Here is a 106,104-nt window from a genome sequence, read left to right as displayed (position 1 = left end):
GACCCCCAAGATGAGTGGAGGTCACATCCTGTACGACCCTGCCCAGCTGTCTTGTTGATGTTTGTTTGTTGTGAAGGCAAAAGAAGATAATTTTAGTCAGGGTCGACACATACAGTTGAACGAGGCAATAAACATACGAGTCCCTAGGACTGAGAGCTTCTTCCACACGTGGACATTTACATTTAATGTGATTCGCGTTATGCACTCATGACATTCAATAAAAACATAGGCGTTGACAAATAGTACTACAGTAATTTTAATAACAATTGGGTTTGATTTTTGAGAAGAAAAATTACATTAAAAAATAAGTACCTACAATATTAAACCACCATCAATGTGTTTTGAATACAACACAGCATATTTTTTGAGCATATAATTATGAATGCAGTTTAATACCATAATTGGATGTTTTTATTATTAGAATAACAGAGCGCATTCATATTTAAATTTTAGATTTAAATGCTTATGAATGTTTAAAAAACTTACAAGCACGTATAATTAATTACATATCAGAGAACATTGGGAAAATATTTGACTGTTCAAAAGCTAACATTTTCAATTCATATGCGATGACCAAAATACAATTCAGGTGAACATATGACAATTCATCTTCTTGGTTATTTCGGCAAAGTCACGACGTTTCAGCCACAGCGTCTGAATTCAGACGCTGTCTTTCCGACAGACCTGTTCTTCACCTGAGGACGGCTGCTTGCGTTGTGGCCGAAACGTCGTGAGAATTATTTTATTATGTTTTATTTTTATTATTTTATTATTTCCCTTCTACGTGACTTTACCGAAAGAACCAAGAAGATGAATCCCTGCAGTCACGAAAGCTTTAAATCGAAACATAAGACAATTGTGTAGAAAATCCAATATTGTACTTTTATGAATTATCTGTCATAACTTTTAAATAATATATGTGCTGGTGTAATACCAGAACGCAACATATTAAGCACTGAGGAAGGAAATGCATAAATGCAACATTTCATAAACAGGATTTTATCAAGATGAATATCTTGGCAAAAAGCAGGCAAGCCGAATATTATATTTCATGCTGGCGAGTTCATACTTCAAACACTGGTATTTTCCCCACAGGTGTATCTTATTTGAATGTTATTTAATTATATTTGCACCATTATGATTTTCTGCATAAACTGCTAAACCCTGAATGACAATGGGTCATGGACCAGTTTTATTCTCATTTAACATCTGGCCCCATAATTACAACCACACCACCATCAACAAGAACAGTGGCTCAGCTGGGCTCAACGTTAACGTTAATACGTTGAGCCCAGCTTGTACTGGAGCCATGCATTGTTGCATACACCACTAATATCTGTCGAATTAAGATGTCAAAGAGTTTGTTTACAGACACATCTTTAGGGGAATTTTAAGGGTGTTGACGGTTCTTTGACTGTAAAACGTGTCCAATAACTGAGCCCTACAATTTCTGCGGAACCCCAGCCACCGTACAGTTATACTGGATGTACATATCAACCTCTAGCTCGTATCAACAGTTCATGTATTTTATGTCAAATCACTTGCTCCGAACACAACTCCAATACCTGAAATCCTAGTCGCACTGGCTGCAGTTTCATGGACAGGCCATTTAGAAAACCGTCACATCTTCATGATGCCAGGACACCAGTGCTGCACGCTGCTGTATGAATATTAATGTAATTAGTGCGAATATCATTCAATTAACTGGTATGCAAAGTGTAACGCTTGGCTGCTTTTGTGTCATTAAGAAAAAAATACATTAATTAGTGAAATCAATTTAAAAACGTATTTTCCCCCTGTATAAATGAATCCACATCTGTTGCAGAATATATCAAAGAAGATTGAATTGCAAGTTTTAAGGTTGCGCTTGCAATGATAATAATGTATGAACTTTCCCCAGACTCATAATTTATAGATAAGGATTAAACAAATCCAGCATCACCTTTCTAAAATATATATTCTCTTTAATAAAATTACTAACCTGTTTTACAATCCACACAACATTTAGGGATCATGTGCTGGTTCCTTGCAGTTAAAAAATAAAATAAATTTTGTTTTGGGTCAGGCGGTACTATTTTAGAAGTTAATTAAATGAGAAACAATTCAATGGTCCATGAATGAATCATGTGGAAAATTACAACACTCACAACCAACTGCTCACAGTATGCACTTACCCTCTTGGCAAAGACATACAACAACGCATCACGATTAGAATTACAGCATTGTGTTACCTGATAATGAAAGGTACCCTTAATGTGTAATCGAAATATAATTTTCCAAACATATGACCGTGATTGTAAATAAATAAATACGTCGCAAGATGATTGTAAGATTTAAAGGTACGTTAATATTGTTCTACCGCAAGCAAGCTTTGGGGTAATTTACACACGCTGATTATTAATGATGTATTACTCTTCCTTCCTTAAAGAGTTTGTGTTACATTTTCATTCCGAGTTTGTCGATTCAATGCAAGAAATATTGTATTTTTCAGAGGTCATTGTAACTTACTCTGGATTATACAGAAATTATTGTTGATGCACTACACTTGATAATTTTAAATATAAAATGTAAAATATAATTTAAGGGAACCACGTTTATGTTTTTATAATCTTAGCAACATTGAAGTCACGTAACAATTTTTCGCGGGGATAACGGCACGTCACATTTGGAAAAACATTTTTTCCGGATTACCAGAAATTTCAATGAGGGCCTAATTTCTTTGACTTTTCATGTTAATTTGAAAATCAGGAACATAATCGTAGCATGCACCTCCTCGTGCAACTTCACAGCGCAGATCATTGTTTTTTGGAACTCACATTTGAAATTCAGTCTGCGATGAAAATAGAGGACATTATATTTAAAAAAATATATTATTTCAGTGACATTACACAATTCGTGGAATAGTTTCAGTTACTTAAAACGTCTACTGCAGCATAAGGCCAAACCATGTTTCTATATTACGATGCCCTTTCCCTATGAATACAGCGTTGAACTTGCTCCTACCTAAACGTAATGGATTTGGAAAAAAAGGAAGACATTCCAAATAATCTTTGACCGTGCCTTGCACGAACCAAACAATGTGTGGACATGGATGAAATAAAATAAAACACACACGTGTGTGTCAGATGTAATGAGTTTATGTTATAATTGAATGAGCAGTGCATCCGCACAGCAATTATTTTGAAGTGGACATGGTTTTTTTTCTCTTCAAGAGTAAACATATAAGGTTACGTTACCGCTGTTGTATTGTGTGCGTGGGGTTGGGGTTGGTGAATGCTGTATGCCAATGCAATTTCAGTTTTCTGTACCGTGGTTGTTGGTGTGATGGAAGCAACAGCATCGTGGAGGGTTGCAAAAATAACATCTTCGCTGAATTTCTTGTAGAAGCCGCTCTTCTCCAACGTCCCTTGAATCTCCTCTAGAAAACACACCAAAAAATGAGCTTCATTAATGCCATCTATTAGCACACAGAAGTAACCCAATACTCTGCAATTTAAAATCCCATCAATAGTGTCCGGTTGTTTGCTAATGGGGTCATGCTGGAAATCACAGCCCATTCTCTGTAGACGGCTATTTGCTATAATTACAAAGTGGAGGATAATATTACCTATTTAGATTCTTACCCAAGCATGGCCGCTCCTGTATGTGACGCTTCCTTGTTGCATTCCATTAACCATGAGCTAGACCATCATTTACCTTAACATTTCACAATAAACGGCTTTTGTGAGAAAGACATAGCAAGAAGAAGTAAGCTGACTGCTTGAGAACATTAAAGGAAACTAATTACGTGGCTGAATTAATTTCAAACGTGCACACCAAATAACTGAAATAAGTATCCTATCAAAATCTCAAAATCCATTTAATCCTACATAGCATTCTTACACCCATATATTGTGTTGACAATAATCCTATTTAATTAAATGGTTCTACAATTAACTACTGCGCATTTGGTTAAATTTACATGCACACATTGGCCCTGATTAGCAAGAGTAGACATTCTAAAGGGTGCCGTTCAATGGGAAAATGCACTTGACATTTACAGGCTGTTGTTTATTTATTGTTTGTTAGGCCTTCAGTGATTTGTGAGGACATCAGCAATTATTGTAATTATCTTATTAATTTTCACTGCTTCTTATGCAATAAATTTACGTAAAATCGTCATCAAACGCTTACATTTATGGGGTACTATAGTTTATTATTAACCCTGTTGCTCAGTGATCATTGAGCAAATGCGTATAAAGTATAATGTTATACAGTGGCCGCGATGAGTATTTAGTTAAAACGTGTGAAAAAATTATTGCTGAAAATCCAGATGCGAATCACCAGTTGTATATGTTTCAATGAACGTGCAATATCCAGCAGTGTTAATGTTTTTACAACCCTTTATTAATTCACTGTTGGATGAAGGCCTCCCCATATCTTGCTGGTCGCCAGGGGACTTGTTTGACCATACTCAACCACGTTGGTCAGTGCAGTTTGAGTAAAGGAGGGGTGCTCAGGTCCATTTTAGATATCACTCGCCTCTCAAGTTAGTCACGGCTGGAAATAAACTCGGGTCACCGGCTATAGAGCGTGGTGCATGAACTTGCGTGCAATCACTCCACCCTGATACAAAACGTATATTTTGCTATTCCAATATTATGTAGTTTGACCACGCGACACAACTAAACAATTGAAATCGTCACGTGGTGTATCGGCGTTCCACGCGTCAATGATGGTCGTTTCAGCTCTCGCTCACCGCTGAGTTGAACAGCCAATCTCACAACCGCGTTAATCAGCACTGCTGCTTTTCTACGTTGGGCTTTTAGATGAGGTCTGCCACCAGGCAAAAAGAAAGGTGCTTGAAATGTATGTTATTCACCGACAACTCTCCGTCAGAAACTCTGATCCCTGAGACGTTCCGTTCAGTCCCTACTGAATTGTCAGCAATTGGTTCGTCATTCCAGGGTTGTGAATAAACTTGGTTATTTATATAGGCATAAACCCCCAACTCTCAAACCCTTTTACACCAAGCGCTGTGCAAGTAAACAGGACTGTGAACGAAGTGAATTCAACTCACATTATTATTAAAACTTGTTTTTACATATGTATATCGATTCATAATCAACGATTTTTGGGTTTAGATCGCGTTTATTTATAAATGTGTCGTAACCCTCCACCACCCGACACGGCCAATCAGTAAAAAATGTGTCACGTTGACAAAGACAAATAGTTCACTGCTTTAGCCCACCGGTGTGTTGAAGCAACAACATTCACAATTGGAGTACGCCGTTTCGCTGGTAATTACAACCAGCATCATCGGGCAATTCGCCAGAATGGTGAGGCTCTCCTGTGTCTCCCGTTCTTATATAGAGCAGCAGCAGGATGACGTCATCATTAACTCATTAACTCATCAGGTGCAAAGATTCAAGGGGGGAGTGATTGTAATTATATACTAGATTAGTAATCAGGCTATTGTTACGATGCGAGTTGTAGATTAGTAATCATTTGGAATGTGTTTTATTGTGATTATGCTACATTAGTAATCTGTTAGTGGTTGTTTCCCTTATAAGTAATTGTAATGTATCTTATTTAATAATACGCTTCCAGGCCGCACTAAGCCTGTAGCTGTCTGAGCGATTAAAGTTATTTCTGTTTCTCTCAATTTCAATCGATTCTCTAATTAGTCTCGATTGAAATTGAGAGAAACAGAAATAACTTTAATCGCTCAGACAGCTACAGGCTTAGTGCGGCCTGGAAGCGTATTATTAAATAAGATACATTACAATTACTTATAAGGGAAACAACCACTAACAGATTACTAATGTAGCATAATCACAATAAAACACATTCCAAATGATTACTAATCTACAACTCGCATCGTAACAATAGCCTGATTACTAATCTAGTATATAATTACAATCACTCCCCCCTTGAATCTTTGCACCTGATGAGTTAATGAGTTAATGATGACGTCATCCTGCTGCTGCTCTATATAAGAACGGGAGACACAGGAGAGCCTCACCATTCTGGCGAATTGCCCGATGATGCTGGTTGTAATTACCAGCGAAACGTCGTACTCAAATTGTGAATGTTGTTGCTTCAACACACCGGTGGGCTAAAGCAGTGAACTATTTGTCTTTGTCAACGTGACACATTTTTTACTGATTGGCCGTGTCGGGTGGTGGAGGGTTACGACACATTTATAAATAAACGCGATCTAAACCCAAAAATCGTTGATTATGAATAACATTGGTCGCGAAAGCCTACGTGTTAAAATGTATATCGATATCAATGGTCACACATGAAAGCAATTGACACGAGGCTGTAGGTGTCTACAAACCATGGGCAATGAGATGGTAAAAACACAATCCCAGCCTAACACCTCCCTCAGTCAATGCCTGCCGACGTCTGCTAACCTGCAGGGAGGCACGGCGCCCATTATGCTACAATGGAGTGCACGCGCAGAATTGAAAATCCACACGAATGTGGGCCGAAGCGCCTTGCGTCACACCAACTCGTACAAGCTGAAATATTGGGCTGTCATTGCCAAAATTATTACGCTATTCTATGGTACAAAAAAATCGCGCAAGATTTGAAGCTGAAACTATTAAAGCTACGTTTACTGTTACCAGGTAAGGACCGCCGAAGCATGTAGCTTTTTCATAAGCGACCTGATCGCAAATGATAGCTCAACGAAGTGGCTTGTCACGTGGATATTTGATAGCAGCCAAATACTCTTAACGCGTGTTTCTAAATGTGGAGGAGAAAAACCGGAGGACCCGGAGAAAAAATACACGCGACCATGGGGAGAACATACAAACTCCAAATATACAGCAGACGTCAAGAGTATGGATGAAACCCACGACCTCCTGTATACCAGGCGAGGGAGTTAACATCTAGCCACCGCGGTGCCCTAATTTGAGGGTAATCATTGTATTATTGTATCAACTAGAGGCTAGCCTGCTGTATGAATGAGGTGGCATGACAGTATAGCTGACACTTGACCCTAACCAGACATACTCACCTGACACTACTGTTCAGACATTCACCACTCACCTAACACTCACCACTGACAACTCACCCATAACTGACAGATGAAGGATCTGTCCATAATACAGCCTCTTGTTTAGCACTGCAGATGGCATCACTACACGAAGCACAATGGAGAGATTTATTCACAAGGTGGCACGCCACTCATTGCGTCTGACATGTGGTCATAGTTGTTTGACATAGTTCAAAGGTCAAAACACGAACACTGGTCAATTCCACTACCACAAGTCTTCTTCTTGGTTCTTTCGGTAAAGTCACGTAGAAGGGAAGTAATAAAATGATAAAAATAAAACATAATAAAATAATTCTCACGACATTTCGGCCACAACGCAAGCAGCCGTCTTCAGGTGGAGAACAGGTCTGTCAAGTAGACAGAGTCAGACTCTGTCTACTTGAGTCTACTTGAGTCAGACTCTGTCTACTTGAGTCAGACTCTGTCTACTTGACAGACCTGTTCTCCAACTGAAGACGGCTGCTTGCGTTGTGGCCGAAACGTCGTGAGAATTATTTTATTATGTTTTATTTTTATTATTTTATTACTTCCCTTCTACATGACTTTACCGAAAGAACCAAGAAAATGAATCCCTGCAGTCACGAAAGCTTTAAATCGAAATTTACCACAAGTCTGTCATTTATTCTACTCAAAATAAGCTCATTCTTGCCCCATATACAGCAAAAATTCCTCAAGTAAGTGTTGTGACAGACTGACTGTGAAATTCATTTTCCTGTGTATGGAATATGATTGCTTGGGTGGGGGGGGGGGTGAGAAAATCTGTTTTGCACTTACATTTCCCTTAAGAAAAAGTTTGGAGGAAAGGGAAAAGAAAGTGATCACTACCCTCAAGACAGGAAAACCCAACAGTCAGGGAACGTGTTACCTCCCCATCTCTCGACTGTGCACCTGCCGCGGCGTATTGGAGCGCCTCGTCATCATCATTAGTATGTAAGCATCAGCATCGGGGGCACATGTTTAGACGGCTTCACAGTGCCACATGCTGCCTCGCATAGGCGCAATGAGCACTGTGCCTCTCAGCGGGTTCCCGGATGGCAATAGGCATAATTCGGAGAGGCGTTAGACATTGATTGTGTACTCATTGGTTTTTTTTTCCGGTAAAGTCACGCATGTAGAAATAAAATAAAAAATTAATAAATAAAATACAAATAAATCACGACGTTTCGAACGCAACACAAGCGCTCATCATCAGGTGGAAATGGGGTGAAACATATAGCGAGGGAACGCACAGGTGGACACCACGTGCACAGCACATGGAGAACGGCAAACTGCACGTAAGCAAATGCAACAAGAAGAAAAAGTATTTTAAAAAGTATTGATTGTGTTATTTACTTCATCTGTGCCCGGAGATTGTAAACACCTGTGGGCTAGTGCCAATTGCATTTAGGTGAGGGCAGTGATATGAAATAACACTTTTTAACAATAACAGTGGAGGAGGCAGAGTGGTTCAGAGGTCAGAGCTCTGAGCAGCTACATTCTGTTGCTGAGGTTATGGGTTTGAATGCTAAAGCTGAGTTTCGACCGCAGTGCGTTAATGATCCAAGCCCGTTCACAAAATGATCGCACAAAAACACCTGTCATATTGAATTGGGTTTTGCTCTGGCATTTCACTAAATTTATATGATTAGTTTGACTGTCACGTGACAGACTATCGCATAGCAGAGCATATGAAAAAAGTGTGACCTTCCTACTGTGGTACAGAATTTAAAAAAACAAAGACCACAGGAAGATGTTTTCCTCGTGAAAAACCTCTCCTGCATTCTTTCTATGATGCCAACACGCTGTATGAAAAATAAGAATAGGTTTTACCCTTTCTGATGATAAAAGAGGTGTTAAGATGTTCAAACACCAAATATTAACCTTTTGCTATGAATCAAGTCTGCATTGACCACACGTACTTGGTGGGGAACATGCAAAACAACATGCTCTGATAATATCTGCATTGACTTTGAAACTGATTGGCCTACACCAGAGGCAGCAGCCTTCTTTAGGACCGAGTCTCACCAGTGTCAGACCAGAGAACACCAAAAGTTGAACGATACAAAGACGATGCACATTTCAGAGCATTTATGGTTCGGGGTGAGCAGCTATATCATGGGACCTTTTTGAATGAAAAATAAGAATATGTTTTACCCTCTCTGGCAATAAAACAGGTGATAAGATGTTCAAACACCGAGATCCCATGATATGGTCACACTGCTCTCTAGGATTTCTAAACGGCTCCTTTGTTTCGTGAGGCAATGCCGATCGCAGGACTGGATGTGGAAAAAAAATCACTGTTTTCACTGTAACAAAGCAGTGAAAGAAAAACAACAGGAGTGATGCCATTGTGTTTTAGAAAGTTGCATTCAATTTAACACGTGTATTTCCCTACAATGCTTAATGGTTGGCATAGCTGCTGATGGAAGGAGTGTATGCCCGTTTAATATAATGTAATTGACTAAGAATCGTAAGCTGGTAAAGGAGTTGTTGACAGATAAGCCGAATTTCCAAACGAACTCTCAAGAATAGATTTTCGACAGAAGGGATATTTCCTTGTAATTATGCTTGTCTGATCATGAAACATTTAATACCACCGAGAACGTATTGCTGAAATGTGCAAACCTAAGCGTGTGTGTACAGCCTTGCATGAATTTCCACTTGAATGCAAATGTCTTGAAGTTCAATTCACATTTCTTTTATCTGCATTCTTATTTACGTGCTCCCTTGGTCAGATACACGCGGGTATATTGTCGCATTTAACTAGAATTCAGGGTAAAGGTGCTCACACATAGTGTACATTGGCACACTATGAACTTCAAAACACAGCAAAGTGCATAAGACGTGTGCCATCGGTGCTTCTTGATGGTCAATGACTTTTCCACATTGAAATTTCGTATAATTGTCAGGATATTTACATTCCCTTTCAAAAAACAATATGTTCTGCACTTCATTATTAGCTGCTGTATATTTCAAACAATGCTTTATGACAATTATTATCCAATTATTATTTGTGCTTGTTTATCCACAAAACCTTTCACTGAATCTCATGACTTTCTTAGAGTAATCTTGCAAAGTTCTAGATATTTTTTACAGCGGGTGATTGCTTTCTCGATTTCAATTGAGTAATTGGCAGGAAATGTTTAAAATTTGGACCACAACACTGGCACACAATGGCCTTCGCTTGTGAACGACGTCCCAGGATCTTGTTAACGGTTATTAGACCTGCGGTATTAATCAGGGCGGCCGCTGGAAACGAACCGTGAACCTCTGCGGCAAGTGGAGACCTCACTACCGCTGAGCCGTGTCACAATTTAGGCATCATGGACACCAATATAATTAGAATTACATTTATAAAGCGCTTTTCATCAGGGATCTCCAAGCGCTGTACAGGACACAGCAGCAGCAGACACTCAGCATAAAAATTATATTTTAAATACATTTTAAGACTCATTTACTAAATTAACTACACGTTTAATAAGGAGAAGTGTATAAAAGGTTTTAAGGCGCATTTTAAAAATGTCCACAGACTCAGAGATCCCTGATATCTGTTGGAAGAGCGTTCCATCACCCGCGGGCTACACGGGAAAAAGTTCGGTCACCCCAAAGACCGAAACCTCGACCTGGGAATGCAGAGAAGACCTGCATCCCCAGATCTTAGGGACCTTGACGGGACATATCAGACCCACCTGAGCACCGTGCCAAAAGGACGCGTGTTCCAATATCTCTGAAATCTTCACAGACCTGCATCAGCAGAAAAAAAAAAGTGGATTAAACGCATATTATTTAAATAAGAGACATAATGTTAAAGTTTTCCATGTCATCATTAATTTAGACCTGGAACTTTAATTATTTAAGCATTCGGACAAAGTGCTGCATATACCACAACATTATTATGAGCATAAAACATTAGAGATGAATGTACACAGTTCTTTATATTATTTAGTAAATGTTTCATGAACATTACACCCAAACACATATCATCAGGAGTGCTTGAATAACCCAAAACGATGTTGAAATGAGGACAAGTGAAGTCATTCTTCAGTTTATTGCCAAATGAGAGGAAACTGCAGAAAGCTTACAAAAAACCTTGACATCCTATAAAATATAATTACATCTCTCAGCAACATATCTCCTATACTAAATCCCACAACACCATATTCCCTAGCTTGTGAATGTCTCATGTATGTATGTGGGACTTCTTTCGCACTGTACGTAGCCAACCGTGCTAATAGTAGGTGCTGGGGAAAGACAACAAACTAAACAAAATAATAAGTTCTCGCAAAATTAGTTTTCAATCTAGATTTGAAAGAGCATAGCTCCAGAAACTTCAGTGGCTCAAACTATAACTGGCGACATTGTGTTATATATATAAAAAAAAAACTTTTTCTACCCAATTCCAGTTTTGCCATCAGCGTCAGGAGATAAAGAATTCACCCGGAAATATCACAGCACAGCATGCCCTCCCCCCCCCCACCATATTTCAGATAACAGCCGGTGGAAGATATTTTTCGCAGGACTTCTCCCGAAAAATCCTTGCGAGTGGTTTGTTTTACCATTTACACAGTAGGCGGTAAAGTTCTCCACCTGCCATGCGATGATACTGGACTTTAGCCAAATCTAGAGTAAAAACTAAATTTCACAAAAACTGACTGTTTGTTTTGCAGTCATTGGTGACTGGGTTGAGACCACCAACTCACTTTACCTGAGGACATTGTTTAATCACTGGCTGTTCAAAACCAACATCTCAACAGTGGTGGCTCAGAGCTCTGAACGGTGACACACGTGGTGATATGGAGAACCGGTGATTAAAAAATTACATCTCTGTATCAGCCACCAACCCAAACTAAAGGATTCTGAATTCAAAGCACAAACCACTAAGACCTACTAAAATGTAATATATATGGAAATATAGCCACCTTGGTCATTGCATTCAAATGTTTTCATGTAAAGTTAAATTCAGTACAGATAGATAATAGATCGAAGAACAAAATGGTGTTTAAACAACTCTTTGTATTCTTATTTAGTTCATGTTAAGAAGGCGTGAAGTTACAGCATTTGAAAACGCTGACAAGCACAGGAACATAAGAGTGTTTGAGGCAAGAGCAATGTCTGAGGTCACAGATCACAGAGCTGTAGCTCAATTCATGGTTTTAATTTTAAACTTCCCAGAAATTATGCTTGCAGTGCACTTCAGATAACTCATTCTGTGTGATTCGTGCACAGATTTTCATTAAAAAAAAACTTGTGGAAGAAATGTGCACGGTGGAATTTCAAACAGCCTGCGTGATGCAAGCCCTGCCCATAAAAATTGAGGTGGCAAATCAAGATGGGCATATAATGTCCATATGCAAATGTGCACATGTCAGGTTTAGTGGCCTACGTCCGCTGCAGTGCCAGTCAACAGCAAAACCCATTCCACGAAGCCCTGGTTGGGTTTCCACGGTGCTGCAACAGTGGGGCGCAGTTGCACTCGGATGGGCGTCTGTGTTTATGTTCTTATTTGTATTACACTCGTTTACCTAGGAAACACTCAAGAGTCGCAAGACTCGTTGTTTTTTTCAGCAGGGTTCTGCTGAGTTTTCCCAGTAGGGACGAGATTGTTGTGTGCAATACCAATTGAGTAATGTTCAATCGACTTTTCAACAGTGGAATGTTTTGGCCAATACCAGTTCCTTTAGCTATGGGAGGAAACCGGAGCACCAGGAGGAGAGAGAACATAAAACAAACACTCTGCACGAAAAAGGAGCCCCGAGTCGGGAACAAAACCCAGGCCCTTCTTGCTATGAGGCACGAGTGTCACCACAGTGGAATGTAGGCGCAAACGGGCCACATGAATCTTGCGGCATGGGCCCCCTCATGAGCACTCTGCACTCCCTTTTTGTGACCACGCCTTCAAATCTACGACGCTGACAGTTTACCCTTGGAATGGTGGAACTGGGAAGAGCATAATCAAGTTGTTCCGCTTTTACGTAGCTCTCCTCCCGAGGTCCACCATTGCCCCTGGACACTTTGACCCAGTCTGCTATGTGGATTGAGGATGGGTGGCCTGTGATCCCCAATCAAGGACTTGGCCCATGTTAAATAGGGAATCGTGAACCCGGGTTGACTTATCACAACAACCGGATTTGTAATTCCCCAAAAATATGGCAGGATGATGGACAAAAATTGGGCCCCCTGGACTTTAATAAAGCAGCTCGAAAGGACGGTTACCGGCCTTTTGACTGTAATAGGTGCATAATAAGAATGTTGAAAATTGCTTGGCAAAACAGGACAGTGTTCACGTTTTTATTTTAATCAGAGGTGTGGAAAGGTGCTGTGTCAGATGGAGGAGGGCAAGTTACTGAAAAATACATTTATGTGGTACTCAAGAGGTCAGAAGCCAAGGATAACACTTAGAGCCAGATGGTGCGATATTATAATAGAGCACGTGTAAGAGCAGACTGTATTTCACACGCAATAGTTTCAGGATCTGGCAGAAGTTACAATCATAAATAATGCAATTTTATTCACAATATTTCACTCGACATAAATGACCACGACTGCGGTGCAGAGCCAAGCTCAGTGTCGCTTGAAAGCCGGGCGACAAAAATGGGACCACTTTAGGTTTCTGCTGAGAATGTGCAGCGGCGTTCCAGACGGCAAGGGCTACCACGGAAAAACGATGCCCGACAGTGACATCCCTGGTCCCTGGGTATAGAGATGATGTCGTGAGTCGCACCGTGGCGGGAGTACTAATGTGAGCTGTGGTGCTGTGTGACAGGAGTGAAGAAAGAAACGGTGGGCAGCCGAAAGTGGTGGCAAAGGCAGGCAATCTTCTAGCTGCTCCTGCTGGCGATGGAAAGCCATTGGAAGGGATGGAGGGAAGTGAGGGAATCTAGCCTAGGATGACAGACACTGATGATGGCATGGGAGATATGGTTTTGCAAATGTTGGAGTTTCCTGAGGTTACTCGATGAAGATCGAATAAGGATGGAGTGGCGAATAGTCGAGGCGAGATTCGACTATGCTGCAGGCGAGGGTATCGGCAATTTATGTGGCGATGAGTGGACGTAAATTATGGAGGGCCATGAGATGGTAGTTAGAGGATCTGGTGATGTGCTTGGTGTTGCTGTCAAAGGAGAAGGTGGAGTCAAGAATGACTTCGAGGAGGACCTTGAAGTGGTGACAGGAATGAGTGGTGGAGCCAGCAATGGTCTTGCTAGACGTGTGAAGGTGGTGAGATGTCGTGTGGTGACAATCAGGATGGCCTCAAATTTCTAAACATTCAAGCAGAGACCGTGGGCGCCAAAACTGCTGCAAGGTGAGGTGACATCACCAGCATTGGCTATTATCACTCGATCTTGAATAGTGTGTCACAATGTCACTACTTTTAATAGCATTCTTGAGCAATTGGATAAATATAGCACAGCAAACCATTATTTTACTGACTGGTTGTCATGTGCTCATGACAATCTCTGCAAATTATGTCCAATGTGTCAAAAAACACGGCTGTTGTTGTGTTGGAATGACATAATCCATGGATATCCATACTTACTGAGATGTGATTAAAAAATAATGCCCTTTCAAATGCAATTTTTGAAACCACAACCACAGATGATTAAAGAGGAAGGGCCTTTCACAAAGACAAACAAACGTCAGCATTAATAATGCGCCACATATGCGACCTTCATTAGCCGCACCAACACGTGAGTGAGTGTTTAATCAGAAGGATTAACAAATTTATTTATTTATTTATCTTGATGGAGATGGAAACACAATTCCTGCTACTCTGAAGAGTTGGGCACGAGATGGCCATCACGATATTGTCCCAGTTTCAGTTGAGCTCATCCTTGCACTCCACTGATTAGCAATGCCACGGTGATGGATGCATTTTATTTTCAGTACAAGAGGCTCGCAGAATCTCTTTTTTAAGATATAAAACATATTTCGAGTTCATTTGTCAAGCCGCAGTCCACCGATCTTGGCATGCACATCCAATATTATTATGAGTCATACATTTTAATGAGCGACGACTGTGTGAGATGGCAACGCTGCTCTTTAAGCTGTAATTTAATGTCCTTGAATTCTGTTTGAAAGCACATGCAGCTGTTGTTTGGTAGCATAAAAAGTGTGGTGGATTATGGACAGAATGTTTCATAGGGATTGTTGTCACGAATGAGATCTTAGCGACTGCCTTGTAAGACCAATTTGGTCGCATGCCAATCTTGTGATGGCATCCTGTGATATATTGGGGATAATTAAACGTTCCTGGCACAACAAGTTTAGTCCAAAAGGTGGATAAACTCGCGTATAATCAGATATCTATTTGCATTGTTTCGTTAATGTAAACGTGTATCAGTCATGTACTGAAACAGACATATTATTGGATAACACTTATTTAAGCTTTAATTGAATGCTGTTTGGAAAAAAAAAATCACTGAATGTCTATAACTAATGAGTCAGGAGCAGAATAGTTCTTATTGACTATATAAGAACAATTATTTTCATGCAATTTATTTCTCAGTGAAAAACCCAGATGAAAAAGTATGAAATCTTATTCATATTTCATGCGGATTTCTTTCCTTGGCATTAATTGCTTTGCTTTCCATTGATATGCCAGACGGTTGGTATGCATCTGCATTGCTCACTCTGAAGCCTTAGTGCAATATAATGAATTCTGCTTACTTATATTCATTAGTGTTTAGGTTGTATATCTTTTGCCCTACTACTGTTGTTTTCCCTTTATCCCCAATAAATGGAGACGTAAACCAAATATACTATGTTTATTACAGACCACTGGGTTGAATTACATGCATTTTATGGTTGTACTCTTCAAGTAAATGATATGCAGTGAGGGTTATTTAGGTTGCAGGAATCGGAGTGCCACTGATGTATAACATATTAAGCATTAATCCCAAACCGAGAATCACTTAAATACATCCAATAGCCGATGACAGGTAAAATGCTGGTGTGTTGCGCCGCCTCGATTTGCACACATTGTACTTTATTGAGAAGTACGTCACCTGTATTAGAGATAAGGCCCCCACCGAGTCCATGAAATTGAATCCACTGCAGTCCAGTACAATGGCCTGGAGTGGTGGGCCACTCTCCGCCTGTGCCACAGGTGGCGAGCCACACGCAGAGAGCGCACCACCGACCTGACCTGTGAAGCCATCAGTGCGGTGACACATTGCGGCACAATCAGCTCGGACTCCAAAGGCACACGTTCTTCTAGTATGAGGGATATATGACCAGGAATTTTTGTCGATTACAGTGTTATTATATCGGCGTGTAGGCTGTGCAGCTTCCACGGCGAATGTAACAATTCACACCCAATTTAGGTACAAATTATAAGTTGTACACCTCAGATGACAATTGATCAAGTTACAATGTTTACACAAAATGTGTGTGTTCTATGGACGATAGTGTAGCGGTTAGCGCTGTGCTGTATGACAAACCTGGCAACCTAAGTTCGATTCCCGCTCACGACCAACACCAGTGACGATTATCCCCTAGGTCGACTCAGCCTACAAATGAGTACCTGGTGCGGTGCATAAGCATCGACCCTACGAGAGACAAAGGCGGCCGGGCGAGGTTGCTGCCCACCCAATCCCTCGTGTGCCGTGCCGGCCTTCATAAGTGCTCGCTAACAGCACTTGCCCCAACAGTCTGTTAAGGCTATATGGGGGATATTTGTCTTTGTCTTTGTATGGGCCCCAACAAGCGTTGGGCCTCTGCACGTCTCGTAAAAAATAGCTTCATAGCTCATCTGATTTTTCCAGGATAAATAAAGATTCTGATGAAGAGTATTTGTAGCCCAGTGCATGGGCACAGCCAATGGCTGTAACGGGTGCCCTCACCTCCACATGTTAGACATGGCAAAGTGACACTCACAACATTTGAATTCGTTCATTCAGGCATATATACATTCATTTTAAACTGAACTATAACAAGACTATTTTTAATTTTACCAGGTAAGGGCCACTGAGCTACTTAGCTCTTTTTCAGAAGCGACCTGGCCACAAATCGAAGCTCAAAGAATCGGCTTATCACGTGGACATTTATAGCAGTCAAATACTCTAAACGCATGTGTCTAAATATGGAGGGAGAAACGAATGGGACCCGGTTAAGAATACACGCAACCACGTGGAGTTGAGACATGCAAACTCCAAATGTACAGAGGTCAGGGTCAGGTTAGAACCCACGTCCTCCTATATACCAGTCGAGGTCGTTAACATCTCACCACCGTAACGCCCCTTCGCCACCATTCATGCATTTATTCAACCATTCATTGAAACCATTTAATCCATTCATGCATTTATCTATCCATTTATTCACGCTTTTATCCATCCATTCATCAATGTATCCAACTATTAATTTATGCCTTCATTAAGGTATTAATTAATTGATCCAATCAACAATTTATGCATTCAATCATTCTTTAATTCACTCATGCAGTCATTCAGTAATTCATTAATGCCTTGCTCATGCGCTGCCTGTGCGATGAGTGCCACTTGTACAGCACCTGCTGCCCTGGCCAATGTACATGTGAATACATATGCAAATGTGTGCAAATGATATGCGTGCATGCCTCGCAACTCCCCTGTGCAGTGTATAGGGTCACTGTGCGTCTGTAATTTGATCAATAACCACCAGCAACCATTTGCTTGTCAGACAACCCCAACAGTGTGCCACTGGCTCAAAGTCAGTGGCGGACATTCCACACTCCCTTGGTGGAAGTGAATCACCCAATATGACAACCACTGTTGAGGGATTGTGGGTTATAGAAATTAAATAGTTACACGTTTCTTCCATTGCATGTAACAACAATGTGCATGCACAAGAATAAACTTACAAACGTATCGTGGAGAGAAAAAAAACCCTTCTGCGTTAGCCCTTTGACCTTCTTTAAACAAACTCAATCGTTGACCCAAAAGGATCAACGTTTAATTCGTAACAATGCAAACCAGTGGACTTGGTTGTTAATACAGTGCTGCAATATGAGGCCAGCACAGGATTAATTTGCCAAAGACACACTCGCTGACACATATCATTAGCCGGAATAATGAGTGTGTGTTTAATGAAGAGCGTATGCCTATTTGAGAACTTTACTACAATGTTTACAATGTGCAGATAAATGCTAAAATGTCATTTCTTTGCTTAATGGATCACACCATTGCATATAAGTGACACAATGTACTAAGATTGTATTTTGTGGACAAGATAACTGTTTTAACAGGTTAAGTTAATGCACACTGCACAGGCGTATAAAGATGTTAATTTAATATGTTTTACCTTAGTCATTTACTACTAAAAAGGCAATTTGCATAAACGTCTCCAATAGCAATTTTCTTATGGTAATTTTTCTAACCTCCGTGAAAGAGCCATGCAAATTGCTGTGGATGAAATATTGATATGCATGGAAAATGCGCACTCTTCAAAAGTTCGTGAAACATTGCCAGTGGCGCAATATTTCGGCGAGAAGAAAATGTTTACTCGTTATTTTGCACGTTAGGACACAATTAAATTAAAATAACAATCACATTGTCGCTTAATGTTCGAAACAACTTACTTTACAGCAAATATCGATTTTCATTCGACAGTGAAATGCTGGCAGATGGAGGATACCGACTTTAGGATGGTACTATGCGAAATAGACTGTTTATAAAAAAAACTGTTTACAATCGTTTACGTTCAACTGCTGCCGGCTACCAAGAGATTTCCTTACCTTGGGGGCTTGTGCCCTCTGCAGTAAATGAGGGATTATTCATCGCAAAAGGTGAGTCTCCATCTCTTGGCGAGCAGTTCTGTCAAAATACACGTGAAAGCAAATTGCAATAATTATACAGGGATACATGTTATTGGAATTTAAACTCGTGTATTAAAAATCAATTAAACCGAATATCCCCCGTGTAGCCTTAATGGACTGTAGGGGCAAGTGCTTTAGTGAGCACGTATGAAGGCCGGAACAGCACACGAGGTGGTGGGTGGTCATCACCACGCCCAGCCACCTTTGTCTCTCGAGTGGTGATGTTTACACATTGCACCATTTGGCTGTGAGCGGGCATCTAACTCGGGTCGCTGAGTTCCGTAGCACAGTATGCTAACCACTACTCTACCGCTCCCCATTAAAAAAAAAACGCACATATTTTAATTCCAACTGAAAATATTTAACAAATATCTAAACAAATAACTCAGCAAAACAAAAGGTTTGTAACATGCTTTTGTTTTAAAGGTTTGTAACATGCTTTAAGAGGGCACAGAACCTCAGAACCAGTGCAACACAAAAGTAAATTGCCAGTCCAGTATAAACACCATGTCAAAGACGATTTGTGCTGAATTACTTTGAACATGCAATCTCAGTGTAACTGCTGTAACTTTATGATAAATGTTTATAATCTATGTATATATATATTCAGGACTTGTGTTCGTGAGAGATTGGACAACTGGATTTATGGCTTATGTTTGGAGGGTAGGGATGTGTCATGGCTGGCCTCCAATAGGTTATCCAAAGCGTCACAGGGTTTCCCTTCTCACATGAATGCCATCCCAGGATTGGAATGAAATCGGGCCCATTCCACACACGAAGCATTAGCATGGCAGTTTAATGGTGATTCTGACCACCGACAATGTGTCAGAATCACCGTTATGGCTGCCTGATATTAGCGATGCAAAGCTAAGGTCAGGGTGCAATCGTAGGAAACAAATACAATTCCTGCAGGTATTGGGCTGGATCTAATCAGTAGAAGGGCCACTGTGTCTTCGTGCATCACCCAAACAAGATTGAGTAATGTCCTGATTGGTTGAGTGGGATTTTTTTTTCATGTAAAACGAAATAATCAAATAAAGCTGTTTTCAAGCACAGGTAGTCCTCTACTTACGATGGAGATGCGTTACGACGACCCCATTATAAGTCAAAATACCGTAAGTCGAAGATGGCCTAGCCTACCCAGGAGTCTTAAAGAATGGTGATAATTTAGCAATCGTAAGATCTAAATATCGTAAGTCGGACCATCGTAACTCGGGGACTTCCTGTACATAGTCACCTAACACTGTCAACTATATATGCATATGTGGTGTCAAGCTCTTGTGTAGCTTCGTTGTGAGCAGTGTGGCCAAATCCACTGTTGTACTGTACTCCTTTGCTTCCACATCGATGATCGCTGACTTCACCGACCCACAACTCATCAGTTTGGTGAAGTGTGGAAAAATAACACTGTGTAACACATTTTTATTTATTTATTGTTCCTGGATAGTAAGTATTATTTCCTAATTACTTATGCCTCGAAAGTACAGAAAATAGCTATTATTCCCCACAAACTTGCTTTTGTGACTAGTACAATGATATTTTGAAACTAACCTAATTTCCAGAACATTCCAGATAGATTCAGGGTTGAGTAAACTTGGAGTAACTTCTAGAACATTCTAGAACTTTCCAGTAATGTAAATAGTAGTATAAATAAAGGGGCCTTAAGCCCACCAGTTCAATTTAGTTCCAGCTGCCTAAGTGGATACACATCTGCATTTTTCTGAGATGGCATCAAGAGGCTGCAAGCATCCGGCAGACGCATTTTGCTTTGTCTGCGGCCAATTTATGAAGACGAGTGAAGAAGTACTCTGTGGAAGCATCTGCTAAGATGTGTGAGGCTCACAAGGCATATTTCGGCATGCCTTTCAGGGATCAAGACAAATCCTGGGCACCTCATTTCACCTGCAAGCAATGCAAAAAAACTCTGGAAGGTAAGATGGACAATTGTTGCTGGGAATTTTATGTTATAAAATTTGTTAAAATCTTGACTTAAAGCTTTCGTGACTGCAGGAATTCATACTCTTTGGGTCTTTCGGTAAAGTCACGTAGATAGAAAAAAAATCAAAAAAATCACGACGTTTCGATCGCAACACAAGAAATCGTCTTCAGATGAAAAAATACAGCAGGCGAACTGCTGCGGCAGGAGAAATATAGCGGGAGAGCTGCTGCAGCAAGAGGTTATATAGGTTTGAGATGGGTACAACACAAGGGTAAGTTGGCAGGAACCCACTGACCACTCAAGCAACTGCTACTTCTGCATGGTGGACCGTTCCAAACGTCAGACTGGCAAGCATGCACCTGCTATCACGTATCCGGACCTTCCTTCATCCATCGCCCCGGTGCCACACTGCCATGAGCTCCCCATACCCACTCCTCCGGGAGAGAGAGCAGCCGTCTTTAGAAGAGAGCAGCAAGTCAGAGAGCGAGGAAGACGTTGTAGATCCAGATGACAATTTCAGAGGTGCAGCTGAGGAGAAAACCCCATACTACCCCAACCAAAAATACCTCAACGACTTGATCAAAGATCTTGGTCTTACAAGTCCAATGCCGAGCTTTTGACGTCTAGGCTCAAGCAGTGGAACTTGTTGGATGAAAGTGTGCAATTAGCAGATCAGAGGAAGCGTCACCAACCTTTTTGCAGCTTCTTCACCCGTCAAGATGGGCTCTGCTTCTGCCACAATGTGACCAGTCTGTTGGAGGCAATCGGAATCGGCCTGTAACCAGAATGAGTGGCGCCTCTTCATTGACAGCTCATCCAGGAGCCTCAAAGCCGTGCTGCTTCATAATGGTAACAAGTACCCGTCTCTTCCCCTAGCTCACTCGGTGCACCTCAAATAGAATTACAACAGCGTCAAGACCTTGCTGGACGCCTTGAAGTATGATGAGTACAGCTGTGAGGTCACTCGGAGACTTCAAGATGGTGGCATTCCTGATGGGTCTCCAAGGCGGTTTTACCAAGTTTCCCTGCTATCTTTGCCTTTGGGACAGCAGGGACACCAAGGCACACTACCACAGGCGGGACTGGCTACAGCAGACCTTAGTTCTCTGTTGAGAGGAACAATGTCAATTGGGAGCCACTGATGGACTCCTGGAAGGTGCTGATGCACATAAAATTAGGCCTTATGAAACAATTTGTCAAAGCTGTAGATAAGGAGTCGGCAGCCTTCAAGTATCTTCAAGACTTCTTCCCTAAGCTGTCTAAGGTAAAAGTCAAAGCCGGAGTCTTCATCGGACCACAGATAAAGAAGATCCTGGAGTGCAATGAATAACCCAAGAAGCTCACTAGTAAGGAGAAAGTGGCTTGGAACAGCTTTGTCACAGTGGTTCGTGGCTTCCTGGGCAACCATAAGGTCGAAAACTATGTGGAGCTGGTTGAGACTCTGGTGAAGAACTACGGCACAATGGGCTGTAGGATGTCCCTCAAAGTCAATATCCTTAATGTTCATCTAGATAAATTCAAGGAGAACATGGGAGCGTACTCAGAGGAGCAAGGCGAGCACTTCCACCAGGATATACTGGACTTTGAACGCCGCTACCAAGGACAGTATAACGAGAACATGATGGGAGACTATATTTGGGGGCTGATTCGTGAAAGTGATTTACAGTATAATCGTAAATCTCGAAAAACTATTCACTTCTAAATCTTTGTAGTCATTTTTGTATTACTTTAGTAGAAATACATGTTAATTTTGATTCATATGTTGTTTTTTCTGACTTAATGTGAACGAAAAGACACAAATTCGCCAGTTTTCTCATTGAAAATAGGTACATTTCAAAATATCACTGTCCTGGTCACAAAAGCAAAGTTTGTGGAGAATAACAGACATTTTCTATACTTTTCATGCATAAGCAATTACGAAATGACACTTACTACCCAGGAACAAAAATTGTGTTACATAGTGTAATCTGGCACGCATCACACGTGGCTTGCGGAGGCTCTCAGCCAACAGAGTATTGACAGTAAGGGATGCGTATATACAGCGCCCATGCAAACATGTATTAAAGAAGACCCAGAGCACGTGGTAGCGAACAGGATAATGATCGCTCCACCTTTTTCAAGTGCAAAGGTCGGAAGGATAAATTGAGCCTCAGGGCAAAGCATACGCGTAAACTTGGCATTTATTTCTTTTTGAATCATAAATATGTATACATGTACTATTCTATTTCAATTACGATGTTTAAACACGGGCAGTGACCAAGGCCGGATTAATATTTTGTAGGCCCCTGGGCTACAGCTATTGTGAGGCCCTCAGTAATTTTTCAAAAGGAAAAAAAAATCATTTTTACAAGGCTAACAACAAATTAAATTCAGCATTCACAAATGAAATAACTTTCAACTTGAATCTCTAGAGGCCCTCTAGCTGGCGGAAGCCCCTAAAGCCCCCATGCCTTGTTCCGGACCTGGCGGTGATGTGGCCCAGCAGTAGCGCATTTGCCACTTGTTGCTTAGAGGTTCACAGTTCAAATCCAGTGGCTGGCCTTATTATTACTTTGGTAGTTAATAGACACGATGATAAAAAAAAAACAGGCAATGAAAATTACTGAATTGGGATTATACACAGCAATTATAACCCCCTAGAGGTAGACGAATTCCCCAGGTCATCCTTGCAAGTGAGACGATACCTGGTCTCTTGAGTTCTCACCTGGTTACAAAAATATATAAATGTGGCACTTGTTGTTTTAAACTTGGAATCTTTTTTTCAAATACATGCCCCAGGCAGAATTCAATTCTGGGACCTTTAGATTTGAACAGGGGCCATTGAGCCCTCTTCGCATAGACAGCTGGTGGGTAAAATGCATGGTGGGGCTATGCTGGCGACAGCAAACGGGAAGAGAGGGAGTTATATACATGGATGAGATAAACAAGACGGGACTACCGAGAGAGACAAAACAATCCAGACAAAGCGGCCAGACAGACAAAACAAACGAAGCAGACAAAACAAATGAGCCAGAATGCACCCAAGAAGACTTCCATCTTGGAGATGGAGTGACAAAATCAGCTCGCGTGCAGGTGCTAGGTAGATTGCCACATAGCAGGATCTGGAGTGATGGCGATGGTTTATGGAGGCCTTCATGCAGCAGTGGATTAATCATGGCTGATGATAAAAATGTCAATACAAGGTGCAGCTCTCTGTTTGTTCCCATCAAAATGTACCACGTGATGATTGATGAGCACAATGCAGATCGTTATGCTCATTACTATAGGCTTACTTAAGAAATTGTCAATAACTCGACAGTCGCTTTCCAACTCAATTGTCCATTCAAAGTCATAGATTGGAAAATTGAGTCCAGTTTAAGTACTGTACTGCATGTATGTTGAACTACGTACGGTGCAAAAGAAGTCCAACATACCGTGCAGTACTTAAACAGAACTCGATTATCCAATCTATGACTTAGAATGACCAATCTAATTGGAAAGCAACTTTCTCGAGTAATTCACAATAGCTTACTAACCCTAGTGCGAGGGGATTTCCGTGTTGCTTATGGTGGGCCATGTGGAATGCCTCAAGATGGCCCCTGAAGTTTGGCTCGTGACGTCTCCTTGCAAGCGCCCCTCGGCCACGTGTTCCACCCATGGCTGCCTCTGTGTGGGGGGGGGGGGGGGGTTTAATCGGCCAATCGCATCGTCGCCCCGCACGATTCGATTCCTCTCGCATTGATTGTCCTTGAATTAATTCTAACTCAATTGTCAAGCCGAAGTGTCTTAAATTAGCCACTTTCAAACAAAAATTTTTTGCAGGATTTTATCTTTTACCTTTTTATTTAAAGAGAGATTAAACAAAAATGTAAAACCCCACACGCTTTTAGGTGGGAAGCCGCCCCAACGTCCCATACAGGATCAGCTGACACTACCTCTAACACTGCATCAACAATGGTTTTCAGGGAATATGTATAATGTGGATATACAGTACTGAAAAACAAGAAATAAATTTCAGTAAAATAGGCCACCATGTTCTAGTAGTAATCTAAGAGGATGCCAGAAATATACACAATATGCTGTAATGGATCAAAGCTGAATGCTTCAATATCGACGTTTATAATATAAAATAACAAAACTAATTCCTCTTCCATGTGTCAGCTAGGGGCTATAGATGAGGTATTTTTCCAGTAATATGGCCACTTGCTATGAAAGAAATAAGTATAACCCGTAAAAACAAAGTTTTTCACTCTAAATCCTTTATATGCGTGGCGGCTAGAGTCCTGTCGTCCTCTGGCTTGAGATGGCTGCCACCTATGGTAATTAGAAATTTAAATCTTTTTTCACTAAACAGTGTAAAATTTTGGAAAAAAAATTTCACGAAAATTAATTGTCACGCACAACGAGTCTGTGTGGAAAATGTCAGCTCGATTGAATCACGGGAAGTGGGTTAAAAAACGACCGAAAGATATGCACGGCCGTAAGCAAGCAAGCAAGCAAGTGAACTTAATATAAAGGATTTAAAAAGAGTATTCTTTGGCTTCATGGGTTTAACAATCTCATCTGCCCATCTAATGTTGAGACAACTTCTAAGATGCTTTAAAAAAAAGTACTACTGGCTCTTGGTTAAAAAAAAATATCTGATGTATTTCCTTGAACGCAAATGAATACTATAATGAACATAAAAAAAGAAATTGCAATCAGCAGCTGATCAGCAAGCACACTAGGCACTATTATTTCTGCTGACGATAACTTAATTAATGCTAAATGCCCGTTAGAAAATTAAATTAAACATTTTTCATATAAACACCCATGCAATTAGTTGACGCTTATTTAAGTGGTAATGTTTTCACAAGATATGGCGTAAAAAGGAAATATATAAATGTGTAGTAGATCAGGAACAAGAGGAGAACGTAGGTGAGGCAACACAATATGTATTTACTACACTGAGTACAAGGTCCGTAAGAAAAAGAGGTAACGGCCCCTTCCACCCGATACCTTCCTAAGGAGGTATGGCCTCTGGGCTACACTGCCTGCTAACACTGGGACCACGCTAGCTCTGAGCCCTCCAGCTAGGGGCCCTAGGGGAGGCCACGCTGACCCAGCCACTGGCCTCACTGAGCTCCGGCCCTTAGAAGGAGAGCGGAGCTTGGGGTCCAGGGTCCTATCTTCAGCTCCGTATTCGGTCTTCGGCTTGAAGATGACTGAGCAGGGCCCTTCAGAGGTCCGGCTTATTTAAAGGTCCGTGGCTTGCTCCGCCTTAGCCACGCCTCCCTTCCAGAACCTTCTGGAAGGTGACATCATGCCCCTATCCACCCTCCTGGGGTTTGGAGATTTGTGTCCCAGGATCCGTCTTTCCAGGGATTGGCGTTGGCCCTTTGGGCCATGATCCTTTACACGGGCGTGGCCCCGCTTCCGCCCCTTGTTGACGAGAAGGCGGAGCTACCCGCTAACAGCATGGGGAGTGCCGATTAATAACCCTACAAATGCATAGACTTTGCCAAATTCCTGGGGAAAAAATAGTTCCTGTTCTTTAAAAAAAGTCATGCATATTTGTTGACTTGGTGACTTTTAGTTTACGATTGGTCTTTAAAAAAATTAAGAGCGGCATTGAATTCTGTTATGGCTCTACTTTGTAAATATTTTTTTAACAATTAGTTTGCAAAATGAACGATCTTTCGGAATGAACCCTAATTAGAATGCCAATTCTATTCTACTTACGAGTACTCTCGACTCTATAGTTATGGAACACCTAAGCCAGCTTCTGGAAACCGCACCGCTTGCGTGCATGCCATCATAAACAAGTGGAGCCCTTTCTATTAACCCACTGGTGGTCTCCCCATGACGATCGTGGGGGTTAAATGATCACACTTCACTGCGCTGGTCAGTGCGGGTTGGTGAAGGCAAGAAGCACAGTTAGATATGGAACATATAAGTACAGAACAACAATGGATGTGGGGTTGCACTGCCCGCTATTGTACAATTATGTTGCCCCACAGCTACCGATGACAAGCTGTTTGTGCATGACGGTCACCTATCCAAGCAATAGTCCAGGCTCAACTCTGCTTAGCTTATGACATCTGACAAGATTGGCAGCATTCTGAGTGAAAAGCCATAGGCCACCAAGCCATCACTCCTTTATAATTTCTTTTGAAGTCCCTCCTCTCATCCCTCATTCGTTCTACTCCAGACACACAAAAGTCTCCACTCGCCTGCCCGTACCTCCCCTCAGTGTGGTATGTGCACCCAAAGGCGCTGACCCTATGTCCTTCCTCTAGATCACCCCCACTCAATTTGCAATGTCTCCTCTCACCCCTAACCATCTGGCATGTCTACGCACGCACCCCTTTTAAACAATGACCCGTGCCCTTAACCAGCCTCAACCTTTTTACCCTTACCCTCTCGATCAAGCCGATCTCTCCTCTCCAGAGAGCAGGTGGATATGGCTTCTCTCAAATTTACAGAAAAGATGGGATTGTGAAGAAGCGAGCGAGCAAGCATGCGCAAAGAAAATTACTGCATATTTTTTTAAAGAATAAAAAAATCAGGACAAAGCATTTAAGTACCGCGTTATTTTCTTACGCATTGTGCAAAATAATTGTTTTTGCACCTGTGCCGGGGGAAAAGGAAACTTTCCATCTGTTTCACTGCCAATTTTAAATGCGTTTTGCATTTTCCTTGGTGGAAAAAAAATCCTCTGCCGTTAGAATACACATATGTTGATTGGCATTCAAAAACAGAGATTGCATGGATCTGGTTTCCAATCACATTATTGTAATACGCACATGTTTTCAAGTGGAAACTGGGGGCCCTGTGTGATTTTTTTTGGAATAGCATTCAACAGCAGTGGCAATAATAGGGGGGGGCGGGGTTGGGGGGGGGGGTTACCGCTGAATGTGCACGAGTGTCGTTGCAAATAATAATAATTAATTTCATGCAATTTTTAATAACTGGAAGTTTGTTGTAAATGTTTAATTATGCTTAGAATATGCACATGGCGTTGGGTATTGCCCGACTAACGTCTGGGTTACTGGAGATGCATACCTAATGCCTTTGTAACTATAGAGACAGTTTATTGTGTGTCTTCCAGGATATATCCATAATACTCATTGGCCCTTTTGGATAATAATTGAAAAAAAGAAATGGGTTTTAATTCTTCGCTTGCAGCCTACATATATATCATCATGCAATATTTATATTCAACTCGGTTTGATTATTAAATCCACTCTTGACTGCATGTACTTTTATGCAACAAACGAATTTAAAGATGTATTGATATTGTTTCAGTGCCTCTGCTTCGATGAAATTGGGGAAAAATCGAATTAGCCATTCCAGTTACTGTATTATGTTGGAAAAAACATTACAGAAAATAAAATAAATAATATATCTCTCTCTTTGAAATCCTTAACTGACTGAAAATGCTCCTGTGTTCATGGTGAATATGCCACTCTGGTAAATTAATTATAACTGTTATTGGATAGGATTACAGATGCTCCAATGCTTCGCAAGATAAGGAATTTTACATTGCGTCGAAAGTGTTGTAAAAATGTAAAAGTGTGTTTCAGAGGGTTCGACACAATTGCTGTAAACTAACGGAAATACTGTTTTTGTGAAATGTCAGCAGAGCTTTTGCCTACAAAAATTCTGAGCACAGCTTTCGTCTGATCTAAACATTAGCATCCTCCACATTCCAGTGAGAAGTATTGGGTAAGCTCCTTGGGAGCGTATTCATCTGCGAGCTGCTTCGAAGCAGATTCACCAACATTTTTTTTTATTGCATTTGGTGGTGCGTTCATCGTAAGATCAGAGTTTGGATTCCGCCTCAGCGTATCTCTGCATATTCCAGGAGGCGATGTTCGGACCTGCGTCCGACAGGTCGTCGCAGAAAGGGGCCTGAACCCACCTGGGCAGAGGGCGCTGAGCCCACCTGACGGCCACTGCCCATGACGTTGGCCCTCTTCTTGGCCTTTTCTCGCGCCGCCTTCTCCAGGCCTGGGTCCAACCCCACGAGCGAGAAAACCTGCGTCTTGAAGTGGTCGTGGTTTCCGTAGTACAGAGAGGAACTGTAGACGATCACCTTCACCCCTGCAATCTCTTCGCACTGCGGAAAAATTACAGAACGCATCACTTTAATTACAACTCGCACAGAAATGTCATTGCAGGCAATTGCATTTCAATAGCTTCCTTCCCACTAATACACAACACGTGACGAAGCGCCTAATAAAACACATGCATATAAATGAGATCACTCTGACATTCATATCGCTAGGAATTGCAGGCAGTGCTCACGCTCTACAAATGGTTAGTCCGCAGAAAAATCCAATCAAAAGCTTTGCTCTCACACGGGTGATCCAGTCAAGTTTACCTCTCTCTTGCCGCTATTGCTCATCGTCACTCTGCACCCTCCCTAGGTCTCCTCCACTGGTTCTTCCATGGCCATTGCTCTTCTGCATTCTCTCCCATTATACCACTCACCCACCAATCTGCTCATGCCATTCGACTTCATCTCTCCGTATGAATGTGTCCTTGCCAACCTTCAAATGAACTGCCTCCTTCAAACTCCGTGCTATTAAACTTTGGAACTCATTACCCTCTTTTGTCTTCCCGCCCCATGACAACCTGGAAGCATTTTACTATCAATAGCTTGCCGCTCATGGATCCGCATTGCTGATATGTATTAAAGTTGCTAACAAATGGTTACACTCAATATGAAAAAAAAACATCGCCATCCAAGGGCATTTGAAACTTTTTTTTGCACATGGGAAAACATATTGTGGATTACAGGAAGAACACATCGACACACGTAAACAAACTTCATACAGCCCATGGTAGAAATTTCTCTTCAGCGCAACTCACAACCTGCTGTCAACACCGAGGACCAGGAGCGTCACTGCCAGGCACCTGCTTCTCCATGGCAGCTCCCTCCACCATTTGGAACGCCATCCCACCGTACATTAGCAGCAGCAGCGTTAAATCTGCACTGACTTTCAAGAGACGCTTAAAGGCCCACACCCCTATCGCTTGGCTCTTGAGTGACACTGAGCCTGGCTCTGCGCATCAGTCACGGTCATTCATGTCCCTGAAATATCGTGCGCATTACAAATAGCACTTATCATTCGTAATCAAGTTTGCTGGGTTAGATCGCGTAAATGTAAATGTCGGACACCCACCTCCATCCGGCACAGCCAATTAGTAACGTTTGTCACGTGAGCAAAACATCCCAATTAGTTAATACTTCAGCAGAACGATGTGTTGGACAGAAAAAACCCACAATATTTACAATTCGAGTACGATGTTTCGCTGATGAGTACAACATTGGTCGCTAAAGCCTAAGTATTAAATTGACGAGCACCTATCGTCATCACTAAATAATCGTACGTGAGCCAGAGTTTTAGTCCCAATTAATTTAATTGGCAAATAATTAGGCATTGTTTGAAAATCCACTCATTTCCAGTGGTTATCACACTGTTGGTTGCCATAACAAAAAATTGGAACGGCTAAGGTTTATGCCACCTCAGGTGGTACCGACGAGGGAGAAGACTGGTCCGGGCTAATGGACTGCGTGTAGCGATGCGTGAATGGGCTTGGTGGTTAGCTGGCATGATGCTCAGCGCCTACCACCTTGTTACATTTTAATTTCCGCAGCTGTTTGCACCCCCCCCCCCTCCCAGGGAAGGGTGCCACTTGTAACAGAGTAAACGGTAAAAGCCACGTGACATCACTCGTAAAAAAAGGATATGTGTTCCAATTTCAATGACGGCTTTAGAAAAATATCCATGAACGTGTTTAACAAAAATATAATAACTGTCACTCGCTTGTTTACCCAGGTCTCCCTTATGAAGTGAGGTGTCTCGATGACCTCTCACCTGTTTAGATAAAAGATATGTAATTAAATCTTCACACGGCTGTGTATGGCCTTTTTTCCAATCTGCTGCTGTTCAAAAGCATCAACATTATTCAGCATCAGGGGCCCAGCAGGCTCGTGTGCCTGTGTTAAGAGCCATTATGGAGGCATAGAGTAGAAGGCTGAAAGAGACTCCCAATCCATCCAATACTTTTGCCTTGTTCTGTTCATGTAAAAGCAAGCGAAATGGAAGTTTGAGTTGGCTGCTCATGGAATTATCTGAGCCAGCAGATGTTTTAATCACAGCATTACAGTATCGAGAGAGTAAACTAAGTGTGCAGCTGGTTATGTATGAAGGCAGAATTTTTGTTCCACTTATTTAGCTTAGCCCCAGCAGGCAGACTGCAAGTTTACTCAGGTTAAGTAACAGATGTTGCTTTTAGAGCCCTTGTTTGCACAACAGCAGAGTTCACACTCAAGTACATTTTTTGTTCATTCGGTGTTCATTCGTTGCCGCCTCATTTATGCTTTTATGAAAATATATCACGGTAATATGATACCGTGACATGTTTATTTTAACATTAGCATTGTCTTCGTCTAATTTTGATTGATATCTTGAGTGAACCAGCATCTCTTGCCAGTTAAATATATATTAATTCGGATGATCGGTTTAATTTAAGAATTATCATCTCAAACCCCCATATTTATCCTTAGAATGAAAGTCACCAAGCAGAAAACCGTTTAATGTCAGCCTTGAGGAGATATGTTTTAATGAAGAAGGCACTATCACCTAAATCCTTCACATCACATTAATTAAAACATCGCATATGATGTTCATTCTTAATGTGCACACGTCTGTTACTAAGCAGTGAGAATTTCTATTATAATACACTTGTGATGTCTTAATGCCACTTAATAGAATTGAACACTAATGGGTTAACATTTGCCCCCTATAATTATGACATTCAATGACTTGATTTTTTTCGCAGAGACAAAAAAACGATTGCTTTTTGTTAAACCGACTCGTTATAATCAGCATATTGAATGCATTACAATGAATGATGAATATTGACAACTAACATTTGGCCGTAATAGAACACATCCCTATTGGAATGGACACATCATTAACATACACCATATTATTAGCTCGTATTCTTGGGATATATGTTTAGTGACTTTCAATAGTATGCACAATACTCTAACAGAGGACCTATATAACAGAGCTATATTAACATGTGTTGAACTGTCTTATCATTTAACAACTATACAATGCACAGTCAGTACAATCAGAAACAGCTCTGTGGGCCTAACCTCCACATCAGAGTTTAGATTAGTGGTTCTTAAACCTTTACTACAACCGTAAAAAAATGTATGTTAATGAATAGCAATACACGGGGTAAGTGCCCCTTAACAAGATAACAACCTTGGCGGTGGACCACCAGGCTAACTGCACTAATTACACTGTAACTGCTACAACGGATTGGACCACAGCTTGGGTCCAGGTCCTCGTGTTGGTGACTGTAGGACATAGAACGTAGATTTCTTCAGGATGAACAACAGCAGCCGGTCCCTCTCGGGGACCCGGCTTATATCCTCTGCGGCGTGGCTGGCTCCGCCCTTAGCCACGACCACCTTCTAGAATCCTCGAGCAGGATCTCGCCCCTGACACGTGACCACCCCTAGCCCCCACTTGGGGGCCCTGTGTAGACTTAACCGGTCACGTGTCCTTCAGGGTTAACCAGAGTGCCACGGCCATTAGTAACCCCATTCCCGTGGCAGGCACTCTCACACCGTATCCTGTAGGGGTCGGCACTGCACGCAGAGCGTGGTGCCATCCAGCACTGTCAGTCGGCGCTCACCAAGCCCCTCTAGGGCCGGTACTGCACCACCCACATCCTCGTGGTGTCCGCGGTGTGAATACATCGCACGCCATGCCTCTCTAGGGCCAGCATTACACAGTGACATCCGCGACATCACTACAAATACAGAAGTTTTATGAAACAAAGTAGTTGCACTTACGTGCCCGTGCTTAATTTGCGTTTCGATGATTTACCTTCTAAAACAAGGTGGCATGTCTCGCACCCCAGAAATGGCATCTCGCACTCTCAGGGGGTGCGTGCCCCCCAGGTGAAGAACTACTGGTTTAGAGACACCACTTATCAAATCCTGACATCAAAGCACATGGTTCTACTTGAAATAAAATATGGATATTATTTCTATCGAGTGCATTAAACTCTCACAATCGCACAAATTAAATATCTCCCTGCTAAAATACACAATGCATGCATTCGACATTTCCACGGCAGGTGCCATACCATTCACGAGATAGCAACCGCAGACTATAAAGAGGTGGTTATTTTGATTGACCTCGACAAGACGATGAGGGTGAGTTAGGTACCAAGTGGGAATTTAACTTGTAACTTTCTAATCATGAGCCAACAAGTACAGTACTCCAACCACGGAGTTACTCTGCTGAATTTGATAAGCTCTGCCCAGTAGCTAATGGCTGTACATGTTTAAATTATTAGACAGTAGAAATAAGTAGAAATTTAATGCAACTACTTACATGTGTTTATTTTCCCCACAATCGCTCCATTATTACCATTAAAGCATGCACTTTTCATATACCTAATTAATGACAATACCTTTGATTGTAATTACAGTCATGTAAAAATCTTCATGCATTTATAATTTTATTGGGTACACCATTGTATACTTCAGAAAGATTATTTGAAGCAAACACAACATAAGCCGGCTCATATGAATGTTCCATTATAATTGCTCACATTTATTTGTTTTATTACACATGTAGTGAGTCCAACTGAGTCGCAGACGTTATCTTAGGAGCAACACTATTTATTTACACAATGGTACATAACATCACACAATCTACACTCGGGTCTCAAATGCCCATCTAACCACGCTATGACAGAACTAGACACGGTTCGCTATCCCGGTCCGGACCACAAGCTGGGTCCCAGACCACGTGGCTAGAGGCTTCTTCTCCCCGACGTGGATCTTCGTAACACCGGCACACGAAGATCCTCGAGCTCCTCACGGGGCCCTCGTGATATTCCCCTGGGCTGAGGCTGGCTCCGCCCCGCCCACCTTCCAGGTCTCTCGAGCTCCTTCTCGAAGGTTCCCGAGAGCTCTTTTGGACCACGTGACCGCCCCGTGGCCCCTATCTACCGGTGGCCCCCCTCCAATATCATCCGGTCACGTGTCAGCTGGTCAACCAGCGTATCATGCCCCAAGGTAACCCTGGCTGGCTGACGCTCCCTCTCGCTCCCTCACCGGGAGCCTGCACCGCCCACTCCTCGCGGTGCCTCCGCGCTGACCAGCGCTCACCCAAGCCCCGCTAAGGCTGGTACTCCATCCCGTAACCCGGGCTGCTCATAATGACAACACATTACCCGCCGTGGCTTCGTAAGCCCCATGCACCATACAGTGACAAGTACAGTCGCTACACGTAGGTACAATAGGATGAAAACGGCAAATATCATCATGGCTTTTCAAAGTTGGTGAAATGTCCCTTTACCATATGTGCAGTGTGAAAACTATTTTATAATACGATAAAGCTGCCTGTAAGGTGATGAGTTTATCAGTAACTATTTAATCAACGATTTTGACATAAATGAATGACCAAACTGAGATCCATAAAAGAGAACTTATTTTAAACGGTATACAATATTTTAATTAATATGTCAGAAGTTTGCCTCAAATATATTTTCGCACGTTTAATTATGCAAAGCGCATACATGTTTGTTAATTATTCAATATGTATACATATGAAAATGTTGTATATCATGGATAAATGACCTATATTATCTATTACATTGGACGTACACATTGCAGTTGTTGTACAATTATATACTATTCACTTCTGAAACAACTCTAAAATCCCTCACTATGATCCAATAGCCTTTCTCTAGTGCCGCATCATATTGAATTAACGCTGCTGTGCATTTGTCAACTGCGGTGACACGCCAGACGAGATTCAGCCCGTGTCATGGTCTCTTGGTAGTAGCTGAATGTTCAACAAAATGGGTTTTCAGGCTTCGCAGACCTCTTTCTATTGGGATGCGATGATAATTATTTCAAGGATTAGACTCCCAGCGTCTTCGTTCGATCACCCTCTGCTCCATATTTCACACGAAAAATGAGCAACCATCCCAAGTGTTTTTTTCTTCTTTTCCGGCAGGTGCATTAATGAGCCAATGTCAACCCCTACTACAATACGCAGTGGTTTTTTCCCTGGCTGTATTAGAGGGAAATAGGTGATGCATACGATGTAAAAAAATCATAAAAAAAAAACGAATTACAACTATTCCATTATCATCCAAGAGGAGGTCGCAGATTGTAATATATGTTCAGGGGCATTTATCAAGGATTTTTTTTTAATAATCATTTTAATCAGGCTTTAAAATAAGCGAGGTGGCAGATGGAAGAAAATTGCCAGTTTTGCTATAAATGGATTTATCTTCCAATTTTTATATGGTAAATCATGAAGTGCTACTTAAGGGAAAATTGTGTTACGTTAAAAAAAATATTCTTTCAGCTGTAGATTTCCAAAAGGATGTAACTATGATTTTAATGTTAGGTTCACATGAGACCAGATGTAACAGGGTTCATATGCAATGGGGATCGATGCAAACCCAGTATTACAGTATTTTCTGTTAATGTTTTCAATCTATTAGAGTTATGATTACTTTAATGAATATGATTTCCAGTGTTAATCGACACAGTTTTTATATACATATTTCAATAGATAACAACTGATTAATTGATTAATGCCAATAACTCTTTCACTGAAACATATTGTGCCTGGATAAAATAAAATGCAAGGTGATAGAGTTGACCAGTGATAACAAATTGTGCAGCGTTGTGCCATAACAAGACAATGTGAATATCCCTTTTTCAAGTAACCTTTGTAGTGTTGGTATAATGGTTAATTTAAATACACAGTATGTTGTTTCCCCATAATAAACCAATTGCGAATGCTGGGCATCATGCATCGTTGAACTATTGTGTGGCACATTTTTCCCACAACAGAGTAACACTTAGGAGCGTATTTTTACAAATGCATGAGTAAGTTATATTCTCTACACCTTGTTTTCAGCCTTCACTTACACCCGCTGCGATTCTGCTGCAAACTGTATTAAATATAGAAAAATGCTGATTTATATATTGTTTAAAACTATTGCTCAATTTCAACTACTGTATTCCATTTTAGTCCAAGGTTATGCAGGCAACGGCACTAATGGTGCTCACAAAATTCAAGAGCGCAACGCTCGTTTTGTATGTGGATGGCCACTTGCATAAATTACAGCTATTGCAGCATTCTGCATGCATTACTTGTTCTTCCAGGCACGAAAAGGATAATTGTGTCACCACAATATAAATTGAATTCATCATCCAATAATGCTATTTGTTTACCCAGAAAAGCTTCACTGGGTCTTTGCAAGGCATGTTTGGCAAATATGTTTGCACGTGGGTGGAAAATTGAAGGTTTATACGTTTAATGCACATTACTCCGTTATGTTTTGGTCTTGGGTTGAAGTGTGGATTGTCGGTATTCCATAGCCCTTTGCATATCTGAAGCATTCGATCGTGTCTGGCATCCCGTGCTAATTACTGAGCTGCCATCATATGGTTTGGACATCTAGCTTTCTAGCACATGTCAATACAGTCTAAGTAGTAGTTGAAGGTAGCTCATCTTGTACCTTCACCATTAATTCTGGCGCATCATGTGGCTCTGTTTTATCTCCAACGTTATTCTATCTCTGTATTAGTGACCTATCGTTGTCCACTCACAATATGGTCCAATGCTTTGTAGATTACATTACATCCGTGCATCGTATTAAGTGAAATCATAAGTTGCAGCAAGAGACATTCCTTTGCTCGGCACGCAGAAACATACTTAAACTAAATAACTAAGTCAGTGATGACGTCCAGTGGGGCTGCCAACTCCGCAATTATTCTGATCCCATTTAACAATTATATTCTTTGGCACAACAATCGCATGTGACATGTCATGGAATGGCTTCAGCATCCAATTTCTGGCTAACGAGACATCGAAGTCGCTTGTTTTTTTTTCCGTGCCAAAGCCTTCGTCTTTAATTCTGAACAGCGCAAATCCACCCTAATTTCAACTTCCATTTCTTTATAAACGTTCCGTGGAGGGACATCTTCTCTCAACTCTCAAGCACCTCTTGCCCCATGTTCCTCACGTCTCAGCCAAGGCCTCTCAACTGCGACCGTTTGTCAGCGGGTGAAACCGCAAATCATCTCCTTCTGACTGTGTACCTCTCTCTCTCTCTACATGCTCACACTGCTGCTTTTAAGACACCACCAACCACTCGATCCTCCCACAAGCAAGATCCCTGAGTTGGCTGGCCGCCTCTCCCGGTTGCGCTCATACAAATCGTACCGCTCCCTCCACGTCCACGTTCCTCCCCGCGTAAGGGGCCATCCATTGAGTAGGTACGCAAAAATCTGTCAAACTTGACCCCTCCCTGTACGCACGCGTACTTTTTACACCCCCACCCACCTGCGTACGTACGTACGCTTGACGCACCCCACCCGAATCCTATAAGAACGGCCGATATTTAATCCACGCAGAAACGATCAAGGATTAATAATATGAACGTGCAGAGCCGGCCCAGCCACTAAGCGACCCTTGCAATTGCAAAGGGCCCCGTGGCCAGCAGAGGGCCCCATAGAGTCACTGCTAGCTAGTGGGTCAAAAAAATCATACATTAAAGGGGCCTCCAACCAAATTTTGCTTAGGGCCCCCAAAGGTCTAGGGCCGGTTCTGTGAATGTGTTTAAGCAAACAGATAGTCCACCGCCGGACTATCTAACTCATTTGAAGGCCAATGTAGACAAATAATTTGTATCGAGGCTTCACCCCCCCCCCCCCGTTTCCTATGCGTACATACATAGTCAGTAGACCCCCCCATATGCTAGCGTACGCAATTGGGTTAACCCCCCCCCCCCTCCATGCGTACGTACTAAATGGATGGCCCCTAAGCCATGGCGTAGGCAGGCCCAAGAGTTTGACACGGGCAGTCTGGTGGAACTGGCATCTGCGTCGGAGTGGCAGGAATCGATTTGGATGGCATTCGGATGGTACATATACTGTAAAGTCTTCAGCTTTATTACAGTGTACGTACACAGCTTTGTTATAGACCTAGGCGGACTGAGAAAAATGTCCGGGTTTGGCCTGCAGAAAAGGTGACGACCCGACATAAACTTCGAGGTGCAATCTCGGGCTTGTATCGCTTCTCCATCTCCTCCCATTTAACAAAATTATCTCCAGCTTCTTCACGTCGGTCACAACTCCTGTACAGAAACCGCCTAGCTGTATATAGCCATTGACTCCTCGACCCGTGCTCAACACCTTCTCTCTCAAACTGCCAGCGTTTTATCTCAAACTTTAATGGCAAAGGAAATTACTGGAGCTCTGTTATCCTCTCCATCACGTATAGCCACAGTCCTCACCGACATCCTCTCACCTCTTTCCACAGCGTCGCGTGCTTTCAGACGCGCGCTTCTGCGGCCGTCTGGAATGTTCTTTCTTCCGATATGCAGAAGCCAATGGAGCTATGCTCTTTTAAAACATTTAAATTGGAAACTCATTTCTTTAGAACTGATTTTTGTGTTTAGTTTGTTGTCCTTCACCCGCACCTCCGATTAGCACGGTTGGCTAGGTACGGTGTGAAAGAAGTTCAATTTACATTCATATGCCCCATGCCCCTACCATTGCATTACAGCTTTTTGAGATGTCCCATTTATATGTTGTTGCGTTGTACTGTATACACCTTTATCTTATACTAGCGGGAAGTACCCGGCGTTGCCCGGGCAAAAAATATATTTCAAAACTTATCTTAAAAACATTACACATACATACACAGATACTAAGCTATTGTGAAAGCCCGGTGGGCCGTTTGTCAATTTCTCCACCAACAAAATTATAAGAGGCTTGCACAAGTCGAAAAAGTTATAGAAAGTGGGGGGTAAATAGTTGATATGAAAGGTTTCCAAAAATTGTCGACCCCCCCCCTCAAATTTTTTTTTTTACTCCCGCGTAGATATATATACCTACACACCCTACATACAACAGAGTAAGTAGTATCTACTGACTCTGTAGTTGTATCTACTGACTGTACAGTAGCATCTACTGAGCCAGTAGTAGCTACTGACTGTATAGTAGTATTTACTGACTATAGCAACTACTGACCGTAGTAGTATCTACGAGCCCTACAGTAGTATCTACCGACTTGAAAGTAGTAACTACTAACGCTATAGTAGTATCGGCTGACTCTAAAGCAGTAGCTACTGACCGTAGTAGTATGTACTGTCTGTAGCAGTATTAACTGACCGTAGTGGTATATACTGTTTTAGTAGTATCCAGGGTTGCGATTTCCGCACCAATTTCCGCAAACATGCTGTTTTCGACCGCATTTCGCGGTAGTTTCTGTGACCCTCTTCCGCACAAATTTCCGCAATTTGCGGTGATTCCTGGGAAGACTTCCGCAAATCGTGACTTCGATTCCCGCCTATACCGGTGCCGTACTCGCGCGGTTGGCGCACATATCTCGCGTCTACCCACTTGCCTCTGCCGTAGCTACTCTATACCTACTGCAAATAAATACACTTTACTGCTAACGATAATAGCTCATAACATCACACACAGATTCAAAAATGAGCAGCACCCCCACCACCAAGAGCAAGCCTATCGTCCTCGAGCGCTGGTTCCTCGGCCGCCTGTGGCTCATGTACGACGAGGAGAAAAGCGCCTTCTTCTGCACCACGTGCTCTGCCGCCGGGCCGAGGTCGTGCATCTTCCACAAGGGCAACAAAGGATATACCCCGGGCGTCTCGGGCAAGTTTTCCCTCGACCGCATCGTCGACCACGGCGACAGCATCGGCCACCTCAAGGCCGCCGAGACGCTCCGAGCAAAGTCGGCCTTGGAGTTGGCCTTCCAGCGCAGCGGCGAGCAGGAGCAGAAGAGCATGGGCGCGGCGGCCGGCGAGTCGGGCGCCGCCGACTACACGCTCTGGCATTTGCACGCGCTGCGGTGCGGCTACTTCATTGCCAAGCACAGTCTGCCCTACTCGATGATGGAGCACATCTGCGGCCTCGTGCAGACCAGCATCAACTCGTATGCGGGCAAGCAGGCCTTCTCCACTGCCAGCGGCACCTATGGCTCTTACTGCTCGCGCGACAGCGCAGTCGACATGGTGGAGATCTGCAGCACGTCCATCTTGGAGAAGACCGTGCACGAGATGCGCGAGGCCAAGTTCTTCTCGATCAGCTGCGACGAGAGCACGGACGTGGCATCTAGCAAGAACGCCATCGTCATGGGCCGCTACGTATACTGCAACGCCATTTGCATCCGCATGCTCGGCGTCGTCTCCCTCTCGAGCGGCAGCGCCAAGGCCGTCTTCGACGCCATCATTGAGCTGCTCGATGGCCGCGGCCTCGACATCGAGGACCTCATCGGCTTCGCGAGCGACGGTGCGTCCGTCATGACGGGCTGCAACACGGGCGTCGCCGCCCGCCTCAAGTCAGTAGTTCCACGTTTGGTTTCGGCACATTGCCCAGCGCACCGTGCTGCTCTTGCGGCAGAAGACGCTGAGAGCGAGTACGAGGAGGAGCGCATGCTCGTCGTCGCGGGCATCTACAACTACTTCAAGAGGTCGCTCCCGCGCAAGGAGCTGCTCAGCGCGGCCATGGACAAGCTCGGGGCCCCGCACCTCAAGCTGCTCCTCGGCGGGTTCACGCGCTGGCTCTCGCGCGGGCAGTCGTTGCACAACATGCACCGCCTCGCCCAGTCCGTGGCCGAGGTCCTCGCAGACGACACGAGCTCCGTCGCCGCCGCCAAGTACTACAGCTACTTGCGCTGCGTGGCCTACCACGTCTGGATCGCGCTCATGTCGGACGTGAGCGGCATCCTCAACATGCTCAGCACGGCGCTGCAGGCCGACGACATGCACATCGTGAGCGTTGGAGGCATCGTCGCCGCGACCGTCCTGCAGCTGCGCTACACCTTCTTGACCACTTTGACGCTCGACACCGTCTCGACACCGGCGCTCCTCGAGCTCAACGAGCGCCTCGGGGGCAACGTGCAGTCCGAGGACGAGGACGAGGTGGCGGCGACCTTTCGCGCCGGGGGCGAATACGTACAGCGCCTTGTTGCTCATCTCGAAGAGCGCTTCCCAGAAGAGACGCACTCCACGGTACGGGCGCTCGCCATGCTGTACCCAGACGAGATCGCCAAGGCGGCGCACATCCAGACCTTTGGCGTGCACGAGATCGTCGCGCTCGGCAAGACCTACCTGCCGGACGCCTCCTCCTCCGAGCTCGTGACGGAGTACAACCACTACAAGTACTTTGCCATCGGCAGCTTCCGCGGCGTCGGCGCGACGGAGATCCTCAAGGTCGTGTGCAGCAACTCGCACATGCAAAAGTCCCACCCCAAGATCCTCACGCTCATCAAGATCGCTGCGACTTTGGCGCACGGGTCTGTCGACTGCGAGAGGGCCTTCTCTCTGCAAAACAACATCAAGACCGAGGAGCGGTCGCTCCTCACGTGCAAGCAGTTGAACGCGCTTATGGTTTGCGCCCGCGACGGACCAAAACTCAGCAACTTTGATGCCGAAGACAACATGAAGCGCTGGAAGAATGCGAAGAAGAGAAAGTACATTTCGATTTAAAGCTTTCGTGACTGCAGGGATTCATCTTCTTGGTTCTTTCGGTAAAGTCACGTAGAAGGGAAGTAATAAAATAATAAAAATAAAACATAATTAAACAATTCTCACGACGTTTCGGCCACAACGCAAGCAGCCGTCCTCAGGTGAAGAATGAGACAATGCCAAGCTAGTAGCTTATATATAAGCTGCGTTGGAGGTGGAAGAAAGAGCGCCTTAACAAAAGAATGTGCATATGAAGAGGAATTTAGCATATACATGGAAAATGCGTAGGAGGTGGGCGGGGGGGTTTCAAAGTCATATTATGCTCATGCATTATGCAGGATCAACAGCACCAAGGGGGGGTGCAGGGATTAGCAGTAACAAAGGAAAGGAATGTTAATGATGTGTAGCTGCAGTTACTCAACAACCACGTAGAAAACTAAAGTATAAACTACATAAAAAAACTTTAGTTTTCTACGTGGTTGTTGAGTAACTGCAGCTACACATCATTAACATTCCTTTCCTTTGTTACTGCTAATCCCTGCACCCCCCCCTTGGTGCTGTTGATCCTGCATAATGCATGAGCATAATATGACTTTGAAACCCCCCCGCCCACCTCCTACGCATTTTCCATGTATATGCTAAATTCCTCTTCATATGCACATTCTTTTGTTAAGGCGCTCTTTCTTCCACCTCCAACGCAGCTTATATATAAGCTCCTAGCTTGGCATTGTCTCATTCTTCACCTGAGGACGGCTGCTTGCGTTGTGGCCGAAACGTCGTGAGAATTGTTTAATTATGTTTTATTTTTATTATTTTATTACTTCCCTTCTACGTGACTTTACCGAAAGAACCAAGAAGAAGAAAGTACATTTGCTCGTAATCACGCTCTGCCTTTGAATAAAGTACATTTGCTCGTAATCACGGCTCTGCATTTGAATAAAGTATGTGGTTCTTGTGCGGAAATGCGGAAATCATATATTCATTGCAATCAGTAGCTCAAAGCCCTGCGTGATGTTGGGACTTGCATATATCCTTTCCAATAGAACGCATTGACGTGTTGTTAAAAGCGCGCGGTCATAGGAGTAGTCTTTCCACCGTTTGCGGTTGACTTTAGCAAAAATGCGGGAAAATTTGAACCCTCCTTCCGCATTTTCCATGCGGAAATCGCAACCCTGGTAGTATCTACCAACTCGATAGCAGTATCTACTATCACAACAGCAGTGCATACTGACTGTGGTGGTACCTGCTATCTTACTTATTTCCCTCATTAAAATGCAAATCAATTTATAACATTTTTTTACATGCGTTTTTCTGGATGTTTTTGTTGTTATTCTGTCTCTCACTGTTTAAATAATCCTACCATTAAAATTATAGACTGATCATTTATTTGTCAGTGGGCAAACGTACAAAATCAGCAGGGGATCAAATACTGTTTTCCCTCACTGTAGGTAAGATGATTGTGTCATTTAATGACACTTCACACAAGGTTGTAATACTTGTTATTACTCTACATTTCAACTCTAGCTCAATATCTTTTATGAGGCCATTGCATTGAAACATATCACCAGTCTCTCACATTTCAGAAAATACCCAATCAGATCGTTTGATGGGATCATAAAAAAATTGTAGGTTACCTTTGCAAACTCATCCAGTGGTCTGTAGAGTTCAGTGTTTGGTATTCTGCCGAGCAGTTTACAATCTGGCCTAAACCGGAGAGACAAAGCCACAGCATGCATTTGCTTTCATCACAATTGTGCATTTATCAAGCAGAAATACTTTAGTTCTCACCGTTGCATCCTGAATAAGTCCAATGTTTTTAGAGCTCATAAGCTAAGCAGGATTTAGAATATTGTTATTACTCCGAAGGGAAACCACCAGGGCTTGTCAGGTGTTGTAAGCATGGCTGCAAGGGTGGCCAGAATATGGCAGTGCAGCAATGGATTATTGACTATCTGTGCAGAGTTTCGAGCGTCACCCCCTTCCTTGTATGTGTGTGGGTCTTCTCCACGTACTTTGAGTTTCATCCCACAGGCGTGACACTCGTTAATGGAATTGGACAATCGTTTCCATGCAGGGCTCTCCTTAACCAAACAAAAGAAACAGTCTCCCAACTAAGCGAGACTCTTTTTCCGAGCAAAGCAGTGGCAATACATTTTAATCCCATTAGATCGTGAGAGTACATACATAAGTGATGAGATTTAACGCCGTATGCCCCTGCCAACTCACCATGGTGATTACGCCCAGGCATCGTTTCCAAACACACACACACACTTGGCGTAGCCACGCCACTCAACACTGCCACTGTTGCACCGTGGGCGACCGTGCGCTGCTTCGCCTCGCTCACCTCTGAGTGCGGTAGACGATCGTCATCAAGGAAAATGCCACGGCGACACCCAGGCCCAGGTCCACGTTCAGCAGCAGGACAGCGAGCCAGGTGACGAGCCAGATGTACTGGAAACCATGTACGGCACTCTATTAGGCTCGATCCACTCGAGGCGCTTGACATTTAACGCTGGTACACTAATAATTCTGAAAAGGGATACACTAATTACTTCCGATGCACTACGGCACACGCTTGTAATCTAGAACGGTGGGGGGGGGGGATCACACAGATTTGTTTGCGTTGATGAGACCCACCTGTCTGGGCGGAACAGGAAGGTGCACATGTGTCAGTGCAGCAAGTAGGCTGTTGACTTGCCTGTACATGTTTCAGAATGTTATCTCATTAAATGTGTGTTTTCCTCTGGGGTCTGCGGTTTTATCCCACATTCTGGCAAAATCCACAAAGGCGTTGGTCAAATATCATGTCAGATTCTCTTGATTTAATCTTAAGACTCAGCTGATTCTTTCATGATGACGTGAATACACGAACCCTGCATTACAATTCCATCTTGACGTAGAATTGCTTTTAGTGGCATAATTTTGCGACCGACTTCCCAACAAATATTTGCGAATAATCCAGTGAAAAGAAAATTCTAATTACTATCGCCTTACTACTCAGGTATAATACTTTGCTGCACAGAATCCAGCATTCCATGCGACGTGCTGCATTATCCCTATAGCTACAATGTAACAAGTGCTGTGATATTAAGGGGTTTTTCTCTGCAAAAATTTGCCCAGCTATGATTTCTATTCACAGCAAATACTGTCAAGCGATTTTTTTTTATGTTTTTGGCATAGTAATTTTAAACTTGTGATGATCAGAAAGATAGGCCCCTTACCTCCAATTAACACAGTTGGGTACGTACAAAAGTTCTACATATGTATAGGTAGCTCAGAATCCCCGGGTGTCTTTTGTTTTTATTTAATTACACGCTTATTCATGGGCTCTCAATATTTCAGTGCGATTATTTCGGCGTTTTGTTACAATGAAGTGCTTTCTTTCGTGCAGTGCATTTTGAGATAATATCGTCGCCTTTAAAGTTTGTTTTAAACGTTTAAAGCCGTTTGTAGTGTATACTTTAATGAAGACAGTCGCCCTTTTGTCTTAACCCCTGTGTTTGTCGCTCGTTTGTATACATTTTCATCTTTTTACCACAACTTGAAAAACAAACTCCCTTAAAAACACTTTGAAAACAGCTGGCTTTTGTAAATAATGTACCCACCACGAAGCACATGCTATAAATTCACTCCCAAGATAATAAACCCGAGGAACTCTTGTTTGTATAGCTGCTTCTAACAATTTTACTTATTGTTTGTTGATATTGGTGGCCACTAGAAGGGTGAGCGAGAAAAAAAATGTACGTTGCTCCCCTACCCCTTTGTCAGGGTCATGTCAGACCCCGACTTCATTTCAGCCGGGAAGGCCCCAATTGAGCTGAGCAGCTCTGTCGCAAAGACTACCACAGCCCGAGACCATCGGCAGTGGCAGCAGTTATAGGAGGACTTTGCAGGTTGAGAATCTGCCAATGTTATGACAATCGTACACAGTAGTCCCTTTGTTAACGTTTTTAATCCTTTCCACGAAAACTACCGTGAATCGAAATAACTGTTAATCGGATATAGAAATTAAATGTTAAAAGCATGAATCCGTTCCAAGTTGACCTTTTTGACCTCAAAAACATAGTTTATGACATTTAAACACGAATTACTTTCCTATGCCTCTTTTCCGTCTGCAAATTCAATTTAGGGGGCATTGCAATCACTATTGATTAACTTATAAGTTGAAAAATAAGTAAAAATCACTGAGTCTTCAAGAGAGCTGTTTCCACTGCCAAAACAGAAAACGCAATGTAAACAAAGCCAGTCGAGGTCTAAAGGCTAATAAATGGGCGTCGCTGATTGGCTGAGGGCATGGCTCAGCCCCAGTTACGAGGGCTCAGATTGGCCGAAATTCATCAGAATTTTTACGTTCATCGAAACCATGGGGCCCCTATGGGAGGCGAAACGTTAATTTAAAAAAAAACTGTTAATCGATGTCACTGTTAACCAAGGGACTATTGTGTTCAAATTCATCATGTGAGAATATTGATTTGAAAAAGGTTAATATTTGAAAACGGCTCGCCTTCTGATTACGATTATTTGTGACACAATTACAGCATAATGCCAAACTATGTCATTTGCTTCACAGCACGGTACTTACAAAATCCACCTTGCTGATTTTCCACAGTTGCTTCAGGTCAGTGAAATGCATGAGCATTCTCTTTAGGCCCACTACAATGATGCACGCTAAAACGGACTGCACATACACAAACATTGCAATGCACACTATTGAACAGCAAACGTGTAACATTAAAAGGTTGTGACATTTTAACACCACATTGTTCTCTTCAACAAATAACAGATCCCCAGCTTGAGTAGAGACTTTCAAATGCAGTGCTTAAAATGTCCACTCGCTTTAAAATATCCAACCACGTGGCACTGTGGTTAGAGTGCACAACTCAGCCAGAAGGTTGGGAGGGTTCAAATCAAGCTCAGTGTAGTTCGTTCAAGACAATATTCCTCCACAGTCCATGACGTAGACTGCTCGAGGCTGACTTACAACATAACAGTATAATTTACATCACTGTCTGAGGGCTACTATTGTATAGGGGCAATGCCCAATACTACTTTGAGCACGAAAATATCTTGACTATAAATTATCAAATATGAGTACACGTTTTGTGGCATTCTTCATCTCAGATCAACTACATTTCATTAGTTTCACAATTCATCCGTTGCTCGTGAATTACGCCGTCAAAGCCGAATACACGTCGTGGCAACTATGTAAAGCGGGTGGTAGCAAGTGATCAGAATGTATGGGAATAAAGAAAAAGTTGTACATACCCTCTGTAGAGCTCTAAATAGAGGTCCCACAGCCAGGAGGACAACCAACACCACCATGGTGGATATGCCAGAGGCGAGCTGCAAGGTCAAAGGTTACCCACAATAGCAAAAGGAAACAAAATATAGATTTGTTTGCTTTGCTTCACAAAACATGAGCCCGTTACAGCCCATCGCACAATCCAAGTCCAGGAGGCAACAATCGCGAAAAACCATCCCGACGCAACTGTGCCGTATGCAGGGGGTTGTGGGAAAAGAATCGTAGTGGGGGGGGGGTGTGCTGCCCCAACTAAGTGAGGCTATCATGGTGGTGGTGGGGGGAGAAACAAAAACATTTAGAAAAATCTTGAAAGTAAACACATCTGTATCAGGGGAAAAAAAAAAACCCCCATTAAATTCCCTTGGGTATTTTCCCAAAAATATTGATTCTGAAATGTGATTAATACAGTGTTCAGCACAGGTGGCTGGTATATGACAGCAGAGTTGTCACTAAAGGATTGCGAACTCACTCTGGCTACGTTTATGAATGATGATGATTATTATCATCGTAATTATGTTTTTTATTTCTGAAATGTTCGCTATTCTTATTTGTAAGGCCAGTGAGCATGAGGATGACAAAGGCACATTGTAGGGAGGTGATTCACCCGCTGTGACAGCACAACATATGAACCTTATGGCAGGACCCCGGGGTCCCATAAGCCCCCGGCTCTCGCATAAACTACGTTACTACATCATTTAATGTCTGTTGAACGCGAACGTTAAAGCAATATATTCCTCTCGACGAGCTCTACACGATGCGCTGATCAAAGTTTCAATGTTTTGTTCATGACTACGGAAATTTTGGCAACGACATGACAACAGAATGATCCGAGCCAGGTGGGTCGCGGCGTTTATGTGTGCGGTGGGACGGAGTCGCCAAAAATACATTAACTACGATTTTGACTTCCATTTATTCGGGACCCCGGGGTCCCGCCATAAGGTTCATATACAGCTTTGTGTAACGTGTAAAATGTAACTTAAACAAAGCATGTAATTTACTGTGTGAAAAGCTATTACTCTGATTATGGGAAAACCTCACTGAGTGTGAAGACTCTTTCTCAGCAAGGGGCAATGATTCCTATCTGATTCACAGGTAACTAATTTGCAAGTCATTGTTCAAAATTTTACGGTAAGGTTGGCAGACAATCGCCTACTTTTCTCTGAATGACCATACGTGACCGGTGAAGCAGATGGCATTTTTTTTATGGTAAATACAAATGCGCTTGAGAGGCCGTCTGGAACGCTGTTCTGTCGGATATTCGGAAGCCACTGGAGCTATGCACTTTTAAATCTAGTTTGAAAACGATTTTCTTTCTAACTGCTTTTTGTGCTTTGTTTGCTGTCCTTTCCCTGCACCTCCGATTAGCACGGTTGGCTACGCATGGTTGCGGAAGACGTTCTACATACATACATACCTGCCAGTTTAACCAGGGTGTCCTGCCAGATTCGAACCGTGAACCTCTGCAACAACTGGCAAATGTACTACCGCTGGACCATGTCAATTACCATATTGGCCTTATAACAATTCTTGAAACTCAGTGAAAATCTCCTTGATAATGGCAACACTTTACCTCGGTACATCTGAGAACGCTTTACACGGAATAAGCGCCTAGCACCTCATCTCAAACATTAGAGAGGGCACCCCCAGTGGCAGTTGTCCCTGTGCGGCACAAGGTGACAACTCAGCATCTGGTTCGCAAGCGGACGTTATGCTGCCAGTCAGAGGCGATGTTTTGCTGCCGTACGTGTAATCCCAATTGTTCTAAGTGATGGTTATTTGTACCTGCGTGTTCCCTCCTGTCCCTTCCTGAATGGAGGTCCTGGAAATAGAAGCAGCACTTGGGAAGCACTGGAAGAATGAGCCAAAGAGGTTGCAAACTCCGTGCGCAAATAGTTCCTAAAAGAGATGACACAAACAATGCAAATCGAATCAAAATACATTTCTTGAAATATCTATGTAGTGCCTAATATACGGTTAACATCACCGTCATTCTTAAACTTGGTGTAACCCCAGTGTTGTTTAGAGAAGCCTGGTGGGTATAGAACTGGTCCGGAAGAGAGCCCCTACCACTGTGGTTAGGCTAAGTTAAGTTACCGGTAATAATTGTTCACTTTTGTAAAAGTGAATCATGAAAAAGCGGATACTAATCGTGCCTGAAGAGGAAGGTTTTCGATTACTGCACATTGTATTTATGTAGAACTTTTTTTGCACCGTACGTAGCAAACCGTGCTCATCGGAAGCGCCAGCTTCGACGTCACAGACAAAAGGAGAAGAAACAAAAGCTCAAAAGCGTGGAATGAAGCGTGAAGAGACGCACGCTTCCAGTTACACCGAGGGACAGAAAGAGGAGCACGGGCATCAGGGAACGATACAAACACGTGACACTGTCAGCAATGATATAAACTGTTTACAGTCATAGTGACGTGTGAGGAAAGGCTTGGGATGATGGCCGGTGGAAGAGACTGGCGATGGAATGGCAACGGTAGGAGGAAAACACGCCCGAGAAGACGACCACTGCAGGGACGGATCGATGGGATCAGTGCATGTGCAGGAGCGAGATGAATTGTCGCATCGCAGGACCGTGAGGGAGGCCATTATCCAGCAGTGGAAAGACAAGAATAATGTTTAGTTTCATGTAACATTGTGAATGCAAATTGCATCTCACAACCACTAAGTATGCCCAATCAAGCGAGAAGGCAGCCAGGTGGCGAGCCGGCGAGGCGGTGCCAACAATCACTCAAGCTCTGCAGTCCTCTATATATAAAGATATTTTTAGGCAATTAATGAGTGTTAGTACATGCACGAGGAAATCTGGAGTACCTGGAGAAAACCCACAAGTGCAAGGGGTAAAGACTCTATACCGTACAGAAGAGATATGTGATATTGGTCTACACTTTCCTGTACCTCCTGGCTAGCCAGAGTATGGCTCTTCCTTGACGTCCACGGGAAGGAAGTTTCGCGACATTCACCAACCCTCTCCTCCACAGTGCAGGATTACAGGCGTTCAAATTGCCACCACCATCCAGGCACGATGGTGCTTTATTCAATCGCTTTTAACATTCAGTGCTTCCACATTTTTGTTTCAAATCATGGATTCTGGGCAGAGTGCCGAGCCAACTGGTAGGAGGGCAGGGAAATCGACGTTTCCAAGAATTGAGAGTGTGGCGGCACACGCCTGTGATTTACTGCATTGGAGGGACGGGTTTGAACATCATGCAGATTTGCGGAACTCCTAAAAGCCGCAGAGCTGAGGTAGGCAAGCAATCACTACTACCATTAACTGTGCGCCCAGGTTTGGCAATCAGGTCTTTGGGTTCACAGGGCAAGCGTGCTAACCACCTAAAACTAAACTATTTTTTTTATTTTACCAGGTAAGGTCCACTGAGCAATATATAGCTCTTTTTCAGAAGCGACCTGGGCACAAATGATAGATGGAAAACGTGGCGTATCATGATGTAAAAATATATAACAGCAACATACTCCAAACGCATGTTTCTAAAAGTGGAGGGATAAACAGGAGGACCCGGAGAAACATCCAGACAACCATGGGGAGAACATGCAAACTTCAAATATACAGCAGGCATCAGGCTCGGGATCAAACGCATAGCCTCGTGTATACAAGGCGAGGTAGTTAACATATGGCCACTACGGCACCCACTTCACCATTTCCCCAAAATCCTGTGTATTTGTCACCTAAACACTTCGTTACATGACCACAGTACACATTTTTGCAACCCCTTTTGTTTCAACTTTGAAGTCAAATTCATGAACTGCACCCTGCTGCAGGCCTAAGGACCAGTACATTATACAGCCTGCACTGTATTATGTCCCCATGCCTGATTTTTTTTCTAGATGAAACGTGGCAGACAAAATTGGAATAATAAATTGCTCAATGAAAAGTTGAATAAATAAAGGGCTTTGAAAAACCAAGATCAACTGAACAGAGGAGCAGTAAAATTTCGATTTAAAGCTTTCGTGACTGCAGGGATTCATCTTCTTGGTTCTTTCGGTAAAGTCACGTAGAATGGAAATAATAAAATAATAAAAATAAAACATAATAAAATAATTCTCACGACGTTTCGGCCACAACGCAAGCAACCGTCCTCAGGCGGAGAACAGGTCTGTCGAGAAGACAGAGTCTGAATGACACACCCCAGGCTTGGAGCGTCTATTTAAGCTGGGATGGAGGGGGGAAGAGCGCCTTGACAAAATAATTTGCATATCAAGAGGAATTTAGCATATTTATGGCAAATGCAGATATGCGATTAGTACTACTTGTGAAATGTGTAGGAGGTTTGGCGGGGGGTTTAAAGTCATTATGCCCGTGCATTATGCAGGATTAGCAGCACCAAAGGGAGGGGATAGGGGTAACATTAATAAAGGGAAGGAATATTTATAGTATGTAGCTGCAGTAACTAAACCACCACGTAAACAACTAAAGTATAAACTACATAGTATCATCAGTATACTAAATATACTCTCCAATAAGCTGAGCTACTAACAGTAAGTAATACATTACAATTCTACGTCGCAAAAAATATAATATGCTTCTAGCTAAACTTTATTCTCTTACATCACACGAGTCTACACCGTACTATATACTGCCATAGACAAACCCAACATTACTATACACCACTATACATTGTAATATTACACTATGTATTATTCTACCCACCCTACTGTATATCACACTGCTGTATATTCACTATACAATAACGATACTATATATTACTTTGTACATTGTATTAAACATTACAATTTTATACTATTTATTATTATACAATCCGCTATACACTATACCATTGACCGTCGCGTGAAAGATACTAAGAGGAAGCAACGAAATATGTCAATGGGAGAGTAGTGTAAGGAGACTTGCAGCGGAGAAAATAATCCATTCCCTGCGGAGAATACAAGATATATAGTCAATGCCAGTGAGTGGAACGCGGTCTGAAAGTCACCGTAAACGTGAACACAATCAGTTAAGATCCGAAATGGTTTATTACGTCCTTCCAATGATTGATGAGCCAGAATCCATCTTCTCGGTTGAAATTGTCTCTATATTTGTATATGTGGATCGCCTCATGAACGAATCTCTCATGGTAGCCAGATGGCTTGCAGAGAACCTCTGTCTTGGAGAAGTCAATATCATGTGAGCCCACTAAATTGTAACAGTGATCTGCCACGGCTGAGGAGTTTGTCCTACCGTGTTTCAAGTCTGCTTTATGTTCAGAGATCAAGGATAAGGGAAAGGGTTGACCATGTTTTCCTAGTTTGAGGGTAGGTTCCACCATAAAAAGTAATGCACTTAGCAGTTGTGACCTATTGAAGAATAATAAATAATAATGTACAGCCCATCCACTGCTGGATGAAGGCCTCCATATGCTCCATCAATCATGGTGGTTGTTTAATCATCCTGCACCACCACCAATGTTATCCGTAGATGGTCATCATACTCAGATTACCGTGCTCATAAAATCATGGTGGCGAAATGTTATCTCACTCGCTTGGTATACAGGAGATCGTGTGTTCTATCCCGACCCTGATGGCTGTATATTTGGAGTTTGCGTGTCTCTCTCCCCGTGATCACGTGGATTTTTCTCCGCGTCCTCCGGTGTCACCCCTCCACATTTAGAAACATGCGTTTAGAGAATTCGGCTGCTATACATTTCCACGTGATAAGCCACTTCGTTGTGCTATCACTTGTGGCCAGGTCACTTCTGAAAAAGAGCTGTATAGCTCAGTGGGCCTAACCTGGTATATAAAAATTGTTAAAAGAAGCTAACCACTGTGCCACACTCGACCGCCCTGCATGTGTTATCTATTAACCGGCTATAATCACTACGCTATGAGGCATCTCTTCCGAACCAATGATACTCTGAGACCCTATATGTCTGCAGCACGATGGGCATCATGGGCGTTTTCTTGATGGTATACGTAGACCTTGACTGGACCAAGTAACATCAACGCAGCCCCTCTCAGTAGAGTTCGTTTCCAAGCATTGCAATGCAGTGCATCTGTAGTATAATAGCGCCGGCTGGTGGATAGCAGCGGCAACTGAGGTGGACAGACAGTACACAGGCCAGTGAGCATGTGCACGGTGTGTTGGCAGTGCGGAGGAATTAGGGCAAGGGTCATGGAGGACCCCATCTGGAGGCCCCTGGAACCTCCTAGCGGGTTCGAGCGAGAAGGGAGGCGTGGTCAGGGCGGAGTCAGGCCGCGCTGGGAGCATAAAAGGAGCCGAGAGCGGGGGGCTCGAGGTTGCCGGTTCTGGGAATGGACTCGTCTCATTGTTGCTGTCATCTCGTCGCCGTCGTCGCTAAACGTCTCCGCTCAATATCACGCTACGAAGGATAGTAGTTGGCTATCTAAGTCAGTGCCATCAGTGTTAGACGGCTAGTGTTGTGTACAGGCTAGGCTGAGCTACTGTGGAGAGTGTGCGGACGAGACCGTGGAAGTTGTGTTTAATAAATAAGGTGCCTCCTACAAACTCTGTCTCCGAATCAGTGACACTACACGTGGTTATAAGGCGTCTAAAATTGTAATACCTGATTGGCGTCGACGGTATAACCATGCTTCTTTGCAAAGATCTTTGCCAACGACACAGAGACGGCGTAGCCGACGATCGCTATCGCCAGTCCGTCGGCGATGAGCGAGGAGAAGTTGGTCACAGTTGGCAGCTGCGGCACTGGCAGCCTAGCCACAGTGAACAGACAAAACACAAAACAAAGGCAAATATCCCCTTTGTAGCCTTGGGGCAAGTGCCATTAGCGAGCACCTGTGAAGGTCGGCACGGCACACGAGGTGGGTGGTCAGCAACACGCCCGGCCGCCTTTGTCTCTCCAGTGGCGATGTTTACTACACATCGCACCGGGTAATCATTTTAGGCCGAGTCGACGTACATACATACAATCACGCAAAGACAAATATTTCCCCTCCCCCCACCCCCATATAATTCTGAAGAGTATTTGGGCAAAAGCTATCAAGGCCTAGCACACACACGAGACATGTTCTACCCTTGATTATTCCAAAATGTTGTTGTATTTGGATTTGTAAAAACAGGCTCACCCGGCAGGTATATTCCCAACCACTGTAACTCCAAACTTTTCTTCCAGCCGGGCGTAGAAGGAGATGACGGTAGCCAGAATAATCTAAAACAAGGGGCGCACGTTTCATCCGGTTTAGACTTTGAATTCAGTTGCCCGGACTCATTTGACAATAGGGCACGCCAAAGTGCCCTATTTTGGCGTGATTATAATCATATTATAATCATATTATAATCACGCCAAAATAGGGCACTTTGGCGTGCCCTATTGTGATTATAATCACGCCAAGATTGGAATTTGCAGGAAAAAGTATGTTTCCGTTGGCATGCTATTTTCTATCATCCATGCAAAGAATAGAACGAAATATTATGGTTCGGTATAAAATGTCAGCGGGATATGTGTTATCTTATTTTAATTTATATAGCGCCTTGATGAAGGCGCCGAACAAATAAGTAGCAATTTGTACAGCAGAAGTGTGATGGGATGAGATGAGTTGATGAGAAGGATGGCAGTGCATGGTGAATGTGATGACGCGTGAAATAAACAATGATGAAAGCGAGGATGAGTGGTTCACGATGAGTGGTTCATGATGAGTGGTTCATATTGAGCTGTTCACGGTGAGCGGTTCATGATGAGTGGTTCGTGATGAGTGTTTCATGAGTGATTAATGATGAGTGGTTAAGGATAAGTAGTTCACGATGAGTGGTTCATGATGAGTGGTTCATGATGAGTGGTTCGTGATGAGTGGTTCACGATGAGTGGTTCACGATGAGTGGTTCATGATGAGTGGTTCATGATGAGTAGTTCATGATGAGTGGTTCACGATGAGTGGTTCACGATAAGTGGTTCACGATGAGTGGTTCATGATGAGTGGTTCATGATGAGTGCTTCACGATGAGTGGTTCACGATGAGTGGTTCATGATGAGTGGTTCACGATGAGCGGTTCATGATGAGTGGTTCGTGATGAGTGTTTCATGATGAGTGATTCATGATGAGTGGTTCATGATGAGTGGTTCACGATGAGTAGTTCCCGGTGAGTGGTTCATGATGAGTGGTTCACGATGAGTGGTTCACGGTGAGTAGTTCACAGTGAGTGGTTCATGATGAGTGGTTCATGATGAGTGGTTCACGGTGAGTAGTTCATGATGAGTGGTTCATGATGAGTGGTTCGTGATGAGTGTTTCATGATGAGTGATTAATGATGAGTGGTTCATGATGAGTGGTTCACGATGAGTAGTTCCCGGTGAGTGGTTCATGATGAGTGGTTCACGATGAGTGGTTCACGGTGAGTAGTTCACAGTGAGTGGTTCATGATGAGTTGTTCACGATGAGTAGTTCCCGGTGAGTGGTTCATGATGAGTGGTTCATGATGAGTGGTTCATGATGAGTGGTTCACGATGAGTGGTTCACGATGAGTAGTTCACAGTGAGTGGTTCACGATGAGTGGTTCACGATGAGTGGTTCACGATGAGTGGTTCACGATGAGTGGTTCACGATGAGTAGTTCGTGATGAATGGTTCACGATGAGTGGTCCATGATGAGTGGTTCATGATAAGTGGTTCACGATGAGTGGTTCGTGATGAGTGGTTCATGATGAGTGGTTCATGAGTGGTTCAGGATGAGTGGTTCATGATGAGTGGTTCATGATGAGTGGTTCAGGATGAGTGGTTCATGATGAGTGGTTCACGATGAGTGGTTCATGATGAGTGGTTCATGATGAGTGCTTCACGATGAGTGGTTCACGATGAGTGGTTCATGATGAGTGGTTCACGATGAGCGGTTCATGATGAGTGGTTCGTGATGAGTGTTTCATGATGAGTGATTAATGATGAGTGGTTCATGATGAGTGGTTCACGATGAGTAGTTCCCGGTGAGTGGTTCATGATGAGTGGTTCACGGTGAGTAGTTCACAGTGAGTGGTTCACGATGAGTGGTTCGTGATGAGTAGTTCGTGATGAATGGTTCGCGATGAGTGGTTCACGATGAGTGGTCCATGATGAGTGGTTCATGATGAGTGGTTCACGATGAGTGGTTCGTGATGAGTGGTTCATGGTGAGTGGTTCACGATGAGTGGTTCACGATGAGTGGTTCACGGTGAGCGGTTCATGATGAGCGGTTCGTAATGAGTGTTTCATAATGAGTGATTAATGATGAGTGGTTAAGGATAAGTGGTTCACGGTGAGTGGTTCATGGTGAGTGGTTCATGATGAGTGGTTCACGATGAGTAGTTCGTGATGAGTGGTTCACGATGAGTGGTTCGTGATGAGTGGTTCATGATGAGCGAGTGTGCTGAATGGGCGGTGAAGTTGGGAAGAGGGATGGTGTTTATCGATGAGGCGGAAGGGAGTAGGGAAGAGGAATTTTGGTAAGTGAGTGTTTTAAGAGAACAAAAAATTAAAGTGAAGCCGAATGTTTGACACGTAGGGGCAGCTTGTTCCAGTGTAAGGGGGGGGTCAGAAGCCTTTTAGATGCATTGCTTCGAGTACTTGACTCTTATTTGTTGATTTACACAGCAGTACGTAATTTTCATTAAAAACAAGGGTCAGTACAATCTCTTCCCAAATCGAGAAATGCCGGCATAATGTTGTTGGGAAGAAGCACTCTCATTTAACTTCATAAAATAATGACATTTGTCAACAAATTAAATTCAATAAAAAAAACGATGGATTGACAGTCCACATCCTTGATTCTGACACTGCACTTGCACAGAGCGTGAAACCTCGGAGTTATCCCCGATTCTGAGCACTCTGGTTCAACGGTAACTCTCGTTCATTTCCGTTCTCCTTCTCACATTGTTGTTGTTGTTGTAGTAACTTTCTGACCCCGTGACCCTCACTGAACATCTGCGAAAAAGAGCTTCAAAGCTCATCGGATTTCTCCAGAATAAATTAAGATTGCGATGCCGATTCTCTCAATGAGGCAGCACCTGGCACCTCCGCGTGCACGAGATTCTCCCGTGTCCTGAGCCAAGCTGCCACCGAGACCTTTATCCAAACCTCCATCTCTCCTCTCTGGCCCTCTCAAATCCCTCACCTCCAAACTCCTGATGATCCAAATTACCACTGCAACACTTCTCGTACGTACTTGTATACATGAACTACATTATTGCATTATTCTGATCTCTCTTCTGGCTCCATATCCGATGTTAAATCAACTTGAAGAACGCACTTACCATGTTCAAAATTGTCGGCTCACCCCTGCCTACCTCTCCCCTCTAATCTCACTCTACTCCTCTCTACGCACTCTCCTACTTCTTCCCTCTAATCTCATTCTACTCCCCTCCATGCACTCTCTCCTCCATCAACCTTCAGTTGAAGCCCCAGTCAACCTTTGCTCAAGCGGAGATCGATCATTCCCCTCCACTGCCCTTAGGGTCTGCAATGTCCTGTCCCCGGCCATCTGTGCTGTTGGCTCCCTGACACCCGTTCATATAATTCCTCACAACTTTCCTCTTATCCTCTACGTATTTTTCTCTTGATAAAACAAACTAATCATCGATATCTTCTTTCCGCCAAATGTCATGTCCCGTTGGCTTGTCCAGAACCTTGAGATATGGTTCCATTTAGATGCTATATCAAATCCAAATTGTATTTTAACAGACTAACTTTACTTTGGTTCTGCTGTAGAATGGTTTAGCTTTCACTTTTAGAAAACTGTAGTATGCTAGAGGGTGTTATAACTGTTCTTGGGTTCTCACCAGGAGCAGTTCCACAGGAATTGGAGCTTTGAGCTTACTCTTGTACCGCTGGTTTATCTCTCTCACTGGAATGAGCACAGTCAAACACACCAGCGACGTCACCAGCTCTGCTATATTTGTGTTCGGTAGCTTCTGAAAAATATCAACCATTGTCTGAAAAACATAAAAAAAACACAAACAAGTAACAACATATCATTGTACTTTCGATGAACTCATTAAATATTTTCACGTTCGGTAACATTTTATCTTGAAATTATCTATCAATGTGACGTGCCAGAAAAAATGTTCTTCATGGTATGAGCAGAAAGACCCGGATTCATGAGTTTATATATTTTTTTAGGAAATTGACCAAAGTTGCAGAGCGTTGGCCGTTTTCCTCCTCCAACTTTGAGTGGTTATTGAATCGTCAAACGTCTCATGAGTCAAGGCCCAGGCTGCACCTTTCGACGGCAATGGTGTAACAAGGCCAGTGGTTTAATTGTCTCTCAAAGTTTTAAACGACATCAGGACCAAAGCAAAGTGCGTTGTTGGTGTGAATATGATCTCGCCACTTTTCACGTAAAACATATCACTTTAGGTTTTTTCTAATTTGTTGAACAGCACTGGATCCACGGACCCACATAGCACCACTCCACACCGTAAGCTCCAGCACCCCACACACGATCACACGAGTGCCCCCAAAGCTCGCTCTATATAACTGGAGAGCTCGCCAGTCTAAAAACAATCATTCCAGGGCTGCTTTTGGCACAGCTTCTGAAATATTTACAAACTATCATCATTGAGTAATGCTTACTCTACTGCTTGAAACTCTTGCCGAATGCAGGATCCATCGCACACAGATGTATCCCGGTTATATGCTGGATTAAATTTGTATTTAAATATGCAATTAAAATCCACTATAAATCAAACATCAAAGGCAGCTTGGGCCACTTCACTTGCTGATTCAGCAAGCGCATGCATAACTGCGAAAGAGCCCTGGACAGTAAAAAAAGGAAGGCCCTCCTCATTGAGCTCCGATGTTGAGCTCAATTGCGACTGATAAGCAATGGAGTGGCAGCCAAGCACGCTATAACCCATTCGACCGGAATGAGGACCTGCACAACCTACATTCAAGTCCCTGTAAAGGAGAAAAAACCTTATAAGAAGGCATGCGGGAGCGCAGTTCCCACAGGCATGAGGGGGCACCCACTTGAAAAAAAGAGGCAGTTTGCACTTTGCAGGCAATAGTGGGGAATCAAAGCCCAGTAAGAGCTATTCCTTAATACGCATTTTTTTCTAATAAAAAAAGGATGCCAACAATTACAGCGCTCTCTCTACAAAAACGGATCCCACATAATGTGTCGGTGGTGCTCCTGGCGCAGTGCGGAGGCTGCAGCAGGTGGTCTGCATTGGTACCATGAAAATTGAAGCGGGCCCAGAGAAGCGTGGCACCTGCAGGCCCAGCATGTTCTTGATTTGGGACACGAGGACGTGGATGGCGGCCGCGTTGGTGAAGGCGCTCACCAGTGGATCCGACAGGTAGATGGCCACGAAACCCAGCTGCAGGCTGAACATGATCAGCTGGTGGAACGTCACGGTGGAGGGCATTGGAACGTCGTCGGGTTCGAGAGGAGAGCGTTATTTGTCTCGTGCGTGGTGGAATCAAAACGTTTCCCTTCACCGCTGCTTCTTCTTCTTCTTCCACACTGCTAGGCTACGGAATTCCTTCCAATCGTCTCTTTTACCCAACACATGTCGAGGAATGTGTTACTTCTTATCAGTTGCAATTTCAATGGTGCTGTGTGTTGTTGGCCACTTGGAATGTTTATCAATTGGGCCTGTGCTCAACAAATGTATTCTAGAATATATATATAACAGGAAATACATTGCTGCTTTGTTCAACTCTTTTCCTTACACCTTTCGTTTTACATTTTACTATTCACCTAAAGGATTTAATATGAATCTTGATTTTAAGCTTTCGTGACTGCAGAAATCCATACTCTTTGGTTCTTTCGGTAAAGTCAAGTAGTTAGAAAAAAAAATAGATCACGACGTTTCGATCGCCACACAAGCAACCGTCTTCAGGTGGGAGTGAGAAACTCATGGGAAACTTCTCACTCCCACCTGAAGACGGTTGCTTGTGTGGCGATCGAAACGTCGTGATCTATTTTTTTTTCTAACTACGTGACTTTACCGAAAGAACCAAAGAGTATGGATTTAATATGACTGAAGAAAAACATGCTCCACTAATAAGTCATCAATGGTCAATGTCAAATTACGTACTTATACGACGCTTCCATGTACAATACAATAATTTACATGCACACATGTTAAACATTTGAATATAGAATGTACCGCATTCATATAAACGATAACAATAAAATAGTTAATTCTGCAGACCTTGGTCGATTCATTGCTGGATGAAGGCCTCTCAATGCCACGTTGGTCATTAGGATTATTTGATCATACTTCACCATCCTGGCTCGTGCAAGTTGGTGAAGGAGGGGTGGGCCGGGCTGGTCCGGCTTTCGCGGTTACCATGTTAGGTTACCGGGTTCACTCCGAAATGCAATGCTAACCACTGTGCCACTGCTCCACGATAAACGAATACAACGACGCACCCTACTTACTCACAAATGAGAATACTGATGTATACTCGCTCACGCTGTGCTGTAGCTACAATAAGTAGATGTACAGCCCACCATGATGAACACGATACAAATACCGTGTATAGCACAAACGCTATATTGCCGTAGAAGGCTCTTGTCCATCGCAACAGGTTCGCTGGTTTGTGTTGGTTCTGAAATAAAAACCAGCCCGGAGTTGTCCTCGTTCAAACAAACACTCCTGGGAAAGATTGACCTGAGAGAAGCACTGTTTTTTTGGGAGTTAAAAACTTCTGTTAACTTGTTTATTGTGTTAGCCGCAATTCGCCGAGGCAGCAGATATTCTCGCGCGGTGGCCAGAAGGCTTACTGGCGCCCCAGTTGACGTTCTAATTCTATACCCAAAGGTGGTCAGCTGGCCACAACGCAGAATTATCGTTTATTGGTTTAATTTTCAAAATCAAATTGTGTATGATTGATGAACGCAGAAACAATTCAAATGACCGAAGCACCTATTTCGGGTCCTATAAATATCAGCATCTTTAAAAAAAACAAAAAAATACTGCGCAGTAAAATATGGTAAGAGCTTCTGGTACAAGCCAAAGGTGGTCAGCTGGCCACAACGCAGAATTATCGTTTATTGGTTCAATTTTCAAAATCAAATTGCGTATGATTGATGAACGCAGAAACAATTCAAATGACCAAAGCACCTATTTCGGGTCCTATAAATATCGGCATCTTAAAACAATTTTTTTACTGCACAGTAAAATATGCTAAGAGCTTCTGGTACAAGCCACACGTGGTTGAGCCAACGCGCATTCATCTCTGAAACTGTGGATCAGCTACGACGCGTGTAAGTTTGCGAACAAGGAGAGGTCAAAAGGTGTCACAGGCACCTGAGTGAGGGCAAGGCCGCGGTCCAGACTGCGTCTGGATTTTGTCCGCGTCTGGAACCGCGGACAAAATTCAGTCCGGTTCGAGGCTGCGTTTGGCAATGCCGTGGACAGCTGAGGCAAGTGGCACCCAACTTTCATTTCATTTGTAGAGATTTAAAAGCTCACTTTTGTTTATCCCGTAAGCTCTGATTAGCTATCAACGCCACAAGCTTCATAATGGTTGTATGTATGTTCAACTTCTTTTGCACCGTACGTAGCCAACCATGCTATTTGGAGGCGTGGGAGAATGACAACAAACTAAGCACAAAAATCAGTTCTAAAGAAAAGGGTTCACGATCTATATTTAAAAGTGCATCAGCTCCAGTGGCTGCCTCATATCGGAAGGAAGATCGTTCCACGCGGCTGCAGAAGTGCAATCGAAAACGCGCGATGCAGTGACCGTCTTCGTTCGATGGTTAATTAAAAGCCGCTTCTGCGAGGATAACCAACGTTCACATGGATGGTTTATGCCCCGTGACAAGATCAGCAAAGGTATTGTGGTCCAATTGTGACAAGTGCTTCGTGTGTGTAATGAGTGCGCCCTGAGTCTGCAATGCATTCAGGCCTCTAAGCTGGGTTGCCTCGCTCTCGTTATCCCCATAGTGAGCGAGTTTCGTCGAGGTGCCCCATATTGAGGCTCCGGTGCCAGGTTCTGCAAAAAACAGAAGGTGTTCACGCCCCCTGATCTGGGCTTCAGAACGTCTCCTTACTCCGCTTGGTCCCAACCATTCGCTTGCTGTGGCATCCCCTATCAGACCTATCAAGAGTCCGTGTAACCCTACCAGCACATGTTTTTTTATGTGTATATATACACTTTTAAACAATAATATTTCTTTAATCCAATAGATACGTACACAGCTTCAGAATTGTAAGTGCACACATGCAAAGCGGCTCTTGGCAAATGTTTTGCTGCTCAAATGAGCATTGAGGCGGTGCTTTATCAACTGTTTACACGCCTGAGCCAGAGTGGTGAAAATTCCACATTCCTGTGGCCGAGACGAAGTCTGTCCGTAGCAAAACCACTGTTCACTTCCCCACTATTGGTGCTTTTTTTATTGACCCTGAAACGATGATGGGCTGATTCACCCCCCCCCCCCACCCAGGATTTTAACTCCGCAACCATCCAATTGCAAGCCGTTCACGCTACCGCTGAGCCATTTGCGCCGTTTGTGGCCATACAAGCGGGGGGCCATCATACCCAACGTGACTACCTCCGTCACGTGAATTGTCTCGCGTGCCTCCTCGAGTGGGCCCACATAGCCTGTCATGATGGCAACCGCTGTCGCAAGCAAGCAATGAGTGTGCGGTGAAACTGATCTCCTGTGGCAGCCCTGAGCCATTGGTGGAAGATTCACACTCCGACCACTTATTTCAATTCACCAATCTCAGAGGATGAAGGGGAGTGACTTAATTTCAGGACCTGGAACACACAAGCTTGTCAATTGTCAGATGAGTAATGTGTCAGAGTGCCACCATTAATATTCCGTCCGTTATAATGAAATGACCACATTAAATTAGTTTATGAATGTGAAAATATACTGCAGTGTGTATTGAAACAACAATGCATCATGGTTTTAATGTACGGTGCAATACTATTGTCATATGTCCCATAATATGAATCATCTACAAACTAATGACGTTTTGCTGCAAGTCCCCAATTTAATCCTGAAAGTGCGCACAGTAAAAAGGGAGGACACATCAGCCTTACATTAGATATGAGGTTTGTAATATGAATTTAAAACAAATGGTAGTCCAATGATTACTGGCAAAACTTCAGAACAGAACAATATTTCAATGCAATTAAATGCCCAATTTTGTGTTACCGCAGTGATGCATTATACTGTTTATACATTTGTAATCTTAATGAGAAATGTCGATTTGACATGCAGCACGATGCAGATTCTTTAATGCAACATATCAACTGGAGGCATCTTTTTTCTGAAAATTAGGATTCACTTTCCTTCAATCAATACTAACAATAAATCACATTTCACATGTTCATATTTTCATCTCTATTTTTACGGTGCCAAATTTGAGATTTGTGCAATGGCTGTTTCTTAAAAAAAGAAATTCATAAGATCTTTCCCATTCTCTTAGTCATGGCATTTTGCTCACAAACACTGTGTTAATCTTTTGAAATTCGTTTCTTTGGGCACCGCCGTACTGTACTTATATTTACTCTCTTGCATAAATATTTCCTGTGCATTGTTATTGTGATTATTGCCCACAACAAGAGATGTACTCGCTCAATGGAGACGTTCGAATGGGTCAGCTGCAGGACCACGTTTGTTTGTTTTTTACACTAGAAATGTAAATGAGATATTACATAAACTCCTTTAAAAAGTTTTTTTTTAAAACAACGGTTTTATTAACAACTTCGTTTAAGTCACGGTTGAGAAGTACGTCAATGGCACCTGAGACGCGCGGCACCTGCGTTTTGTACGAGCCGATTCCACAGTATAGGGACCGCGGCGTTTTTAACCTACACAAATATATATATAAATAATGAGCCGTCCATACAAAATGTCAATTGCTTTAAAGTAGCGAATTAATTGATTAATTCATGCCGATTTTGATACAAGCATGCATTGTCACCGGATCTGAGTATGTGTGCAAAAATGTGGAATTGATTGGACAACGGGAAGCGGACGAAATTTGGATTACAAGATTTGACCACGACAAACAGAGGAATCGAGTTAAGTAAAACCGTTGAAAAAAGAGATATTATCACTGTTGCTAGAAGAGTCGATGGTCAGCGCTCAATAATAAGAGTGCAAGCCAAGGGAGAGAATGCTTCCAAGGGAAATGGAGTGGTGAAATCAGCTCGTCTGTCTGCAGGTGCTAGGTGGATTATAGCTAGCCTCCAATACTCTATGGAGATACTGGGGGCATATCGTGAATACTGAAATTCGTGGCGAACGGCGAAGCTTTGTTCCATTACCCACAAAAAAAATGCTTGCGTCGACGCGGCATGGATCGATCATAGCTAAACCATTACGCAAACTCCGGTCATCTTCACAGTGGATTTTGGCGAACGACTGAACAAAGACGGCCACTGCATTGCGTGCTTTCAGATACGCCTCTGCGGCCGTCTGGAACGCTCTTCCTTCCGATATTCAGAAGCGACTGGAGCTATGCGCTATTAAATCTAGATTTAATAATTATTTTCTTGAGAACCGCTTTTTGTGTTCAGCTTGTTGTCCTTTCCCTGCAGCTCCGATTAGCACGGTTGGCTATGTAAGGTACGAAAGAAGTTCAACATACACACGTAGCTGATGATCACGATGAACTTTTTAGTCAACATCCTGCAACTGTCACTACCTTTGGTGGCTATGAGAACCCTATTTTCAAAGACCGAGACCTTTCAACTACAGAAATTGGAATATACATCAACATGTAAACACCTACTGTAGATTTATTTTTCAATGACTGTACCATTAATTTCAGCGACAATGATCGGCACTGATGCAAAAATGCTCTTATTTTGTGTGTTATAACATCACTACACGAATTGAATGTACATCGTATTTACAGGGACAACAACACTCGTGCTAACACCAACTTCAATGCGCCATTGCATTGCCTGCAGGTGGGAAGCAAAGGTCTCAGAACGAGGGTCTTCTTCACACAGTGGTCGTTGATTGCTGTAATTCTTTCGGAGTTCTATAGTGTATTCCTGTGACTTAAAAAACTGCATTAGTCTTTGATTGCCAACGTTATGCGTATGTTATAATGCATGCAGTATAAAATACGGATGGAGATAAGATATTGCCGTTCAAAATGTATTGCTACAGAAGGATACTGGCATCTAAACTGGACCCAAGAAGCGAGCAATGTATAACTAACAAAAAATTAGGTCGCACACAGAAGAAGACTTGATTATGCGGGCAGCGATGAGAAGTAAAAACTGGCACTATTTGGACACACATGTAGGGTGGACAACAACAGGAAATGTTAAAGTGTTTTGTTCATAAAAATGGACTGAACCGGAAAGAGAGGAAGACCTAACAGAGAATGGCTTGACGGCGACATAAGAAATCGGTGCCAGAAAGATGTGGCCACTACTTGAGGATATTGGCACAAGACAAAGGAAAGTGGAAATATATGCAGAAATGTGCAGTGGACACCTACGAGCTATCTGCCCATGGACCATAATGATGATATTATTTGTGCGGTAACACGGATTTAGTACGTTAAACCTGGAGTACGTTAAGGTGTCGTCAAATATGTCTGTTTTTTTGCGTCTCCGATATAATATGGTTTCATTGCCCTTATAACCTCTGGCAAAGTGACCATTGTAAATGTGAACGTTTCATAGTAATGCAAGTGAGTTCTGCGATTTATTTCACTGTAAAATTTGGTAAGCAACTCAATTAATAACATTAGTGGGTAGCAGGGGGGTGCCGTCGTAACGCTCGTGCCTCAGTGGGGTTTGTATATCCACCCCCTGGTCTCCCCCCTCCCCACCCCCAGTTCTGTATGGGATTCTATTGGGTTTGTCGGTCTCTTCTGATAGTAAAAAAAACATTCCCCCATGGGGCCTCCTTTGGCAGTGTCAGAATATAATCATAGGTTTTCCCCTTTTTTCTGGCAACAAAACAGGTGTTCGGATGTTAAAACACCAAACTGAAAGCTTTTGCAAAGAATCATGTCTGCATTAACCACAGATATTTGTGGTGAAAATACAAACAAAAAACATGCTCTGACAGTGTATGCATTGTCTTTGAAACTGATTGGTCCACACCAGAGACAGCTTTCTTTAGTCTCAAACGGTGTTAGAGGACGCCCAAAGGCCTTTTGGCGTCCTCTGATCTAACACTCTTTGAGACTAGGCTCTAAAGAAAGCTGTCTTTGGTGTGGACCAATCCGATTCAAAGATAATGCATTTCCTGTCAGAGCATGTTTTTGGTTTGTATTTTCACCACAAGTATCTGTGGTTCATGCAGACATGATTCCTTGCAAAAGGTTTCACTTTGGTGTTTGAAAATCCTAACACCTGTTTTGTTGCCAGAAAAAAGAGAAAACTTATTCTTAAAAACATTCCCTGTAACTGGTACTGGCCAAACATCCCATTGCTGAAAAAATTCCTGCAAATTACTCATTTGGGATTACACACAGCAGCAGCTGCAACAACATCACCCACTAGTACGGCAACTTGGCAGGACCATGCTGAAAAAGTAGTCATGGGACTAATTCAAACTGTCATGGGTAAACAATTGTAATAATTATGAATACTACTATGTTGAAATATTAAAACAAAACACAATAGATGAGAGCGTATACTCGCATACTGCTCAATCTTCTGGCTATGAGGTCATCAAGAAAGGCACTGTGCAGTCCACCTCATAGGCTAAACAAATATGGTGAATTATACTAAGCTACTGACTGACCATGCATGCCCAGAAAAGTGTACGGGTAAGGAGACGACCACAAAACAGAAAGTTGCATGAATATACACCACAATAACACATCGTATTAATGCTGATAAAGCAAATCGTACAATCCCAAAGAGAATTACGAAAAAAAATGGTGTTTCTCGCTGACAAAGACATTTGAAATGGTGTGGTGGCAAACGTCCAAACGGGTGAGTCGGTAGTGCACGGCATGGGAGATAAACACCCTTGCCTTGCGTGCTGCACAATGCCCAATGTGTATTTATTTATTCATTATTAAATGTCTGTCTACTGAAGGACTATTGGACGTCTGTGAAAAAGAGCTTCATAGCGCATCGGATTCCTCCAGGATAGATAAAGATTCTGATTCTGACTGGTATTTGTCAACATGTGTTTTTTTAAACAGAGGCACTTGGTGAAAACTCTTTCAAGTCTATTTTCTTTTACATTTGTGCAGGATTATGCAAACATAAATTATCCACAGCATAATGATTAAGTGAAGGAATTCATTAATCATGCAACTCAAATTATACCCAATTATTTAATGGATAATGACACTGATTTCATGACAATGTCATCATCACATGATCCATTATTCAGATGAATAGACCTACACTACACGTGAAAAATTGCCTCCATGTGGTTTCAGAAGTTTGAAAGGGGGCCAATCCCCTGCAATTTAACACAAAAGAATGGCTTATTTTCAAAAGTAATTTATACCACTCAGTAGATCTTCATGAAGAATATTTCAGACATATTTTCTTTTTAAACATGAGCAATTGGCACAGATTCCCCCCCCCCCCCCCCCCATTTGTAAATAAATACCCTCATGCTATTATTTTGACTGCAAGCCAAAGGAAGAAAACGCTCTGGAGAGTACAACTATCACAGAGATGGATCAGTGAGATCAGATCATTGTGCCAGCGGCTCGAGGCATTGCTGTTCGAGAATGGTCATTACTCGCGGAAGCCTTCAGCCAGCAGTGGATAGCGCATGACTTATGATATAGATGATGATGATTACTATGGTGGCGGTGGTGGTGACGATAAGCATACACCCATGCAGCTTGGAAGTAGACTCGGCCACCCTGCCACTCGATCACGTGTTACCTGTATTGCTCCAGAGAGCACGGCAAGTGTGGTTGCTATGGAGATCTTCTGCGACTCCAGCTCTTGGGGGTCGATTGCCGTGACATTAGAGGCAAACCGCTCAACCACGCCACCCGTCATCAGCGAAACAATGGCAAATGTACCTGGAAAGGCCACAAAAAAAATTGGCACGGTCATTTTTTTTTGTTTCCGTACGGCTGAATATTATATATTTTTTTTTTATCACAATAACAGGCAAATTTCGTGTGGACGTTAACAAAGATGTAAGATGATATTGCATTATAAATGTCGATTTCAGTTTTATACAAGCAATGTTACGTTTTACTGAAAATATACAATTCATAGGGGTGCATTAATCCTCCGTATAAACAGCAAAGGGAATTAGACGGTGCAACTGCCAACGTGAGGCTGAGATTTGTAAAGAGAGCAGGCTGGCCAGTTCATTAAAGCATCAGCAGTCGCAGCAGTGTTCCAACTATTTCATGCATACACATGTTATAGCGGCTCAGTGATGCAGCTGTGAAGCACAAGAAGATGATCGTCAAAGAGGAGCATGCCTTTGGAGGCGTTTGAACAGCCCACGGTGCAAGGAATAAACAGTGCTTTTGGAGAGCAGGTGATTTCATAGGGAGAGGAGAGTCGTTGGATGGTTTGGAGGAAGACACTTTCAAAAAGACCTGCCTCATGACCTCAGACAAGCTCCGCGTTTGGCACGAGCCGTAAGTGAAAAGTTTGGAACCCGAGTGAAGGTTTTTATTTATATTTAATCAGCAGACCTACACAAAATAAACTCCTTCCAACATGCAATTCCCTTTCACTCTTTGTAAAAAATAATTGTCTGGAGTTTCTAAAATTTAAATAAATATATATTTCTCCATCATATGTTAGTCTCCTGGCGCTAAAATTGTATCCAAATACGACAAAAGTTCGATTTGAAAACCAAACAAATGCGGATATGCAACAAAAATATCCGCATTCACATACATAATGCATTGCATTGCAAACCTATATTTTTTTAAACTGCAAAGGAAGCCTTAGGTATTTCCTGTAATAATATGTAAAGTTTAATGAAGAATAATATCAAAGTAGTATGCCTTCAAAAACAAACAACATTGAAATTTTTATTCATGGTAAGAAAAATATTAAGACATTCCGACACACACAAAACAGCGACGGGTAATGACTACTCATCAACAAAGATAATGGTTCTCATCAACCCATACTCCTTCATTACACCACCCTCACTTCTGTTATGCCTGTAATTGATTCACTAAGAGAATTCCTCCCATCCTTACACTCTGGAAATGCTAATAATGTTCACCGATGGCTCTTTGTAGATTTGGGGAAAGGATGCGACGGGCATGCATCCTCATGCTTCAAGGCACGGGATCACACCGCCAAGGACTCATTAGTGCTGGGATCTGCTAACTGTCCCGAGTATGCCTTGTGGATGATCTCTGTCCCATATTCATGATATTCACAGGACAGGTCTCTTCTCGATCAGTGCATGCGCAGAATTCCCCGGCTGCACACTCTGCAATTAATGTCCTTGGCGACGAGACTATCAAGGATGGCACCACTGTGTGTGCATGTTCAAATGCTCGTGGAACGCATCACCCTTCGCCAACTTTAAATCATTCCCAATATTGCAATACACGGCGCATCAGGGACATTCACAGATGCAACCTTTCTACTCGTTACAGTACGAGAAACCATAAAGTCTGTGCATGGATGGATGGTGCCACCTTCAGGAAGCGATTTCATGAAAATATGTTTTTTTCTCAAGAGATAATTGGAGGTCTATCAAGAAGAATAAGACTTTAATAGATAATAATGTTAACATAGGCTTGCTAATAAGCACGTTTGAATGTATAATGAAGGGAAATTACGCAGTACAGGAGAACTCCTCTAATCTATTCTTGTGTATGCCAATATGTTCAACAGTTGAATGCCAATGGGGGGGTCTGCTACCCACAAGAGGGCTTTAGTAGCAGGTTTGTTTTAATTTAGTTTTTACTCTTTCGAAGAAGCACAGACTGCAGTGGCTCTGCAGCACGATCCGTAGCTTGAGTCGCATGGCCACAATTTCACCGCTGTGGCCAGTGTCGGATTAAGCTAGTGCGGGGCCTATAGCATATGTCATAAAGGGGGCCCCAAATAAATAAATAAAAACATAAATATCAACAGACATTTTTTTACTTGTGTACGCACGTGGAATGAGTCACTGGAGCGCGTGCCGCTGGGAGATTGGTAGGAATAGAATTAGGGGAAACAGCCCGTTCTACCAGTTGCATCTGTGGGCACGGAGCCATTTGGGGGATCCAGAGGGGTGCGGGGAAGGCCGATGGCGGCACCTGACCACGCTGTTCAGGACATAAGGCGAGCTCCGACTCACAGTTGGGGCTGCTGCGATCTGGAGTGGAACTCGTCATTGGGATAGTCATAGGAGCCATAAAAGAGGCCCTGTGGAAGGCAAGTGGGCGGGTGGTTAAGGGCGCCTATACGACATACGTCGAGGTATGCCACCTAGCCAGGAGACTGATCGAAAGAGTGGTGGAGGTGGAAAGAGTAAAAATGGGCAGCAAAGCCACAAATGAGAAATGGCGGTGGCCTCCACCCCCGTGTGGCACGGGATGAAGTGTACCAAGCTTGGGAATGCCCTCCGCCACAAAGAGAATGGACGAATTTTTCTTGTTTTTTCTTTGGCGACCGTGAACTTTTTGCTCCAAAAGTTTGTGATTAAGATGGCATTATTACTCGTGTTTCATAATCGGTGCACTGGATGTGTGGTAAGGGCACTTGATGTCACGATAAGATCCCCTGTGTGGGTTGTGGTCATGGTTTCTTTTTGGCTGTCCGGGGCAGTGGACTGTCCAGGGTTGAGAAATTAATAAAAACTTTTAAATAGTCAATAGTCGAGATCGTTTTCCTGCCAACCGAGCCTGCCTGCGTACCTGTCTGCATACCTGTCCGAGTACCTGCGAGGGCAACTAACCGTCAGGCCAGAGGTTGCCTTGCCAATTCAGGGGGGCATGGAGACCGACCACGCTGTCGGGGTGAGCCAAGGCGACTGGGCCGGGTCGACTGCTGCCGAGGCGGACAAGGCTGCGATGTGACGACCTGGAGGACGGAGGTCGGTGGGGGAGGGCAATGAGGTGCACACAATAGAGGGGGGAGGACCCCTGGGACTCCTGAGCTTAGACCAAGAGAAGGCCTTCGATCGCATCTCACACGATTTTTTGTTTTCAGTACTGACGCGCATGGGGGTAGGGGAGCAATTGGTAGGCTGGGTACGAAAACTATATCATAAGCTCACTGGCAGACTGTTGATAAACGGGGTCCTTTCGGAGGTGATGCCAGTTGGGTCAGGAGTGAGACAGGGATGTCCCATGTCACCCGTCTTATTCATAATGTGTATGGAGTTCTTTGCCCAGACAGTTAGAAATAACCAGAAGATTAGGGGAGTGCACATCCCAGGATGCAGAGAACAGGCGAAAGTAGCCATGTTCATAGACAATGTCGTGGTTTTCTGTAGGGATGTATCCTCAGTGTGGGAGGTACTAAAGGTCGCGAATCGTTTCTTTTTGGCCTCAGGATCCAAGGTTAATGTAAAAAAGAGTGAGATGATGATTTTGGGTGACCCCAGGCAATTCGAGGGCCGCCCACCAGGGATAAAAGTACAGGCAGAAGGGATCAGGATGCTGGGGGTTGCCTTCTACCGGGAGGACTCGGCAAAGAGAAATTGGAAAGAAAGGATGAAGGCAGTAAAGGGCAGGCTGGTCAGATGGACGAACAGGTTCCTTACAATGGAAGGAAGGATCCTGGTTCTGAAAGTAGAAATACTACCAGCACTCGATTATCTGGCCTTCGTATTCCTGCCGGGCGCGCAAATAGCGAGAAAAAGAGAATGTTTTTTAGGTTCATCTGGGGAGGTGGGATGGACCGAGTGAAAATGGAAACGATGTACAAAAGCGTCGCGAATGGTGGGAGGGGTGCCCATAATGTCACGCGTGCCCTCACAACAATTTTTGTTTGTGATACGTTACACTTGTTTTTTCCAATGGGCCCCAGGTGAAGGCCTCATTGTTTACATTACAAACTGGCATGACTCCTGCGGAGACTAGGGATGGCCTCATTGCCGCACGGCACGCCCCTTGCTTGGACGCAGGGATGGTTGAGTGCCGTTGTCAACAAATATATTACAGAATATGAGCCGGTACGGGGGTCGTGGTGCCCAAGAGGAGTCCTTGCCAAGATGAACAAGAGGGAGGCCTGTACAGAGGTGCCAGGTTCACGGAGTGCCATGCACGAACAAATTTGGAAGAACGTGACATCTGAGGCCCTAAGGAAAAGGCAACGGGACTTATCCTGGCTGGCAGCCTGGGACAGGTTAGAATGCAGGAGGTTCATGTATACCCGCAATATAGCTCATACCCCCAAATGCTCGAGAGGCTGCGATTTGGATGTGTATGGCTCACGCCCTTGTGCAGTGCCCCTTTGCACAGGAAGTGTGGGAGCTATGCCATCCTCTACTGACTCGTTTTTATTCGGTTAAGGTTACAATGCCAAATATTATTTAGAGTATTCCGACAGAAGGCAGGAGGGGCTTGGGCTCAGACATGGGCCATTGTAGGGGCCATAAAAGAGGACCTGTGGAAGATGCATGGACGGATGATTAAGGGTACCAATATGACACCCGTCGACGTATATCACCTCGCCAGGAGGCTGATCGATAGCGTGGTGGAGGTAGAAAAAGTAAAAATAGGCAGCAAAGCCGCAAATGAGAAATGGCAGTGCCCTCCACCCCCTTTTGGCACGGGATGAAGTGGACCAAGCTTGGGAAAGTCCTCTGCCACAGAGAACAGACGAATGAGTTTTTTTCTTCGACCGCGAACTCTTGCTCCAAAATGTTGTGATTTAGGATGGCAATATTCCTCTTTTTTTGTAATCGATGCACTTTACCGAAAGAACCAAAATAATATTTTAGGGTTGTTAGGAATTTTCTTTTTTTTCCTTTCGAATCCTTGAGAGGGAAATAGGCTATGGCAGAATCCACAAAGAGGATGATTCTCATCGAAACATCCTCGAGTGAAGAGGACGATGGCGAGGAGGGTTCTCGGGCAGCCCCGGCAGTCGAGACACCAGCGGGGGGTCCCGGAGTGGCGGTCCCGGTGGGGCAGGGGGTGGAGGACGATGATCCTGCGCCGCCGCCGGCTGGAGAAGGGCTACGGGTACTCGGCGTGCATCGTGGAGCTACTCTCCGTGGTGACGGCACTAGTGGGGCAGCTGGGCAAAGCAGAGCTGGTGGAGGGGGCTGCGAATCGGGGGCAGCGAACAGGCGACTCCGCAGTCACTGCCAACCAAGGGCGGGTATCAAGTCCTGCCGAAAGTAACCTGCCGCGGACGGCTCATCTGGTGGCGCCTTCACTCGCGCAGCGGCTGCTATTTCTTAAATAATTTTCGACTGCGGGGGGTGATTGGGTGGCCTTCCGGCAGTGGTTTGCCACCACTTGCAAGCTCACAGGGTGGTCCGATGCGGAGGCGCTATGTATTCTTTCCACCACGCTGGACAACGCAGCCTTGGCGGAATTTTTTTCCATTCCCGAGGAAGACAGAACGACGCTGCGTCAGGCGTACGGCCAGTTGACGGCAATTTTTGACCCGCTGTCCAAAGCGTGGTGGAATTTGTGATGCGGAGTTGGGGGGAGACCGAGATGCCCCCTTGCCTTCCGCAGTGCACTCCTGTCACTGGTCCAAGATGCGATCCCAGGGATGGAGTGGGCAGGACTGGATTCTCTGGTCCTGTTGACACTGGCTCAGGAAATGAAAGGTTATGTTTTGCCGTCCACAGGAGGATGACCTGTCCTCGATCATAGGTAGCCCAATTAATCCAGGCCCATTGTAACCTGCGATGACGTGCCGGGGTGGCGGCCGGGGCTGGATTTCCGAGAGAAAAGGGCGACCAGGAGCACCAAGAGTCTCCCTGGGTCTGCGCATCGGGTGGTTGGAACCCACGGGGGAGAGTCGGAGCGGGACGACGACGGACCAGCAGGGGGGGGGACCTTGCCTCCGCCATGGCGGGGCCCTGTTACCTGCTTCAGGTGTGGCCTGCCGGGCCACAACTCCAGGGACTGCCATGCTGATTTGAGGCAGTTTTTCCTGGCTTCGCCATCCTCCACCCTGCCGGCCTCCGCTCTTCTGGGTCCAAAGGCAGGTCGCGATGTGTCACACACCTGGCCGACACAGCCACCTCATGCATCCCCATTACAGTCGGTGTTGGGTGCAGACGCCATCGCCCCTCATAGGGATACGGGGTACGAAGGTGGTGCTTCAGTTGTATGATGGTTGGACACGCGGGTCTGGGCAATGGACCGCACTGGCACACCGTGTCATGGCAGCGGGAGCAAGATCATCCACCGTGTGTGGATTTGTGCAGGGTGTTCAGGTAATGATGCTCATATATATGGGGGCATCTGCCACCATGGTTTCCGAGTTGCCTTAGTCCGGTGGATAAATCCGTGTGCTGCCGCTAATGGCGGCAGTTTAGGAAGTGGGCCAAATAAAGGCATCGATACGGATTGGCGATATTGAAAGGACGGGCCGGTGTTGGCTTCACGTTCATTGGTGGTGCCTTGTTTATTGGGGACAGATTTTTTCTTTTAAGAGGATGCCCCTCCAAAGTTTAATTGACCAGGGTTGTGTGGAGTTACTGCCGGGGCATCGGTTTTTGGAGTCCCCTATTGGGTGTATGGCTAACGCTATGGTTCGGGCCCTGGTGCGTGAAACGGTTAGGGTTCCCCCGGGTGCATGGATGCTCGTACCCTTGAGGCTGCAGAAGCGGCTCGACCAGAAAATCACCTGGGGTTGGGGTTCTCTTGACCCCTTCGCATAGAGCAGTTTGTGGGCTCACTTTCATAGGGGCTCAGACAATAGATCAGGAGCCCTTCCTGCAAGTATTAAATGCTGGGCTGGATACCGCGGTCATACAGGCTGGAATGGTGTTGGCCCACGCAACGGCTGCGTGTTGTAAGGATACGGATAATGTAACCACTCAGTCATGGCAGCGGTTGAATGGGAAGCGATGTTGGATGACACGTGGATGGATCCGTTGTACATGGGTAATCCGGATTTGCCGTGGGAGCAGAGGGGCGAGTTGCGGGCATTGCTTCGGGAATTCTCCGATGTATTTAGTAAGGGTAAATTCAATGTGGGCCTCACGTCCCTGATGCGTCACCATATTGATATGGGTGGCGCCACTCCCTTTCATAAACTCATTTTGGTTTAGTCTGAAGGAAAAGGACTACACTAGTCAGGTAGTCGACTTGATGTTGGCCGCCGATATAATCTCCCCGTTAAACAGTCCCATGGGGTGCTCCCATTATTCTGGTTAAAAACAAGGACGGGAGTTTGTGGTTCTGTGTGGACTTTCAGAAATTGAATAAGGTCTCGGTGGCGGACGCGTATCCGCTCCCATGGATGGACGATTCGTTGGATGCCTTGTTGGGGGCGCAGTTTTTCTCCACCCTGGATCTATTGTCAGGGTTTTGGCAGTTGCTCCTGGATGAAAGTTCAACACCCAAAACCGCATTCCGGACACCGCAAGGGCTGTTTCAATTTAACATGCTTCCGATGGGGCTTCACTCGGTTCCGGCCACGTTCTAGCAACTTATAGAGTTGGTACTGTCGGGGCTCCAATGGGAGTCATGTCTAATCTATTTGGATGACATAATTGTCTTTGGCCACACGTTACAGGAACATCTGCAGCGGTTGGCCTTGTGAACGCACTCCCCCCCCCCCCCCCCCTTTGATACCCCGATTTCTCCTTGCCGTTTACGTTGGATACAGATGCCTGTGATACCGGGATCGGCGCCGTGTTGTTGCAGGTGGAGAATGGGGTGGAGAGCGTGTTCGCTTACGGTAGCCGGGTTCTGTCCCCTGCAGAGCAGCGCTATTGTGTTACGCGCCGTGGGATGCTGCTAATCCTGCATAATGCACGGACATAATTAGTACTAATCACATACCTGCATTTCCCATATCCCCTCCCTTGGATGCTGCTAATCCTGCATAATGCACGGACATAAGTAGTACTAATCACATACATGCATTTCCCATAAATATGCTAAATTCCTTTTGATATGCAAATTCATTTGTCAAGGCGCCCTTCCCCCCCCCCTTCCAACCCAGCTTATATATATGCTCCAAGCACGTGTGCTGTTTCATTCAGATGCTGTTGCCTCGACAGACCTGGTTTCACCTGAGGACGGCTGCTTGCGTTGTGGCCGAAACGTCGTGAGAAATATTTTATTATGTTTAATTTTTATTATTTTAATACTTCCCTTCTAAGTGACTTTACCGAAAGAACCAAGAAGATGAATCCGTGCAGTCACGAAAGCTTTAAAACAAGGGTTTTGCCACCAAGTACTAAGTCATGTTTTGCAGAGGGGTGAAATACTTATTTCCCTCATTAAAATGCAAATCAATTTATAACATTTTTGACCTGTGTTTTTCTGGATTTTTGTTGTTGTTATTCTGTCTCTCACTGTTCAAATAAACCTACCATTAAAATTATAGACTGATCATTTATTTGTCAGTGGGCAAAACGTACAAAATAAGCAGGTGATCAAATACTTTTTTCCCTCACTGTACATCCATGTTGTGCCAACAAGTCAATGAGGCAGAGTCCGATTGGGACCTACACGTTCGGGAGTTTTTGCGGCCTAGACAATGGCCCCTCATGCCTCTATCAAATTTTCCCCATTTCTTTTTTAACGTACGGGAGAATGCGGTGGAGGTAATTGAGGTTAGGAGGCTGCCGACAGGCGGACTGGGGTGGACGGTACAACCGCCACCTGCTTCTTCCTCTTCTCCATCTTCATCCCCGGGGGGACCGCGCCCATTGGGCCAGCTGCGAGTCACCCCCGGGGTCCCTGGGGGACCCGTACCAAATACGAGGGACCGGTGACAAGGACCTGTTCCAAAACAGTTCGGTTCAGATGACCGCCCTTACTCGTCGTTGGGTTGCTGTTATTTTGGGGGCTGGATTGTTGCCATGCATTGCGAAGTGTTGCATGGATATTGCGGTGTTCGTTGTCCCGCTGCGCAATGTATGGAGGTCAGCAGCCGGGACGGCTGTTTTTCTTTTTTCCCGGGGGGGGGGGGGGGGGGGGGTGATGTAGTGACGTGGAATGAGTCACTGGAGCGCGTGCCGCTGGGAGATTGGTAGACAATAGAATTAGGGGCAACAGCCCGTTTTACCAGTTGCACCTGTGGGCAAGGTACGGAGCCATCTGGGGGATCCAGAGGGGTGCGGGGCCGAGGGCGGAGCCTGGCCACGCTGTTCAGGATATAATGCGAGCTGCTGCGATCTGGAGTGGATCTCGTTGTGCCGTCGTTGTTGTGATCCTCACTCTCTTGAAGCTGTGGGTCTGACAGCATGTTGGCTGTCCCGACCCGGTGTATGGTTATCCCCTAAGGCTGTAAAGGCTGGAATAAAAGAGAGAGAGTACCTCCTACTTGTGTCTGTGAATTGGCACACTGCACTTGCATAGTAATTGTATTTTTTTCATTTGCTATATAGCCAGCTAATACGACAAATCACTAATCTTAAACACCAAATCGTTCATCAAAGTTGAAGGCAGTATAGTACTGTAGTAATAGAACAAGCGCAGAATCACTGAACCGAAATTAATAGCTTGAAAGCATTTAGTGCGTTGTCCTTAAGTGGGGAGCCCGTAGCTATATATGTAGCTACTTTTGCTACTAGGAGAATCCCGCACTGGCTGTGGCTCGTGTCTGTAATTTTACATTGACGAAGGCGTTGCACATCGGCCTGTTGATGTTCTGTTGTGGTTGACTTTTTCACCAGTCTCTTCGAGGCATGTCAAAGCCGGGAGGTGCGATGTGTGGATATCGAATTAAGTGTTTATTTTGGACGTCTGCGTTTCTCCACTCGGTTCGGAACTCTTCTAAACCGCCATAATATGGAGGACCAAATATCTTGGATCCTATTATCTACGGTGGTTATCTGCAAATTTACTCCACTTAAACGCAGGAAGAAAACATCGTGGAAAATAACAGATATTAGGAGTCATTTGCCACGTAACTCCACTCGTCAAAGAAAATGTGCCCATAATTGGAAGTCTTTAACACATCGCGTTGGGGGGATCTTTGAAACACTTAATACTTCAAAGACGTATCTCCTATCCAGGGGCCTGCCCTGGCTCCTCCCCCCTCAACCAGTATATATGTAGGGCTGTTACAGAGGGGCTGTATGTGTAGGGCTGTATGCATAGGATCACACGGGTAACAAACACAGTGGGCGGGGCTCCGTGAGTACACGGGGAGGTGCCCGCAACGACGTCCGCACCGGGCGGCCTGGGGGGCTGCCCGGGGGGTTGTGATCCTCCGGGGGGTATAAATGGGGATGAGCCGGAGAGCTCGGGGTCGAGTTTAGAGTAAAAGGAGGGAAGACAGAAGATCGACTAGCTAGAGCCCTGGACTCCCCTGGGACGCCGCCCTTGTCAGGGCCGCGCAGGACCGCGCCAGTGGCGTGGTCCCGTGAACCAGAGTTAGTACTCTGGGACTCCGGGTACCGTAGCCCGACTGACCAGTGTCTGGCCAGATAGCCTCCCCTAGCCCATTAGTGGAGGACCAGGAGGTAGGTCAGGGGTAGCTAGTAGAGTATTCCCAGCTATCCGGGTGAGGGGGCCGATACACCCCTCTAGTATTGTATGTCCGCAGTGTGACTACTTGTACGAATAAACACGTGTGCCTTACAACGGTGTCCAAGCGTCATCAACGGTACTTCATATATACGGGGTCGGATCTCTTGGAATTTCTCATTTACTTGATACAGCGAGCGTGCTGTGACGGATCCACCTGAAGACGGAGGCTTGTGTTGCCTCCGAAACATCGTGATTTTTTATTTTATTTTTATTTAACTTTTATTCAATTTAAAATTTTTACCTACGTGACCTTACCGAAAAAACTCAAGAATACGTATCTCCGTGTCTTCTTGTGTCTATCTCAGAGGCGTGAAAAAAGACAGACGTGAAAATTTAATAAATACAAAGACACAGAGAAGGAGACTCACGCAGACACGGAGAGTCATACAGACACAGATATTCACAATAAACTAAAAGACTAAACATATTTTTTTCATTTTACCAGGTAAGGCCCACTTAGCTGCATAGCTTTTTCAGAAGCGATCTGGTCACAAATTATAGCTCAAAGTGGATTATCACGTCCATTTATAGCAATCAAATATTCTAAGCACAAAGACACACACATGAAAACACCCACAGAGACATGGAGACGCAAAGGAGATGGAGACACCGCAGAGGCACGGTGACAGAGACAAAGAGACAATGACACACTTACTATTTTCCATTAGTGGGCTTGGGGCAAGACGTGTCACGGCTAGAAGGGATGCAGCTTAGTTCCCTCCCTTACCTCTCCCTATTTTATTTCCCCATTAAACCAAACACACAGCATACGTACATGCACATGGACCAACATTTTTCTGGGGCCTTGCTCCCATATGTTTGCCCTGTCTTTTTCAATTTACGTGTGCTTGTGTCACCGTTATAATAAAATCTAGAGCTTACTTGCACATGCACCTAACCTTTTCTGGCACCTCTTCTGCTCAATATATGTGCACCAATAGTTTTTTATTCGCCGTGTGTGTTTCCTTTACGACCTTTGTTAGCTGTGCAATGTTCCTCATGAACCCTGCTGTACTCGTTCTCTGCAATATTGATTTGGAGTACCACGGTGGCTAGGAGACGTTAACTACCCCGCCTGATATGTAGGTCGTGGGTGCGATCCTGACCCTGACGCCTGTATATTTGGAGTTTGCGTCTCTTCCCATGCTAATTCATTTAGAATTAGCATGCATTTAGAGTATTTGCCTACTAGAAATGTCCACGTGATCAGCCACTTCGTTGAGCTATCATTTGTGACCAGGTCACTTTTGAAAAAAGAGTTATACAGCTCAGTGGGCCTCTCCTAGGTCGACTCAGCCTCAAACGAGTAAGTGGTGTGGTGTGTCAACATCGCCACTGGGGAGACAAAGGCGGCTGGCCGTGGTGAATCCAAGTCCCGGACGAAGCCGGGTAGTAAAGCTAGTATTTCATAAATCTTGTGTTCGGTAACTTCGGTTATATACCTTTCTGTTTCGGTGTTGGTCGAAAGTGTAGTTAAACATTAGGTTTCGGCTTTGGTTTCGGCCGAAAGTGAAGTTAAACTTTCGGTTTTGGCTTCGGTTTCGGCCGAAAGTCAATTTTTTACTTTCGGTCTGGTTTCGGTTTTGGCCGAATCCAGAAATTCAGTTTCGGTCGGCCTTTAATTGAATCAGTTCACGTGCAGGCGCTGTATGAATTGCTGAATCCTAAGATCAATGAGCGGCGCCGGCGGTTTTGGCAGACCTTCATTGATACTCGTGGTTATGGCTCTGCGTTATGGAACCCTGCTACCTGGGTAACATCTGCACAGATGGTCGTTGTCTTTGTGGGCGTGTGTGCGAGTAACCTCGTCATCTGCGCGCGTCTCACTTCTAAAGTGGGGGGGGGGCTCACAGGAGGCGCCAGATTGTTTTTTTTACACGCTTTCTATTAACTCACTCTGTTGTTGTATCCTCAAATCTTAACTCAATTTTAACCCACTTCCCAATGTGGTATCGACATCAAACTTGATATACTTATGTCATACTGATGACAATACTATATTCTATCATAAAAAAGAAAATAACAAAAAATGTTACAATCTTTTTTTATATTTTATGTTTTGCCTTGGGTCTAATTGTCCACGCTCAACTGACGTTGGCTGTAAATCACCACTGTCACTTACGTTATGGCAAGCTTCGGGGCCACTTCATGGAGTCGTGGAGTTCTGCCATTACTCGTACGGTACATTTCAATAAAGCGTGTTCAAAAAAAGTTTTTTTTTTAATATTACTTATTTCTGATACACGTGTCGGAGACGGGGTGACGTACACCCACACACATATATACTCACGCACACACTCATACAAAGACAGCCCCCCCCCCACCACAGTATAGCCTTTCACAGACTGCTGTTAGCGAGCACCCACGAAGGTCGGCACTGCACACGAGGGAGTGGTGTGGGAAGCGCCACGCCCGACCACCTTTGTCTCTTCAGTGCCGATGTTTACACAGCACACCAGGTACTCTCCTTTGTGGCTGAGTCAGCCCAGGAGAAGCCCAGGACCGGTTTGGTATTTACCACTGATGTTAGCCGTGACCTGGGCCACCAGGTTCGTACAACCAAGATCAATCCACGGCTGGATACAGGCCTCCCCAAGCCGCAGCCATCACTCACGATCCTATGGTGCAACAAAACAATCCAGAACCTGCACATTGACTGATTTAATCACTCCATCTCCTAAGGGCACGTGCCCTTGGACGCATTCCATTTTCCCTTGGCTGCCACTCCGTCATTAACCTTGACCATTGTCCATCATTCCTTCCTGTGACTTATGCCCGAACCCACTCACGCACAATGATGTCTACGTGTCTATGTGGTTGTGTCCGTGTCTCTGTGGGTGTCTGCGTGTCCATGTGGGTCCCTCCGTGTCTCTGTGGGTGTATTCGTATCTGTAGGTACCTCCAAGTATCTGTCTCCGTGTCTCTGTGTATTTGTGTATGTCTTTCCCATCATGTAAAAAAAAGTTGTGTTTCTTCTTTGCCATTGTCGATAAAAGCAAAGATGGGTAGACTTGCCCGAGGAAGACAAGAGCCGAAATTGGAGAATTAACTGAAGCCTCTATAGTCACAGAGTATCCATCCTCGATGGTCAATGCCTACAGGAACCACTTCAGGTGTGCACTCAAGTGAAAATGCATTAAAGTTGAAGCTTTGTAGCTTTACCAGACCGGTTGTTTTCTATTGCATCTCTATGTTAAGCTTCCCTTTTATTGCAGAGGTAGCTTTAGTTCATGGCATCTTGTTGTTCTTGCTTTCACTGCAACCGTTGTTCTTTTTGTTTGTGCGGGTTTTTTTCCCCTCTTCTACAGAACAAACCTCACAATGTACGTTGTTAACAAGTTCCCGTTCGTAGGCCGCAATTTAGAAACGGGGCTCTCTGTTTTGCCTCCCCCTCTTCCCCCGCCGGACAGATCCCTGCACTCACATCTTCCGGGCCAGCGCTCTCTTGTTGGCACAACGCAAGTGAAACTGACTCGGTCGTTGTGAATCAATGATCACGTAGATCCTTGGCACCACACCCAGAAACGACAGCCGTGGAATGGTCCTCGCGGTCAGCTTTATAGACGAGGTCATTAGCGATGTGTGGTTATTTAGGTGATGTTAATGCTAGTGTAACTTCTTGTGGTTGCCTCTTTGCAATGTAAACAAAAATTATTTTACACGTAGGCTTTTCGCGACCAATTATAACCATAATAGAGGTTGTTTTGGGGTGAGATCGCATAAATATAAATGTATAGTTAAACCCGCCACGACCCAAACATTCCAACTGTAACTAATTGGCATGATTTGTTTACGTAACAAACCTTTATACTAATTGGCTGTGGCGGGTGTAATGATACATTTATACTTATCCAAAAAAAATGCATAAGCAATTCATAATTTTACGTATAAAATATAATAAAATATCTGCAGCTGAATAGGGCTGAGCCTGGTTTGGTACCGGTAAAGGAGACTGCCTGGGAATAGCAAGTGGTGTGGGCTTGGGGCTACAGAGTGGCTAGGCGACAGCAGTACAGCGAAGTGATATTGTTTTTGTCGACTGTTGTTTTTTTCTCCCCCTTCCGATGATATCCATGGGCAGAGGCATGAGGCCAATTTTGAAATAGGGTGGTAAGCAACCGTGGGGGCCAATATCGAGTCACCTAAGGGCCCAATGCAGTTCGACTGAGGAGACATTGTACACAGATATGATTGAATAGACACGAATCACACGATTGAACCCAGGGTCTCGGGCTCCTCCCCACTGTGCCATGCCTGGCGGTGCTGGTCATGATTGGTGGTTTCAATGGGCCCTGAACTCGGAAGGCACGCGCCTCACTTTGTCTGTGCTTGGGCCAGCCAAATGATGCGGCCAGGGACCTTGGGCACGCTTGAGTTTGGTTGAGTAAGAGATTTAACTTCCAGATGTAGGCTCGTCATTAAATCAAATATATGCATTCGGTTGTTTAGCGGGGACGTAGGAAACAGTTTATGAGAGCGTTTGGTATAACACAGCATATGGCTTGTCCCCCCCCCCCCCTCCGCGGCACCTGTGCACATATTTACATCAAGTGAAGCAAATCTGGGTCATGGCCCTTGAAAATAATGATGATAAATATGTTGTCCCTAAATTGAGCAAACAAAGAACACCCCGTATAGGCTTAACAGACTGTTGGGGCAAGTGCTGTTCGCGAGCATCAATGAAGGCCGGACCGGCACACGAGGAGGTCTGGTTGCCAGCACCACGCCTGGCCGCCTTTGTCTCCCTAGTGGCTACATGTACACATCGCACTAGGTACTCATTTGAGGCTGAATCGACCTCGGGGGGGGGGGGGGGACAGCACCGGTTCAGGTTGGCTACGTACGGTGTGAAAGAAGTTCAACATACATCCACGCATACATAGAGCAGCTCGCTTAGCATTACACTCCCGCTCAAATAACACGCACACACACACGTGTAGCTGTGTATCCACAGGCATCGTGGTGGGGTGGGAGTGTGGGGGCAGGAGGAGGGGGGACATACACGTGTGTGGAAATGCATGCGTCTGCCCCCTGTGGTTCCATGCCCAAGTCAAACTTGGGTACTGTTAAGAGCGCAATGCATTCACTTCAGAGTTTAATTCACTTCGCAGTGAATGCATTGCACTTTAACAATATTGGGAATAGGAAGTATTCTACTAAAATATTCCGCGTTATATACTCACCCTTGTATCGTGTCCGAACTGTATGATGTATGCCGTTGACTTGTTTAATGCATGGCACACTTGACCCGAAGTCCATATCAATGCCTATCGTTGGTAATTAATGTAACTTTGACAAATGTATCTGCCGTATCAAGAGCAGCAATACAGGGTGTTCTATTTATTTTAAAAAAACACCCACTTTTTCATCGTTGGCAACATTTCATTTCCAAGCTCAATGCACGTATCAAATCTTTTTAAACACTCTCCTGAAACACTTTTGTCCAACAGAGCCAGTGCGGTTTTGCTCTCACGCCATTCAATAAACGCACATACGTCAAGTGCACCATACAAATAAACGTGTCAAGCGCCAGCAGCACACCATACATCTCTTACACTAAACAAGAGCGCATTTGAGCAAAATGCTTTTTTTACTATTACTATTACATCTTACCGCCTTCTAAACATTTGATGCTCAGGGTAGGGTCGGCTGAGGTCACGGACGTTGTTGCAGTTTTGTTGCCCACCAGCAAAGAGGAAATCCCCGTGGGTTATGGTCGGGCGAAACTATGGGACCCGTGCAAATTGATCCACCTCAGAGCCAATCCTCCCACGTGCAAAGGGCCCCTTCTCAACCAAGCGCATCGTTGCGCGGAGACCCAGGGGCCCATCGGATACATCTTTGGGGGGTGTCCTAACGATGGACGATTGATCGCCCACGTGTATTAAAACAGTCACGGAGATTACCGTTGCAGAGTTAGGGGCCGTCCATAAATGACGTCACGCGATTTTGGGCGATTTTTGACCCCCCCGCCCCCCTTCGTCACACGACGTCACAAAAAGTCAGACCCCCTCCCTTCAAATATGACGTCACAAAGCTCTGCCCCCCCCCCCCGAAAAATAAAACATGCTTCAAATTGCTTTAAACTATTGTCATTGTAGTGCGTATTTAATGTGGCGCTACACTCTGATGTTGTAGGAGAAACATTTATCAAAAAGTCTATTTCATTAAGTAGAACGTGTTGTCTTTATTTATTTATTTAAAGTTGCGCATTTTGATGTGACGTCACATTTCTCCCCCCCCTCGTCACACATCGTCACAAATGTCTGACCCCCCCCCCCCTCTAGGTGCGTGACGTCATTTATGGACGACCCCTTAACTTCTAAATCGCGTACCAGCGCGCCCTCTCGTTTCGACCACAAATTACGCTTACGGCCGTGAGGTAGCGTTACATGTGAAGTGTTCTTGAAGACGCGTGGACAACGGGGTAAGGCACACGTATTTATTTGCACAATGTCTTACAATACTGGAGGGATGTATCGGCCCCCTCACCCGTACAACTGGGAATTCACCCCTAGCTAGCCTTCCTAGCCGAGTCCTCCGCTAACGGGCTAGGGGAGGCTGTCTGGCCCGACACTGGTCAGTCGGGCTACGGTACCCGGAATCCCAGAGGTCTGACTCTGGTTCCGGGACCACGCCACTGGCTCCAGCCTGCACTGCCCTTACAAGGGCGGCGTCCCAGGGGGAGTCCAGGGCCTATCTGGCCGGTCTTCTCTCTTCCCTCAACTACACTAAGACTGAGCCCCGAGCTCTCTGGCTCAACCCTTTTTATACCCCCCTAGAGGATCGAAACCCCCCTCACGCCGTCCAGTACGGACGTCGTTGCGGGCACCACCCCGTGTGCTCACGGAGTCCCCGCCCACTGTGTTTGTTATCCGTTAGCCCCTATGCAACCAGCCCTACACAAACAGCCCCTCTGTAACAGCCCTACATCACCCCCCCCTGTACAGCTCGCAGCCGTCCCGGCTGCAACAACTTTAATAAAGGCTATTTAACCCCTGGATACCCGCGTGTGCCTTAAAAAACGTTTTTAACGCTAACATGAAGGAACCAACAGCAACAACGACAACAACAACAACAATGACAACAACAAAACCCACAACCCCGAAGGGAACAATCCGACGCACCCCCCCTGAATAAATACGAATACCGTAAGAGCGACGCATATATACAGGTTAAGCAGGGAACTCGCAGCACACATGCAACACAACACAAAAAAAATGTGTTAGGAGCTCCCCACCGACGCAGCACCACGCAACCGTACGTAAGAGAGAAGAAGAAAAAAAATGTTCGTCCAATGCATTATAAGAGTCTGCGCATTTTTGTGCGTGTCCTTGCTGCAGGCCCGTCACACGGGGCAATCCCGGGTGGCGAACCCGCCGGTGGCGGTTGTTCGTTTTGTATAGAGTCCGCGTCTGACGTCGCGGGAACCTCGGCGTCCCTTGCAGCAGCAGGTGGGTGCGGGCTCGTCAGTCCCGATGCACCTGGAGGTGGCACGGCCGGCAAGGCATTAGGTGAGCGGGGTGGAGACGGAGCTAGTGAGTCGGTCGACCCCCCACACGTCTGGCCACGCATGTGTGAAGTGGGTTTGTGTACCGCGACGAAAGGTTTCAACCGAGAGGGGTGCACGAACCATCGCCGCTTCCCCCAACGAATGCGCACGCACTGTGGTCGCAAGACCTCGACCACTTCCACGGGGCCCCGCCACGGCCGCGCCAGCTTAGGGGAGGTGGCCAGGGGTACTTGGGGACAGTGCAACCATGCCCTGTCCCCCGGTTTCCACTGTATTACATGCGCCCGACCCAGCCTGAGGCGCTCGTTCGCCTTTTGACGGAGGTCCGAGTTCAACCTCGCAGCATCCCGCGCCTCTGTTAATTTAGCCAGATTAAATTTGACGTGGTCAGCCAATTTAGTTTTTCCTTGCGGGTCGGGGATCTGCAGCTGGGCGCGAACAGGCGGGTCGGGTTCGCGACCGTACATAAGGTAAAAGGGGGAAAATCCCGTAGCTGCATGGGGTGCCATCCGGTATGCCGCCAAGACCCCCTGAATATGCAGGTCCCAATCAGTCTGAGAATCTGAGACCTGCTGTGCCATCATTGACGAAATGGTGCGATGCAGGCGCTCGACCATTCCGTCTGTCTGTGGGTGATACGGGGAGGTCCGAATTTTCTTTGTGCCTAAGAGGTCACAAACTTGTTTAAGTAATTTGCTTGAAAAATTTTTACCCTGGTCGGTCAGCAGCCGTTCCGGAGCACCTTTGTCCAGGACGTATCCCTGAACAAAGGCGTCCACAATGGCTGCTGCCGACTGGTTGGCAAGGGGCCAGGCCATGGGCCAGCGCGTAAAATACTCGACTCCTGTCAGCAAATACCTATTGCCCCTGGGGGTGGCGGGAAATGGGCCCAAGATGTCCAGCGCGACAAGCTCATTTATTCTGGACACCTTGATTGATTGTAAAGGCGGGTTAGACTCCCGTGCCGGCGGTTTCCGTTGCGCACACCGCGGGCATGAATTCAAAAGATCCCCAACATCCTTTGTCATACCAGGCCAAAAAAAATCTAGTTGTATCAGTGCAAGGGTCTTTAGAGTCCCCAGATGTAACAGGCGCTCATGCGCGGCCCACACCACTTTGCCTCGCAACTCCGAAGGGACGACCAGCCGATGTCGCTGTAATTTTGCATCCCAATGCATGAGCAGACCCTGTACCATTTCCCATGCACCCGAATCACCTTTCACCCGGCCAGCACCCCCGACGCGACGACGCCACCCGAGGAGGGAGGTATCCTCCATTTGGAGGCGCCCCCACTCAGTGACGGGCAACCCCAACAGGGAATCCCTTCCCTGTTGTTTGATCGAATTATCAGGCAGTGGTTCGTCGTCGTCGGTGGCTGCCAGGATCGGAACCGATGCGTCCCCTGAAGGTCTGCAAGGTCCCGACCCCAGGAGGCATGCACATTCCGAGGTGGTTGGCATGCGTGACAGAGCGTCCGCGTTGGTATGGCGAACGCCCTTACGGTAAGTGGTCTCAAAATCAAAATCCTGGAGAACCTCCAACCATCGAGACAACTGTCCCGATGGTTGTTGAACCCGCAGGGCATACTGTAGTGCCGCATGATCTGTGCGGACGGTGAAATGCCGACCGTACAGATATGGGCGATACTGTTGGATGAAAAAAACAATTGCCAACAGTTCTCTACGGGTGACACAATATCTCTGCTCCGCAGGAGACAACACCCGACTACCGTATGCGACCACCCGTTCAACGCCATCAACCACCTGGGAAAGCACACCCCCAATACCCGTGTTGCTCGCATCGGTGTCGAGCAAAAAGGGCTTCGAAAAATCAGGGTAGATCAAGGGAGGGGCTTTCACCAGGGCGTCCCGAAGGGAGCGGAACGCAGCCTCCTCCTCTTGACCCCAGTGGAACCGAACCCCTTTAGATGTTAAAGCGTGCAGGGGTTTAGCAATTGTCGCAAAATCAGCAACAAACCGTCGATAATACGACGCGAACCCAATTAAACTCCTGACCTCTCCCACCGAGGTGGGAGTCGGCCAGGAGCTGACACACTGCGTTTTGGCGGGATCGGTAGCAATACCTGAGCGTCCCACGATGTGCCCCAAATAACGCACCGAATCACGCAACAAATGGCATTTTTGGGGCTTGAATTTCAAATTAGCAGCCCGCATCTTTAGGAAAACCGCCCGCAACCTCTGGAGATGTTCATCAAAGGTTTTTCCAAAGACGATAACGTCATCCAAATAAATGAGGCACGACTCCCATTGCAGTCCAGCCAAAACCAATTCCATTAAACGCTGGAAAGTTGCCGGCGCTGAGTGTAAGCCCATCGGCAACCGGTTGAATTGAAACAAGCCGTGCGGTGTACGAAAAGCAGTTTTAGGCTTTGACTCATCATCCAGAGGAAGCTGCCAGAATCCCGAAAGTAAATCGAGTGTGGAAAAGAATCGCGCTCCCGCCAAGGCGTCAAGCGATTCATCCATCCGAGGGAGCGGGTATGCGTCGGCAACCGAAATTTTATTAAGACGCCGGAAGTCAACGCAAAACCGCAACGAACCGTCCTGCTTTTTAACCAGGACGATCGGCGCTCCCCAAGGGCTGGTGGAAGGAGAAATGATGTCCGCGGCCAACATGTCATCAACAGCCGATTTGACATGGTCCTTTTCGGCGGGACTCAACCGAAACGGATTTTGGCGAATTGGCGCGCTGTCACCCGTGTCAATATGGTGACGCAGCAAGTGAGTGCAACCCAAATCATATTTATTTCGACTAAAAACGTCGGAAAATTCTCGCAGTAATGTTTTAAGTTGTTGACGCTCTGAATCGGACAGGTCCGTCGATCCCGCACAAAGCGCCTCGAGCCACCCTTCATCGCTGTCCGAATGCGGTCGCGACGCAGGGACAGTGTTGACGCAATTTACGGCGGGTTCCTCACACGGCACCGGCGTTGCGTGAGCAAGCACGGTCCCCTGTGGGATCACCACCGTCCGCGAGCCCACATTTAGGACCGCGATGAAGGGTTCACCATCCCCTCTCACTATGGTCTGGGCCGGTAGTAAGTCAGGTCCACTAACCCCGGCCCTAGACGGTCCCAACAGTACCCCTTGTGCCCCAGCACCCTTAACGAGGGGCCGCCGAAGTTTCAAGGGTACCAGCATTTGCGTCCCCGGAGGAACGCGTACCGTTCTTTCCACGAGCGCCGGCACCGTCGCGAACGCCGTCCGAGTCGCAACCGGCGATGGCAGAAACGCCATGCGTCTGCCCGATGGAAGCTCTATGCACCCCTGGTCGATCAAAATTACAATCGGCATTTTGGCCAGGAAGTCCGTCCCCAGCAGGCACGGAACCGCCAGCGAGGAAGAAACAAAAATCGGCCCAGACAATTTTATTTCCCCGATACAAATTTGGGCACGAATTTGTCCGATGATGCCAAGTGAGCCCCCGTTAGCCGCATAGAATGGTATGTTAACTGGCATCAAGGGACGACTCCGGACGGGGAGAATATTATAAATTAATTCCGAAATAATAGTCGCCGATGCTCCCGTATCGACCAGGATGCGCACTTCAACCCCGTCGATATACCCCACAACGGCCGACGACCCCGACGATGCGGCAACCACACGATCGGCCAGCACGGACCACTGGCCGGGTTCGATATGGGTACCCGGAGTGGTGCGTGATGGTGCGATGGTGCGTGATACCGGCCCCCCTCTCGTCGCGGTGTTTGAGTGCGTGACGGGTGTGTGTGTGGGCCAAACGTGTGGGGTGCCGCGACTCGCCGGTTTTTGATGGTGGAGCTTGGGATGAGGCCCGTCGTCCCGGTGAGGTGTCGTCCCGCGCTGACGAGGAGAGCGGCACCCCGAGGCGACGTGGCCCCGGACGCCGCAGTTAAAGCACCGCGGGAGCGACGTCGGAGGTGACGAATGGTCGGAACGGCCCGACCCGTCCTGGCCCGGCCGTGCACTTCGTCGCCTGTTGCCGTCGGTGGTCGACGGCGTAGAGTTCCTCCGTCGGAAGGGTGGCTGCAGCCACCGCACGCCCCGCCGATGCCCTGCTGGCTTTTCGCCGGAGCGACAGGAGGTTTGCGTGGAGGAGCCGCGCCGCCTGGAGCGATGTCATTTCCGCGTCCTCCTGTGCGACGACAGCGATGTCAAGATCGTCAGCCAGGAGGAGTATTTTCTCCGTCACCATAGCGTCGATGCCGTCGTCATCCATACGGGGGAAGGCCGACTTGGCCATCGCCAGGAGGCTCGTTCGGTACGCCAGGGGCGACTCCTTTTCTCCCCGCTTGCGGTCGTAGAACTCCTGTCTGCATTCCGCCGATGGTCCGTAGACCCCTCCCAGCAGCTGCAGCGCCATTGGTAACGTAGAGCGCCTTTCCTTCGGTGCCGATGTTAGGGCGGCAAGCGCGTCGCCGTCCAGGAGCGCCGGCAGGGCGCTGAGAGCTTCTGCGTCTGTCCATTTAGCCATTTCTTGGTGGGCGAGGAAGCGTCTTCGGAAGCCGCTCCAGTCGCCCTCTGCGCCCACGAATTCTTTAAGCGGGGGCAGCCTTTGATGCAGCGCAGCAGTTGCCGTGGAGTCCCGTGGGCTGCTGTCTCCCCGACCCGGCTGCGTCTCGGCGCGAACGGCAGATGGCATCGCCTGTCGCAGCTTTGATGACGCGCCCTCCTCCGTCGTTGATGCGGCAGCCCCAGCGCGGCCGATGTCGGACCCCAGGTTGAGGTTGGCCACGCCCCTAGCGGTCGCCGCGTCGATGGCGGGAAATTCAAAATTTGAATCTTCAGAAATGGCGGGAAGGCGCTCCGGACGCCGGTTCCCCTCGCCCCGCGGTGGACCACCAGCCCCCAGCCGTGTGATGTTCTCCAGCGTAGCGGCAGCGGCGTAGAGCAGTTCCGCCAGCCTCTCGTGAGCCAGCCTCAGGTGGTCTGTCCGCTGCTCCTCTTCATGGCGACGCTCCGGCAAGAACGCGTCCGGCCCCGGCTGCACGTCGTCTTGTTGAGCCATCTCGGGCTCGACAATTTCGGCGGCGTCTTCCGTTTGCTGTTCCCTGGCTCGAGCTGTTTGGCGCGTGTCCATGTTCTTGGTTCTTCTGACGCCAGATGAAGTGTTCTTGAAGACGCGTGGACAACGGGGTAAGGCACACGTATTTATTTGCACAATGTCTTACAATACTGGAGGGATGTATCGGCCCCCTCACCCGTACAACTGGGAATTCACCCCTAGCTAGCCTTCCTAGCCGAGTCCTCCGCTAACGGGCTAGGGGAGGCTGTCTGGCCCGACACTGGTCAGTCGGGCTACGGTACCCGGAATCCCAGAGGTCTGACTCTGGTTCCGGGACCACGCCACTGGCTCCAGCCTGCACTGCCCTTACAAGGGCGGCGTCCCAGGGGGAGTCCAGGGCCTATCTGGCCGGTCTTCTCTCTTCCCTCAACTACTCTAAGACTGAGCCCCGAGCTCTCTGGCTCAACCCTTTTTATACCCCCCTAGAGGATCGAAACCCCCCTCACGCCGTCCAGTACGGACGTCGTTGCGGGCACCACCCCGTGTGCTCACGGAGTCCCCGCCCACTGTGTTTGTTATCCGTTAGCCCCTATGCAACCAGCCCTACACAAACAGCCCCTCTGTAACAGCCCTACACATGTAATGCGTTGAACTGTGCCATGAAATCAGAGTTAACTGACGCTTGCAACGGCGTTTACTTATACTGGTAGAAACCGCCAGGTTACACCAGCCCACAGGGGATTATTGTTTCCGTCCGCCCGTCGTGCAGGGAGTGGCTGGGTGGGGAGGGGTTGGGTGGGGAGGGGAGGATGGGGAGGGGCTGGGTGGGTGGGGCTAGGTGGGGAGGGGAGGGTGGGGAGGGGCTGGGTGGGGAGGGTAGGGAGGGGCTGGGTGGGGAGGGTGGGGCTGGATGGGGGGTGGTGGGTGGGAGGGATGGGGCTGGGTAGGGAGGGGCTGGTCACCCCGTGGTGCCCTTATTAAACTCAACGTTTAACCTACTCACGACGGCGTGTGCCCGCCCTCACAGTCGGGCGTATTTGCGGAATACACCACGCCGCCGTTGACCCTGGCCATTGACCGAGCAACCCAACGTTCCTTCCAGCTCCCTCCGCAGGAATGTGTTTGTGGCGAGCGACAATGAGTGCACAACCCGCACACGTATCTGTGAACCCATACGGTTTACCCCCGAATTCCTACAGTGTACAGGGAAATTGGTTATGAGTTTGATTCCCGGACAGGGCCAACGAAGCTAGTCTTAAGCGGGGAGTAAGAGAGTGACTGATGTCCTATCCCGTCTACTTCAACGCGCACCGGGCAGAGTGGTGGAGGTGTTTAAGGGTCACTTATAACTGTGTATACCATGCCTGTCAACCCATAGCGTTTACCCCGTATTCGTGTGCAGGCAAATTGAGATTTCAGGTCCATACGGCGTGCGGCCGTTTCAATTCGGGCAAAAAAATGTGTTTGTCTATTTGTTTGTGTTTCTCCCTTGTTGTGATGAGACTTTGTAGGATGAACGTTGAGCTTTATAAGGGGCACTGGGTGACCAATACGGTCTGAATTGGTCAGCAATAAGGTCGGGCGCTGATAAGGGATTGTTGACAGCTCCATAGAGTGGCCGATGCTGAGACGATCCAAGGGGTGGACGGGTGGAATGTGTTGCTCGTGGCAAGGACCTCGCTTTCGCTCGCTCACAGCACTTGCCCCAACACTCTGTTTCGGCTATAGAGAGGTGGGGGGGAGGAACTTTCTCTATGCTTTAGCGCCACCCTGCAGAACGCTGATTTCGTTGCAGTGTAGCGCTCTTTGTCCTGGAGAACATTTTTTTGCTTTGTGCGTTAACAACAAAAAATAATGAAATGCCCCCCCCAAAAATTTCGCAACGGCGGCCGAAGAAATGCACTTCGTCCCGCCATCTGTGTTTACATTGGCTCAGCCAATGATGAGCGACGAACGCTCTGAGCCAATGAAAATCCCACCTCACCCCCCTCCCCCCTGCGATTCGATTCGTGGTCACGATAATGAAAAAAATCGAACAAAAATCTATTTTTTTTTTATGTGACAACTCACCAGGCGAGGAGATAATCTCAGGATCCATCCAAAAGAAACCTCACCACATTTAGACTGAGGGCAACGCTAAGACCCGGACTGGGAGCACAGCAGGTCCAGCCTTGTAGGAGTAGTACTGTAGAATATCATTGGTGAGTACAGTACACGATACTAAATTGTATATATATTTTTTATTCACGAAATTATGTTTATTATCTGTATTATTATTATTATGGACGCTATTACCAAATACCCCAATGAAGCACCCGTATATTGCTTTAATTAATTACGCCGTCGGGAACGCATCCCCATATACACAATGGTATAACGACCCCTTTTAGCGCTGATTCGATGAGCGTTCACTTCTCCAGGAGTGCCTCTTGAGAGCGCTAAGCGAGGTCTGCCTGGTGTTCACACTTTCTACATGGGCTGTAAATGCAATTTTTTTTATATATGGCGCAGCATGGAAATGGGAGGAGAGTTGGTCATCGGCTGGGGGACGAATATTCTCAATAAAATAGAAGGGTAGAAAAACTAGAGTTGGATGTGGGATGATGGGTATCTTGAATTTATGACAGTTTGCTTGTATTAACGGTGTATCCTGCCGCATGTACAACATACTTGTTGAAAGCATCAAGATAATTATTTTTTACCAGATAATTTACCACCATTTAAAAATAGACGAGGCATCGTTGAGCTCCAGTGCCCAAACAAATGTGCGGGTGGCTGTGGGACTCAAACCAGTGAATTTTTTCACCTCCGATTAGCACGGCACGGTTGGCTACGTACGGTGCGAAAGAAGTTCAACATACAATATACATACAGAAAATACACTGACAACTCACACTGCATTGAAACAATACCGCTCTGCGTTGTTCACAATATCTCACCACGCGTGGGGAACTGGGTGATGCATATCGCAATGTGCAGCTGATGGCATGCGAATTCATTGTCGCAAGTGGTATAACATAAGCAGGGCAAATAAATACAAGAGGAAACAAAATCTAGTGGAGGAAAGGTCTGCTGTGGCCAGCTCAGCTCAAGGAATGTAGTCAACATCTGCAGTCAGTCCCCCATGGACCGCTGCCACTTCAGCTGTTTCTTGTATCTTAGATGAACTGTCGATTGTTATTCGTAGCAGTATATGCCAGATTTCTATTAAGAGAACTATTTTTGTTCAATGTTGTTTAGAGTGCGGTATCAGTCATGTACTGCTGTAATAATAATTGCAGCCTATCAATTCACTGCTGAATGATTTTCCAATGCTGTGTTGGTCGTGAGGGTTGTATGACCATACTTCACCATGATGGAAAGTGCAGGTTGGTGAAGGCTCAAAACTGGTTCTCCACTGATGTTTATGTGGACAACAACGATTGTCTGAACAACATCCCGCACGCTTGGCCGAGTTACAGAACTGATCCATGTGGGAATCGTGTAGAAGCTCTGCGCAACATTCATTTCAACATCGAAACGGCATGAAACAATTTGTGCGATTCAAGTAACGTGCCCAACAAAAACCTGATCAGTGAGCCCACAACCACACTGTCCTGCTTGCACTACACATAGCTTAACAGTGAGCCCACAACCACACCGCCCGGTGTGCACTACACAGAACTCATCGGTGAACCCACAACCACACTGCTCGACTTCCACTACGCACAGCTCATCAGTGAGCCCACAACCACACTCCATCGTCCATGAAAACAATGTGCATTGCTTAACCAGATCCACACAAACCACAGAAGATGCAGATACCTAGAGCGCAAGTGGGAAATTAAAGACTCCGCTGTGTGTGACTGCGGCTACGAACACCAAAATACGGATCACGGAATTTCGAATTGCCCCAAATGTAAGTGTGAAGACCGTGGCGTATGCGAATTTCACCAACTCTCACAGCAATTGAACTGAATCTCGAATAGTTGACTTTCACTGGTCATGCGAAATAAATAAATGGAATGGCTGGGAACTAAATTAATGTTCCCGGGTTCATAGTTCTGTGCTCTAACCACTGCACACCGTCTCTCACCCTCAGGAAGAAGGAGTAACGTCTTGGTCAAACAACCCCCATGCCCTACACGGCATGGCGAGGCCTTCTTCCACTGGTGGACTAGCAAATTACTCCAAATGTCTCTTATGTAGGAGGTGAAAACGTCTTCATCCGGCCCTGGTGCCAACAGACATAAACTTGCTTTCGGATTGCAGTGCGGCAAGTTGCTGCTAATAGGGAGTGACGACTGCTTACGGTGTGGGACAACTTACCTGCCTCGTCAATGCAATATGCTCACTTACCCGTGGAGATGTGTCGGCCTGTACCCAGGAAGAGGTAGCAGAGGACGGGAAAGAAGGAGCAGTAGAGGCCATATATGGGGGCAACGGATGTGAGCAGGGCGAAGGCCATGCCTAAATGACATTGAGAGGAGAGAGAGAAGAGAGAGGAGAGAGAGCACGACTTTGAGCCAGCGGGCCGTGCTGCTGCGAGCAGTGTCCATTACTTACCCATGGATGTGTGGCGCGAGGTGCCGGCCATCACGTAGATCAGCACTGGGAAGAACGACGTGTACAAGCCATATATTGGAGGCAGGGCGGCCAAAAAGGCATAGGCCATTCCTGAGAGTTCAGGGGTGATAATACACGAAGAGGGTAATCCCTTTGCACATGTTTAAACGTTCGTAAGTTTGAACAACAATAATAATTCAGTTTAACGTTATTCTGTGCACGAAATGTGAGCAATGCATGCGTTTGCAGATGTCTACAGGTGACTCAGATTTTAATAAACTGCATGGTGGTGTCACAAAGTTAAGTTGATGCACAACATTTTGTGAAGTTATATAAAATGAAAAATAAGATCTAAAAATAAGCAAGCATTGACAAGACTTGTATTAAACTACGTTGTGCCTTTACAGTTTACTTACACGCAAAAATGCATTTCCAACAAACATGTTGAGTGGTAAACATTAAAAATGAATTGCTTGAATCACGCACAATACACAACTGCAGTTTACACAAATAGTATTGGTTAGATTTAGAACACACTTCAAACACCGCTCCTAAATCAGCATCGGTCTAAAACACTCAGCCCAAAACACTCCCCGCCATCGCTTTCACTTCAGTCAAAACAATGCCAAAGCACACACGGAAACTTAAGCCATTTGTACCATCCACGTGTTTGTGCAGTTGATTGTGACTCGGCTCGTCTGTTTTCATTGACTCGCTCGCCCTTGCATTTGGGCTCAACCGCTTTTGGAAAAGGCCGCTCACAGCGGGCTCCCGAGTATGGGGTGCGTCCACGGAGGAGACGGGGACAAAAAAAAAATCCGCAACCTTGGTCCGCTGCTTGTATTGGTTTAGCGTGGCCATTAGCCCCCTCGGTTGCTTAGCAGAGGGCAGCGAGCGGCAAAAAAGATATATTTATAAATGTGCATCTCAAATTCGTGGAACATTCTGTCTTTATTCCAACAATGAACATCGATGTGGTCAGATGAAAGATCGCTTGCGTTGTCATGCGTGAACACAGTTTAAGTGTCCGAAGAGTCCATTTAGAGTTTGTCACCTGTAATGTTAATGTTGAAAAATTTAACCCCAAGGAATTTTAACAATTTTCAGGAAATATCCTCGTCTTTTGGGATGATTTTCCTTTTTAAACAAATATCACGACCAGACCTAGAAGAGTTACCTTATGTGTTACCACGTTCAATTAATTAACTTTGAAGATAACTCAGCGAAATAACTTTCAGCTATATGCGAGAGGCGAATCACACTCTTATCAATTTATGATTGCAATACTCAACATTGTAATTATCGCCTCGGTATTGCATAATAAAGCGTTAAAAGGAGATGAGAGGTTGGTTCATTATGAGCACTGAGTCTGGGTTCAAATCGAGGCTGCTCAGAATAATGAAAGCAGGTACTCAAGTGCTAGTTGAGTTCAAGGCGTCCATCTGGTTACCAAATCATCATCATCATCATTGTCACCAGCCATGGTCAACTGACTGCTGGGTGAAGGCCTCCCCAATATGCCACCACCTCTCACCATCCAGTGATTTAAAAATCCATCTGGCATCTGCATGCAAATTGATTTTATGCCATTTCCTCGGTAGACGTCCTCTCCGACGCGTTCCATTCTTTGGCTGCCACTCCATTATCACTCTTGACCATCGGTCATCGTCCCTTCTAGCGGCGTGTCCTACCCAAGCCCACTGACTTTTCTCAACAGTTGTAATTGTGCCATTCACCTGCATAAATGTTATGTGATCCACGTGTTTCTCTCGCTGAATCTCAGTGCAATTCCAAGCATGCATCTCGCTAAATGTTTCTTTGCATACTTTTCAATATTCTACCGCGTATCATGTATTTTGAACCACATGTCATATCATCGAATAAAACACATATTTTGGAAACATTGCTTTTCATTATTACTTGAGTTCAGATTTCCAAAAGCACCCCACCAGCTCTCGTTCACCTCTTTCTGAACTCATCTTGATCCCGGTGTGCCTTCAACAGCAGTCCTAAGTACACACTGTTGTGATTTCTGACAAATATCTCCAATTGTTTAGCAAACTTGTTGTACGTCAACTTGCTTTTACTCACTAATTGTGAACTCAACTTTGCAATCTTTATAAATTTGTAAACAGATGTATTGCACATTTTGGAAACATTATGTCAGAAAACCTGAGATGGTTAATGCGTTCTCTATGAATGTATACCTTTTTGTTTTTCCAATACAATTTTGGAAAATGTATAACTTTGTTCAAAGTCTGTCACCTTGTCCAACTCCCCAGATAACATTGGTGCCGTTTTTCAGTAACCTTTGTGTGATTGTTCTCTTTCCGTATATGGATTTTATTCGTAAACTTCGTTTTTTCAGGCCTTGTTGTCTAAGAGCTTGGATGACTTCCTGGTGCAGTGTGCACACTTTGAACGTAAAGGTTGGTGGCCTGCCATGAGATAGGGTTTGGTGTGGATTGGCGGTTGGCGGATCAGCAGTAGTTGCAGCAGGAGTGTCAAGATTATCATCATTATCGTAATCATCTTCATCTATCATCAATATATTTTCCTTATCTTCAGCATCGTAATCATCATCTTGATGATGATTATCATCTCAGCGGAGGAAACTTTGACGCGCACATTAACGCGTGTATGTTTGTGTGCAAGAAAGACGCAGCCTGATTGGTCGGCTCATTCCGTCGGTGGGGCGAGTGTAATGACATCATCACGTGGGCTGATTCCCGTCGGCACTTTCGGGCAACTGATTGGGGACGGATGCATTGGCAATGGGGCATCACCAATTCCACACTGCAAATCGGGCAAATGACTGCTGACACGGCAGCCCACAGCAATGCAGCCCACAAACTATCCTAAAAGCCATGAACATCTATACAAGAGACGTGTATTTATACATTGTCGATTCAGCAGGCACAAGCTGTTGAAAATCGACAACATTTAAATGTGGCTTATTTATACGTTTGATTTATTAACATGTTTAATACCTGTTTATTTTATGCGTCATCGATTATCAAACATTAATTATTTTAGATTGCAAACGATCATACGATGTATTTAACATTCTTTAAAATCTTGCCAATATCTAACTTGTGATTTCTAGGTTATTTGAGCATGTGCAACAAGCGTTATATTAAGTTATTGGTAGAGGTTGCGCAAGTTGTAAATAATGAAGGATGTGGATAGTCCTCGGCTTACGAACGAGTTGCGTTTCTGAGACCCGTTTGTAAGTCGATTTGTTCGTATCTCGGAAGTCAAAATTTTATTGTACAGTACATACAGTGTTATAAAAATGTGTTATAGTTCAACAAAAAAGTGAAGTATTGTTAAACTCATTATTAAAAAAGAATTATACATTTACATGTAATACTCTAATAAATACTGTATAGGAAATAAAGCATAAAATAAAGTAACATAAAAATAAAATGTTATTTTCACTTACCTTGAGTCCTTATGCTGGCTTCCTTATTAGAAAGGACATCATGAGTTCCAGCGGGATAATGGGACTCATTGCTGGGACAAATCTCGTGTAGGATAGTTCCACGGTTCGGTTCGTAAGTACGAGCGAATGTTCATAAGTCGGATGGTTAAAAATAATAACATCTTATGGCGGTTCGTTGGTAAGTGCGGATGTTCGTATCTCGGGGACTGTCTTATATTGAATACGCCCTTGAAATATTTTGTCGAAAATTAGACGTATAAAGAATCAAACATAGCAATACACATCATGCCATAGGTGGAATCGCGTTTAGCGGAATTTCTGGCAAACTCAAGAATTATTTGAAAGTGGGAAAACATACTCTACATTATTCAGGCCGAATTTTATTTTAAAAAAATAACCTACATACTGGATGTAAGACTTGTAACTGAAAACTGCAGCATTTAAATACGGTACGATGAAATTAACATTGGAGAATATATGCGTATTGTTTGTAAGACCTATACAGCTGCCATGGTGTACAGACCAACCAGAATGCAGAATCTAAACTGACTGGGAATGTTGTTTGCAGGTAATGACTTAAGCACGAACCATTATGCTGTCTTCTGTCAGGACAAGAACCATTTGTAGTAATAACATACCAGTTAAACCCATTAATGCTGTTGATGGGAATATCCTGCTGTCCCAATCCCACAATAACTCCCTGCACGAGTGGGTGAATGTACGCCACTCTTACGTTCCAACGACAAAGTCAAAGATTCCACGTATAGCCTTAACAGACTTGGAGCAAGTGCTGTTAGTGAGCACCTATGAAGGCTGGCACAGAACACAAGAGGGTGGGTGGCCAGAACCACGCTCTGCCACCTTTGTCTTCCTCGTGGCGATGTTTGCACACCACACCAGGTACTCGTTTGAGGCTGAGTCGACCTAGGAGAGGCCCAGAACCGGTTCAGATAATCGTTACTGGTGTTGGCCGTGAGCGGGAATCGAACTCGGGCCGTCGGGTTACTAGTGCAGCGTGCTAAACCTCTTCCCTACCCCTCCCCACTCTACCATCTACTGAACGGATATCTGTGAAAAAGAGCTAAAAGGCTTATCGGATTCTTCCAGCATAAATATTCAGATTCTACCACTCTTACGCTAAACTCCCTGCCCCACAGCCTCCCATTGCTCTCCAACTCACACTCCCACTCCTGTTGCTATTTTTTAAATCCTTTATATTAAGTTCACTTGCGTGCTTGCTTGCTTGCTTACGACCGTGCAAATCTTTCGGTCGTTTTTTAACCCACTTCCCGTGATCCAATCGAGCTGACATTTTTCACACAGACTCGTTGTGCGAGACAATTAAAATTTCAAAAAATGTTACACTGTTTAGGGAAAACAAATTAAATATTTTATTACCAATTGCTTAATACTGGCAGACAATCATCTGACCCATAGGTGGCAGCCATCTCAAGCCAGAGGACGAGAGGACTCTAGCCGCCACGCATATAAAGGATTTATAGTGAAAAACTTTGTTTTTACGGGTTATACTTATTTTAAATAATCATCATCAGCAGCAGCAGATCCATCTCATCTGCTCCTCTTTATTCCTTCCTATTCCTTCCTCCCTGCAGCAGACTTAACCACTCCCAGCATCGCCACTTCGATTCACTGCAAATCAACAACGTTGATAAATATACCGCTATTCTATATGAATTTAGACAAGACACGCTTGACACTGTTGGGAAGTTGAGTTTAACACGTAGGCTTTCGCGACCAATGTTATTCATAATCAACGTTTTTGGGTTTAGATCGCGTTTATTTATAAATGTGTCGTAACCCTCCACCACCCGACACGGCCAATCAGTAAAACACACCGGTGGGCTAAAGCAGTGAACTCTTTGTCTTTGTCAACGTGACACATTTTTACTGATTGGCCGTGTCGGGTGGTGGAGGGTTACGACACATTTATAAATAAACGCGATCTAAACCCAAAAACGTTGATTATGAAGTTGAGTTTGTTGCACCGAAGACTTCGCATTAGACATTTTAAATATGTCAATAGAAAATAACCCACGCAGGAATGCAGCTTCTAATATACAGACGCACACGTAAACAACGAATTAAACAAGCTTGAAGAATTGATTATTTTTGTTAAACATTCAACATGTGCACTCATGTAAACACAAGTGCGCACTTGTGATAGAGCTGGACAAACGCAGAGTTATGTACATGAATAAACTTGGTATGAAAATAGCTGCATCTATCATGCAAAGAAAATTGCTGCACCACGAACATTGGAAATGTTCAGCTGTTCACATCGATGGAGAAACAACGATGGCGTACCTTTTTTTCTTAAATATTATACTTTGTTCCTGTATTTTTACACACGAGTGTCTCCATGTGCTCTGTCGGATTAAGAAAAGATAACGGTGAGCCTTACCCTGCGGTATGTGAACAATACCGACAGTGAGGCCGGAGATGATGTCCCCCAGGAGCCACTGCTTGACTTTGTACTTGGGCAGCCAGTCGAGTATGGGCATCCTCCTGCACAGGAGTCCCAGGGCGCCTCTCCAGGAGCAGGCGAACAAGCCGGCTAGGCGGCCCAGCAGCTGCGCACCGCTGCTGTCCCGGCCTCCACCGAAGCTCTTTTTGAGGACATGTTCGCGGTAGATTGGCCTCTCCACGTGGATCATCGTGGAGGCTGCGTACGCCGGGAGTGCGGGGACTGGGGTCTTTTGGGGAAGAGTCTGGCTCGTGGCGTGAGAGTCCATTCGCTCCATCCTGGCCCTTCGTGTCAAGGCACCTGCGTTATTTATCCGCTGTCTTTTTTTGTTGTGCGTGTGTGTAACTACCGTCGTTAAATTATTTATTTCACTTCTAAAGAGCGCCCCTCGATGTTTCTCAACGGCCGCTCGCCTTGCCCCTCGTGTGGGTGTCCAAGCGACTGCCAAGGGTCTCCAGTGATCGATCTGGCTCGTGTCGACAACATCGGCCGTGGTTAAGTGCATCGCACAATGCACATTCGTGACAACCAAGAGAGCATGCCTTGAAATTTGAGAACGTAAAAGACACAGGCCGCCATTAGCAGACGTTACTTGCAAGCAAGTAAACATCCTTTTGAGAGCAACAGCAACATACTTCAAGCTAGATTAAGCACGCGAGGCTTAACGTAATTTGCGTTAGCAACCATTAAGTTTAGATGCATTATTTGACTGCAGACTATGCTAGAACCCTTTTAGAGTAAACATTTTTTGGGAGAAATGTCATTGACTACTTCAGTAGCATTGCTTGTGATTAAGTTCATTTCAATGTCATTTAATTAAAACATGTAATGTTGCTATGTAACCTTTAACATGTGTGTCATGCTACTGAAGTTTTAATAGATGGCATATTTAATGCAAAGCTCAGTTAAAATATTATTGGTTCAATATATTTATAGCGAAATCTTAAATCACGAACCCTTTATGCTGTCAATAAAGTTTGCACCGAGATATCACATCTTCTTTAACGTCGTTTCGCAACTACGTCGTCACTTTATTATTAATACCGATATCCGATTTGCGTTGCCTCAAGCACCACAATTTACGTCGCTGGCAGCATCGTCCGCCCTTTCTCGTTATCCGTCGCCTCTCAGCCTTCGCCTCGACCACCCACTACGACTACCCTGCAAGTCGCTTCGATTTGCGTCGTTTCGATATTCGTCGTCGCACCTTTCAGGAACGCATCCCCGGCGTGAAGTGGGGGTTTAATTTAGAGGTGAATACAGAGGTTGTGTTTCGACAACAGTGCACAACGGCACATTGTTTAAAATGAAGCACGGACCTTTAGCGCCACCGATAGAGGTAGGCACACTTCGGCAAATCTCTGCAGAAATTATAAGGAAGCTGCTGATATCAAACGATAAACCGCCAAGAAAGATGGCTCAGTGCTAAGGATATAAATCAATTAGTTTTATACAGCAGTCCAGACTTAAAACATGTACGGTGGTGTTACGCTAAATACCGGTTGAAAGCATTGCACATTTTATAGTCAAAGATAAACAGCATGCAATTTATTATAGCAACTATAAAAAATGACTCACCCAAATCCTCAGTTCCTGGAGATATATTATGCGGAGAACATTTACTCCGGCGGAATAGCGTAGCATGAGATCCTCCCTGCCAAAAGATCACTGGCTTTTAAGGCCAGATTTTAGTGTCGTGATACATTTAGAATGTCGTCTTAATGTATGGACGATAAGGTCCCTCTTTGTTCTGAAATGCACTGTCAGAGTGCAGTAAGAAGTTCAAATCAAAACATCCCCCAAAAAACGGTGCACTTAAAGCAGTGCTCGCACAAGGATGATCCATCCGGAGGAATGTGATGTTTGCTGCTGAAAGTCAAGGTCCTTGTATTTACAGATCACCACTGCCTTCAAAGCTTTCTAACTGTGCACGACAATTCATCTACATTTCAATACGTCACAAAATGGACGCTATTTGTGATAATATTTCGTATGATAAATATCTGCTTTTTTTATTAATAGTCAATAACCAAAAGTACAAAAAAATGTTTTGTCAGTGGCTGCAATAAATGGGAGACGTCACAGGGATTGTCATCGCGCTGCGTAAATGCAACTTAATCTTGGCCACTTACACTACTTATCCACAATATGAAGGATAATTCGATTTTAATGTTGCCAAACTCATTTTCTTCGTCCGTAATTATGCATTGTTCTCAGCCGTTATTGGCTATGTCACGCAATACCCTTAAGATTGTAAGTGATGTGGCCCGGAATTTTCCTCGACTGGAACAACCAACACTAATCAAGTGTCAAAGAAACACCATGGACATCTGAAGCAGCGGAAGCAGCAACCTCAATCAACAACAGCAATTAACAGTTCCGCTGACAACATACTGAACACTACAACACAGGACACCAGCTAGGGCAATGAACAGACTCTGACATCAATATTATTATCAGCACCATAACCAATAGCAAAGCACCTTCCCCCCATCCCCTACACCCCCCCACCTCCCCTTACATAAAATCGCGTCCCCCACTGAACATTCAAACTGTCTTTGCAGTCGTTCCTCGGTTAACGCTTTCAATGCGTTCCACGAAAACGACTGTTAACAGAAATAATTATTAATCGAATTCACTTACAAGTTGAAAAATAAGTCGAACAATTGCCGAGTCTGCAAAGAGTGCTGTTTTCCACTGCCCAAATAAACACATTAAACGTAATGTTTAACAAAGCCCAGTCGAGGTGTAAACGCTCACAAATGGGCGTCGCTAATTGGCTGAGGGCATCGCTCAGCCCGACTTACGTGAGCTCGTATTGACCGCAGTTTGGCGCCCGCGTACACAACGCAACCAGATCGTTAATTGTCAAAAAAATGTGAACGTCAGTCGAAACCATGGGGCTCCCATGGGAGGTGCAAACGTTAACCGAAAAACCGTTAGCCGATGTCACTGTTAACCGAGGGACTGCTGTCCTGCCATATACACGGCACTTTATAATTGCACGTGACGCTGTTCACGTGCATTGCGGCTCTTGAAGTAATTCGCTTTTTTTTACGGAAAAAAATATTTCTTCTTGTTATTTTGGTTGCCGAACCTTGGTTTGGTGCATTCTCTCACCTCCCTGCATCTGTGCATTATATACCGTGCGCAACAGAGCTATTTTTATCCACTTCAGCACATTTTGCACAAATGAGAGATTGGCATGCAAGTCCTGTTCTTGTACTTCATCCTATTTTATCTAGATTTATATAGCGTCTCAGCCCAAGGCGCTTTACAATAATTATACAATTTTGCATTACACGATAGCGGTTGAAATATGCGAGTGGGGTTATTCAAAGTGGCGATGTAGTTATGGTGACAGTTAGGAAGACAAATGGAAGCTGTTAAGGAGGGGATGATGGGGCAGGCCTGGTCATATTGGGAGGACAGAAAGCAGCCGTAGGAAAGGCAGGGCAGAAGAGATGGGGGCTGTTTTAAGGGTTGGGATGGAAGCAGGTGATATTGAAGACGATTGTTTTATGTGCGGTGAGAGTTTGTTCCAGTGAAGGGAAGCAATCAGGGGAAAGGAACGAGAGCGAGACTGGGTCTGGGTGCAGGGCGAGGGAGGCACAGTGAGGGACAGCAGAGACTGGGAACGTCGCGGGAGGGATGGGGCAGAGTCGTAAGATTGAGATATGGTGGGGTAAGCCCATGGGGGGGTGGGATTTGTAGACCAGAGTGAGACATTTCAACAGACGGCGATAATAGTGGATAGGGAGCTGGTGGAGTTGTGAAAGTGGAGCAGAAGCGTGGGAATTGTGGTGGAGGTGAACAATGATCAGAGGCCGAGGGATTTTGTATCTGTTGGAGAGTAGTGAAGGCGTAGGCAGGAAGGCCAATAAGAAAATAATTGCAATAGTCAAGGTGAGTAAAAACAAGGGAGGGAACCAGGAGTTTAGCATCAGATCGTGAGATGAGGGGAAGGATTTTGCGAATATTGAAAAGATGAAAGCGGGAAGTGTTGGTATATATGCCTGTTGAACTTAGTTTGCACCATGCATATAGCCAACCGTGCTAATCGGAGGTGCCGGTAGTGGCAGAGATGTGGTTGGATAGGGAGGAGTTGAAGATGACCCCAAGGTTGCGAGCAGAGGAGACAGGAACGGGTGAGAAGGGAGGGAATGAGATGGTAGGACAGGGTGGATGGGAGCAGGGAGAGGGGAAGACAAACTGGGTGTCGCCGGCGAAAAAGTGATGGGGAAAGTTAAATGAAGAAATTTCAGCTTCCAGAGGTGAGATATAGAGAGAGAATGGCGAGGGCCCTCGGACAGACCCTTGGGGGACAACAACAGTGGGAGGAGGGAGTTGGAGTGGTTGAAAGAAACGGAGGAAGTACGTGAAGAGAGACAAGACTGGAGCCAGGAGAGGGGTGTGCTCGAGATACGGAGACTGGAGGTGGTGGAAAAGAGTGCGGGGTGATCGACTGTGTCCAAGGCCGAGGAAAGATCCAAGAGTATGAGGATTGAGGAGAAGCCACAATAGGCAGAGTTTGTTCAATGGTTCCGTACAGTGAGGAGGGCATTTTCGGTAGAACGGGAGTTGCAGAATCCAGATTGGAAATGAGGGTAAAGAGAATTGGATGAGATGACGTGAGTAAGGCCGGAGTGGACAAGACATTGAAGAAGTGTAGGAAAGTAAAGGAGGAGACCAGTATAATTGGCAGAACTGGAAGTGTCGAGAGGGTTTTGTTTTTAAAGGGGGATTTGATAGCTGCCTTAAAGATGGCAGGAGACACACCAGAGGTGAGGGAAGAATTGAAGAGAGAGAGACGAGGGGTTGTGAAGGATCAGAGGGAGGAGATGAGGTAAAGTGAGACGCAGGGATGGGGTCCAAGGTAGAGGAAGCAGGGTGGGCTTTGGATATGTAGGAGCGCAATCAATAAAGAGAGAGCCGTTTCCACGTGGAAGTGAGTGGGATAACTGGGGGGGGGGTGGGGGGGGGGGGGCGTTGGACTAGGGGACGAGGCTGGCAGGAGAATTGAGCGAATTGCCTCAATTTTAGGAGT

General features: G+C 45.1%; 1 protein-coding gene across 5 annotated transcripts; it reads right to left on the bottom strand.

Annotated features, from left to right (window-relative positions):
• Window positions 1-238: 238 nt before the first annotated feature.
• On the bottom strand, window positions 239-102,718 carry LOC133345861 (prestin-like). 5 transcript variants are annotated; one of them, XM_061556909.1, is made up of 20 exons: window positions 102,636-102,718; window positions 100,995-101,523; window positions 95,128-95,238; window positions 67,342-67,484; window positions 58,716-58,880; window positions 57,321-57,473; window positions 53,645-53,727; window positions 53,125-53,272; window positions 48,362-48,475; window positions 46,543-46,620; window positions 45,860-45,955; window positions 43,622-43,728; window positions 42,912-42,981; window positions 40,921-41,133; window positions 28,637-28,834; window positions 18,735-18,813; window positions 16,030-16,169; window positions 10,714-10,768; window positions 3,309-3,418; window positions 239-1,660 (listed from the first exon to the last, which is right to left on the bottom strand). In XM_061556909.1, exons 1-20 carry the CDS (start codon window positions 102,699-102,701, stop codon window positions 1,610-1,612), a joined length of 2,709 nt encoding a protein of 902 aa, XP_061412893.1. In that variant the 5' UTR covers window positions 102,702-102,718; the 3' UTR covers window positions 239-1,609. The 5 variants fall into 5 exon arrangements, with proteins under 5 accessions (XP_061412893.1, XP_061412892.1, XP_061412894.1 ...); XM_061556908.1 differs by lacking the exon at window positions 95,128-95,238 and adding an exon at window positions 94,921-95,031; XM_061556910.1 differs by lacking the exon at window positions 95,128-95,238 and adding an exon at window positions 94,921-95,031 and having other exon boundaries at window positions 239-1,657.
• Between the last annotated feature and the right edge of the window lie 3,386 nt (window positions 102,719-106,104).

The sequence above is a fragment of the Lethenteron reissneri genome, chromosome 23, assembly GCF_015708825.2.
Source record: "Lethenteron reissneri isolate LAM-NWPU_2019-01 chromosome 23, ASM1570882v1, whole genome shotgun sequence".
NCBI lineage: Eukaryota > Metazoa > Chordata > Hyperoartia > Petromyzontiformes > Petromyzontidae > Lethenteron > Lethenteron reissneri.
Note: the sequence above shows the minus strand (reverse complement) of the source record. Positions and strands in the feature narration are given on the sequence as shown.

Bases quoted from the DNA above. Each gene is read 5' to 3' on its own strand.
- LOC133345861 (XM_061556909.1), bottom strand. From the start codon at position 102,701: ATGCTACGCTATTCCGCCGGAGTAAATGTTCTCCGCATAATATATCTC. The intron at 58,881-67,341 runs GTAACACGTGAT...ACGTTCCACCAG, and splicing joins TGCTCTCTGGAGCAATACAG to CTGATCATGTTCAGCCTGCA. The intron at 42,982-43,621 runs GTGAGCGAGGCG...TCTCCGGTTTAG, and splicing joins ATCGTCTACCGCACTCAGAG to GCCAGATTGTAAACTGCTCG.